We start from the raw sequence: 144179 nt of genomic DNA, 5'->3' as shown, positions 1-144179 counted from the left end.
TCTTATATTTCCACTATATTGTCAATTATTTCACAATCATTGAGACTTCATATTAACGAATATCTTCAGAAGTTTTATAGCTAACTTTCAACAGAAAGGTAAAATAGTCATATAAGAAATATATTTCTTTTATATTATCGAAATATCCCTTTGTAGTAAACGGTATTGTAGAGATTATTGAATTTTGTAACTATGAGTCACAGATGAACTTTAAACAAACAATCTATAAAAACCAGGAAATGTTAGACAGCTGTTTCGTTTTAGTGTGGAATTCTTCAGCAGTGCTCATCCGAAACTCCCCTAGAAATCAAGTCCAGGACCGTCAGAACTCATGGATAGCATCTAACTTTCAGAACACTGAGTCAGTTTCTCATAGTTAATTTTTCTAGCTTTAACAAATCTCATTATTACGCAACCATCATTCAATGTCGTTGATGGATGACTGCCTCACTTCCAACGGGATTAAACTCTACCAGTCACAGCTTCTCACTAGAACTCCGATAGTTACCTCCTGGAGCTATCCATTAGTGTGTACAAAGCTACTATAAATATAGAGGGCTTATGAAGATTGTTAAATTTTGTAGTTTGCATAATGGAGTTACCTTAGTTAGACAATCACTGAAAGCTAAAATGGACTGGACAATTGTTTCATCCTAATATATACTACATCAACAACTTACTTTTAAATCTCACCTCCAATAATATTTTTAAAAAACCTCTAATTACTTGATTTTGCATTAAAAGTAATATTGAACACATTGATCATTTTTATTATAGTTTTATATATAATTTAACTTTATAAATAATTGTTATTGTTTTTTTGTGGACTATTTATACAATACATGTGCTTTGCACGTGATGAGAGAAATATTATAAATTAAGATTTTTTAAAAGTTTAGAAAAAAAGTGAACAAACCAATAAACGATGCTAGGTTGTTTTTTTTTCATTCTCTCTTGGTTTATATCACTTAATTAAAAGTTGTAACTATGATCAATGACTTCAATTTAGTTGTGAATTATTACCTATAAAGTGTACAATAATGGGAAATCCACTGTTACGATCGAGACCTGTACTTACCAAAGTCTTTTAATGTTAACCTCATTTTATTAGTCAAGTTTTCATGTGACCGGTAGACGAAGTAATTCAACATTGTGTTTAGTCGTTGGAATTAGTCAACTGGAAGCACTGGACCTAGTTTTCATGCTAGATACCATTGGACAATAAATTGTATCTCCTTCCTTTTGGATGGTAATTGTCTCTAAGGATTTCGAACCCACGTTACTCAGCTTAATAGTTTATGACATTACTTATATGTATATATTGAACATAAAAATCCCAATGATTCCTTTCAGTCTGTTATTGTCTCAATATTTATATCCATATAACTAAAGGAGACTCTCGTCCATAAAATATTAAAGATTCTCTTACAGAAATACATATTTTAAGCAAAGATGGATAGTGGCTAGCAGTGGAATCCAGGATACGCGTTTCATCCTATTTGGGACTCGTCAGCTAGATGTACCTACATCTCAGAGTTGATTTACACTCCGGGACTCGAACCCAGTACCGTTCGCCTCAAACGCCATCGTGCTATCCACTTAGCTGATAGACATAGTCCTGATAGACATCTACTTCTGCAATGGGGTGAAGTTTAAATTCACTTGATGTTGTTTACTTGTATCTCCCCATTGTTATTTAGGACTGAAATTGATCAGTCTCTTGTTGGCATATGTGCATCCTGTGCAGTCACTCCTAAATAACAATGGAAAGATACAAGCAAACAACACCAAGTGAATTTAGAAATACATATTATTGTATTTCTAACCGGCCGACTATGAAACGGAGTGAATAAAATACCATTTGGCCAAAGGATATTTTGAAATATTGGCTTCATTTGTAGATTGTTTTCGTTGATCTTAGTGTCAGTGAATATCATAGAAAATTGGACAATGACAGTGAATGAATGTCGTTCTATATCCAAATATCATAATCATCAAATTATTTTGTTTAATATTAACCCAATGTTGGACATGGTTTCCTTACGATTTGTAATGGATTTCTCTTTTATTCAAATCATTAGTCTCTTAGTATGCCACTTTGTCTAATCGTTGATGTACATTTAAATCAATGTTCTGTCCGGTAAGCCCCTAATTCAATAACTCATCTGACTCTTTACATTAGTCGGTCAGTCATTTAACTAGATGATGTCAATGTCAACGGAATCAGTAGGGAATCTCAAAAATATTATTTGTGAATTACTGAAAGTGAATATTAATTACGATTCAAGCATAGATACGAATTGCATTATATATATATATATAAATTTTTTTACTGTAGACTATTGGATTAATGTGCGTTTGTGTGTGTATGAAGATGAGTGAATGTGTAATATAAGCGAATAATACTTTGACGGAGAAAACGTGTTGGCGGTAGAATTAAGCGACAATTGCTAAAGAAGGTGAAAATGGACGTGGTGGTGTGAGGTTTAGTTGATCACACATCATAAGTTAAACGACTTTATACAGGTAAAAAGTTGGCAACTGATTTACATTCATTGTCTTTCTGAAATTAAACTAACAATTTATCGATTATAACCACATCGTATACAACACAGTGTATGTGTGTTAATGAGATCTGTTTAGTGAACTTTGGATACACACACTCTAATACATACTCTGTAGGGGGCATTATATTTATTAAAACTATGCTTCATTGTTCATCAAAATCTTGACGGGAAATGAATCAAAAGTCATTTGAATAAGATATATTGTTTAATTTCATCGAACTGATGATTACATAATGATAGCTATAAGTGCCATTATACATTAATGCTCTGTATGATATGATCATTGTCTTAGCCCGATAAACTAGTTTGATCTGTTTGAATAAAATAAAGTGTTATTATATAAAATGTGTAATCCCATCTGGAAAGCCTTATAATATATATAATACAACATATCATAATAATTATATTGTAATAGTAGTACTGTATACTGGTGTTAGATGTTTAGAGGCAATAGGTAGCAGTCCGTAGAGCTCGATTTTCCATTTATTAAGTAGTTTTCGACAGAATTTATTCGAAACGTGGAAAAAATTGATGATTCCCTTTAGGTTGGGAGCCATATCCAGTATTACGTAAAGTTTATATTTCTGACTGTGATAATGGATGACATAAGTGTAATTGTATACAAGATTACTAATTTTTTTAGACTATAAATATATTATGGTGGGGAGTATCAAAAGAAACCTCATAATATCCAAACATTGTACAGTCTATCTGGAGCCAGATCGATGATCACATTGAGATTCGATCAATACAAACGATCGAGGGAGCACATATTACTGAATACATTTATTATTATTATTCCGAAACACCAATGATCTCCCTGCATATGACCAGGTAAATCCCTTAATGAAACTAGAAGGCGAATCTATAGATTTGAGAAAATCCACTCTACCATTGAGATTTACAATTTCAAAATTAGCGAAATGTAAACAAAACAATTATTCATAATATTTTTTTATCACAAATATTTATAATGAGATTACCTTAAAATGAGTCATCTGAGTTCACAGGACTCTTTCACAGTGCCACGAATGATCGCTAGGCATAAGATCCAGTATCTTCAATGTTGTATAGTTTAAGCGTTTTTAAATTGTAGACCGTCAAGTAAGCACTCACTGATTCCACATAATCAGCATCATTTAGGTTACCTAGACGAAGATTCAGTGATTTTACATTTCTTACCTTTAACTACTAGACTAGATATGTTATTATCAACTTTGGTTTTTTTCATCAATGTTGTTAGTTTATAGTTTATCATTATTATTGAGAGTAGTGGGGTTGGAAATAAGCAACTGGGAACACTGCTTGACAAAGGTTTCGCACAAGTTAGAATTCGTCAACATTATGTGTTTGAGATCTCAAGGGAATTGATGCAGACTGTGTAATTTGAACCTGACTTACCCTTCCAGCGAAGACATCACTGAGCTATTTAGGCTACAATAGATCACCTTTAAAATGGAGTTACTTATCTATTCAACACATACAAAATCATAATCAAAAATTTTCTTAGAAAATATCTTGTTATTATAACTACAAATTCACTTCTTTCATATATAAATATTGCGTAACATGTAAGTCAATATGTTCGCTTTTTTGTCACTATTCACACTATTCATAATAAATTATTTGCAAAAAATTCTGTCATTACTAGTTCATTGAATAATATTGATGAACTGATGAAGTAGGAACAACTCATCCCATAGTTTTTCCAGTGTTACTCGAAGTTCAAAGGCTTGATAATGAACAAGGTTTGAGCATAGAGTTGACAACCCCATCCTATAGAAAAGAATTTTGTTAAAAATAAAGCCATCTGAAAAAAATCATTTAAATAATTTGAATTCTACCCCGGAGTTGAAGGGTCTACATATAGAAAACTTATGAGGCCTCATGGTGCAAACCAAGAAGTCACAAGACCAATACCTCTTCTAACAATCAGAGCAACAATTAATATAGGTGTGTGGAATCTCCGTACAATGAAGGAGATCCAGCGAATGAATGGCAGTTGTCAACATGTAGAAAGGAAAGCCCAAGATAGAGCTTGTTGGAGATTCCTGGTCTGTGGGATGACCTCCAAGAGAGGTAGCAAATTTAACAAAGTATGAAATAACAGTGCTAAGATAGATTATGATTCCGATAAAATGAACTCCTCCCATACCGTTGTCTGATAAGTCTATTTGTTCAACTCTTCAGCGAATTTATTGATAAATATTTCATAAGAAATAGTAAATTTTCTATACAACTAAATTTTCATTGCTGTAAGAATATATTTCGTGTGAATCATTTAACATACAGATAAATAAGTCTATCAAACAACATTTTTAAAGTCCTTAAGCTAAAAAAGTGTCTATAGACCTTGAATGATCTTTACAAAACCATTTAACTCAAATAGAATTTCCTACTTTCGTTACGAAATATTTGTGATCTATACAAGAATCTCTATTGATTGACTGGGTAAAAAGTTCAACTTCACGAGATCATTTTAACCTACTCGTCTACTTACTTCTAACAATATTACTAGTTTAACCATTAATCACTGTTCGTACTTTCAACAAACCCATGAAACTTACTTCATCCAATCATTAGTTCCATTCACAGAACCTTGATGATCAGTGCCAAGTAGTACGAAACCCGGGTCCAGGGTTTCCTGTTGACCACCTCCAACCACCATCTTATCTCAACATAGTACACATAGTGTCGAGCCACCTAGACTAGTGTCCACATTGTAACTTGATCGATAGCGTTCGCTCAGCACTAAGAAGGACTTGACACGCATGACATTGATCACCACCCAGTGATCAATCAATTGTAATCCGCTGATAAAAATATATTTTGGGAACGAGCCAATCAGGATCGAGAACATGACTTTTCAGTTTTTCCTCGAAATACATCAATCGTTTATTGTAACGTTCAGCCTTTGATAGGCTTATATCTAGCCTGAAGATACCTTGTTTCCTGGTAGAGTGTTATGATCAGTAAATAGGGTTATCTAGAAGAGAAAAGAACAAGAGGAAAAGTGAGCCGACGACTCAATAAGCACATAGAATGTACTTGCATTTAATAACGAAAGTAATTGATAACAACCAGAAATAACACGAGCTTGAAATTGAGACAGTCTGATAATCGAAACAAGAAGTTGATAGTATGAGGTTTCGAACGTGTTATAGTGTAACAAACAGAAGAAATACCTTTGTATACTGTTCAAAATGTTTAAAATGATAGCTAAAAGTTATTTCTTTTGTAAATACAGAGTGAAATTTATGGTATTAGACATATTAAATGCTCAATTCCATCTTTTTAGATTGTATATAACCTCATTGATTCTGAAATAAACCCTAACCTGGCAACACAATATTTTATGAACAAAGTAATCAGTTAGCAACTCTTGGATTTTTGTACAAAATTCATAAATCTTTATGATTAAAGAGTATTTTCGCATGATAGCTGACGTCAGTTGGTAATAAAAACTCTAGCCTTAAATCCTCAATCTTACCTCTAAGTACTCAATCCTAGCAAGGAACAATGTAGAAACTGAAAAATCTATTTGGGTGCTTTTAAGAGTTTGAGAATATAGACAAAATATTTCTGTTGGGACAAGTTCATATGTCATTGTTTTTTTTCGATTACAGCCTATAGAATTGAAAACATAAATAGACGTCCTGATTGTTTTTTTTAATACTGTTTATAATAACTCCACCTGTAGCTCCTCAGAGTTACTGCCGATCCCAAGCCCGGGTAAAGTAAGAGAGTTAGCCACGGGTTCATCAATCCCATTCCACAGAAAACAACTTTACTAAAAAGTGCTCTCCAGAATAAACAAATGAAACAATTTAAACTCCGCCCTGGGAGTTGAAGGATCTCCATTCAGAAGGATTATGACGCCTCATGGTGAAAGCTGAAATTCTTCAGAAGCCATGAGGCCGATGACCCCTCCTACTGTTTGTAATATTTTTACAAAAGCTATTTTCTGACTAGCTATAGAAACTAACTGGAAATTCATTATGGTTGTTTTTAATTACATCTCTATTTTATACTTTCTGTGACTCATTATTCAATACTAGTGAATAAATGTTTCAATTCTAAATAATATTTTTATCCATTCAGAAGTGAACATTCATTCCACCCCATTCTCTTTTTCTCTTTATCTTCAATTACAAACATGTATTAGTGTTTTTTTTAAAAAAACTAACTACTCATATATTCATTACCTGATCCTTAATGAAATCGTATTTTGTCATATGAATATTATCGTTGCTTTTAAAAAAAACTTATCACAATAATACCAGTTGAATGATTTAGAAAAAGAATTTATGCATACACGTGATAAATAATACTTTGTCCATGGATAATTATACTTTCTATGATTGTATATATGTCTTTATGCTAAATGTGTTTGTGAATATGATTACTTGAGTATTAGTCTTGTTTGTGTGACTGTATGCTTAGACCTTTATTTAATACTCATGCTTATATAAATATATATCACATTATGTATACACATTCAATGTAATGTATGTAAATAAAAAAATCTACAATATTGAACATCCAACTATTTTTTTTAATACAACTTTTTTACTATTCAAATAATAACAATAATAATATCAGTTAACATAGTTTTGCAAAAAGTCATGTTTCATTGTATGTACGTATAATTATGAAATATATATATGGTGAAAATTAAAGCTTCAAGTATTGACAATAAGAATACACATTATTATTTACTTGTTACTAAGTTGTTGTGCGTACACTAAGATTAGTTAACACATGATGTTTGTGTGTGTGTGTGTGTGTGTGAGCATTTCTATTTCCTCTCCATCTCACTTCACTCTTCAAAATGTACTCTGCTGTACTTATGTTGATAATGTTAATTATCATTCTAGTAATGGTGATAGAAAGGGAGAAATTGATCTAAATATACAATAAAGGAGCTTACAAATAGTGTATATTTGAATATTAAAATTATATAATCAGTTTGTGTACAAAAAAATACACATACACTTGTGTATAAATGCACATGCTATTCACTTCAATAATAGTAATAATAATAACAATACAATAATTGTGTTAAAAAGTAAAATGTTTTACATATATCCGCACCAGGAACTATGGATACAAATTTATATATAAATATGCATACAAACGAGTACACATGATATATAACCCAGCATAGATACACATACACATGCGTTGCTATATATATATATATAATCTTTTTAACATGTAACTTAATAGTCATACACAGTTATGACTTCAAAGAATTATGCATATTTTAAATTTTAATTAAATACTGAACTATGCATTTTAATTACCTCAACATCAATAATAATCATCATCAAAATGATAATAATTTACATTCAGTTGAGTACATTGTAATGAAAAAAGGCAAAAAAAGCGTACTACTACTATTATCTTTCATTTTGACCCAGCAACTAGAATGTAAAAGTTAATTATAGAAGTTGAAGTGTAACTTTAAAACTAAATCATTTGAATAATTGTAAATAGAACAAAATTACGACATCATAGATAAAACAGAATAGTTACCATTTAAAAAATTCCATTTTCTATTTCCGAGATAAATTGAATTGTTCGTTTCATGTAATTGGTATATCACATTGTCGAAAGTATTTAGGAACTGAGAATAGTTAACCCAGGATTGTCAGACAATTGGCATTTTTCTCAAATACATGTCGGATTTTCTACCGGGATCATATATTGTTGCAATCTATTGCAATCCACTCAGATATTCACTCTTCAACTAACATTTTGTATGAACAAATATATTTTCATGCATAGATCATTGAATAGTAGTGATTGGTCTTTGTTCTCGTATAGGATATTCTTAGGTTTACTCTTTGTGCGAATGACATTATTTAGACCTAAAGGCTATTGATATAATCCAAAATAAAAGAAATTAAGTTAAAACCTCACTGATTGTGATAAAGATCAGTTCTATGAAAGGCTGCAATCAATTATAGAGAAGTGCTCACGAAAGGACCTCACCATCCTGATGGGAGATCTAAATGCTAAAGTTGGAGTGGACAACACAGGATATGAAGATATAATTGGACGACATGGACTAGGAGAGAGAAATGAAAATGGCGAGAGACTTGCAAACCTATGTGCATTCAACAAATTGGTTATAGGCGGCACAATATTCCCACACAAACGCGTACACAAAACTACATAGATCTCACCGGATCACACCACAGAGAACCAGATAGATCACATCTGTATCAACAAAAAATTCCGAAGGTCAATGGAAGATGTGAGAACCCGGAGAGGGGCTGACATAGCTTCAGATCACCACCTGGTTGTGGCCAAGATGAGACTGAAGCTAAAGAAACACTGGACAATTGGACAAACAGCACTACAAAGGTTCAATACAGCCTTACTTCGAGATAGTGACAAGCTCCACGAATTCAAGATAACTCTCAACAACAGGTTTCAAGCTCTACAGGATCTACTGAAAGAACAATAAACTACTTTGGAGGAAAACTGGAAAGGGATAAAAGAAGCACTAACTTCAACGTGTCAGGAGGTTCTTGGTCCTAAGAAGCATCATCACAAGGAATGGATCTCTATGGGAACCTTGGACAAGATTCAAGAAAGGAAGAACAAGAAACTAGCAATTAACAACAGCCGAACACGAGCAGAGAAAGTCAAAGCACAAGCAGACTACGCAGAAGCAAACGAGGAAGTGAAAAAAAGCATTAAGGTGGACAAGCAAAGGTACATGGGAGAACTAGCAACGACGGCGGAAAAAGCTGCAAGAGAAGAGAATATGAAACAACTATATGATACAACGAAGAAATTGGCAGGGAGATACAGTAAACAAGAGAGACCAGTCAAGGACAAAGAAGGAAAGACAATCACTGAGACTCAAGAACAGAGGAAAAGATGGGCAGAATACTTCGAGGAACTGCTGAATAGACCAGCCCCATTGAATCCACCGAACATCGAAGCAGCACACACTGACCTTCCTATAGATGTCACTCCACCAACGATCGAAGAAGTCAAGATGGCCATCAGACAAGTCAAGAGCGAGAAAGTGGCAGGACCTGACAATACACCAGCAGAAGCACTGAAGTCAGACATTGAAATAACTGCAAACATGCTTCACCTTCTATTCAAGAAGATTTGGGAAGAGGAACAAGTGCCAACGGACTGGAAAGAAGGATATCTCATCAAGATACCAAAGAAAGGAGATCTGAGCAAATGTGAGAACTACAGAGACATCAGTTTGTTATCAGTACCAGGAAAAGTTTTCAATAGAGTGCTGCTGAATCGGATGAAAGACGCAGTAGGCGCCCAACTTCGAGATAAACAGGCTGGATTCCGGAAGGATCGGTCGTGCACAGACCAGATTGCGACACTACGGATCATCGTTGAACAATCAGTTGAGTGGAACTCATCACTATACATCAACTTCATTGACTATGAAAAGGCGTTTGACAGCATGGATAGGAGGACATTATGGAAACTTCTTCGACACTATGGAGTTCCTCAGAAGATCGTCAACATTATCCAAAACTCATACGATGGACTACAGTGCAAAGTGGTGCATGTAGGACAGCTGACAGATGCATTTCCAGTAAGGACCGGAGTCAGACAAGGCTGTCTACTCTCCCCATTCCTCTTCCTTCTGGTGATTGACTGGATTATGAAGAATTCGACATCTGAAAGGAAATACGAAATACAATGGACTTCTCAGAATCAATTAGAGGATTCGGACTTCGCAGATGACCTAGCCCTCCTCTCTCATACACACGATTAAATGCAGATGAAGACAGCAAATGTAGCAGCAGCCTCCGCATCCATAGGCCTCCACATTCACAAAGGAAAAAGCAAGGTTCTCAAATGCAACACGGAGAACACCAATCCAATTACACTTGATGGCGAAACTCTGGAAGAGGTGGAAACATTCATGTACCTGGGGAGCATCGTTGATAAACAAGGAGGATCGGATGCAGATGTAAAGGCGAGGATTGGCAAAGCAAGGGCAGCATTTCTACAATTGAAGAATATATGGAACTCAAAACAACTCTCAACCAATTTCAAAGTCAGAATCTTTAATACGAACGTCAAGACAGTCAGTTATACTGTATGGAGCTGAAACGTGGAGAACTACTACGACCATCATCAGGAAGGTACAAGTATTTATCAACAGCTGTCTACGCAAAATACTCAATATCCATTTTCCGGATACTATCAGAAACAGCGTTTTATGGGAGAGGACAAACCAGCCTCCGGCTGAAGAGGAAATTAGGAAAAGACGTTGGAAGTGGATCGGACATACACTAAGGAAATCACCAATGTGCATCACGACTCAATCCCTAACTTGGGATCCGGAAGGGAAGCGGAAAAGAGGAAGGCCAAAGAACACATTACGCCGGGAAATAGAAGCAGATATGAAAAGGATGAACAGCAACTGGAAAGAACTGGAAAGGAAGGCTCAGGGCAGAGTTGGATGGAGAATGCTGGTAAGCGGCCTATGCTCCTCGACGAGGGGTAACGGGCGTAAGTAAGTAAGTAAGTAAGATATGGTCGATTTGGTTCTGCGTATTGTGGTCCGGTGAAGTCCATGTGGTTTTGTGGATGCGTTTGTGTGGGAATATAGTGCACATAGGTTTGCAAGTCTCTCACCATTTTCGTTCCTTTCTCCCAGTCCATGTCGTCTCATGACGTCTTCGTATCCAGTGTTGTCCATCAGGATGGTCAGGTCCTTTGTTGGGTACTTCTCGACGATCGACTGCAGCCAATTGTAGAATTGGTCATTAACGTCTTCATTCTAGTCGTTGGTAGGTGCATAGCATTGGATGACGTTCATTGTGATGCCCTCTTTCTTTGTTTTGAAGGAGGCTTTGATGATCCTTGGTCCATGAGATTCCCATCCTACAAGTGTATTTTTTGTTTGTTTAGACAGCATCAATGCAACTTCTTGTGTATGTGGGGCACTTTATTCTTCATGGTCGGAGTATAACAGAAGCTCTCCCGAAGCTAGTCGTTGTTGTCCCACCTGAGTCTAATGTGTTTCAGTGATGCCAAGCACCTCCAAGTTGTATTTCCTCATTTCTGCAGCAATTTGGAAGACTCTCCTGGTTTCCCACATTGTCCGGACGTTCCATGTACCTATAAAAACTGTCGCTCTGGTTGTTAGAAGGGGCATCGGCCTCATGACTTCCGAAGGAACTCAACTTTCATCATGAGGCGTCATAATTCTTGCTTCAACTCCCAGGACAGAGTTTAAATGGTTTGACTTATTTTTCTGGTTAGCGTTTCTTAGCGGGTTAGTTTTCTACGGGATGGGGTCGCTAACCCCATGCCCAACCCTCCTCCTTTATCCGAGCTTGGGACCGGCAGTATCCCCCGGAGGGGCTACAGGGGGAGTTAATGTACACTGAGTAGCTCCTTATTTTTAACTCCATTTAAAAGATTACTATTTATGTAAAAATCTGTACAAATAGTCACTTGCTCACTAATTACTAACTTCAGTATGCAATTTCTCAAGTTACAGTAAGAAGCTATGACCAGTATAGTTCAACCATATCGGGTGCGAGAATGGTATCCAGTATGAGTAAAGGACAAGGGTTACGTATTATTGTGGATTGATTAAAGTTGGAGAAGTACATTGTCGGATGCTGGCTTGGTGGTCTGGAAGTTAAGAATTCATTCATGAAATCGAAGCTCTCGGATTCCAGTCCCGAATCCGGAGCCATGGGCGAGCACTAGTGAGGAATCTCATACTAGGATAAAATGGAATTCCAGTGCTTCCAGGCTTCTAATAGTGGTCTAGCTAAGATTAGCCCGTAATTTAAATAATGAAAATCTATATAATTATTTTAGCAGTTTATGCTTACCTGTTTTTGGTATTGAAAAGTGGTTTTTATCTATCTCTGTTAGATTATAGGTTCCTTAAGTGAATGTCTGATTAAACTACATATGATTTTGTAACATAATATTATTATTCAATTTCGGTCAAAAAAATTTAGTATACGGACATCTTTTTCATAGAGAAATTAACAATTGTGAGTTCATAAGGTACTGAGTCTGGCCATTATTTAATTAAAAATAATTGATAATTTTTCAATCACATTATACCGAACAGTCTTCTCACTTATCATATCAACGATTCAAAGAAATTCTTAAGAAAACAATTCCGTCAAGATTGATTAGCTGGACTGCAGACGTATCAGTAGTATTGTGAGTACTAGTTGTAGTAGTATCGTTAGTAGCATTAATAATAATAGTACAGACATCACTAATCCTTATACACGTGATATAAGTCAAATCTTTGACTCTAGAAACTTACACTTGATAAAATAAATTACATACAAATTTGCTTTAAAAAATTCATTACTTACCAACTCCTTTTAACAAATAAATGATTGATTTAATACCTCATTTCATCTTACGCCGTAAGTTTGTCGTGACTTGCAGATTCTCATCATTATACTGACTTATAAGATTTGAAGAGCATTCATAAAAATATATTAGTTGTTGGAAGGTTAATTACCAACACACTGTCGTTGATACATATTCATTTGTTATTTGAGGAACAATAGTTTACAGTGTAAAGTATTTCCGAATCACTCGGCCTCATTTATAGGATTACCACTATTCATACAATTGTAAAAATACATACTTTCGTTATATTTTCAGTTAGATAATTGATGACAGTTAGGGAGGAGCTTATGATGTACGTGTTTTTTACTGGTGACTGACATTCTTCGTGGGATTCGAATCCGTGTCACCCAGTGTCACAGTCGGACTCTTTGCTTATAAGGTTCCAAATGGCCACCTTCATGGCTGAGATATTTTCAATCAAGCAGTATGGTATTTGTATAAATCTTAGAGTTGCTTAAATTTTGTCGATGAATATATCAGCCTCCCCAAAATGATGAAACTAGGTGATTACATCATTCGGTATTTCTAAATCGAATCTTTCACAGGGAACATTAGACTTACAAAATAATGACGATTACCAGCGAACACGAAACATTATTTTCCCCATTCTAACTATCTTCTACCGCTTAATATTCAAATATAGTGCGTGGGATATCAAATCACTTAGTCTAGCGGTGATATTATAATTTGATCAATATTATAGAATAGATAAGTAGAGCATTGTCTACTACTTACTAATTAGTCAGTATCTATATTTTCAGCGTTCTTAATTCTCAATAGTTCTTTAAATGGTGACAGGTGCATCCCCCTTCTAAGTTAACATAAAATATTTTATCTCTTCATTCTATCTTTTTAAATTATCAAGGATAATTTTATTTATTTGTTATTTTCATGAATAAAAATCTTCGAAGTCATGGTTTAAAAAATAATTCAGGTGTCAACATTTAACATCGATTGTGAATTGATGAATAAAGAGAAATATATAAATGGCACTGTTGAAAAAAGATGAATATATTTGTCATGGTTAGTTAATTCAGATGACACAGACAAATGGATTTGATTCTGATTGGTGGAAACAAATCGTTTCTACAGTAGGATAAATGAGACATGTTGACCAATTAGGGCTAAGATAATTCTCGATATTTTTCTAATATAAATTAGGGAATGTTATTTAAAACTTTTTAGTCTTGAAAAAGGTATAGATTCTTTTTTTAGAAAAGAATTCATCAAATATGAGATCCTCGATTTAATTGTACTCACCCCTACAAGGATTTTCCATCATTAGATTTATTCATATATATATATATATATATATATATATATATATATATATATATATGTTTCTCGGGTACGATGTTGATAAGCTTCATTAATCACTGATTCATACTGGAACTTAGAAAAGTATTACACATTATTAGTCACTAGTAAACAATTAATGGTTTCTAAATACCTTCGTGTTGTGGAGGTTGTTGAATATGTTAGTGCTAAATCTCTGATTAACTTTACCATTAACTGAATAAATGTAATCCGTAGATAAATACATGATTTCAATAATTGAATTCATGAGTCGACTCAAGCTAGACCACCATTGAAAACCTGGAAGTACCGGACGACCGTTCCCTCCTAGTATGGGACTCCTCAACAATGCACATCCATGATCCCACACGCTGGACTGGAACTTAGAATCTTCAGTCTGGCACACGAACGATTAACCTCTAGACCACTGAACCGGCATCCAACGGTGTTACTTTCTAACTTCAACCACTCCATAATGGATATGCACTGTTAAAGAGTCTCATACTTGGACGAAATGGTCGTCCAAGCCTTCTTGGTTTTTAATGGTGATCTAGCTTAAATTGATTCATAAATTCAAATATTAAAATTACTACAACCTCCACAAACCATCATTCTGAAACTACATAATTGACAAATGTTAGCCTCAGTGTTCGAATAAAGAGAGGCTTTTTTCACGGTTACAGGTAAATTACTGATCGATTAGTTAAAAATACTGCTATTACTACTTATACTACTACTAATACTTTCATCTGTTAACTCAAACTAAAGTAGATGAAACTGGAGGCACCTTTGAACTTGTGATATTACTTCAAATTGAACTCGCTTCACACCATTAAAACAGTACCACTCAAAACTGAATAAGCCAACAATCCTATGTGTTATTTTTACTTGTCAAGTAAAGTCTTCACAACAAATTAAGTTGTCAATTTATTATTTTTTGATAATATCTATGAGTAACTTCATATACGACTGAAAACTGTTGTTACATATTTTCTGTCTCTGTGATTTTTAAATACATCATGACCCGTTGATATTATCATCAACAGATAGTTGCTTTATCATCAATATCCAATTGACTAACTTTACTGGACATGATTAATCGAAACAGCTAATTTATTGAGAAATGATTCTTAAAAATATTGAAATGTTTTGCAGGTAAATAACTCCTTAGATAATATGATAACTTTATAGATGTCATTAACTACACTAACCTTCTTATTATTTGCAGAGATTAGCTGAAGGCGTTTGGTCAAATAATCTGATCATGTCTCGGCACAAACCACGTAAAACTCCACTCCTCTTCTAGGTGTTAAAGTGTATATTCGTATGTTCATCTACCACTCTGGACGTTCAAATTTAATATTCCAATCAACTGTCATCATTTTGAACCCAGTTTGTCTTTAGAATAGATCACTTACAAAGCTTACTGATACTGACTTCAACATTCGTGTCTGTCGTATTCAAAGGATCGATTTATGAAGAAATGTAATTTATATAAATTAATTCACTTAGGAAATTCGAGATAAAGAGGGTGTTATAAATGACATTGAAGAAGAATTGATTTTTATGATATTTACCTCCCCCCATACACATAAAGAACTCGATAAAACTTGTGTTCAACAGTAACATAAATTTTTTAAGGCATTTTATCGAAATCTGTAATTGACGATGTTAACCACCATCATATACATAGTTTTATAAGGACTATTGATAACACACTACTCAGTAATCCGAATAAGAAGAAGTAGAATTTGAAGGAGGGGGATTAGTGTTCGAAGTCGTGACCTATTGTAGATTAAAAACTTAGTATATTGTAATAATGTTAACTATTACCTAGATTAACAGAATAATTCACTGAAAACTGTTATTATTACAAATTGATTAGAGCTGAAAGCTTACAATGATTATCGTGAAATTCAAGAAAGATCATGAGATTTAGTCCCATACACGGTATCGTAAATGTATCACTGATAGGAACTTATCAGTTAAAAGTGTTACGGATGTCCACTACCATTTCACTTGTAAATAAACCTTATATATATTCTATTCCCAGACTTATCAGTAAAAGGTACTATTTATCAATATTGAGTTTTTAAATGGACCGGTTTAATCCCTATACATACTTACGCCTGTTACCCCTAGTGGATGAGCATAGGCCGACCACCAGCATTCTCCATCCAACTCTGCCCCTACCAATCCCTTCCAGTTCTTTCCAGTTGCCATTCATCCCTTTGATGTCTGCATCCAATTTTCGATGTAATGTGTTCCTTGGTCTTCCTCTTTTCCTTTTTCTCTAAGGATTCCAAGTTAGCTCTTGCCTCATGATGCAATTTGGTTTCTACAACATGTGTCCCATCCACTTCCACCATATTTTCCTAATTTCCTCTTCAGTTGGAAGTTGGTTTGTTCTCTCCCACAGTAGGCTGTTGCTGATGTTGTCCGGTTAATGGACATTAAGTTTCTTGTGTAGACAATTGTTCATAAATACTTAAGCATTTTTTGTGATGGTTATAGTAGTTTTGCAGATTTCAGCTCTATACAGTGGGACCGTCTTGATGTTCGTATTTAGGATTCTGATTTTGATGTTGGTTGACAGTTGTTTTGAGTTCCATATATTCTTCGACTGTAGGAATGCTGCCTTTACTTTGCCAACACTTATCTTTACGTTTGCATTGGATCCTCTTCGTTGATCGATGATACTGTCCAGGTAAGTTGAAGTTTCCACCCCATCCAGAGCTTCTCTATCAAGTGTTATTGGATTGGTGTTCTCCGTATTGTATTTGAGGATCTTGTTCTTCCCCTTGTGTGTGTTAAGGCCTAATGATGCAAAGACTTCCACTACAGTGGTTGTCTTGACTTGCATTTGTTACTCTGTATGAAATAGAAGAGCTAGGTCATCTGCGAAGTCCAAACCGTCCAGTTGTATGCAAACTATCCACTGTATTTCGTACATCCTATCAGATGTCGAGGTCTTCATAATCCAGTTGACCACCATAAGAAAAAGTAAGCATCCTTGTCTGACTCCGGTCCTCACTTGGGATGCATTTGTCAGCTGTCCTTTATGCATAGCTTCGCTGTGTAGTCCTTCGCATGAATTCCGGATGATGTTGACGATTTTCTCAGGTGCACCATAGTGTCGAGGAAGTTTCCATAAGGTTTTTCTATCCACACTGTCAAATGCTTTTTCATAGTCAATGAAGTTGACATATAGTGACGAATTCCATTCAATTGATTGAACTTACATTACAGTTTAATAAAAATAAAAATCATTCGTTACAGTTTGAAATTTGTCACTAATAAACATTCATGCTTTTACAGGCAATCAAATAAAGATTTTTGGTATGTTACGTATATTAAATTACTGTTTAATTTGATTGGCAATGTGGCGTGCACTATAAGTATTATGTAACATGAATCGAAAGTGAAAGGCTTACCAGTAAAAGATTCAGATAAAAGGACGAGGAAGAGAAACAGGGAAATCGGATTAGGCACGGACTGTCTAATTGGGATCTGTACGATAATTGGGATCAGTGGTTAAAGACATTGAGTGGGCCGACTGAGGATGAATCATAGTGATGTAGATTCGTCAACTCTTTATTTTTCCCGTAAGTTAAAAGCGTTAATATTAATGCTCACTTTTTCACTCCTTCAATTCATTCTCCCCTCTTAGAACAACATTCACTCAATGTTTATTCTTTCTCGCTGCCAAGGAAACTATGTAGAACTCAATTTCTTTTATCCATCTTGTTAATTTCGTCTTGACTGAGCTGATTCGGTATGGCGATTTGCATTGATGTAGATTTGTGCTAGGCTTTCAGTTGTTCATTTTTATCTCTTTATAGTCAATTTACCATTTAGTTTGCCATCAAGTTCAAATTAAAGAATCAACATATCCAAAATGATTGATCGTTGAGTAGCAAGTAGTCAATATTATGTCTATCTAGTCATTTTGTAGTAATTAAATCCTGTCCATAAAGTTACAATGTAGCCACTAGTCTAAGAGCTTAGACATCGTGTCTACTATGTTCTGACGTCTGGCGATTAGAGGTTGTCAGCAGGAAACTTTCTTTAACTTAGGTTTCATGTTAGTGATCACTGGTAAACAAGGAGTAACTGCAGTCCTGAATAACACTGTTAGTCATTGTCTGACTTTGATATCAACTGTTCAATATAGAAAACCCTGTTTGTATTTATCATTTACGAAATTGAAGTAAACCATCGACGAATTACTGGATAATATTAACTAGAGATATGTTAGTCTAGTTCACTTAATGTTAAATGGATTCTTTCAAGTCTAAGTAACCTTCTTAAACGTAGGGTGAATGTAGTAGACATTCAGTAGGAAAAACAGAAATTACTCTCTGTACAACTTTATACTGTTTACAGGTTTTACATTCAACCCAAGGGGGGAATCAGTGCTACTCGTTAGATTTCAACCCATATTAATCAACGATTTCATAAACTCTGAAACTGAACTATTTAGGCATTTGACTGTTTTCCTGTACGAGTGAAGTGTTTACATCATAAATCCAGTCTCTAATATATTGACTGATAATGGCTGTTTCAAAAATATTTGATTATTACCTATTGCTATTTCTCCTTTTTAAAAGATTCTACTGAATTATCTGCAAGCATTATATTATTCCATCAGTACAATTATTTACCAGAATCGTTATGACATTTACCAATGATTATACAGTTATAATGTTTCTGTAATACATATCATGATGAATAGGAATCTTTTGAAATCGTATTGAGTTCAATCGTCCTCATGATCTACATAGTCAATCTTTTTTTCATATTGTAAACCTGAAAATAAATAGAATACGCAATACAATTTTCATGGTATCACTCATTGTAAACTGTCTTTTCTTTCTCATGATTAGCACATGTTAGTGATTATAGATTGAAAAATATCTAACATGTATTTCACCCCTTTCAACTATTTATTATTTAAAATAACTCATTGACTTGATAAATATATATGAATACTATTATCATTATCGATGTTATTTTTGGGTAAGATAATAATTATTCAACAAGAATCTGTTACAATAACCACCCCCTGTGGGGCTTATCAGGATTCTGAATGGTTAATATCACATTGTTGTACCTACCACGTAGTTTATCTCAAATATCTGAATGTTAATTGGTTAACGCGATAAACAAATCTACCAATTAGAGTAAATACTTCCATCAACACACAATTAAAGATAAATCGTTTAACTTATTTGATAATGTGAGGTATATATTGGTTATATGTATCCCTTCGTGCATTAATTGTATGTATATTGATGTATAATATTGCATGTATGTTTATTAGGTATGTCAGTATGATGATTTGATATTTGATGATAACTTTGTTATTTTTAAGGTGAGAGAGATAAAAAAGACGGACATGTATTTTAGTATTCTTAATATCATCAATTTGAATAAGAGAATTTCGTCTCAGCTGATCTACACACATACATGCTGTAAAATCTGCAATACATAAATAAATATATATATGTATTAGATATCAGTATTATTACTATTATTAAAATATATTCCCTGTGTATTGGTTTCCTTCTCTGAAATTTATTTCTTCTGGCATCTATCATTCACAGTTCTATTCTTTTGTGATATCACGGACGTATGCTAATATACATTTGGTTACTTGTGTCCTCTGTCTGACACATCTAAAAAGATAATAATAATAAGTTTGTTTGTCCAACAGAAATATTTATTTATATATACATTAATTTTTTCATTCATCAATATAACATTTTTTTTTATATCATGGATAATCCCATGGATGATAACAATATCACGAATTCTCAAATGACTGACATGACAGAAACAACGATTATGAAAACAACTACTACCAACTATACAAATCCTATTGAAGCAACTGTAATCAATGCTACTGATAATAATGATAATAATAATACTCATATTTCTTTTCAGCATTCTAGAAACATTAATAATGAAAAAACTGATAATAATATCAAGGCTGATAATGTTGATGATGATGATGATCGTAATGATGATCAGAGTAAAACCCTAATTCATATACTACGATGCAAACATTGTAATTTCGAGTCAATATTACGTTCACGTTTCGATAGACATTTACCATGTTCACAACAAATGGACACTTATCAATTATATACATGTTCAATATGTTTCACCAGTTCAACATCGAAATTAATTATGGATGAACATAAAAGAGTGCATCATTTGAACACCATTAAAGTAAGTCTATGAAATATACGGTTATTTGGATGGATTATATACTGTTTGATTAATATGTCACAACTTAATGATCCTGTGATATATTTGTAATTTCAGTAGATACATTAATGCATGATGTAATAATGTTAAACGGTATTCATTATTAGTTAAGTGCCTCGTAGTATAGATATACGCACGCGCATACTATCGCACTAAGATTCACAATGATTATTAATTATTGACTAGCAGTCAATGTGAAGTTTATCTAAAATTTAATTTAATCGAAAAACTCTAATCTCAGTACAGAACAGTAACGATTCTCACAATACACTTTCGTGACAAATATCAACTATCAAGAAACTTGCAATAAATAAAGCTTTCTATTTGATTCCCTTCAAACACTTGATGTCAAACATAAATAAACTGAGAGTTTTAATGCTTTATTAAATTTTTTGATCAAATATTAATAATATTAATTATCATGATGATGACTATTACACAGTTGCAGTTAATTTTACGTCAACAATAAATGCGTTAAATAATCATACACTAGTAAATAAATAATCTTCACATATTACTTAAAAATGGTCAATAAATATGTAAAAAATAATACTTAACATTGATTTTCAACTGATGGATAGAATTCCCACTCTAAATATATTTGTTTAATTAGTTTGATAATAATCAGTAGTCCTTGTAACACATCTTTACACACTATAATGACATAAAATTCATTGATTAAATTTAATTATTTTTGCAAATTCTGACTCTCATCAAGCAACTATAATAAATCTTATCATTAATGAAGCCTCACATATTATTCCCTTAAGTAAGAGTTTTACAAATAACCACACTTATATAATGTTAAATGATTATTGAGGGAGAAGTGGATGAACGTTTAACTGTGTTGATAGTGAAATAGTTACTCATCTATAAGATTGGATAGTTGATCGCGTAGATATTTCCATAGTTAATTAGTTGAATTCCAGTTCAATAGTCCAACTGTAGAGCGTCCATTGTGATTTCGTCTCACTGACGTGGCTATGGTTGCACACTGGTGTGAAATTCCACACTTAGCGTTAAATAACTACCAGTCAATAACTTCTTATTCTCAGTGGTCATTAAATTAACAAAATAGAAGATGGTTGTACATTAACATGGATCAATTTAAGTTGGACATGTAAACATTTTGATGATAACTAAGTAATCTGAATTTTGAGGGGTCGGGTTAAAATGTGAAGTTACTGAGTTCATGTTTTTACACTGCTGAGGAACCCCATATTACGACAAAACATCTGTTTAGTGGCTTCTTGTTTTTAATGGTCAGCTAATTAATTATTTTAATAACTAGTAGTCGCAACATATCATAACAGTAGTATGACAAAAGAATCTATTTGATCTTCATTAAAACTAGTTTTTACTACGACATCAAACCATTCATAAAAAACTAATTTTAATACCCAATTCCTACAAATACTGCACACTTGTTTTATCTGAAATCTAACATTGACATTACTATCCTCACACTACTACTACAACCACTACTACTCAGTTTCATAACAAAAGTACCTCTCTATACAGTATAATATCATTGTTATTGAATAAAATATTTATTTATCTCTGCACTCTGTCAATCATAAATATATTAATGTTACGAGTTTTTATATAATTGTGTTTGTTTGTATATTTACATGTACCACTCACTGATTGACAAATGGAGAATAAAATGTACATTAAAGAAGAAACACATTTATCCATGGAATATTTACACAATACATGTAGTTGATACTAAATTATTATCAATGTAGGGTTGTTGAGAATGATGAGTTTTAATTGAATTAATGAACCGATCAATGTTAGGCCACCATTGAAAACCTAAAAATTAAGCATTCTCACGCGAGGCGCTGATGAAGAGTCTTATGCTGGAACGAAACGGTCGTTCAGTGTTTCCAGGTTTTTAATGGTGGTCTAACATTGATCGGTTCACTTAGTCAGAGTCAAATTATTATTTGTGATTGGTTTGATCTTATTTTCTTCGTTCATTTACTGTATACCACCCTCATCAATGTATGTTCCATATTACATAAGAAATAAATAATCTTAGAATTGCAAAGTTATGAATTTTTTGTTTGTTTTCTGGTCGGGAAGGTACTTTGATGCAACTTAACATTAAAAGAATTATTAGGTTCAGGAAATAACGTTCTCCAAATTCTAGCGTTGCTTCCTCTGAATAAATATTAATAACTGAAGAGCCTTCAGTACTGTTATGAGAGATATTATGTATGTATATTGTGTAGAACTGAGCTTCTAAATTAGTCCGCAAGAATCAAATCAGTTCGTTCTAATGGTGTCGTATTATGACTCGTTGCTTTTAAAGATTTAGTTATCTCCATTTGTTCATGTATTCAAGTTAAAAAGAGTACTCCATTGATCTATGACTACGTGGTTAATTTATTTTCATTGTATGAATTAATAGATAGGGTCTATCATGATGTATCTACTGAGTGCCAAATGATCTGAATATCATATTTTTAAAAATACTCTGAGACTTTTGGAATAACTGAGAGGTTAATATCTACATCAAATAGCCACTGGTAGTTTTATAGGAATTAATTCCTTGAAAAAGCTTGGACCAGATTGCCAGGAGAAACGTTGGATTGACTACAAATTCATTCGCTGAGATTTTACAAATATATTATTCCTATTTAGTGTCTTAAATCAACTCGGCGCTCAAATACTGTGAAACTATTCACTCTAATTTAGACGAGAGTTCTTATACACTGGTAATTTTGTTCAATGAAAGACCAAAGAATTTAACAATATCCAACTATCCACATGAATTGTAAATATTCTCTAACATTTCGATAGTCTTTCAATTATATATTAAAAAAGAATGATCGTTAATTGATCGTAAATTTGTTTGATCGAATGAGGGATATATGTATAGGCAGATAAAAATACGATAATTAATTTATAAGATATATAACTTAGATTTTATTTCAGTGTTTATTTCTTGGTGGTCATATTACTCCACTCATGGTATCAAAAACACTTAAACGATTCTATTTTAACCGCGGTCTCTTTAAAATAAACTGAGTTAAATACTAATAGCACTGTTTGTTTCATGTCTATTTGTAAGACTAACTGGATACTTCTGAATAATATTAATTATAGTAATAGTGGTAGTGTTGTGGATGAGAACATAGGAGGGAGCAACCAAATGTATTTTAATACAACATTACAGAATATCTTGATGAAATTTGAAAACTATGCAGTAAATACTTAATTTGCAAAATATCCATCAACTGTCTTAGACTTTGTTGTTCCTTCATTTTCATACCAATTACTCTCTGTTCTCGTTCTCCTCTCTTTGATCTTCTTAACCTTCTGTCTCTAGGCATTCCACTTTCTATTGATGATACATACAACTTATATCTGTCGACATCAGTAGCACACACCCCAGTGGTATTAATAGTAAAGTTAATGTATACTAATATTAGTAATTAAATATTTTAAATTTCTTACTAAAATAATGATTTATGAGTAGTGAGATTGTGCAAGTTGTCAGTCAAACGATTAATGTATTTAAATATTAAACTCAAAATAATAATTACTTAAATAATAGAATATAATAAATGTAAATTAGTCATATACTATTATAATCTTATTGAATGTTGGCCGAAGTTAGAAACGTAGAATTTCACGTTTGAAAGTTAAGTGGTTATCACAAGAAATGAAGATTTCGGCTTCGATTCCTTAATTGGGTTTTGGATGTACATTGCTGATGTGTCCTACACTAGAGAAGAAATATCTATCTAGCGGTTTTTGGTTTACAATAGTTGTTTAATTAATATCATTATATGGTGTGGAAAAGTTTCTTTTAGTTATGAAGGTCTATTTTAATACTGAATGATTGGAATTGGTTTGATTCCCGAACCAAGTCTAATTACATCCTAAGACGATGAATTAAATAACTTGTAGAATGTTCTATAATGAAATCATGATGAATTAACAGATCACTTATATGGATCAGGTATTTCTTATGTTATGCTAGTATTTCATAAGCTGATAAATCTCTATCGTTTTCACCAGGAAATATGGAAATCACTTGGTTAATATTTATTACGTATATTCAATTCACCTTAATTCACTATTTTAAAATTCGATACCAGCTGATAACAGAAGATGGAAAATACATGTAGTTTATCGTAACGATAGATGTTGGTTGGCAATATATGAAATATCACTGAATAACTTTAACTCTTAAAATGATAATAATTATTTCTATTGTTATTGTTGTTTATATTTAAAAATTATATATATATATATATATATTATATTTACAAATTAGCTATAAGTATTATTACAGAGTTTTCGTCAAGAATCAAGAATGATTGTAAGACTGAACATGGTAACTAGAATATTTTTAATAACCAAATCATGTCATTTGAAAACATTTTCCTACAATTATCATTTTTCTTTCTAAGGGTTTCATGATGTTTCATGAAACATGGATTCAGACTTCGTTCTGGTTAACGTTTTTCACCATAGCGCATTTGAAATCTTGAAGACGAGTATTCTTTGTGGAATTGAAACTAGAAATTATCTAGTGCCACAGTTTCAAATGTTATCAATTGATTAAGACTGATATACTTACACTGATTGACTACAGAATAATAATGCATAACATTTTTGTTTAGTCTTGAGCATTGGTGGAGTTCACTTAAATTAGTTACCGTATTGTAATTTGATCGACAGAATTTAGTTCGACTTAAAGAACTAGACAAATATAACATTGGTCACCATTTAGTAGTCGATCTTTTGCAACAAATTACTTTCTCGTAGAACTGTTTCAATGTATTTACCATTAAATTCACTTTGTATTACTTGTTTGAACCTTCCCACTGATATTTAGGACTGTAATTAATCAGTCTCTTATTGGCGTATGTGCATCCTGTGCGGATTGTCTCGATATTACTTTAAGTCCTAAAGTGAATATCAGCTCTGGGATGACGAGCCCCAAATACGATGAAACGTACGTCATGGATTTCACCATCAATCTTTGATCATTTTACCATTAAGTTACAAAAAAACCCTTACGGAAAGTATAAAAGAATACATGTTCATGAAGACTGTAGATTAAAGTAGAATTTATTGATCTTTTTTCCATCAAATGAAACACTAGATATATACATATCAGTTTGTAATTAAAGTTTTCTCTATGTTGGAACTCTCTTGACGTCAACTTACAGAAATTCATTTATCGTCACATGAAGACGAAATGAGTGTTAAAGTTTTAAATGTAGTTAAATAAGATTATTTTACCTGTAAAAGTTTACTACGACAGTCATGTTCACTTGTATCAAAGTTTAATCTTTCTTACCCAAAAAATTTTGGGTTATCTTTCCTTCATTCATTTATTGGATGAGTGTTACCATATCAAAGTGTAATTTCCATCCAAAAATTTAATTCCAAGTAACTATCTATGACTAAAATGTTCAATGACGTACAGTCCAATATACCAGTTGAAAAGCACAAATTTACTAAAATTCAGAATTTGTAATAAAATCTCTAATGTAAATTACCGTTCTAATATACATAACTCAGTTACTAAATGAATGAGAAACTAATCAAAAATGTTAGGTTTAACACGTTCATTGAACATTGAAGATTTTAGAGATAACCTCAGCCAACAAATTATTTAGTAATGTTCAGTGTTTCAATGTGTTTATCAACTAGTCATCGAATTCAATCTCTTTTATCAATGACATATAACGATCATTCTGCACCACAACGACAACACTGATAACGACAATTATTAGATATATTATTAGATGGTTTTGCAATTCTTCAGAGAGTGGATTTATATATACACACACATGTGCACTCATACACATCTATTCATTAAAACTCCAACCTTTTAGACTTATCTTTCAGATTTAGTTTTGAACAGTCGAATAATACTTCATCCTATTATGATTAAATAAATGTATGAAAGACGGGGTTATATATTTTATGTAAACTTCTATTGTTCGAGAGATTTCGGAGTCATTAATTTAATTTATAGATGGTATTCTAAATGAATTGATTTTAGTTAGGGTACCAGTGAAAATTGTGGAGAACTGAAGTTTTTTTCGTGTTAGTATGGTATTTTAAGTTCATGATCTAACCAAGGATCTAATTCAAATCCTTTGAGGTTCACAGACTCCCCTTAAATTCTAAACCGCCAACTAGACATTTAATAATTTACGTTTTTAACAGTAAATCAGTTCATGGTGTAAAGTAAGTTGTAATTCAATGGCATTGTTGACAACTGTTTCACTTTTAACATGTTTCGGCTTCTTCCATCACGAAATCCCAGTAAAGTTTCAGGAAATTCTCTCGAAGTATGTCACCTGTGAACATATGATAATTGTTTTGTTAGAGGGGTTTTAATGAAATGGATCGATCCAATGATGCTTGATCAATTAACAGTTTTAATAGTTGAATTCACTAGTCGATAATAACGGAAGCATTATTGAGAGTAATTTTAGTTATTTATTTTTCAAATTTCTATAAAAAAGGACTATAGAATAATCATATGATCACTGGTGACTGGCTCGAAGATTAATTTCCTGAACTTCTCGTGAGAAGCTGTGGCCAACGGAGTCCAACCCCTAACGGGTAGAGACATATATTTACCTCGGATAATGGATGAATGGTCACGCAAGATCATTAATCGATTGAAGTTAGGCATTAACACCGCTGGATGCCGGTTCAGCGGTCTAGAAGTTAAGCGTTGGCACGCAAGATAGAAGGTCCTGGGTTCGAGTCCCGCACGCCGGATCGCGGATGTGCACTGTTGAGGAGTTCCATACTAGAGCGAAGTGGCCGTCCAGTGTTTTGGGGTTTTCGATGGTGGTCTAGCTTAGATCAACTCATGAATTCAATCATTAAAATCATTACAATCTACACAAAACGCCCCCATTTTTAAAATAAATAAAAATTATCCTCACTGTTTAAAATAATTATAATATCAATAATAGTCTGTAATAATACTGCATAAAAATGTTTTGGAAAGTTGCTGCTTAATGTGATAATGATTTGAAATTTTCTAAAGAAAACCATTAAGTTAATGATAATTCATATCAAATCATTATTTACTGTGTTTTTCATGAAAATATGTATGTATGATATTTACTGTAAAGTTATGGACGTAGCAATTTAAATTATGCACTACGTAGTTTGGTACTAGACTAATAATCGAACATGTTAAATTAAAACAAACTGGTTTAATATACAGTTTTTTTTCTATTTTTCATTGTTTCATCTTTCAGTAACATACTACTTATATGAACTATTTTTTATGTTTATTTAACTTATATGCAATCAATTATCAATAGATATCACGTGGTACAAGTTTTTCTAAGATTTATTGTAACAATCCCTATATATATATAATTATTTATCAAAAATAATTTCATCACCGTCAATAACAATAACATTAATGGTATTCAATGTAAATTACTTATTTATTTGTTCGATTACTAGTAATTGATCGATAAATGAATGTATTTACCATTTTTTCAAAATGCTGATTGTTGTTTATTCATATCAAGGTGATTGTGTAGCGTTTTTGTGTATTATGATTACTACTATTATTGTTAGGATCAATAGTAGTGTTAGGAGTGTTTGTAGTAGTATTAGTAGTAATGATAGTAATGGTAACAGTGTGTTGAGTTCAGAATTATTTAGAAAAACAGTACTAAATTTACTGATTTCTCATTTAAAATGATTGTTCTAGGTCATCAAAGGTACTGTACTGAAAACCATCAGTTTCTAAATAGTCATTATTATTAATACTAGGACTATTAGGTGATATGCTAGTAATATATATATATATATAGTATAAAAAACAATTTGTTTTTAATCTATTCATTTGATACCTTTCACCTATTAAACTATTAATCGTGCAATGCCACAGTGTAGATTCGAATTTATCTGTTTATCTGTCTATTGATTTTGGTATCAGTTTAATTTATGATTTTATTTTTTTGTTAATATCCACTAGACAGATGCTTAATCAATTGTTACTAAATAGGATATTATGCTAAACACGGTTAAATATAGTGTAATAGTCTATCCGTTTAGAGTTTACTTCGTAGATAAATATTTAAAAAATGTGTGGTTAAATAATGTATATTTTGTACCGCCTACTGGTTCAATAACGTAAGAACGTACACACTCATGGCATCAGTGCTGAGTGAATACATGAAACAATTCATCTTACCTTTAAATATATATATATATATCCCTGCATGTTTATACACTGTAAAAATTTTATTTTATTATGTATGTGTCTTTTTTTTAAGCATATTTCAATTATCATCTATCGTATCACATTTATTTAATAACACAGTTTCCGTTTGTTTATTTCATTCATTTACTTATATCAATCATAAAATTTAAAGTATTTTGATTTTATTTCACTAACATATTATTTAGAAAAACAAAAAAGATGTGTTTAGTATTCTTTTTTCTCAGAAAAATAACCATCCATTGAACACTGAATTTTTGGATAAGCTGATAGTATTTGTAGTACTAGTGATTTCAATGGAATGTTCAAATCCTTTTTTTTCTTCATACATGAAAAACAGTAAAAATAATTACAATTTTTCAATTATCCGTTAATAAAATTAAGTGTTTTAATTGTTTAATCGTACACCTACTACTTATTATCGCAAAAAACAACATATATAGATATATATATGGACAGTATCATATCTGAGACAGTATAACTGTATTGTTATGATATTCGTTTTTGTGCTTTGCGTGTATGTTGTTTCGGCAATGAATGAGAGATAAGTCGGACTATTATTTTTTGTTGGTTTCGAGTACTGAATGTTAAAATAACAAAAGTTTTATATTTTCAAACAAGATAACATGGGAATATTTGTCTGTGTGTGTACGTGTGTATGAATATATGTATGTTTGCGTCGACTATTCAATCTTCGTAGAATAAATCAGATGTGAAAATAAAACACAATAATAACGATAAAAATTGAAGAGGTTTCATTTTTGATTCATAATTTATTTCTACTTAAGAAGAGCGATAAAGGGAATAAGTGTAGTGAAAATTCACATCACGGATCTTAAATTTATTACCAGTTTTGTGTTTTTGCGTGGTAAGGTTGAGATGTAAATTGTAAGGGAAGGATTGATTGGGCAGTAGTAGTAAAGACGGTACCAGATTGGAGTTTATTCAGAAAAATCATTTTTATTTTTATTGGATATATGCACTTATTAATAATATTACGACTGATGATATGTTATTTGAATATTTGTAATTTTTCTATGTATATTACGACCAAAAAACACTTAAAATGTATTTTTTTTATTCGAAAAAATACCATTTCGACGAAGTACACTGTTTATAATTAGTGTGGAAAGAGAATAAATGTGATACTCTACTATCTATCTCATCACTGATACCACTATACCATCTTAATCCTTTTGAAAGGGGGTGAAACTTCGTTTGATGTTAATTTTGATTATTATTATTGTTTCGGTACGAAAAATGTTTTAAACACTACAAAATTAATTTAATGACTATAGAAAACAACTTTAAAGGATGTAATCTTCAATGGAGTATGTTTATATGTCTAATTTGTTGTCAGGGTATAGATCTGTTCATATTAAGAGAATGATGTTTATATATTTTTAATTTATTGTAGAACTACGTCTGGATATATACAATTTTAAAGTGATCTTATGCTATCAAAAGAAAACAATTTATATTATTAACTTGGGTCATTATTGAGAAGCATCTGATAAAATTGGTTTCGCCTCAAGTTTTCATGTACTTTGAATAACATTAATATTCTTACAGAGATCAGAGAACTTATATCTGTCTTGGCAAAACTTCCTGAGATGATAACGGATATTTGTAGCTTAATTATAAAGTGAATGAATCATGAATCAATTAACATTTCCTTACGTGAAATCTAACTTTTGAATGATCTTGTTATCTCTGATAAATATCATTCACCTGGTCGAAGAGTAAACATGTAGTTCGACTCCTGATAGAGATGAACCAACTATCAAAATGGATCACTAAGTCATCATAATGATATGAGTCAATAAAATTAATGGTTAAACAATATAATTGTCAGTCATAAAAACATAAGTTTAATTCCTTCACTTCGACTATAGACTGTTCAATAGTATTATTAAAATTCAAATGAAAGGAAAACAGTGTGGCTCAACGTCAGCGAAACGAGCCCCTACATGGTGATTGTGAAAGATGCTCAAACTTTATATCATAGGCTAGTCTTAACTAGACAACCATTACTAAGAGATGTGGTACTTATTGACCAATAGGATCGGAGTTTGGTTAGTCACTATGATGAAATTAGAAATTTAAACAAACGGATATCGATTTAGTTATCTTAAGATTGGTAACACACTCCAAGACCCAAGTATCTTTGACTCAATGCATAAATAGGCTGTGGGTTCGAACTGTGGGGGGAGTCTTATATGAGAACAAAAACGTTATTCAGTGACTTCCAGGCTTTTAAAGATTTTTAAAACATTTAAAATAACTCATTAGAAAAAAAAGTTTACTTCTATCGTCTTATCAGTGTGATTATCATTGTTATTACTACCACTAACGTGGATTGTACAAACCTACCTTCATGCAAAAACTGAATGTCTTAAATACCAAAGCGAATTCGTCAAATGTTAAAATTACGTTTATTCGCTCATGTTTAGGTCTACCCTTCAACCAAAACAATCCTTATTTTAAATATGTAATCTAATGAGAATATGATACACTGGTGAAACTTAATTACGACAATAAAAGTCATATATGATAGTTACTTAATAACGGTGAAAATGATATCAGTCAACTCATTAATTTACAAATTACTCATGTTGTCTATGAAATCATGAAATTGTTAGGTTTAGTCCCTGGTTGTATGCTATGGTTTGTTATACTGCGGATGAAACACCTACCTATTTTCTCCTATACTTCAACAGATCTTTGGTTAGAGTTTATCTATCTATCTATCTATCTATTATTATTAACTCACTACCAGGTTCAATTTCATATCCTTAGGTTAAAACCACACTCTAAATGTGAGGGCTAGTGATACTGCTAGTTTGCCTAAATTGAACTAGGTAGGGCTGGTTCGAACTTGAAACTTAGTGGCTGATAACCGGATGTTTTAACCACTAACTCACCACTCTATCTGTAATTTCAATCGAATATAATCTTCACACATCTTTTATGCTACTTATATAATTAACGTGTTTAGTCAGTTAAAAACTGAATTGCTATTATATTTACTATATTTCAATATATGATAAGAAAGTGACGAGAAAAAACCATTTATCTCATTTATTACTTAACTCTAGGTGTCATGTTACCAACCGACCAATGAATAAAATTTTAACATTTGTTATTTTAGGTTGTTTAAGTTATTAAAAGGAAGAATTTTCATTACAAATGTTTGGTATTAAGTAATAGTAGTAGGGATTCTCATGAGTATTATATCTGATATATTTTATTCCCTACTATATCTGCTATTTGGTACCAATCCCTTAGAGTCAAATTAACATCCAGGTGTTTTTCCCATTGTTACATAAAGATATGATGACAAGTTACAAGTTCTTATCACAGTTGAATTCGATTTTTGAAGTCAATGAAATATGATCAGGGCATAATTATACTGTAATATTTTGTGATCGTTTTCCTCCCCCCATCTCTCTTTCCTTCTCTGTATGTATGCTTGTGTCCCTAATACAAATGTATGTATTAGGGAGCTCAAAATCTTTTGATCAGATTAGAGAAGGAAAGAATTGTTCTTTAATGAAAATAATCCACTTTAAACAAGATGAAATATTATCGTAAATTATGTGACCGATAGAATAAAACAACGTATTGATAGATATACACGTATATACAGGAATATTATGTATGTATTCAAATTAAAGATTTTTTGTTGTCATGACAACCATACAAATCACTGGTAATGACATAACTTTTGATTGCTGCTTTTAACTGTTGCGATGATGTCATCAAGGATCAAGCGTAACCGTTAAGATTCAAAGAGATCTGTGTGTATGTGTGTTTGTAAGTACGCACGATGAAAAAAATTATAAAGTTTAGTCTTCACTGAATGCAAACACCGTTACCAAGGAAGTAATGTCGGTGAATTCTTTGGTAAAGATACTACTAATTCGATCCCTTTGAAAGACGTCTCATTTGACTAATATTCGTATATAACCTATGATCAGCCTGTTATATTGCCTGTCTTTGTGTGGGAATAAACATGTTTCCACCAGTGATCAATTCAGTGTAAATTTTCACTAGTCCATTTGTTTGCGTGAAGCTAAGTAAATACATATATCGTTCGTCAAGTTAGTTTCTTCCTGGAATTCCAGAACATTAAACAATCTGACCCAACAAATAGTAATCCAAGTTACGTATTCTCAAAAGATATTTATCTTTAAATTCATACTTCGACGATATTTATATGTTTAAGCAAAATAGATTGTTATAACTGTTGATATTATACAGAAATCTTAATAATCATTTATTTGTTTAACATTTCCTTCATCTCCACATTTTGATTAAGGACACTCACAGTTATTCTGTTCAGCTCAAAGACAACAAATTTCTTACGTTTTAGAAAAAAATCAACTATTTAATAACTATGTAGTCAAACTTCTGATCAGAACTTAATATAGTCTAACAGATCTTCAAAATTAATTCGAATTCTGTCATTAAACAATAGTGTAGAATGAAAATTGTGATGAATTGTGAAAATGTTAAACTTTAAGTTATCACAAACACATAAAGAAAGAAAAAAGGATACAGAAGCTTTCAAGTTCCATCATGTATGGAGCTTGGATGATATTATTTAAATAGTTTTAAATGAAGGCAAAAATAACATACCCGTGTCTAATCTTGCAGACTTTACTCTCACTTTTTATTATTGATATTAGTTTCTGATAATCGATCAATCTTGTTGTTTTCTAATTGTTATACAATGAATAACATAGAACGATACATGTAACATATTGATTTTACAAAAATCTTCATTTAATTTCCATATTATCGTACATATTGAATGTGTATTCAGCTTAAACACAATCATCCAAGGAGGATTGTTTAATTCGAGTTTTTGTGTACCAACACCAAATGTACATGTATACATATATCATTTCATAACTATATATATAGTTATCAAATCGATAATATAATTAAATATTTATTATTATTATTAATCATGATATGATGCTGAGAATGTTAGTGAACGAGTAAGCAACTAAGTGAGTGAGTGAGCAAGCGAGTGAGCGCGCGCGCGAGAAAGTGTATATTGATTTTTTCCATTGTAAAAAATTCAAAATGTGTCTTAACTTGATAAGTAATAAATTAAGTAATTGTATATCTACACCTAGATATATCTGAATCCTTTTTACATGAGGATATCATACAAGTATGCATTAAATTTATTTATTTATTATACTTATAACACGTCTATGCATGTTATTTCTGGTATTGTTCATTAAAAATTAAATGATATACTCTTCTCATACAATATTGTTGTTTAAATATTTGTACAGCGGATAACAATAATAATAATAAGTATATCAACACTGAATATGTGTAAATATTAATAAATAGATAAGTGGATAACGCGATGGTGTTTGAAGCGAACGGTACAGGATTCGAGTCTCAGAGTGAACATCAACTCTGAGATGCAGGTACAACCGGCTGAAGAGCCCCAAACAGGACGAAACGCGCGTCCTGGATTCCATTTCTAGCCACTATCCATCTTTGCTTATAAAATCTTAGATTGCCAACATATCTACACGTACATTATGTATCTACGTTTAGACGCATACATATACACATAAACATGTGCATATACATATGTGTAAAGTTTAATTTGAATCCCTATCTCTTCGATATAGAATTTTATACATTAAAATGTACATTCTAATTTTCGATCAGACTAGTTAATTAATGATGGGCTAATAATATTTATCTTGAGTCGAAAAACTGATATCAGTCATGGTCTTAACAAATGAGAATATAAATATATTTTTTGTGTGTCATCTATTCATCTTTGTTACTTGTATAACCAATTCATACATTCCTACGTAGGTAAATCCACATGTTTAATGCTTCAGTTATTATTTTGTTTTAAATGTTACTTTACATTATTTTTACCTTTAAATATACAAAAAATAATACGGATATATGCATTCATATACTTCAAAGTTGAAATCATGAGTCAATTGAAGCTAGACCACCATCGAAAACCTGGAAGCACTGGACGGCCGTTTCGTCCTATTATGGGACTCCTCAGCAGTGCGCATCCACGATCCCGCACTCGCAAGATTCGAACCCAGGACCTACCAGTTACGAGCCAGAGCCCTTAACCGATAGACATATACGTATACATTTATCTTCACTACGTTTTTTTCTAAAAAAAAAGGCGAGAGTTATTAAATAAATACGCAAAATGAATAAACAATATATGTATATATATATATATATATATATATATATACAAAAACACAATATCAACATATGTCATCCACAATTGAAAATCGTAAATGCATAAACCGATAAGCAATCTGTGTGCATACATATACTTCCACGCAAATTCACTTCAAAATATCACGTATACCCACAGTTTGCACAGACCTACATGAGCATATATATATTGAAGAAAATAATCGATAGTGTATTAAAGTAACAAGTTTAAACATTATATCATTATTATTGCTATTATTGTTTTTTTGTTAATAATACAATGTGCTGAGGTGATGAATAAACAATGCCTTTCATTACCATTATTATTAACCAGAACAATAGGATACAACAATAAAAATTACAATTTTCTTTAATTATTCTTAAAGTGAAAATATATTGTTGATCCGAGTTAAGAAATGAAGACAAAATTTAACCTCTAGGCAGTTGGAACTAGTCGACAAGGTACCATGGAGCTATGCCTCATGCTATCTTGGGATAACTTGTGCTTTCGGAAGATTCGACCTTATGTCACCCATCTTCATAGTTTGAAACATTATTACTGACTTTTCAGGTGGCGGAGTATTTCCTGTGGGACAAGTGATTGATCACCGAGTAGTGATTAATCAATTAGACGTTCAATTGTTTAGTATAGTGGACGCCGTTTGAATTTATCCACTTATTTTGCCGTAAAAACGAAAATTAGATATCGAAATATTTTTCTAAAAAGAAGTAATGCAATAGGTATGACAATAATAATAATGGTAATAATAATAAAATCGAACTCTTCCATGCCATATGTTTAATTCACAAGTACATATTATTCAATATTCCAAATATATCCTTGTCTTATATGCATTGAACTGTTGAACAAAACTTTCTCATCCTTCTCCAGAGGTCTAATTGTTAATCATTTATTATTTGAAAAAATGTTTGTAATCACGTCTATGCCTACAATAATTGATTTTACTGATTAATTTATACATTAAGTGCATAAACCCGATGACTGTTTTTTTATTCTATCAAATATAAAGATAAAAAGGGAAATATACTGATAATTGTATGGTAATTCTGTCTAAATTTTGTACTCATTAAGTTCTTGAAAAGCTGCAAACTTTACGTTGAATTACTTGAGTACATTACATTACATCATTTAATTAATTACCTATGCCTGTTACTCCTCACAAGGCATGGGGCATCTACCATGGTTCTCTAACAAGCTCTGTGTTAGGTTCTCGTCTCTAGTTGTCGCCAAGTACTATTCGTGTTCTTGATGTTTGTCTCTGGTTCCCTGCGCTGTGTCCTTTCCTTTACCTCTTTCCCGTCTGTCATTACAACTCCGAGTTAGGGCTTTTATAGCGATTCAGTTTAGTGGTTTTCTTAAACTAACACCTGTTCACGTTTACAGTGTTTTCCAGATCTCGTCTACAACTAACAGCTGATTTGTTCTCTGCTGGATTCGATTATTTCTGATGGTGTATGACTAGATAACGTCACATAGTTAAAACAATTTTAAAATAATAAAGTTTATTTCAATATACATCACAACAGGAAAAAGATATACAATCACGTAAATATTTTTTTCTTTAGGTATGTTCGTATACCTATGTGTTATATGCATAATTTAAAGCTATTAAGTTTGTATTAATACTCAATAACGAATTCGCATAAGTTTTGAATTACACTTTTGTGCATTGGTCAAATGAGATTCAATCATACTAATAGCGTTAACAAAACTTAAATATGTAACTACACAATTGTACATTGAATGCTTAAACTATTTTTGCCTACCATTTCTACTTAGTGTTAAATTGTAGCATTTGAAGACAAGTTCTTATAAACGCTTATCATCATTAATATTATGGAGATAATTTTAATTTATAACTTGCATTTGTTACTGAAACCCTGGTGAAAAGTTCTGCTTGGTGGAGTTTAGACATGTTAAGCGAGAAACAGCTATCGTTAATCACATAAGATGATCGTCATGCTACATTGTAAATTGATCAAAGTTGAAATAACACCACTAAAGGCTGACAGAGAAATTCTATTGTCTATGAATTCATCACAATGACTGAAGGTCCTGATTTTGATCCCTGACCGTGGTTCGCGCGTGCATACTACTGAAGAGTGTCATACTAGAACGAAACGGCTATCCTGTTTCCTCAGGTATTTAATGATATTCCGTCTGCGATCAATCTATGATAAATACAAACTGCAAGTCAAACCATTTTAGTCATCAATTCACTTGCCTATTATGTTTTGAAGAAAAGTAGACAAAAAAACAAACACTTTACCGTTGCCAACATCATCAACATTGTCATTAAGAATAGGTGACATAACTTGTTATCATATTTTACATTCAAAATATAGTCTGAATAACTTTTCGTAGAAGCAAAAACCGATATCATTTAATTAGTAAAAAACACAACACTCAATGGTTAGTGTTTAAAACGATATTTGGTTAATCTATCTTTAATAATTCTTCTTTAATAATTCTATAGAGGACAATAAAAGTCACATCCTTAACATAGATATGACTGGCTATATGCAATCTGTCTATCGTCTACACTCTACAGGTGGCCCAGTAAGTTAAATAATAGTCATTTAATTAATCTTAACATTTAGATATTTTTCAATCTGTCAACCTATTCGATCATCAATCTTAGTTATACTCATAATTCATTATTCTTGCTCTCCCCTTTTCTTTCTTTCTTTCTCCTCTGACTCTACCATTCATCTGTTAACTTTCGAATATTTCTACAATCCCCTTTGATAGTTTATCTGTAATTATGTTGAATTTGTGTGTACGCATGTGCGTGATCGTTATGTCAAGTGGTTGATGTTGTCGGTTTTAACAATAAATGAATTTCCACTGCTTTTATCCCACTTATTATATGCTTAAATAGATTAAATTTTCCTATAGAATAGTAATCGGGAGAAAAATGATACGTTTGAATATCACTATCTTCTTTTAACTATCCTATAATCATCTAGTCTACAATCTACCTACCCATTATTTCGATCCATATAACAAGTTCAAGATTATTACTGTAATAATAATAATAAATGAAATTCATAATAATAATTATTACCATTGTTATACCGTAGAAGCATGTTCATACTTCATACACATACACACAAAGGATGTTTTATTTTAATCCAAGTACCATCTTTCATCAAATAATATATACAATAGCACCAGTAGGAAACTCTCATAATAGTTCCTTGACATTACTGTGATCATGTGTTGCCAAGGGGATGGTGATTTAAAATTTCTGTCACAAATGCCTCAAATACTATGGCTATAAATTCATGAGTTGAGCTTCTTAACTAAGAAAAAGAATTTTTTGATAGAAACGATACTATGCCCCATTCGGTTCGTCCCACCCAAAACTATTTGGTAACATGAAAAGTCAGTTGTCTGTGACAAGTTCCAGCTACCAACAAATCGTAAGTTCACTGTATAACACCAATACATCCGAATGGATGCATTGCAGTATTCAGTAATTAGTCAATTTAAAATGAAAGTAAACTGTATTGAGTAAAATTCGAGATCAGTGGAAGCACTAAATCACTCAGGTTTTATTGTAAACATCTAGATTTATGAATGTTAACATTTTAAATCTAGACAATGTTTATCTGAATGATGAGTTTTGAAAAAAGTACAAACCAAGTGTAAACAGAGATAGATGGTGGCTAGCAGTGTAATACAAGACACGCGATTCCTGTTATTTAGGACTTGTCAGCTAGATGTACTTGCAAAAAGAGACTGATCAATTACAGTCTAAACACATTAATAATAAGATTCAAGCAACCAATACAAATGAATTACAAATCATAAATTATTTTCTTCCTTACCCCTTGATTAGTACGTAACCTCATTTGTTATTTATGTCGAATCAATTCATAATGCAATCTTTCCTAGCCTCCTGTAGACATATATTTTCCATATAACTATATATACGAATGTACAGCTTAAGTAAATGATTTCGTCGAAAAGAAAATTTTCTTCACTGAATTCTCTTTTTCTTATTCAAGTAGTTTGAATTTTATTCTATACTACTTGTGAATAATGAGAACTTGACTCACTATTATTTCATATGATGGTTAGTGATGATGCGTGACTGTTTGAATAGAAAATAAACAGAACTGGTTTCGAACATGATACACTGTTTCTTGGAATTTACCACATCAAAAACAAAGAAATTATTCAAAATAAACAATGCCTTTATGTCAGTAAATTTTTAGTGAAGAGTGATTTGATTGCTTTGATTCATTAATGATTGATCAAACAGTTAGAATATCATGGTAAACTGAGGAGCACTAATGAGATGTCGTGTTCTAGCATGGAACTCTAAAACAGTCCACATTCACAACTCACAGTCAATGATCCGATTTAGGGCATTCAGATAAGTGGAGTTCAACAATGTCCTGTTTAAAACAGATTTTACCAATCATAATGGATAATTATTGACTTGCATTATGAAGTGAATGAAGTTAGAGAGTTTTATAACAACAATGGTAATAATGATATAATCGATTTTCAAAATACGAGTTTCATGTACTAGGTTTTAAGTCACTCAATGTATATAAACTCTAATCACACTACAACCACCATCACACCTACTACTATTACTCACACTGCTACCGCTACTACTAATACTATCATCTATTTCCCCATTAAAAGTGGAGTATATAGAATAAGGTTCAATCTAATAACCCAATAGTTGATGACTGGGTGCTTCAACTCTCCTGAATCATCTCTTTAATTCTATTCAATGATTTCCACATTCTTCTTCTTGAAATTGTGCAAAAATCACTTTATTAAACATTAAAAATATTGTTTATTATTCTAAATTTTAAATTATAATCATTTTAAAATTTATTATTATTCGTATTGATGTTAGTTGACTTTAATGAATCTAAAGATATTTTATAATCTCCCCTTTCATGTTATTATAATTACCTACTGGTTCGTTTGTTTGCTTGTTTGTTTATTTTTCGTCAAAATACAAGCGCCAATATTTAAATTTTTTTCTTAAAAATAGCAGCTTAACACTAACCGATTCACCAATAGTTGTCATTATGAATGTTTATGATTATTGTCCTACATTTTTTCTTTTACGGCTTCATTTCATATTCTAAACAAAAGAAAATGATTATTTATGCGGTACCATTGAAAATAAATAAATAATAATAAAAAGCGAAAAAAACAATTATCATCAAATTCAATGTTTCAATAGAGTTTTTTTTATTGTTTTATTGTGCTTATAGGCTATGTTGTAATTGATTTTGTGTTGTACAAATATATGACGTGTAGCGAATACATACGCACATGTATTTTAAGTGTATAAAAAGATTCTAGTTCTAAACAAAATGAAACGAAATATTTAATTTTTCGCGGTTTTCTTTTTCACAATGATTTTCTCTTCTGAAAACTCGAAAATAAACAGAGTTGCACTAGTTGATTAATATGAAAGTATAAAATAAAATGTATACGTAGAAAATACAAAAACTGTAAAACTTTATGATTATTATTTTATGGAAAAATGATGGTAATATGTAATTACTTGTAATAAAAAATATTACAATTCATTTGTTATTATTATTATTATTTGTGGTAATTAGTATTTGCTACATTCAGTTAAAACACTTAAATAAATCATTTTATTGTAATTATTATGGTTATTATCATAATCATTATTATTCGACAAATGAATTGTTTATTATAAACTATGAAGAGATGAAGTTATTTAGAGTGTTAACTTATTGTTCAATTTTTAATAATGCTATACGATATGTGATGTTATACGATAGAATACGTATTCATGAATTCACAGTGTTTCCGTTTTTCAATATTCACTATCTGTATGGTTTCAAGAATTTTCAGGCATCTTTTCATTCATTTATTAACTAAGACCTCTTTATAAGGGAATAATTTTCACTAGATATTTCGTTCCAAGCTTTAACTTTCAATTTATCAACATTTTACCCCCCAAGAAGCTTTCTGATGAGCTACGGTGTCAGGTACATAGACGATTAGAATGAAACCCACAATGAATATTATACCCTTACATACATCATTCATTTACTAAGTTAGTGGAGAAAGTGCTCGAAAATGGTAGATGTTACACTTTTATTGAACATTTAAAAACTGTTGGTTGATCTCACACAGTTACAAATAGTGATAAAAGATGGTTGAGGGTGTTCTGTTTTGAAATGATATGACTCAATTGATTTTAATGACAGAGATGTATTCACTATTTGACTTCTTTTATACATTTTAAGTTTCAAAATTGTTTTAGACTTTTTTCAATTCCATGTATTCATTATTTCTTATTTGGTTGAAATTTCTCATATCCAGTTCTTGCCAGTGTTGCTAACACAATTATTACTCTTACTATTTTTGGAATTGTCTTGATAATAATTTAATCTCACTATGCTGTAATGTTGTGACAACTTATAACCGATGCTCAGATGTGTACCAGCTTCTTTATTACTATTAACTGACTGACTAATTTTCACTAAAGTTTGTAATTATGGGACACTGGATACTAATTTAGTAACTAGGAATAACACACTAACCATGAGATCATAAGATGATAAGTTCGTTCCCTGACAGACTTATAGGTTTTCGTTTAATGGGCTATTTTATGCTAGGGGACAAAATAAATATTGAGTGCTCTTTTAGTGTTTTTTTTCAGTAGATGTACAGTTGCAGTATAACCACTATTCACAATTTTTAGTATATGGCTAGCAATTAAATCTAGAACGCATGTTTCTTCCAATTTGGAACTCCTCAGATGGATTCACTTGGAATACCCCAGTGTTAGTATTCCTGTCGGTTTATACTCATTAAAAACAATATTATAAGAAAGAACCAATCAAGCAGAACACAGAGACTTTGAAAATATCATAGAAGTTTTAATCACTGAAATAACCGTCAACCGATGGAAAACAGCATCTTTAATTGAGATAAGTATTAAAGATGTCTCCAGTGAGAAGCTTTACGCGTGAACGAATGAGAATTCATATTTACTAAAGTAAAAATAACGCAGTGTGTGTGCACCATAACATTTTACTGAATAGCTCGCATGAGTTCAGAATTTACTCGATATTATATTATACACATACATATTGATAGACCCCCTCTCTCAATTAATCAAATTGACAAGATGTTTAAAATTTCAAGTGGAATAGTTCCGCAGATACTATAAATATTTCTGTATGATTTTAATTTCTTTCAAAAAGACTAAGACATGTATTTTCAAAGTTGAAATCATGAGTCAATTGAAACTAGACCACCATCGAAAACCTGGAAGCACTGGACGGCCGTTTCGTCCTCCTATGGGACTCCTCAGCAGTGCGCATCCACGAACCCGCTCTCGCGAGCGAGATTCGAACCCAGGACCTACCAGTTACGAGCCAGAGCCCTTAACCGATAGACCACATGTATTTTCAATAGAAGTAAAGGAAAAAAAGGAGATTAAGATTTTTCTTCTCTTTTCTCCCTCCTTTCTTTCTGAGTGTATGAGAGAGAGACTGTACAATATGAAACAGGGGTGGAGCAATTATGTAGGGGGAATATTATATACACCTTATCTTTTCATTTCAAGCATCAACAATTTGTTCTAGGTCTTAGATATGATTAAAAATTACTAGAGGAACAAGTTAAAACATGAGCAAAAGTAAGTAGTTTCTGTTTCGAATTTGTCTCATTTCAAAAAAATAGTTGAAGTCATAGAAAGAAAGAGACATAGAAGGAGAGATTTTATTTATATATAAAAATGTCAAATAATATCCACTTTAAACTAATACATAAGTCTACCACTTCAGTGATAATAATAATAATAAACTTGAATTATTTTTGATCATTGATAGTATGTCGAGTATGAAAGAGAGAGAAATAAAGGGTTTATACTGTCACCTAAAAATTCGGCTTAAAACTTTTTGAATTTCTTAATTTTATTGTTTGAATTGTTCAGTTTATTTTCTTCTGCATACGACTGAACAAGAAAGCCAAATATTTGAAGAGACAGTGGTGACGGTGATGATGATGATGATCTATTTACTAATTGTTTACCCTGCTGTTATTGAATGAAAATAATAATGAAACGTGCTTTTAACTAAGATGATATATTTTTAAAAAGGTGTATACTGGTTACTACTTGTATGCTGTTACTTCCATTTACTTAACTAATAGGCATACACACATACAGGCATGTATGAATAGATGCATCCAACCACTGTTACATGCATACACACACATACACAAGCACTTAATTTAACATTTAGTGTATAGATGATCATTTTTATTTAAACAATATCCATATTTTTTATAAATATGATCATATAATAGCAGACGTATAATAAATAGTCGAAATATACTATTGTTAATCCCTATTATTTGAAGGTGGGAAATAGTTGTGATAGTGGTAGTGGTGATTGTACAGAATATACAAAATACCAAGTGTTTAACCAATATTTTGACGACAAACATTCATGTCAGATATAGTCATCAAAATCTAACCACGAATTGTAATTATAGGATTGTTAAGATTGGTGGATTCAATTAAAATAATGAACCTATCTAACCACCATTGAAAACCTGGAAGCACTAGACGGCCGTTTCGTTCTAGTATGGGACTCGTCAGTATCGCACATGCAAGATCTTGCATGCTGAAATCAAACTTGGGGCCTTTTGATCTCACCCGCTAATGTTTAAACTCTAGACCACTGACCCGACATTCAACGGTGTTAATGTCTAACCACTGGAGTTCGATCAAGTTCAGTGGGGGAGAGTTACCCTTTGAAAACAAAGGAAGTTGGTCGCTCAATATCTGGGGTTAACTGAAGTTAGACGTTACCACTATTGGATTTCAGGTCAGTGGTCTAAAAGTTAAGAGTTCGCGGGTGAGGCTGAAGGTGTTGGGTATGAGTCCCAAAGGAGGGATAATGGACAGGCATTGCTGAAGAGTCCTATATTGGAGTGAAGTGGCCATTCAGTGCTTTCAGATTTTTAATAGTGGTTTAACTTAGATTGGTTCATGATTCCAATGAAATGCTGTGTTGTAAAGCAATTGGCTTATTATGAAAACCTTGAATAAACCCATTCAAGAGGCTTATCATTAGTGCATATATATTATTAATTCGAAAATTGCCTATTTATCTCAAACACTACAAATACTTTGTCACATACATTCAAAAGTCATTTTAAACATTGAATATTTAATTTGTCTTTTAGTTTGCATATTTTAAAAACAACTGTTTGAATTTCTCTCGAAAAAAAATGCTGGAATTTTAAAATATGTATATTTTTTCACTTAATAAATTATACATACTTTATAATTAAATCAAACAAATATTGAAGGGGTTGTGTGAAAGGAACAAAGAATCTGAAGGCAAATAAAACAATTGAATATAAGACAAGTATAAATGAAGCACAATTTACATAGAAATAGGAAATCACTTATCATATTTATTATTATTATCATTACTATTATTTTGTTCATTTTCCGAACATACCTTCAAAAAAACCCTACTAGTTTATCGAATTACTCAACTTTTGCGTGCTTGTATTGCTTACTAGATTGTAGTTGTTTTGATTCGAATATATTATAAACCATTGGACATTGAATTAAGTCAGATAGGCATAATTTTTGAGTTGTTTTCTCCATTTATACAAAAAATAACAATAAACCGGATACTTAATACTCATAGTTATATATATACATATATCATGAGTGGGTGTAATTATCATTTATATTCATGATAATACTATAATGGTATGTAATAAAAATTTCATTTTCTTGAGACAGTTTTGAATAACGGAAATCCTGATGTAAAACAATAATAATAATAATGGTTATGCTAATCGAATAATAAGTATATGTAGACAGAAAATCTACTATAATGTTTTTCTGTCTTGTTTTGTTTTGTTGTACTCTTACTCTTAACTTTTCGTTATACACTTAGCTAATCATAGTGTCGAGAATGAGGATGAAAATTTTGATAACATTTGGTTATAACCTTTAATACTATTATCACTACTACTACTATTAAGGAGGTTAGTGATCATAAAAATAATGGTGACTGTTCAATTTTTAGCGCTTGGCAAATGTTTTTTTAAAGATGAAGAGGGGTGAGTGAATTATGTACACCTTATACAATGAGTACTAGTATGTCGAAAATATCAACTACACATACCAGATGTCGAATATATAATATAGGATAAAAAATAATAATTATTATTATTCAAATCTTTTCCCCCCTCCTCCTCCTCCACATCATCATTATCATTATGGATAAATCAGTATCTCACTAGGTCTTGTATCTCACTCAAATCATTCAACGGACAAATAACCAATCGGCAGCTCTTATTCAGTAAATATCTCTACTCAGTGTGTGTATGTGTATGAGTATTTTCATGAATAAAAATTTTATCACGACTATGTTGAGTTTTATAAATGGTTTATCGAAATATTTACTACTATTAATAACGGTAATAATAATTTGAAAAATATGTTCTTTGAGAGGAAATAAAATCAATCTACATTGAAACATTAAGATAGGGTGGATTGAAATTGAAATTAGATAAACTAAAGGAAACAAATAATTTTTCCAAGTAAAAAAGTTACTTATATCAAATCTTCTCTTTCCTCTCTAACTTGCGAGTAGTAATCATGATCATGTTGATGATAATCATAGTCAATGTTAGAAAAAGGGGGTGAAGAACTACTATGTCAGATAAGATCTTTTTAAATATTATAATTGTTTGTAGTAGTATTATTTCTACAAAGCAAGTAGTAATGCCTTCTCTCCGAATGTTCATTTTTTGTGATGATAAATAACTTTCGGATATCAGGTTTATAATGATCAGAATCTATTCAGTGTGTTTATCTGTACACATAAGAATGTGTCTAGCTGATAATCTAGTGTGTTCTCTGGCTCACTCAACAGCTCTTGTTCCCTTTCTATATTATATATATGTTCGATTAATGTATTCGAGTATTCTGTTTATCTCACTAGCTTGTTTTCTACCTGGTCATTTATGTATTTGTTTGTCGACGAGATCTACTCACCATAGAAGGAAATGCTATGATATTGCAATTTGGACAATCAGTACAAAATTATTTTCGTTAGACAGAGAAAACGGTTTTTTTCTCGGCGAAGGAGAGAATGAAAGAAACTAAACGACCCATTTACTTTATGGTATTCCTCTTAATTTCTCCCCTAATTTTAACATCATTTACTCCACTCCCTGTTCATCTACCACTTAGTACGAATCATCATTAAAATTGTTATACTTTTCTCCTGTTTGCTCGCTCACTTTATCTTTCTCTGTTCAAAGAATTCAGTTATTTTCTGCGAAATATTATTACAGTTTGAACTGTTTTACGTATAATCATATTCATATTAGGACAACTCTTGACAAACAAATGTATAATTTGCATACTGACTATCGTTTTAGTGCTCATACCGCTACTGATAATAATAATAATAATAATTATTATTATTATTATAAAAGTTGGAGTTATGTTTGTTTACAGGTGTTGTTAGCGATGGAGGTTGAGTGTGTGTATTCAAGAGCAAATATGTATGTTTATATCATTCAAATCACCTAAATTGAAAATTCACGTTTGTTTGTTTAAAAATGCAGATATTTATTATTGAAAACAAAAGTAAAAAATCTATTCTAAATTTCAGCTTTCTCTTAAAGTTTAATGATTGAATTTTTTCTTTTATTATTAAGATTACTAATATTTTGGTATTTCCAACTTTTTCCCCTATCTTATATCTTGCCTAATAAACACATACATACATATAGATACACTGGAGGAAAAGATGACAGTTATTCGAATTAGTTGAGAGAATAAGACACGGTTATAAGAGAAAGGTAAGAATAACAAGTCATATATGTACACACACAGACTTACCCAAAAATGTCTGTTGAATGTGACAGAAAAGAGAAAATCAGTAAATGGTATGCATAAATTATCTTTTTTACATATTATGATGATTCAATAATAAAAGTCTGTACAGATCTATGTAACTGGTGAATTTCTAGTCAAATTTACAGTTGTTACACTGATTGATCACATTGAGTAATAGATAGTATTATGTATGTCTGAAGTCATATTCCAGGGTTAGGGTTAATAGAAGTCTTTCGATCAAACTAAATAGATCAATGGCTATATTATGACTTGGTCAATATGGATTTGATCATTCAGCTGTACAAAAGTGATCTAAACAAACAAGATATTTTAATTACTGATCAGTGTCATCAATCAATTTAAATGTTAGTTTGGGGGATTTAAGGAACTTGTCAAATATGGAAGTTTAAATCTAGGACTAACCTTAGTTAAATAGCCACTGAAAGTCAAGATTTTCTGTATAACTGTTACTCCTACTATACGATTAAATTGTGTACGCCTACGAATTTCCTGGATTTGAAAGTCCTGATTTCGATTCTCAACAGGGTCATGGCAGAATACTTCTGGGGAATCTCAAACTGAGATGAAATAGTTGTCAAATGCTCCCTGATCTTCAGTGTTTGTGTACCTAGAATCAGTTCATGATGTAAACTTTAAAAGTATAAGTCTCTTACTTTTAAATAAAGCTTAGTAACAACTTGATTTTCCTATTTCGTTACGTCTGTGACCGTAAAACTGAGCAATGTGGAATGGAATCATTTCATTGACAATCGAATGGAGGAAGGAATATCTACCTAGTGAGCCTTAAATGGGATGAGACATGTATCCTTAATTCCAGTGTTAAACATGATTCAGTTAATCTAGAAACCGAATTATTTTCCCCTGCATTTGACATCTTAAAGGTAAAATTGTAGAGTTTGAACTATCCTTGATCGTTGGAGCAATACTAACCTAGTGAAATTGTTAATAATTACTGTATTGAAGAGATGTTTATTAGATAAAATGTAATCTGAATACAAAAAATATTATATGTTCGTATTAGATATTACTATGACTTCAAATGATAATAATAATAATAATAATAACCGCTGTGTTTAAATACTTTGTGTCTACAAACATGTGTTCGTGTGTGTATGCAAAAGTGTGTATTGCAATGTTTCTTGAGGTTTTTTTAAAAGAAATAAATAGGTACTTATTTATTTGTTCAATATATGTAGAGAAGGAACCATATAAATTTATACATGACCTTATTATATGACTGTATAAACATGTGAACTAGATCTTAGATGATACAACGTTTATATGTGAGATTTTAATCCACCATGCAACAAATGTATAAATCGTCATCCTACAAGCAAAAAGTGGGCGGGGGTGAATAAGACATTATTGAAGGTGGGATGATATAACGCTTAATACATACTTTCCTTATTACTGAGCTGATAACCACACCTTTCACCATTGATCTTCCTCACTTTAGATCTTGGCGTATTCGTTGGTTTTCGTCTTTGATATCATTGTCCATAAAACTACTAGGATTACTTCCTCGGTAAGAAAACCAGATGTGAAGTTTATACTTCTCTACCTCGAGGCACAAAATTAATTATTACTAGTATTATATAATCTTCTTAAATGTGATAAGTTTCTTGTTATTTAGAGCACTTTAGTGAAAAACAAATGAAATTTAAGCGATTATATTTTGGATTTAAACCACTAATACGTCCCAGGCTTGAACCCTATGACACTTTCTTTTGTCAAATAAGTGGTTATTAGTATCAGTAGTGCTGAGATATACAAACAATATTACTCAAAGCTGAATGCCTAATAACCTGGACTGATTGATTGATGTTATGTCTGTCTAATCGCTTTTTGTATCTATCCAATTATATGGGTGTGGATGTAATGTGATCATTAGTCTAATGGATTCGGCATTACTTGTACTATGTGTTTGGTGCTATGTGGTGAGGAGATAGTTCGTTAGATACCCTGATTGACCTACATTTCTAACTATCTGGTACTTGTCAGGGAGGCATACTTTCTAATTTTATTGTAGATGATCATCCATATTAGGTTAGAATAATTTCCATCACTGTATTGTACCATCAATTGCATACATCTCCTGATTTCGTCTGAATATTTAGGATTCAAACATGTTAAGTTACTAAAAGACATCATGTTACTTATTCTGGAAACTTTAATTCCAGTAACTGAATAATTCACTTAACGTACCATTGTACGCCAGAGAAAACTGAACAACTGTTCACTTTTTGGTGTAGGACTCCGCGGTATCAAATACAACTGATAACCAGAGATTGAACTCAGCACCTTAATCTCTCACAGAGAACGTTTAACCATAAGAACAATCGAGTCCGGAGCTGCTGTTGGAACTAGATCTTCTATCGGTTCATGTTAAGGTATAATGATCACTTATTGTCATCAATGATGAATATTCTATTCGTGATATGGCTAGAGTTCACTCGTAATTAAGCCACAAGTGCTTATAGCTTAGTCACATGATAGGACTAAACAGTTCCATTAAAAACATAAATATCCACACTATATAACATTGGTTTTAGTAGTAGTAATCCATTGAATTTTAACTAGATTAACTGTTATTCTATGATAAACACCATATTATTATCCTTATCAGCTTATCTTAACCTTTGTTATGTAATCGCCCATCTGTCAGTTTGTCTAAGATTACTTTTCTCCTTTTGTTTTGGTTTCTGTTACATTTTGACTAAAAATCTTGATAAGTGGTTAGAAAATTCAATTAAATAGATTATCACTATATCGAATCTGAATAAAAGAAGTTTGACATTCAATTAATGTCATATTATTAGTAGTAATTACAGTTAAGAGATCATATAAGATATTCTAATCTATTTTGTTCTTAATGACTTTGAATTTAGTGATGATTTTGTACAATATGATGATCAGCTGGGAATTAATGAAAGTTTAAAAACTAGTAGACATCTGTTCCATTGCAATGTAGGACTTCTGAGTACCATAGGTAGATTTAGGCTTTATTCAATATAGTGAGCTCACAAGTGCTTTTCGACTAATGGTTTTAGTTCATTACATTTGGTTGGAGTGATGTGATTATTTAACTTGAGTAGTCTTGCGTTAAAGCTAAATCACCTGACGACTTCCTAGCCTGTTCAATTACAGCCTGGTGGCCCGGCTATCCTGTATCCTCAATGCAACTGGGGAATAGATAAAATCTTACACGACAGATTTAAATTTAAATGAGAAGTGATTAAAACGGTGAGAAGAACAGCATGTGATAGAGCTGCCACAAGCACCTTCTATGTACCACCGATTAATTAATGTTAACCATCGTTGGTCTTAACAAACTGAGATGAATAGTTAAATGCTAACTGACTATTTTTCCAAGGCTGAACTGACTTTAGAATGACGGATTAGCTTGGGTGGGGTTCACTATTATTTTACTGACTCTACATAGACATTTGTAATTCCACCTAGAACGGAACCAAATAACATTCGGTTCTTTCCGTAAACACGTTACCTTCAGATCAATTAGTTTTAGCATACAACTGTATATATAGTTCCGACTTCAATTAACACACAAATTGGCCGGATTATCAACCGATTTCTTTATAGAGAGGGAAACTGTCTCACTTCAACTATTAACAAAACTTTAATGGGGAATCTTAGAAGTTTATCTGCTAGCAAATATGCGTGTACATAAATAGGCACAAAGTGTTTAGGAACTTTGTAATGAATATAATAATTCATTCTTTTCTGTACATTCATCTTTATGTAATACGTTCAAAAAATTAATCCACAAAGATATCGCCAATACCACTACAACTACTCACGCTACTACTACTACTACTACTACTACTACTACTACTAATCATAATAATAATAATAATGGCAACAATAGTAATAATATACGACTGTATTGGTTAAGCAGTTATTTTCACCTCATTTTACCATAAATAAATAAAGTAATTTGTTGCTGTTACACTCTTCCTTGCATTCTTTCATTTTGTTTGTGAACTATACCGCATGATATAATAATAAGGAATACTGTTTTGACGAAAAAGTTTCTCATTTATTATATATATATATATCACATTTGAGGCATCAATCGTTTATAAGTGAATTTTTTTTGTTTTTCGATAGTGTTGCCAGTGCATGTATGTACACACATACACATATTTATATAGATCACTCAAACTATGTTCTATTCAATTTAGACACAATATTTATTTTTCCGCTATTTATACATTCATTTTATGGGTTCAACAGACTAATCTGTTCACAACTACATTGTTGTTTGTTTGAATACATCAAATTAGATTATAATAATAATAATAACTATTATTATTATTATTATTATTATCACTACTAGTAATTGGATCCAACTATTATTTAGAATGTTTTAACGAATTCACTCATTTACAGTTAACTGATGTCTTCTCGGTTTTTTTTCATAAATGTTACAATTTAATGCAACAATGTATGAATATATATATGTAAGTGTTATGTCCATTATATTTCCTTCTATTATCATGTTTACGATCATAATTAAAAAGAATAGACGTTATTACTGTTATTAGTAGTATATATATGGTTTAATAATGAAATATATCTTTCGATCGAATTGGCAAATAAATTAGTTAATTAGCGAAATAAATAAGCAAAATATCATCAAACGAATCATGCGAAAAAAGAATTTTACGGAAAAAATCAAATTAAGGATAGGTCTATAAAAATATATTTTGCTTTGAAGTTGACGCAAATATATATATGTTTGGTGATTGGATGTAAAAAGTGATCTGCTTGAGCTAGCTTTCATCATCATTGAAATCCCCGGGGGTTGGTACATCTTGGTCAACTGGAATCCAAGTTGCTCAGTTTCACAACCCATAGTACTATCACTGTTAGATTGAGGGATCATTTGGGCTCCTTCAAGACGAAGTTATACACAACTGATTGATCACTGGTTAGTGTTGAATATCGCATTTCAACAGACTTGATGACTACCGTTAAAATGCAGTGTAGGCGATATATATATATATATATATATATATATATATATATATATATATATATATATATATATATATATATATATAAAGTGATGTCTTTCGAAATTTTATTCTGTACTTTTTACGTAACGAGCGACTAACGGATTAGTTGTATGTGAATGTATTTATAAACTTTCTTTTTACTCCTATGAAGCCAACGATTATTTTTACTTTCTTTAATGGTAAAAATGTACCCCTACCTCTTCGCCTTCAGTTCTAGAATAATTTCATACACCCTCATGTGCGCGCAAAAGACCCATAGGATTAATATGAGTTTCTCAAAACAACTATATAAGATCGACATCATTTTTTTGAAAAATGGCTATAGATTTATTAATTTGCAATAATTAAACACTTTCTATTCGCCTTTTAAAGAGATTCTATCATGATATATCCACACTCACTCATTCACAGATTGACATATAGTGAGTAAAAGTTCGGTAACTTATAGAGTTTGACTGGGAAATTAGAAAATACCAAGTTTAGGATAAAAATCCATTTGACTATTCCACTAAATGTTACTAAGAGCATGTATTTATTCGACAATAGTAATAATGTGATAATGGTATCATTCGTTTTTATTTGCTTTCAATTTTTTCTTCTTTTGTGGCGAGAGAGAGGTGTTTGACGAGCCTGGGACGGAATTTATTCTCACCTTTTCAGATAATAAGAAGTAATAAATAAATAAATAACATTTTCATTTTCACTCTCCCATACAAACACACACACACATTTGGTATAAAAACCGGCGATCCGATTTTGATAAATTGTAACAACAAAGTGTGAACTCCAGACAAACTGATAGAATAAAAGGAACAATGCACAAATTATATGATTATTTGTGTGTATATTCCACAACAGTAAATGACTTGACTTTTCGGATAACGGTTGGCCAAAAATATGATATCTCATAGGCATACATTGCCTATATATATATATATATATATCAGCATAAAAAGTAGTCCATTATACTACTGATTATGGTTATAATTAGTATCTGTCAAATGAAATGAGTATGCTTGTGTTTTGATGGGTTTTACTGCCTTATTTTTCGTGTAATTATTCTTACGATTATTGTTGATATTTTTGGCTAAAAACTGGTTAAGACAACAACAACACGGAAAACGAACAGAGAAAAACGCAAGGAAAAAGCTACAAATATTCACATTTCACTTAGCAGGTGCTTGAGACTTATAAGAAAAAATGGTGTCTAAGTGTGAGAAAAAACATAGAGAAAGCAGGTAAGCACTCACACACATCCATACACACAATGCAATAGTAATTCCAAAATAAGGAGGGAAGGAACGTAAAATAATAAGTGATTTATCACTAACCCAAAACGAAGAGTAAAACGTAAGTTAAAAGAAAGGTAAAAAAATATTGCTAAAAGAAGAAACCAAAGAGAGAGAAATTCTCTATGAATATCCTTCCGACTGCCTTATTCATGCTATTTTGTTAAATTGTTACACTCTAGTCAACTCTATAACTGGGCAAGTACATACACACAGATGCAATCCAAAAAAGACAAATATACACAAGTTATCATCGGATTTATCCTAGTTGAATTGATAAATATTAGTGTGTAAACAGAGATAAATAAATAACTTGTTTATTTTTTTGGGAGAAAACAAAGTAAATATTTGTTTAATAATGTTATAACTAGTGTAACTAGGCATAGTGATCAAACATATATATATATATACGTATTCGCCAAAATAATAAATTGATTGATTAAGTGTTTTGTTTATTTTTTTGTTCTAATCAAAAAAGGTCGAAAATGAACTACAAAATTATAAATAAATGAATATTTCTTGTTTATTAATATGTTTAAATGTACAGATAATAATAATAATAATATTAATACGGGAGAATTTCGTCGGAAAAAAACGTGAAAATAATCCATCTTATTGTTCAGATGTTAAATCAAAAGCTATTAGGAATTACCGATTATATATATATATGCTTTATAGATAAATCAATTCAAATCCGGATGTGGCAGTTTGGAGATTCGTATACAACAACACTAGTAATAGTATAAATAAAGATTGAGGTCGTTGGGTTAAAGCAAATTTCTAGTAGCATTGGGACGTAGTAATGGTATGTTGTATGAATATTGCTTTGTACAAATAAGCTTATTTACATGGGGAATAAGTCATGTGTGTGTATGTTAACGGCACCAGTCGATAGGGAATAATCCTTTTTTGAGTTAGTTTAAAGTAAATATGTTATTGAAATGAAGCACGGTAAATGGTAGGCATGTTTGTGTCTTACAGAAGTTTAAACTTATGTTTGAAACAGTTTTGTACTAATGTTTCATCCTAATCTGTAAAAGTACTTCGTATTCTCTACTGAAAAGTATTTGTAGAGATCGAACGGATAACTTTCTAGTATCACTACTAGTGTAGTGCCTTTTTAGGCTATCGGGTTAGCATTCACTCATTCAGTCAATCAGTGAGAAACGATCGACTTAGAGTGTGACAGAAATGTACTTCAGTTCAAGTGACTGTATCACTTCAACACCACGCAATGAAATTAAAAAGGTGTATCTACTCCACTGTGATTGACATTACCATTCCCTAATTCACATTTCCAATCCTAGTTAATACGTATTATTGTTTCATTTTCAACACAGTTGGACTTCGATAGTCGAGTTTTTTACTAGAGCTGTCAAAATTCACCTGGGATCTAATCATTAGTGAACATATCGTTATATTAGTTTATCACATGACCCGATCGGTTAGATCTACTAATAAACTTGTTATGTACACCGAAGGATGCCGACTCAATAGTCTGAAATTTAACGACTTATCATGTCAGCCGAAGATTTTGAGTTCGATCTCGGGTTAAGTTATGAATGTGTATTAATGAAGAGCTATATACCTGAACGAAACAGTTGTTAACTGCTAATTGGTTTTAATGTGTTTTTTTCCAAATGATTTTTATCTATAATCTCAAGCGGTAAAATTTACCATTTTCTATTTTAGCTGTGTATATATTAGTAATTCATTTGTTTCTTCTATATTTTTTTCTAGAATATAATCATTGAAAGTATTGAACCATTTATTAAAGACAATGTAGAGCAGCAAACTACATCAAATTTGTCTATTCAAAATCCTTCTAGTAAATTATCCACATTGAATTGTGACTTACAGAATTCTCCAATTACTTCAACAATAAATCATTTTTCTCCAACAATAACATTATCTCATAATGATAGTAAAGCATTAAATTATTCCAATCTAATGAATGTTGTACAAAGTCAATCATTTATTCCAATCAAAAGTTTTTACAATAGTATGGAACAAATGTATGAAAGTAAACAACAACACCAATCACCATCATCTCAACATTCACACTCTCATCACCAACAAGATCATCAGAAATTATCACAAATCATCGATTTTGTACCACTTGTAAATTCAAAACATTATGATGCAAATTTATTAGATTTCAATCAGACTAATAATTATAATCATAATCCATTTGGTAATGATACAATTCCAACAGGCTTGAACTTACCATCATCATTACAACAAACACCAGTGAATTACACAACAGGGATTAGTTTAACAGGTCGATGGATGTTTTCACATAATCGTTCAGTTATACAATGTTTTATTTGTCGTCAGTCTATAATGAATACCGGTGGAAACGATGATGGGATTGGTAGTGGCAATAGTGAAATCGAGAATCTTGTCAAACATTTAACAATTGCACATATGCTACCATTACCAATTGTTATGAATTATGTAATAACATACATGACTGAAAAATTGACTGAATATAATCCGCTTGATATAAGAATTAATAAAGTTAATAATGATAATAATAATTCTACTATTGAGTCTATAACAGCATCACATACTACTGTAACTACCAATGATACTACTGTTACTACTAAAAATAGTCAAAATGCACAAAAGTTTGTAAATACATTGAACATTGATCCATCATGGAATACTGTTCATAGTAGTGAGAATACTTTACCTTTTAATATACCGAATGTCTTGTACAAAGATTGTAGATTAAATCAATGTGAAGCTGAGAATTTGGAAAATTTCTCTTTAAAAGGTAAAAATATGTGTGTTTATTTATTTATCTTTCCATTTTTCTGTCTGTAATACTTGTGACTACGGTCAACATTGAGGTAAATAATTGCATCAGTAGTTCGGTAGAATGGAGTTTTGTGATGATTCGGTTAATTTGTAGGTTATATATGTGAAAACCAGAGAGCACAACACATCTGTTTCTTTCTTGGACGGAACTTCTTAGCAATATTTACCCATAACCCTACGAGGGACCAAACCCTGTACATATTTAGCTATTACTCGTTAAGGTTCACTAATCTGTCTAAATTGATAGGTACATTCGATTAGTCTCTGTTGGTATACTGGCTCCACAAACAAGTCCATTAAATTATTTAACCCCCGATATGTGTTTCACCTTATTCAATGATTACTACCTGAACATAATATCCAAACACTAATCACTGAGCTCAATCAGCTTAAAAAAATAACTTACAGATTGATGCGTATACATAATTTAATTATAAAATAAGTCAGAGTTTGAACGCTTAGAACTAAATAATATCTGAGCCGGCACCCAATGGTGTCAATGTCTAGCCTTAATCTACCCATGATTTAGCTCAACCCTTCATGCAACGGCCGTTTAGTGCTTCCAGGTTTTCAGTGGTGGTCTAGCTTAGATTAACTCATGAATTCAGCTGTTAAAATTACTACCATCTCCACAAATCCTCATTCTGATAAATCCATTTTTTGTTCATAAAACCCATCATTGTTAGTTCTTTCATTGTTGATTCAGTTGTTTTCTTCCTTACGTGTATACCTTATATACGTATATACATTTGTGTGTGCTTATCCTCGTATAACCTTTTATGTAATAATATAGGAAGGGGCCATGAAAAATAGCTAATCAGAATGCGAATAATGCAAATATGAAAAATAGAATCGAAATTAAATCCCACTCATATTGTGGTCTGTTATAAGACAACTCGGTTAACCCTCATGTAGTATTACGCTGCTGAATATAACCATTGTAAGCTAGTGTGTACGTGCTTCTGTGAATGGAAATCGGGAAGTAAATGAGAGAGTGAACAAGATAATGTACCAGATAACAAGGTAGACAAATAGGAAGGGAAGAATGAATCAAAAATGATAAATCAGTTTTATTGACTATTGTCAGAAACTAGGTTCACACTATTTGTTTATCTTCAATACAACAATACTACTATTACTATTACTACTACTAATAATAATAACAATGATAATAATAATAATTATACACATGTTTGTTCCGTTTCGAACGAAGTTGAATGATCTATTCCCTATATTTTCATATTCTTTCATGTGTGTTATACTTAAAAACAGATTATATACGTATAATGGATAAAATGATCCATTCTATGTATGTCTACATGTTTCCGAAAAATGTTAACTGAAATATTTAATTGTTTATACAGTTACTGTGAGATTTCCAATTCACAAAATGCAAACATTATGCAAAATCTCTCTCTCTCTATATATATATATATAACAATCAATTTTACTTTAAAAAAAGGTAATTTTAACCTGATCCCACGCTTGTTATGTATACAAAAGTGTATATACGTGTGCTTACATGTTTATCTATGACGTGCATGCATAATGGCTCCAAGAAATAAGAAACAACATGCTGTTTGGAATATCTAAAGAAGAAATCCACAATTAATAACTTTAGAAGTGATAATATTTCTTAATATATAAATTCACTATGACGATATATATATATATATATATATATAACACGAAGTTTGTTTAAAACAGTTAATTATAATTGGAGCAGTAGAAGGCTTTTGGAAAATAGGGAGTGTATGGAAAGATAGATAAAGTATAGGTGAGTGGGAGACAATTGGATTTCATAAAATGATATACTGTCAATTGATATTATGTCAAAACACTAACTTGGGGATGGAGCGTCATAGACAACATTTCTAAACATAGTAAATAGAAGTTGTTTGTAGTTCAAAAACACGGACCAATTTTGGTTCAATAACCGTTCACAATCAAGAGACACTAGACAAATATGTCGCCCTAAGATATAAAACTTCTGAACAGTGCACATCCATGATCCTATCGGGGATAGAACTAAGGATCTTCAGACCTCGAGTAGAACACAACATTTGAACTTTGGAATTGATACAAGATCATTTACATTTCTAGTTTTAGTCGGTTCACGATGTTGAGCGATCACCCTCTATTGATGACATTTATCTCATTTATACGGTTCGACTGATTACTTAATAGTGGTTGTAAGAATACCCTTGTTTTCCTGTTTTTCAGTTCCATCACCACCGCCACAATCACAACCTCCTCCATTGACAGCAATTAAACAACCAACATCGAGCATTGGATATGATCTTCATGATCATGTTAACAATAATTATTGGATATGTCCACATTGTAACATACAGTTTGATAATTTCCAACAATTCCATTTACATTTTACACAAAATCATAATTCATTACTGTCAGATATGAATTTATTCAATTTCATTGAAGGCAATTCGTTCAGTAATAATAATAATAATAACAGTTCAACTACAAATTCATTATTATCATCACAAATGTTATTGTCAGCAATTCAACCGAAATCGATTAACACAGCAATAATCAGTCGTTCAATGGTCACTGGAAATAATAATAATAGTACCGAGGATATATCCCTAATGCCTGTAATTAATGAGGTATTGAATGATTGTAATGATTGGTTAAGAAATTATAATCAAACTCATAAAAATACAAATGAATTCAATCTATTAACTAATACATCTATGGTTCAAACAAATTTCGCGGCATTGGCAGCAGCCACGGTAGCTGCATATGGAAATTTACCTGGATCAAAAAAACATGAACAATTACATAAGACATCAACAATCAATGAGTTTGATTCGAATCACTTCAGTATATCGACTTCAACAATTGAAATGATGAATACTATTAGTTCACCTAGTGAAATATTAAACAGTACTTCTACGATTACTAAATCTACCCCTTGTAATCTTAGTACTACTGATAGTATCAACAGTAGCATTTGCAGTAGCAGTATTGGTATGATTGTGAGAAACAATCGAAATCAAATGAATATGACCGAACAGAAAAGAAAATTTAATGAATCCCTATATGCACGAAAACCATGTTTGTCCGAAGTGAAACGCACAAAATTTGAAGAGAATGAAAACAGTAATATTGAAGGAATGGGATTGACTAGTCAAAAACAAGGTAGGTTATTGATTGTTTTCTTCATTCCTTATGATTATTATCGATTCTTCACTACTGTTGTAAAATCAGATTTTGGCTATCAGTGAATTCAAGGATGCACGCTTGCTTCCATGTGAGACTCGTCAGCTGGATATACCTGTCATATTGTAGTGTTTCTTTTCACACTGAAACCCGGACCCTATACCTGGTTCTCTAAGATGCACATATATCAAAAGAGAGTGATTAAATTTAGTCTGTAATATCAACAACGAGAAGATACAAACCCCTGCAAAAAAAATTCATACCTGTTGCATAAGTTAGTGACTATCTGAGCTCAATACCTCAGACTGACAGAAATATAGTTTGAGTTTAAGTGTGAAAATCAACATTGTAACATCTTAGGAATGTTCAGTCAACAAGTTCAAAATAGAATGAAATATTTGTATTATATTCCACTATTATTCACAATCTATGTACTCTGTAACATTTGAGTTAAAATTTAATATAATCAATTGCTATCTCATTTAATAATAATTGATAGTTTATTCTGTGTTATACTACATATTCACTACATACGTACCTCACATGTAACAAAAATTAAAGAATGTAACGTCAAAAGATAAATATGATTAGCCTTTATTAATTTTATTTTTCACTTATTCACTATTTTTATACCATAATTACTTAAAATATTTTTTATTTTAAAAAAGAAATAAAATATGAAAACTTAATTCAACACAATATACATTTATCATATTTTGTGTGTGTGTGTGACAATTTATCATGTTAATAATAAGTTTTATGATTACCTCCCAGCAGGTTAGTATTATAACAATTATTACTATGGTGTCCTTATATATATGTATAATAAAAATGTTTATGCATTAATGTGGTTACTTTTGTAATATTTGGCGTCAATTCTATGTGTTTGCACACACACACACACGTACACATACATGATCATACTTATGATTATCATAAATATCGGAAATTGTAAATGATCTCATCAATTTGATACCCATTCTGGTTTTAGTTATTCATTCACACAGTAGGTGTACAGTTTATTTTTCTTCTCGTTATATCAATTCATTAATAAAATGACAATCAGAAAGATATAATGAGAGTGTGTGTGTGTGTAAAAGAGCCGATGGGTGAGTGAGACACTATAAAACATCATATATATGTACATCACAGTAAACAAAGTAATTTATTGATTTAACATAATTAAACAATAACTGATAGACAAGTCATGATAGTATTTATCCGGATGATAATGTGGAATTATTAGTGTTTGCAACATTTAGGTTTCATAAATTCACAGCATTCAATGTAATAATTAAAATTCTTCAACGTATTATATAAAAACTGAAATGTAATAACATATAAACGTTTAAAAAAAAGTATTCTCTTGATAAGTTATAATGATTTTATATTATCAATTTTTCACAGTTGATTGTTGAAGTAATGTTTCTAGGTATTTGTAGAGAGGATGGATGATAATGAGAAAAAAACAGTAATGGTAATGCTGGAAGTTTTTACAAAACAGCTTACATCAATTGATGTCGCCATTAAATATCAACGTAAATGATAATGATAATATACCCACCTATATTAACCAGCTTTGAAATGGATTTATTAACTTTTTATTAAGGAACTTATGGAATCGTCTGTATTACAAGTAAACTAATTATTCATCGATGACATGTGGAGACAGTTATTTCACTGAATTTTAATCTATTGGCCTCAAGTTATTATACTTATTCTCGATATATAAAATTAAGTTTAATCCAATGTAGGAAATTTAGTGGAAAGTCATAGACCAATGGACGAAATTCTACGAAGTGATGCCTAGTTTTAGCTACCGGTACGTGATAAACATTTTACCAATCAGTCGTAAGTATTATCAAGTTTAATCAGTGTACCAAACTTGATTGACCTCTAAAATGAACATGGAGAATTTTTAATTCCCTTAAACCGATCAAAAAACGGATTATGTGAGTGAATGATATGTAATACTAAACGAAGGCATTTACAAAGTATATATTGCTTTACATGATAGATGAATTTCTACCTATATTCAATAAATTATTTGATCTTTATTGTGATGTACAGTATCTGAGAGTTGATACTGATACATATTCTTTCAACACACGAGCCCTGCTATTCGACAGAAAAGATCGAATCGGAGGGAGTTTATAGAAGTAAATTGAATCATATGTATGTGTACTCAATCCTAAGTTCGAAAAAAACCCGTAATAAATGTACTCATCCATATGACTAGATATCATTCTTTCAAGGGAACTTTTGTATGATTGTAATCAGTTTTTAGAGAGGCCTCACATATCGACGGTTACTGAGAATTGTATATCTATGACCTATTCGAGGATAGAACACAGGATGTTCAAGTCTAACAGCGAGAGTTCAACCAGTGGTACAGATTTTTGACTTTGTGATATTACTGAGAAGATCATAATGTATCACTAGTGATGAAATGTATCACTTCACAGGTCATGATTTCTTGACACGATTTCAATAATTAACTTCGAAATCGACTTACATTTATAGTTTAGAAAGAATTTTTCCTAGAGATTATTTTAATCTATTAAGTCTCATTCAAGTACGAAATAGTTGTATAGTGCTTGTTTTTTTTCTTCCTCATAGACATCAATCATCATGAAATCTAAATTCATCTAATATCCTATTGATAATTGTCTTCAATTATTAAGCAAACATTTGAACAATACAACTGTTTCTGATTGAATATTTCCTTTTTTTTCAGTATTTTCAGTAAATATGGAATAACTCTTATATGAGTTTAATACATCTTCATTTTTTACATATATTATTTATTAAACTTGTAGAATGAACTATTACTGACGACCACCCATTAGATAATTCATTATGAATTGTTCACTAAGAAAAGATTTATTCATAGTTATTACAAGATAATAATAATAATAATCTTTATTATGAACATCTAAAAAAGACAATAAACAAACATTAGAACTGTTGAATAAATGGAACTGTTCAATATTCACTAATGAATTGTTTATTTATTTGTTTAACTATTATTGAAACTTTTTAGTAGATTTAAAATAAATATCAACATGTGACATTGTCATTAGATAAATAGAAAGAACAAATTAGTATTACTATTGTTGTTGCATTGTTTTCCATGATCGGTAGTGCAAATACCATAAATGGTTACATTTAAAGCTAGTGTGTTATATATCGTTTATAAATCACTATAAATCTTTTATTTTATGTATGTATCAGAATATATCAGTCTGTAATTGTGTTTATGTGTGGGATTTGAATTGCCTCGTTCTCTCCCAGCTGTCCCCGAAGATGGATATACACAAACTGGAGTGTATTTCTCTCTCTCTCCCTCCCTATATATATATATATATATAATATTTACGATAGTCATGTACACCATTTGGTCAGTTACTAGGCATGTTTTATCGTTAAATTAAACACAGTAATACTAACACCAATAATACTATTGACACTAATACTGTGTTGTGTGCTACTGATGTCGACAGATATAAATCGTATTATCCCCAACCGAAAGTGAAATGCTTAGAGGCAGGAGGTTGAGAAAATTAAAAAGAAGAGAACGAGAACAGAGAGTAATTGGTATGGAAACGAAGGGACAAAAGAGTCTGAGACAGTTGATGGATCACAATTGATTGATCACTGGGTGGTGATCAATATCATGCGTGTCAAGTCCTTCTTAGTGCTGATCGAATGCTATCGATCAAGTTGCAATGTGGCCATCAGTCTAGGTGGCTCGACACTGCTTGCACTATACATATTGAGGATTCATTGAAAAACTCATTTTCTTAAAAGATTATGTGCTATTTAACAAAAATATCAAACAGATATCTTAAACTTGTATTTTAAAACCAACCAAATAATATTTTCCTGTAAATTATTCACAGTATGTTAGTTTTTGTAGGCTAATCAATTTTTTATATACATATGAAAGATGCAGAGAGAAAGGGACTAGGGAATGCACATCTATGGGTTCACCAGGAATCCAACTCAATACCTAGAGTTATCATGGTAAGTTCATTACCTTTCAACAGTTGAGTCAAAAATCTACGGTCCATATTCATAATCGTAGTCAATTTGTACAATGTAAACCCTTAAGAAGTTCCATTACTACGATGAAACAGTTATCCAGAGATCTTTGGTTTTATAATTGACCTCAAAATAAAATCAGCTCATGTTGAAAACTCATTTATATACAGTAATCTAAACTGACAATCGATCTGTCAAAGTGTATATTTGTACATTTATTGTATTCACCAGTTACTATCGAACTGATAGAAATGTAGTATATATGATACCGATATTTTATATATTGTCCACAATATATACACATACCTTCAGCTTACTATTTATCACCTACCTAACATTGATATATTTTTTATTTTTAAGTAATTATGCTAATAATAACGGTAGTCTTAAAATAATCAAGTCGTTTTTTTTGTTGACAAACAATAGTACAAGTACTTGTGATTCGAACTAATTTCATATTGATTATTAGTTCATTTGCAGATATTTTTCTTTTCGTAAATGAATATAAAAGTTACCAGATAACATTATTCCACTGATGCTGAATTAATGTCATAAGTGATATATAAATATATATATTACATGTTTTGTCCTATTTTGTGACTTGTCAGATGAATGTACTTGCTGTATCCCAGTATTCACACGAAGATTCAAACTCAGAGCCTTTCACTTTCAACGCCCATACATTATCCAATCAGCTATTGAGTCTAAATCACTATTAATTTGTTCAATTAGTATAATGTTTGCGTTATTATTAAAAAGAGTTTACACTCTCATTTGTGTCCTTAAAGGCTACAACTGAGCAATCTCTACTAGTATGTGAACATCCTTAGCCGATTGGCTCGAGAAAACCATTTTATCACGTTTGTTGGTTAGATAATTTATAATTAATGATGAGATTTAAGATAGGTGTCTTTTTTTCAATTTTGTGATCTATCACCTAGATCCATCTACTCTAGTCAAATGTTGTTATTCGTTCACGCTTAAACTCTGATATTGTTGTTTTAATTAACAGATTTACAATTTAGTCTGCTAATGTACTGTTTTAATTTTCAGAGTATTCACTATCATCTTAATGATATTTCGAATTCTCAGATTAAGAGAAAACAACATATAAGTTGATTAGAGAGTAGAACAATTTACGGATCTGTTTTGAATTATTCAGTTATAATTAATGATTTAAAACCATTTTTCTGTAATTTGTTGTGGAGATTATTTAAGAAGAGGATATTTTTTTATTTGATGATAATGATCGCATTGAGCTGATAATCCTTTAGGTGATGATGATCATATTGTAACTTACTTAGGAAAGAGAAAACCCTAAATTACATTCTTAATGTATCCTAGAAAAACTTGGAAGGTTTAATGAATTAGTTGAAGTTGGTTTTGTAGAGATCAGTCTAATTTGTAGATTGTATTGATCAGTTGAAATCGATTTGCGACGAAAAAGACCTGCAAATTAATCCAATCTGCACAGAAACCTTACAACTATACTATAACAGTCGGTTGAATAGTGATTTACTTCATGTCACTCCCGAAGTTCTAGTGAGATGTTGTGCTTTGTGATACTTAAATATGTTAGGAGTGAAACAGTTGGCACTGATGGTATTAGATGATAGTCGCTCCATATCTCAAAGTTGAATAAATTTGACATTAGTTCATCTGGAGTAGACCTATCGGTCCTAATTACCATGGGTTCACCAAAAGACCTGAACATACTGGATTCAAGCAGCGATGGGGTTGCAGGTGCACACGACCAAGCACATGATGATTTCTTTTGAATACAGAGATAAAATATGTTCTTAGTGCTAGCTAGTTTTTGATGTTTGTCTATCCCAATTTAGTCTGTGATGGAAAACTATGACACTCAGTAATCTCTACTACCAGCCTCATTACATAAAAATTACACATATACTCACTGAGTCTCACTTGTTCTCCGGTCAGTGTTTACCTATTTTCACATGTTAAGATAAAAAAACTGTTTATATGTAAACAAATATAGATAAGGGGATTACATGAGTAACCGGTATCAAGATGTTCTTTTTATCAGTCTTAGTGATTTGCTTTGTAAACTTATTTTTAAAAAAACACTAATCACTATGATATAACAAAACATTTTGTAACTAAGGTTACACTGTTTTTTATATGGTATACATTTTTGAGAATTAATTTGAAGAATCATTCTAAACTGATACATTCAGATTGCATGTAATGGATTTATTATCTGAAATTCCTCATTTTTTTGGAGATAAATATAGTTGTAAATGAACATCATATCACAGATGATCATGATTTTATATGATAAATAAGCAAGTGTTAATGATATAGATTTTATTATATCATCATTCTATTTCTTTTCAACTGATTAGCTATCTGATTGCTTTGTGCTTTCACTGACTTACTGTCGTGTTCATTTAGATAGATGCATATGTATGCACATACACAAAAAACTATTCAATTATCAGAACAGGGTGGTCAAGAGATAATTACTTTTACAAAAGGAACTTTTACAATGTATTTAGTAGTATAGTTGAAATTTTGTTTTTTTGTTGTTGATAAACTTCGCATATAGATAAAATTTATCCTCCCTATTTCACTATATATTTGCTTGCGAGTATATATCTGTTTATATATGTATGTGTGCTTTATGTGTGTATTGGCAACAAATTAAGTCCCAGTTATAAATATATATTAGATTCTAAATTGTCATTTAAACAATGATGTAAACGATAAATAACTGCTTACTTATACTCATAAATAAATATAGATTTTTACCTAAGTAACTGTGTCTAAATAATTTTACACTCTCTGCTAAACAATTTCACCATTAACAATAACAATTATAATAATCATAAGAAGCGGAACACATGAATTAGTGATTATTTTTATACATATAAATTGTCAATATTACTAATGAACAGTGGTAGTAATGATTATAATGAAATATCTCACATTATTTATTACTGTTTTTGACGCCATTATTTTGGAAAGTTAAAAAAAATTAGATGGGACTATAAAGAATATCCACCAGAACGCATTGAAAGTGTACATTAGTGTATCTGTGAGGCAACTAATGAACTAGTAAAGTGTGGTACTTAATTCTAATTAGACTGTGTCATTTTTCAGTTATTTAGCATATGAAAAAAATGTGTATGTTGCTCAGTAACAATAATACTCACAGTAATAAGTAAATCTATGAAAAGTAATGTACAGCAACAAGGTAACTTTGTCAGCATTCATCTATTTATCCATTTATTTTTTTGGTTTATAGGATTTATTTTGTTACATTTCCCCATTATAAGTAATTTATTAGTAATTTATTTAGGATAATTAAAGAAATGTGAAGGTTTGTAGCAAACACACACGCATGTATGGGCTCACAATAAAGAAAAAAATTATTTGAAGGCGCCATTTATCCGAACATGACCATTAGGAGTCAACATCTTCATATATATACACACACATGTACGTACACCCATATAAAGAGATAAGTGGTAATTAATTTGAAGCTATTCAATTTTTTTTAATGATAAAAGAACATGCATCTTGAAATGTGACATAAAAAACTGAAAATAAGAAAAAACCTTATTTTCTCGACTTTTTTCTTTCTCTCTCTCAAATGATCCACTCAAGTTAATTCAATAATTAAATTAGACAAAAAGTGAATAATTTAGAAGATGAATTTTAATATTTAGAAAAAAAACGAGAAAAATTCGATTGACATACTGAATGAATTTAAATCCTCGAATAATAATTTATAATCAGTTTTATTATTGACGTTATTGGGCACCATTCACAAGGTAAAATAAATATGTTTACATGAACACGTGGCGTTTTGTGTCCATGTGTCGTTGAGTTTATTTATATCCTGTGGTATTTGTGTGTTTTTATACATACATACATGGGAGTCTTCAGTTCTGTCACACCAACACACACATATATAAGCATCAATCACAGAAGCAAAATCACCTGTAGGAACAATATATAATAAAAAATATTGAGATTGAATAAGACACCTTCACCATTACCGTTAGCAACAACATGCTGCCAATATTTTTTGAAACTTTTTTGTTAGACGGATGATTTATCACTTGGATTTATCTCCCTTAAAACAATTATTGCTTGGTATTCTCTTTCTCAAAAAAGAAGGGAAAATTCCATCTGAAACTAATTATTTTTTTGTAAGTGATTATACAAATCCCATTATGTGCACAGGGTTTTGTGTGTAGATTGGCTAATTTTGTAAGTGCTGTTGAGTTGCAGACAAACGTCCGTTAACGTATCTTTAAAAATTTGAAATTTTAGTCAGAATTCATTACCAAAATGAGTTTAGACATGCCGGTAATTAATCAAGCGATATCTGATGATGATCAAATGTATATCATGAATAGAATCGAGGTTAGGAATGTCAATCAAGAGGTTTAATAACTAAATACTCACTGTCAGAACTGAAGACCCTTGGATCGATTTCTAAAGTGGTCATGGATTCTTTCTACCAGGTGGTTGCATGCTAAGACACAACAGTTTTTCAATGTTCCCTAGTTCGGACTGATACTCCGAATGAAATTAACTTGTAATGAAAATCTCCAACAAGTTTCATTTATTTAGTATTTTGTACAAGATTTTATTTATTTATATGTAGGCTTATGTTCTTTGTATGTTTGTATACGTGGTTGTGCCTCAAATTCAATAATATCCATAACACTATACATTTAAAAAAATATTACAAATCTGTTTATTCAGATGACTGACTTACTTTAGCATAAAATTATCAGTTAAAGAGATCTCTTGAAAATCGGTTTGGCTTTTAGGTTATATGTATCATAGATTTATTTCTACTGAGTGTACCAATCAAGACTAATGAATAATGAACAGTTGATTTCTTCTATTATATGACTCATCAGCAATGCTCACTCTCGATCTTAACAAATATTGAATTCATGAACTGCAGGTTTGTGATGAATACGATAATGGTATTTGATAATTATCTTACTATTCCACAAATCAATTGAAATCATCATTATATCGGTAAATACTGACCCAATCCCTTACAACAATGAAACATCTATCTAGTACTCAGTGGTTTACAATTGCATCCCTAATATGAATTAGTCTGTGATGAATATAGTCTATAAATAAAACTTTCAAGAGGATATCGTTGAAAAGCAAATGCATAAACGTGCACTTTTATTACTCGGTTACGTTCTTCTTCTTATCATTATTATCATTAATATTATTTATAACTATGATTCTAATTAATTCTTTAATAACTCGGTAACATGAGCGTAGCCAAGGTCAACAGATTACATCCTATCAATCAACTGTAAATAAATGCTAAGAAATTAAAATTTGCATGTTTTTCACATAAAATAATAATAATTTATCACTTCAGAATTAAATTATCTGTAGCAGAAAACAGGAAATTATTGATTGTTAGATGTGTAATTAAACATGCTAATAACGATACAAGAAAGAGAGCGTTAGAATGTGAGAATAGCTAGTGATAAATATTGTGTTTAACTGATCAAGCAGGCAGATTGAGGATGTATATCTTAAGTGATTTCGTAGTTACTGTTGGTGCTATTTTGCTGATTATTACTAACCTTTCTATAAACAATATATTACAAATTGGATAAGAAAAATACGATAACAAAGTAATCCTGAGTAGTTAGGTTGACAGGCTAACATTGATTACTATCTTGAGTGATAAGCAATATATATATATATATGTATATATCACTGAAAATTGAACGTTGAAAATGTTAATACGTTTAAACAAGAACAAATATGACATATGACATACACTTTCATTCACACATACATTCATTTTCAATTGGTTTCAAATGGTATTCTCTTATTTTTTGCAAGTATTCAAGAAGAAAAATTTCTTTAGTTTTTGCTTTCTCTCTGTTCCAACTATCTCTGTCGCTCATTTACCCACTAGTTATAAACACTCAATTTTAATATGTTTTTTAAAACAAAGAATGTAATAAAGTTTATTACTATTGTTATTATTATTAGTAGTATTATTTGACTGGCATTTAAATTATTAAATTGATGGACAATACCATATAATTTTACAACACTAAGAAATAACAAGCAATTGGTATATAGGTAGATAAGTATACATGATAAATAATGAAAGAATAAAAGATAGAAAGAAGTTGAGAGTAAGACAGAGTGATAAAAATACACACACATCTATCTATCTATCTATATATATATGTATATACATATATATATATATATATACCATTCACTGCACATATTTCTTGCTTCAATATCTGTTTAATTGTGATTTATCTACATATATATTATAAACATTAATATCCGTATAGTACGTATGTATGTTTACACTTTTAAGAACTCTTACACACATACAAAAATATAATAGTAATTATTATTATTCATATGACTGCATACTTTGTTGGTTATTGTTTTGTTTTAATTATTTATTGAACTAATTATTAGTTATTATTAAATAGTAGATTATTTTTTATTACCTTCAAATTGGTAGATAGATTTGACATTGAATGATTCTGATATCCTATCGATTGAATACCAAGGTCAAGTAACAATCATAGATTCGTCGAAGATTTTTCATTATATATATAGGTCTTATCATCAGTGTATTTATCACAAGATCAACCCCACCATCATATAGTTAATGATAAATGACATTGTAATATTATAAATAATTGTCATAAAGTATATTAATATACCTGTGTCATTGAAATAATGTTGATAGTTATTATTATCATGATAGATTAAATTCAACTGTCAATTATCACAATGTTCAAGCTGATTTGAAATCAAAGAGACATCGAATAAAAACAAACTATTGTATATCATATTAATTTAAAGATAATTTGTATCGATTACAAAATTACAATTGGTAAATAGCTAAAGTATTTCAATAAATTAATATATGAAGATGAAAAAAAGTTAGACATCTATCTAGAGGTTAAGCGCTCGCGCACGAGACTGATAGGTCCTGGGTTCGAATCTCACGGGGCGGGATCGTGGATGCGCACTGCTGAAGGAGTCCCATAATAGGACGAAACGGCCGTCCAGTGCTTCCAGGTTTGCCATGGTAGTCTAGCTTCAATTGACTTATGATTTCAACTATAAAATATTTATAAAATCCAATTCTTAATATTATGTGACAATTTAATAGGACAGTTAATGGAAAATTTGGTATAATTGTATTATCCTAGTTAGACTGCTTAATTGCAAAGTTTTCATTATCGTTTTGGATAATATCATCAGTGAATACTTTATATAAAAATCAGTTCTACAAGTTCGTTCTGATAGCCTTGTCTGTGATTGGTCGTCTTTGTTTTTTGTTTTTGCATTGCTGTTAACTGTTTTGTTCGACTGGCTTCTAACCATATTGTTGATGGATTTACTATTTTTGTATGTTGTTGATAATTTGAATATACCTCGATTCGTCTCTTGACTGTCAAATGGTGTGAATGTTATGTTCCTGACAATGTTCTCGTAATTTTAGAACTCGGTCGATCCAAAATGTCGATATTTTCTCAAACGAATTCACATACATGATTCTCTGCTACCATTTATTATCAATGAAGATATCTCATTCCATTTTATTTCTAATCTATATTTTGTTTGTGTGTGTATAGATGAAGAAAGTGTCCACTATATCCAATGTAACATTTCTCCCAGTTAGGTAATGTTGGATTTGCCCTCTGTTCTCATTGTATCTTTCAGTCGGTATTAAGATTCGCATGAAATGTTTTCGTTCAATTGTTGCGGATATCGATTTTATAACATTTTAGTGGTATTACCATAATGTTGTGTAAAACGATTTGCTTATTAATGTCTGAAACTGATTTCCCAGTGGTCGAAGTTAATGACAAATACACCTTTTAATGAAGTCGTTTAGATAGTCATCATAACGAAAAACAGAAAAGGAGTATTTAAAATTTTCTATTAAGTGATGTTTGACTCTTTTAAATAGTTTTACAGTTTATATAACGAATTGATATTGGCTATCCCACAATTGAATATCAAGTTCTTCAGGTCTTATCACGAGCGCTGCTGATCTAACAGCGGTAGGGTAGAAGATGCTTAATATAGTGAATCCCACCAGTAGAATAAAATAACTGTCCAATGCTTCTTAGTTTTCAACAATCAAGGTCAGTGTGTGATATAAATTATAAAACATAATAATCTCCTCAATCCTGTTGAACTCTTTCGAATAGTGTCTTTCTTTATCAGTAACACAATCATCACCACTCCCTAGATATCACAAAAATAGAAAATGTTACAATCTTTTACATGATGTAACAATGAAAAATTGTACACTAATAAAACAGGTCAAAATGTGCATTAAAAAAATTTATAATTATGAATATATATCTTTTTTTTGTAAATACTACCATGTGTTTGTACTTATGAGTGTTCTATTGTCTACTTGAACAACTTACATTATTTGTTTTCACATAATTATTAACAATGTATCAATCTGTGTACGTACCATATGTGCTATGTGCACATCTTTACATTATACAACTAATTAGTTACTACGTAGTTGAATATAGATAAATATTTATTTATTTATTGAATAAAATATATTATTTCACAGAAAGAAAAAGAAAATTCGCGTTTATAGTTACAACTTAACTGTAATTAAACAAATTGTTATGTATGTATACATATTGTATGACTGAATATTTACTTATCTTACAATTATTATAATCCAATAAGAGTTTAAAAGACATTTCATCACAGCTTGTACCGCATGAATATGAAAACATATTCTATCATTTTCTTGAAGTTACAATGCCTCGAATCAGTCATAAATAACATAGAATAGGGCACATATTTATATTGGTTTAAGTTGCTACACATTATGAAATAGTCAGTCATTTGTGTATGGCTTCTTAATTTAACCGTAATTATGTAAAAAAATTATTTCTTGATTAACACTAGTTGCTGAGGTGACTATACGAGAAAGAAAAATGATACATAATGGTTTATTGGTTTGGTTGAGAAAGCTGGTTGTTTTTTCTTGTTGCTTTTTCTCCTCCTGCCCCCAGGTTCTTTATCTATAGCCTAGGTCGATATTGACTATATGGTGTTAAGAAAAAGTTAAATCATATACATATATCTTCTTCTAAGATTACGGTAGGTTATTTTAGGTGAGTTGGTGAATTTAAAGCACGATGTGAATTATTTTTTTCACAAACAAATTTAATTAAATATATATTACGATCAGTTGATAATGTCCTTTACTAAACTGACCTTGAATAAGTAAATTTTGACAAATCAGAAATTAGCTTTTTATTAATGGTTATTTATCAAATTTGAATATGACAATTATTGAAAGTGACTAACTATACAGTTTTAAATATTTGTGCTGAAAATCATATAAAATGAACAGAAATACTTGTGATTATTTTATGTCAACTATTTTCTAAAGATAAGAAAATTCACACGAAAAGATCATATTGGATGTTAAACTTGAAATGTGGAAATAAAATAGTCATTTTAGAGTATATCAAACTTCTGGATGAGAAGAGAAAATAAATAGTAAGTAATCAAATGAATAAAAAACTTCTGCAAATGATGTCACAATGATGTTGAATATTGCAAAACTGATAAGCTCAATTTCTGATTAATTGTTATGTAAAATGAAAGTTGAAATATTATTGGTAGATCAAAATCAGTTGTTAATTACAACAGTTGCTTATTTACTGGCTAAGGTTTCTCCAAAAATCTTTTCCACTTTAATACTGATCTTGTAATCCGGAATAAGTTCTTTTTAAGGAAACTATAGAAAAAGTGCTTTCTCTTTATTTTATTCATTTGTTTATCATGGTTAATAAAAAACGTACATGACTTATCCGCAATTAATTGATCACTGGTTAGTGACCAATGTCATGTATGTCAAATTCTTCTTAATATAGATCTAATTCTATCGATCAAGTTGCGTCGTAGTCACTGATTTGAGTGATTTAATATCGTATGCACTATGTTGAGATATTAGATGGTTGGAGATAGTTGATAGATTATTGGCAAGAAACATTTTCATTCTCACTTGGACAATTTAGTATTGCCACTTTCCATTAAATAGTCCTTGAAATTTTACCTTTATAAGATCAATAATAATAGGGTATCTGGTTTTCTGTTCTCATCTCTGAAGACTGACAAACTCTATGGGGTTATGGATTTGAACTTCATCAGTGCAATTGGGTCTTAAAAGAATGTAAATAATATAGTCAATCCACAAAACAGGTGTCTTCATGTCGAGTATTTGAAATTGTATTTGGTAGTAAAATTACTTCAATCTATTGTGATACCACTCATTATGTTATGTAGAAAGCCTAACACGTCCCAGTCTATCTATATATAATTTTGTAACGTTTATTGAACAACTAATAATAATAATAGTGCCATAATCATAAAAAAGCTTGATTTATTCATTATCGTACATTTGGTTACAGTAAAAACTTGTCAGGACAAATACTGGGGAATTGAAGTTTTTTGAGGTACTCGAACCAGAGTCACTCCATTTCTCAATCTGAGACTTATCCACGAGACTCTTCGAGCCGAAGATAATCTCCTATTAGAGATATTTAAAACTGATTAATCACTGAGTATTGGCCAATATCATGTTTATATAATTGGTCAAATTAGATTAACACTAAGGATTATCAATCAATTGTTCGTCATCTAATATCAAATATGAGTTGCTGTTACATTATTGACATAATTAACTTATAAAATCACGGTTGTTCACTAGTCAAAACTCTATATCAGTGAATGTGATACAATATTTACACTATGGGTACTTTCTCTTTATAATGTCACCTTTCCATCTCAGTGCTGAAAATTAAGCGATGAATTATATAGTTTGACTTCATTTAGTGAGTTTACTACATATTTTCAAGATGCGCTATGGAAAAGTTTCTAATAATAACGACAAATGGATTAACTCCGTTTGGTACTTATTGATTTATATTCCTGTTTTACATATGACATGGGTATGAAATGAAAATTTTAAGAATTAAAATACTCTGATTTGTTCTGAAAGTAAGTAATTTGGAGTCATGAACAATGTAGAAATTCTAAAAAAATGTTTAAAATGCTCTTAATTTGTGACAGTTCAATTTTTGAGTTTTCGAAGCATCATTGTTAATTTTCAAAAATGATGATCTTATAATCTTCATATTTTTTCATCAACTCTTTTGCAAGACTATTTTAATTCACAAGGAATTTCGTGGGCCCTAAATGCAATGAGCAAACATAATGTGATCTCTGGCACGATGAACAAATCATGGACTAGGAACTAGTATAAAACCAATGTTAAATGTTCAGATGAATTATCTCGAGCCAAAAGTAATCTATCAGTATCACAAGTTTGATCGTACTCCACCTAGATGATCTTAAAAAGATTAAGAATCTTTACATAGAATATAAGATATTTTTCTATGTAGTAAGAAATTAATGAATTACATCAAATAAATATAAATATACATATATAACTATTTAAAGTCACTTTGATTGATAAATGGATCATGGAAATGGTAAATAAGCAAGTTTAATTGAAGGTACATAGAAATCAATTCTTCACGTTATTTCCCTTCTTTTTCATACACTCTTGTTTCTCATTTCCCCTTATGTAAACTATTATAGTCAATATCACAGTAGACATTTATAGACGTGTATATAAAGTCTCTCTCTCTTTAGCTATTGTTTATATGCGTACATTTACTGACCAGTATGTTATCTATTTACCCTGAAGGCTATGTATCAAATTTTCCTTTCACGTAAATATGTGTATATATATATATACTTGAATAACTGAATAGTTATTGTTTTTTGGCTTTTTAAATGAAACTTTTCTTGTTTCAAGATATATATATATATATATATATATATATATATATATATATATATATACTCAGATTGGCAGCTTGTCAAAACAGGAAGTTACAGAGTTAAGAAATGAATGGGTAAATAAATGATAAAACAAGTTGGTCTGTAATGTTCAACAGAAAAAAACGATTTAATGAATAACTATTTAAAGCTACAACCAAGAGAAAAGAATTCCTTCTTTCAGTCCTAAAAGTTATTTATAAGTAAGTGGTTGATAGTAGTAATAGTAGTGTAAAATGGCATTGAAATGTAGGGGGTGGAGGAAAATGTATTGTTTTTTCTTTCTAAGTCTTCTTGAAGATAAGAATGTGAAGTTGTTCATTTTTTCACTTCTTTTAAATGATATCTTGAATTCACTTAAATGCTTACTATCTTCGCTACTTCTACTACTAGCACTACTGTTATTACTAACAAGGGTACTAGTAGTATATAAGTGCCTAGAAGAGTATTTTCCTTCAGGTATTCATCTATGTTTATCAATGTGTATAGTTGTAACATTTTATGTATAAACACTTGACTAAACCAAGACGAAAAAGAAAGGTATCTAATGAAAGGCCACAGTACGATACATATGTAATGTTTAGGTAGAATATTACTATTATGAAAAAAACGTAGGTGATAGGGAATGCATCAAAGAATATATACATATATCTCATTTAAGTAAAATAAATTAATTATTACTACCCTTACTTTTATCATTATCAATGTTAGTATTATTGTAGTAGTATATGCCCCCAAAGTTATTCGTATTATTTATACTTTTCTTCTCGTATCCTTCCTCTGTGATTTCACCTACTCAAACAAAGACACGCACACACGCACACGTGTATATGTGGATATATATGCTTTTTATCTGCTGTGGTATTACAAGCATTATTATTATTATTACTATTGTCAATAATGATAACCTGTCTTCTGGTTAATATTTGTATATATAAATATATATCCCTAATGAGAATGAATGAAACCATAAAGTTTATAAGGGTTTTTTCTTAAAACTAATGCTTTATGTCAGTTAATAATACCACTACCGTTACTACTACTAATAGTAATGGTAGTGAGCTGAACAGACAATACATATATATATATATGACTTTAGATGTAAAAATCTTAATTTAGTGATTTTCAGTAAACAAAAAAGATTGGACTTTCAGCCTATAATTCAATCATCACCATCCTTATCCATCCACCTTACCCATTCATCTATCCATCTTTTTAAGATATAAGGTTAGTATAACCAAGGTATATATATATATATATATATATATGCTCTTGTTAATGTGGGTTAGAGTGATACCAGTTTCCGGATACTGATGAAGTATTTCATGAAAATTAATATATTACACATTAAAAAATAAAAAAAATCATACACATTATTTCATTTTTTTTATAGAAAGTAAAGAAAACAAACCCACTGCTATTCAACTTACTCTATCAATCAACTCTTATAGAGAATTGTTGCCAATAATTTAATAACAATGACCACTGTTACAGTTTGTCACATTCATTTCAATTACAATAATAATAATTAAGAAAGATATATGAAATTTCTAATTTAGTTAAAATGGTTAAATTATATGTTTAAAGTTTTAAGTAGTTTTTTTATTTTGATCTAAAATGTTATCTGAATAATCAGAAAAAAGAAAATACGGAAAGTATAGACTTCAAGAAATGGGGTTTGAGTTTGTGTGTTACGTTTCGCTTATATCACATACATATGATGAGATGAAGTAAACGTAGTAAGATGACAGTAGAATTTAAATAATCATAATGTACTGAATGAGAACGTCAGTGAGAACAACCAAATGTATCTCAATACAACATGACAGAATATCTTGATAAAATTTGAGAACCATACAGTAAATGCTTCTTTTCAGAAAGTCAATCAGTTGTCTCGGACTTCATTGTTCTTTCATTTCCATATCAATCACTCTCCGTTGTTGTTCTCTTCTCTTCGATTTTCTGAACCTTCTACTTCCAAGCATTCAACTCTCGGTTGGTGATACATACTATATATATCTGTCGACATCAGTAGCACATCACAATATTACCAATAATAAAGGGAATAGCTAAACGTTGGGAACATAGTTTAAAGAAAGAGTGAAACGCAACGTCTTTGTGGACACTGGAACGTAAGAATTAGAGTAGCATAAAGAGTAAATGGATCTACTCAACTGTGACTGATTTTATGCGATAATATTCAAAATCTTCAACTACTAATCATAGTTATCGCAAAAACTAAAAATCGGTGATTTACATTTGCAAATATTGTTCAAATCAATAATTCATGGATTCATGAACTAATGTAATACAAAATTTGTGGAATGATGGCTTATTAATCGAAAATATTCAGCTTTCAACCATTAAGTAGTCAATTAAAGTAGTATGACCATTAATTATGTAAAAATTGTGTCGCAAAGTTAAGTGTATAATCCTTATATTTCACAAATTACAGAATTAAACATAAAATCTCAACTTATTGGCTATCAGTATTTTTTTTTGTTTAAATCAAAAAAATTATCATACAGATCATGGTGAACAAATAACATACATGATTTGACTCATTCACTTAGTAGTAACGATAATATTAGTAGTGATTACAACAATTCTAACTGAGATATTAATAAACTCTGTAATCATAGACCAACTGACTTATTTTCCCTTTTATTACACCAGTTCAACGTCAAAAGTAAGTCGAATATATATCCACATCAATCTAAAAACCTCGTTAATAAATAACTAGATCGAATTGATTATTTAAATACCAGTAAAAGGGAGATACTCAATTGTGACTATCGCTTGGTAAATAAAAGTCTATTGAATATGTATCTATACGTTTATGTATGCACACAGAAACATACCTGTTTATCATAATTTCTTTAAGTTACATATTGGCATACATCATAGTACCATTGAATGAACCAAAACTGTGTCGTTCAAGTTAGTATAATTCCATAACCCTGTCCCTCTATGACTCATAACCAAGGATTAAACCACTGACCTTCAGGTTTCAAGGTGCAACAATTTATTTTCAGACTACTAAAATGACATCTAATAACCCATACAAACTTCACAGTCAAAACATTTAAATCTCCACTTCATATGAAAGCAATGAGTTAGGTATAAATTGGTCACTTTTTAATAATGATTCATTTTTCGCTATCGACACATATCAGTAAGACTCCAGGTTATTTAGAATTTTTTATCAATAAAATGATAACTTTCATGTGTATGTTGAGATAGCTGAGATGATATTTTGTTTCTGATTTACATTCCCTCAATAGCCTTCGTTACTATTTGATTAGTTATTTACACCTTAGGTTGGATGATTGTGTTAATGGTTCCAAGGTTATTGTTGGTTGCTATGACCACATAGGTGTCCGATTATAGTTCAGTCTTCTTGAATAACAAGATTTCTTTGACCTACTGACTCTTACTTGGCTTCCATAACGTTGGGGGATCATTCGTGGATTGTTATGTGTCAGTTGGCTGCCCTCGCAAGTTCGCGTAAATCCAGCTTCGCATTGCGATATCCTAATCATTAGTAATTAAGAAAAAAATATATATATATAAAGGAAGTACACGCTTTTTGTGAGATAAACGTTACTAGTTTTAGTATTTTTCCTCTCTCTCTCCCTCCCTCACTTAATTATCAGTGCAAAATAATAAATTTATCTACAATTATCATATCTGATCATATATATTTATTCACATTTAGATAAATGCGATATTTAGCAATTCAGATTTTGACATTATCAATAACGTTAATGTTACAAAGTTGTTTTCTAAATTATGAAATACTACTAATAAGTAACATTATTATAACAATAACTTGCTTAACCATATTAAAGGTAACCAGAAGAATTCATTACCCATATATATATATATATATATATATATATATATATAAATTATATAAATTATTGCGTTTTCCGAAAACTTGGAGTTTCTGTTCTGATTTATTATTTTAAAATACATGATGATTACTCGATGTATGTATATTCATTAGTTCAGGTGTATTATTACTATTACTCATTAAGTAGTATGAAGTAGTCATTAGATTAGTACATTGATTAATATTATTTTAATTTTTAAGAAAATAGGCTATAGATGGGTCTATTAAGCTTAGATTATTCGTAACATTCATCATGTGTGCCATAATCAGTATTTTCGACCAGTATAAAAAGTACCACATCCTGAGTATCATAGGCATTATCAATAATAATACTAAATAATAATCGTGAACTATTATGAATCGACTAAAATTGTAAATGCTGATCCAGTAAATCCTGACTCAGACTATGGATTAGTGATTGAAGTACTTAGCTTCCAGATGTTAGGTAGCAGGCTCGAATCCTTCTTCTTACTTCAGTTTATAATGCTTTTACCAGCCCTCATACACCTAAAGTTCAACTCGGAGCCGTATACACAAACCTATGCTTGTTAAATGAATTACATAATGACGATACATTATTTCATGAAACCTAATAGTTGTAAATTCAATCTTTGGTTAACGTGATGAGTATACACACAAATCATTATTCCAATACCAAGACAAATCAGTCATCTTTGTGTTTTCTTGATATTTTTGAAAATTTTCCAAACTAAAATTGAATATCACAACAATCATTGTAGCTTCACATGATAGGAATTACACGACTTTTTCCGTTTTTTAAAAAAATTTTCTAGATCAAAATAATAATGATTTTTGGAAACTACTCAATTTATTTCCACATTTCCCAATGTTGTGGCCTCCTTCTTCAGCTTCTGGTTTTGGTCCTGCTTCTTCTTCATCATCATCGTTGTTAAAATCTTCGTATAATGAATTAAACAATAACGAGTTATTGCAAAAGTATGCTAAGCATACAATTCAGTCATTAGAGAAAAATCAAACATTATTTAACAATAATATTGCCACTCATACTACTAATAATAGCAATAACAAAACCCATTTTACCAAACGAATAACAGAGATCAATGATATTAATTGTTCATCAACAAGGAACAATTTAAAATTGAATATTGAAAATTTCAATAATCACTATAACAATGGAACAATAACATCATCACCACATGTTGAATTAACTATATCAAACAATAATGATAATAATACGAGTATTAATCTTTCTACAAGTATTACTAATACTAGTAATATAACAACAGTAAATAAAAATGATAATCATTGGAGTGTTAACTCTACACCTGTTTGTTCAACCTTCCATCATACTCCACATTCATGTTCATTTGAATATAATAATAATAATAAATTGAACATTGAACAAGAAAATATTGACAAGTTGACTACATTGGAATCGAAGAACCTTATCCATAATTCACATGATCATATCAATAGTCCAGTTCAGCAAAATGCAAACAATACAATTAGTTGTAATATTAATAACAGTACATGCAGTAATGTATCGAATGAATTATATGACCAAAATTTACCATGTTCTACACCGGAACAACAACAAACACATTCGACTACTAATACTACTACTACTATTACTTCTACTGGTAGTACAATACATATTAATGGTGCTGTACACAATACATTAAGAAAAACACGTTCTGATATGAAAGTAATACATAGATATTTAATACAAATTAAACATGACACACGAGAAATCCATCAAATACCTTGTCATGAATTAGACAGTTATATACAAGTAGGTTTGATTATTAAATTTTTTATTAGTATAGTGTTGTTATGGAGATTAGAGATTAAGGTTGGAAATATAAACTACGAAGTACCGACTCAGTGGTTTAAATATTTAAAAGTGCTACCCACAAAACCTGAAAAGTTCTGGGTTCGATCCCATGTGGATATGTACCGATGAAAATCTTAGTGCTTCCTGGATGTTTATGTTGTATTGACCGGCGTTGCAGATTACTTTCCCAATTTGTCAGAAATTTTGACGTAAGACAAGTTAAGTGAGACTTATCCCATTTTCTTAATTTCATCACTGATATACAAAACATACTTCGAAGCAAGATGTTATTTGGTTATTGGATGAAAATATGTGGAACGTCTACATTGAACTTAGAATACAATGTGATATTTATTCAGTTTTATTGGTGAGATACTGCTGAAAAAGCATTCATACCATGACGAAACTTGAGTTTGTTTAGTTCCATGATTTGGTTCAATTTTCGAACACTGTTGAGTAATGATATTATTCCATGCGTGCGGGCCCAACTTATTATCCCTCACTGTCACAGACAATGTCATAGACAAGCATAATTAACACTCAATAATTATTCAATATAGTCATTTTTGCCTTACAGGTGATCAGTCACAGCCTGAACAACTCAGTGGTAACATCTCAGACTGAGAAGTTGAATGGCTCGGACTCGAAACTCTCAGGAAGTGTCAGTCCCTTCATAATTACAGACGAAACCTTGATTCACACAGGGTTCGCTACCTAATGTGTCAAACTCATAGCATTAAGATACAGTACACATGATTTTGCATCACTTAAACTAACCATCACATTCCAATTTAGCAGTAAGAATTCGACCACAACTAAGAACTAGATAATCAATTACTACTCAATGATCAATTAGTGCATATACTTATCAATAAATAGAAGTTTATACTAAAAATAAATGCCTAAAACGTCAAAAGGAATAATTCAAAATATGTGTAGGAAATTATGTATCAAGTTATTATTCGTAAAACTTTGTTATTTTTAATGCATGTCCATTGCACGAGTTTTAAAGGTAGTTGGCAGAAAACCATCAACTTAGATTTCGTTCTAGTTGGGACATTTCAGTATGTAGTACATGGAATATTAATAGAGTAGGTGATTCCTGATGGATTTGAGCACAGACCATTCGGTTTCACACCCTGAAATGTTAACACTGATCTTCTCGTGTCGAAACCGATCTTTTATACGAATGAGATAGTAACATTAATTTTCCCCGAACTTATGAATTGGTCTAAGATAGACCACCACTGAAAACCTGGAAGCACTGGATGATCATTTCGTCTTAGCACGAGACTTCTCAGCAGTGCCCATGCACAATCCCGCACCTGAGAATCGAACCCAGGACCAAAACTTCCAGGTTTTCAATGATGATCTAACTTAGATAGGTTCATAATTTAAATAAAATTCAACAATTCACTTGGTATTGTTTGCTTGAATCTTCTCATTGATGTTTAGGACTGCAATTGATCAGTCTCTTGTCGGCATATGTGTATACTGTGCAGACTGCCTCGATATTGCCGTAAGTCACAAGCTTTATAAGCAAATGTTGATATTGGTTAGCAGTGGAATCTAGTTTGACGTGCGTTTTGTTCTATTCGGGACTCGTTAACTGGATGTACATGTATCTCAGAGTTGATGTTCACAATCTTCACAAATCCATAACGAATATCTAGATTGATTATTAAGAGTAGTAACCAACGTCATGTTTACCTAGTTTTCAGTGTTAATCAATTTCTGTCGGTTCAGGTGTTTAAGATTTAACCATCTGTCTATATGTATATTATGCATGTTCAATTGTATAGTTATTAATAAACAGTGATAGTTAATTTTTCAACCATTACCTTCAAAACCATAAAATAAACTACAAACTATTTTTTACATCCTCAAATTTAATAAGTTATTTAGAATTAATTTAAATAAGTAAAAACTATAGTTATATATACATATATGGTTTAAATAATTTTCTATTCTTTTATTTATAAATTATACCTGAGATAGAAAAGTGTAAACATGAAATCATATGCTATTTCGTTGGATACAGGATATTAATATTAGTAATAATAAAAATAATGATAACAATAATAATAATAATTTTTTAGCGGTCACTGTAATTTTTTTCAAATTAAATCATCTTCAGTCATTTACATGGATACATGAACACAAACATCTGTATATATATGTATACATGAATACATGAAGAAGTGTTCAACTATTTATATATCCATATGATTTTTCATACTTTTTAATTATTTTCATAAAAATTATTATTATTAATTTGTATTTCGATCAGTTAATAAGTAATAAGGCTTGATTCAAGTTGAGAAAAAAAATGATTGAAATAAATAAATGTTCTAATAATTTTGTTTATTTTATCATTAATTGGTATTGAACATTATTGTACATGGAACAACAACAGATAAACAAAACTGCTAAATTATTATGTCTGAGGTCATATAGGTAAAAGCTATTATTAGTAGTAATTATTTACCTTTTTTTTCATGTGTATATAAATTTCATAGTTTTTATTTGATAAGATATATACATTATAGTATTAAATTAGATAATTTAAAGATGGTTTCATCAGATTCTCGTCATGATCTAATGTTGGCTGTAAAGAAACCATTCAAAATTATGAAAGATTGAATATAACTGTTTCGTTGGGAAATCAGCTTCAAGTGAAGTGAAAGTCAGTTAGAATAATTCATCAATGATATTGAATAAAGTATCATTTTATAACATAATATACATATGGGATTTAAGTTAGATAATGTAAATCGGAGAGACTATAATTTATGAACGAACCAATCAGACTTGGGAAGACAGATCTTGGATTTTGGCCCCCTAATTCATTCACCCATTTGTCCAAATAGTGTCTTGGTATTTTAGTTGGTATCAGTTCGTGATGAGAAACCATAAATCTAATTCCTAACCCTAACCATAAATTGTAAATAATAATCCTTATTCTTCAAACTGTTTTATTACCCTCATTTAGCCCTAGTAAGTAGAGGGACATTCTCAAGGTCACGGTGGCGCCGCTCAAAGATCGTCCATAAATTATAGTCTCACCCGTAAACTATTTTAAACTTGAATAATTGCATTGAAATTGTTTTAATACATAGTATATTGGCTCAATTTATCATACTGCAACAACATAAAAAAATCGGAAATTAACAAGATGAACATTGAAAAAGTTGAAGCAATTTGGTTATCTGGAGTTGTAAAAGACTCTTTAGAAATTATGGTTCGAAATCATCCAAGAGAAGAAGTTAGGTGAATGGCTTCTCATCCGGTACCACTTAACTTCTTCAGCCCTAACCAGGTATTTTACAAATTCCCGCAAATGGTTCATTTCAACAAGTAATAACTTCATCGACAACTGTTGTATATTGGTTTGATTACCTCCAGTTTACATTTAACACTAGACAACTTTGGGTGTTGAGAAAGTCAATGGTTAAATCACCTGTTATATATAAATAATCATTTCAGTAAATGAGAATAGTATATTCAGTTACTTCCTAAATTTATTCGTATTACACTACAGGACTTTGTACTTACCGCGAAAAAGAAAGATGGACACGAGTATGAACCGGAATCATTGAAAGCTTTTGTACATTCACTGGAAAGACATTTAAAAGTAAGTGAAATAAATTATTTTTAATTAGTAATTTTGACCAAATTACATGGTAACACGTTTTTTCAACTTCCCATAATCTGTCTAATACTGCTATGAAGTGTAATGCATAGAACTCTTGGTAAAATTTGAGAAGAACCCTTCTGTAGAATTCATTATGATGTATGTTGGAGGAGATAATGTCTATTGAAGAGTATAGCTTTATTTAATTGAGTCAATTATCGCAGTCACGAATGTGATACTCTAAGGTATTGACGTTTTTCATCTTTTTTGCTCATAAAAATTGCCAAAAGTATGTATTGTAAGTATTGTATTGCTTAATTAATAATTTAACATATAGGTAATTACTAGTGAACAGAGTTTGGGAAAAACATTTAATCATACAATTCCGTAAGACGTAGAAATCATTAATAAGCAAGCGAAGTGTTGAACTTCTAAGAACTTCTGGGGATATGCTGAACAATGGAAATATGGATGAGACAAATGTATTACAATGAATTAGGAATATTTTGAAAAGCGATACCGTGAATTTTGTAAAATGAAGTTTTATCTACGCCAGTTCATGTATTTGCTTGACGGATTAGCGTACTTTCTATGTCCTATGAACAGAAGTTATCGTTTTCATTTCGAACTAAGATTATTCGATAAACCTTAGAAAACTATAAAACAGTCACTTGTAATCTTGCACGAGATTCAAAACTAGGATCTATTTGTCTCCAACACAGTAGGATATCATTCAATTACTCATCCGGTGTTTAATAGCTATAATGTTGTATTTCAATCAGTCTGTGATGTAACTAAACAGTTGTTTACAGGTAAGGGGATCTCATTATTAGTTCAGGAAATTCAATATCAAGCTAAAAACTACGGAAACATTATATTTACTAATTTTTCTAAGTACCTAACTCGGTAGCTAATTGTCTGACTACCTACAAGGTTAAATTTGGTTACTGTAAGGCCCGAAGCTTATCAAGATTCCATCTCTGGAAATGTCATAGGTATGTATTGCTGAGGAGTCTCACAGACTAGGACTAAAGATCTAGTACTCTCTGGTCTTTAAATATTTTCTTAGTTATCAGAAGGGATTTTGTGGAGATTTAGTATTTTCATAGTTGAAAGTGTGAGTCAATTGAAGCTAAATCACCAGGGAAAACCCAGAAGCACTGCACGGCAGTTTCGTCCTATTGTGGGACCCCTCAGCTGCGAGGATCCAAGGCCTTCGCTATATGAGATTCAAACCCCGGACCTACCAGTCTCGCCCCAAAGCACTTAACCGATAGACCAATGAGTTGTTTCGGCATCCTTGGTGTTAATGTCTGACGTCAACCAATCCACGGATTTTGAGCGACCGTTCACCAATTGTCTTCAAACTTGGTTGAACTCCACTGGTCACTGTTTTCCACTAGAACTCCAGGAAACATCTTTTGAAGTCAGTCACTAGTGAGCAAATGATTATAATCAGAAGGGGTTTTGTGGAGATTTCAGTATTTTCATAGTTGAAATCATAAGTGCTCTGGCGCGAGACTGGTAGGTCCTGGGTTTGAACCTCGTGTGGCGAGGTCGTGGATGCACACTGCTGAGGAGTCCCACAATAGGACAAAATGTCCGTCCAGTACTTCCAGGTTTCCCCTGGTGGTCTAGCTTCAATTGACTCATGCTTTCAACTATTTTCCTAGTTATTGTCAATCCTTGGCAAAACCAAATTTCTTCTACATTTATCCCTTTAAATCTTTTAACCAGAAGATTACTTAACTGACTTCTATCTATTTTACAACTCTACAGTAGAATGAACCTATGAATCAATAGTGAATATAATTCTGATACTCAAAATTATATCTATCCATTTACAAAACTATCCAATTATAATAATTATTTTTGTGATTGTAGTTTTAATTAATTAAACTTTATTACTTCTTCAAAATCAATAATTTTTGTATTATTTATATAATTGTTTATTTGTCTGTTTTTTTCTCTTTAATAAATATACTATTCTAATCAAAATCATTATCGAATATATTTCATCTGATATAGTTTCATTCTATTTTTGTTACAATAACATTCATTTTCTTTAAAGAAAAAGAGAAGAATATAGGCAACTACCTAATAATAATAATAACGTTATTAATAACATCAAAATTCATTATTATATAAATCTAAATAAATATGTATAAATACTTTAGATACACAAACAGACGAGTGGACAGATTGATTAGTAGACATACAAAATAAAACATATGTTATGCAGACAGATACAGACACATACGTATATAGAGACACGTACACCACACATACATGTATGATACGTATGTACAAATTGATTAATTCATTAATTTTACAGTAAAATATAATGTTAGTCAAAATTTAGGCCAAAATAAATAATCATATTTATTTAGTGATTCAGTTTTTATTACTTAAAGTTAAAGACGTCTATTTGAAGTTTGTACTGATGATGTTGTTCAGAAGAACGACGAAAGCTTCACAACTAAACCATCTAGCTCAGAGAACAACACTCCACCAAACAGATAACATTTTAAAAAAAAAACATAGATTGGTTAATTAGATCCATGAGAAACTATAATAAAGTACTGTGAGTTGTTAGTCAACATTATGTGTATGTGTATGTTACATGAAATGCTTACTCGAGAAAGAAAATCACGGTAATATTAAGGTATATAACTTAAAGATAATTAATCTACTCTACTACAATAATTAGACTACAATAAGCTAATTTGTTTTTTCTTCGTTTGTTTGTTGGGGGTGAAAAAGTAAATTCAAATATGTAAAAGTGTATTATTATTGACATTAAAGATATCATGACTAAAGGTTATCATTAAAAGTGAAGGATATTTCAGTGCGAGTGCATATATATGTGATTATACTTCAGGGTGTCTATCCATATATTGGCAAAGTTTTTGGCGTACATATATCAGCTTGTATGTGAAATAGCTTTTATACACTATAGAGAATGAATTGATACATTCTGAAATGTAATCTCCATTAGAATCAATAACGAGGTTTAACTGATTATACCAGTTGTTCTTATCATCTCATATAAAGTACCCTGTGTAACTATCCTTTTATGTATGTTACTTCGTTTGCAGATATATTTATACATCCAACCATCTGTAAACACATACATACACAGCACTTTTATCACACACAGATTTAGAAGGAAATATATCACACATACATAAAAAGAGTACTAATTTTGTCATTTCTATATCAGTTTTAATGAATGCTTGGATAGTGTAAATATTCTTGATACATTGTAATCTGATCAGATTACATCACAGTAAAAAATCGTGCTGATAGTGATATGATGACCGATAAAGTTGAAAATAAATCAACGTAATTCAATGAGTATTTAAGGTTATGTAGTTTTTTTAGATATATTAATTACTAAATATCTATTGAATGTGAGATGAATGTGAGATGAATGTGCACCAAAGGCAATGGAAGATGGTTGAGTAGTACTGTGGATTGATTGAAGTTAGACATGTAAACTGTTGGATGCCATCTCTATGGGTTAAGTGCTTATTAGGAGACCGAAGGTCATTGGTTTGATCCCTAATGGAGTCATGCGTGCATACTGTTCAGAAGTATCATACTAGGATTAAATACCTGTACATCTTGAAGTATATTACTAGTAGGGTGACTATTATAGTTTAGTTGAAGGAGTCTTGTAAAGACTAGTTAAATTTGTAGACTATAATCTCCAAAGACTGAACTCGGAATTTCTAGGCGGTATGCACCCACAATTTCGCTCACGATAGTGCTCATGACCTTCAGATCTTACAACAAACATTTAATCACTAGAATCGTTGGGTCTTTTTTCAATGATACGATGTCAATTGTAAGGATGGCTCGTTGGCAAACTCAAGGAAGCCTCAAGAAGCCCAGAAAGAGCCGAAGACATTCCATCCAATCACCGCTAGGGGAACATTCCAGGGTGTTGACGTGTAGCTTCCCTATTGGATGAATAAGAAGGACTACCTATGTGCCTATTGGTTGTCCGAAATGATGATTTACTTTAAGCCAAAAAACTATAAATACATGATAAATAAATAATATATTTGTAATATCCCAATGAGTAGAAAAATTAGATTTTCTGACGTTTCGTGACTTAGTGTAAGCCACTTCTTCAGAGAATAAATAAATACATTTCAAAATTATCAAATCAAAACTTGGTAATGATACCTATAAATACATGAGATCTTTGCACTATATTTAACACTGTTTTGGGAATAACATTCCTACTTACTAGTCTTCTGTCTTCTCTCTTGCGACGTTGCGGGTTCGATCGTTCAAGTAGTCAGTAGTACGCGGCATAACAAGAATTTAAGCTCTAGATATAACGCAAATTAAATCATTTTGATAGTTTTTTGTCCATCTATCGTTTAATGTTACTGGTGATAACTGTTTCACTCCCTAAATGTCTTAATTATTTAACGAAATTAGGATTTTTTTGGGTGGCTGACTGACTTGAGAAGTTATTTCTAGAAAATTTAATCCACATTTGGTTTTTATTTCCCATTCAATATCATATAGAGTACAATAAATACGTATTCTAACAGCTTTCTAATAATCATTTATGTCGGTTCTTTACAAAAAAATTTATCTAGCATCATGGCTATTCACATTCAGTGCTTAAAGGTAATGCATTTGCTGGAACACGATCTGTGTTGAATCAACGTTTAAATGAATTACGTGCACTCAGTCGATCTGGTACATCAACTAATGGTGCATATGCCTATCCATCAAATGGAGCCAATAATCAAAACAACAGTAACAAACGTATATCCGGAGTTTGTAATGATTCAACATCAGAGAATAGACCAATTAATTATACAAGAAAGCATAATTCCAATCCAAATGGATTATCTTCAGCTGAACTACTTAAAGCTCGTATACTTGGTACAGATAATCCTCAGGTAAGAACTGAATTTAGCATTAAATAGTTATTAAAATCCAAACAAAGTTCAAACTACAAATAAATTACTCAGTTTCTTTATACATTTCAATATAATTTAAAAGAACATTAGCGAGTAATTAATAATAAGATAACATTGAATAGGCTTATTTAAACAATCTAAGTATTCAGTTTTCTTCTTAAGAACACAGTTTGAGATAAAAGCAGCTGACATTTAAAAATATGTATAATGAACAATATTGAGTTCATGAAATTAATCTAGTCTCAATGAATCATCGTTAAATAAAAAATAAATCCAATCTTTGTTTAGTCTTTAAATGATGACTAAAGTCTATCGAGATCGGTCACTGTCTGAATAGTTCAATGAGATCATTTCTGTCTATGATAAATTTTTATCCGATGGAAAGCTCCATTTCTGTTAAAATTGCAGATAGACCTTACTAACTAGCATCAACTAGAATGAGACTAATATTCAATGACTAATTGATGAATTTCTCCTATCTAAGAAGTAAAATAGTTGTGTTTGCTAAAAATTATATGATATGTGATAAAACGAAAGATACTAATCATGTATCTAATGTGAAATTGGTTCAGTCAATTGATTAATTACAAATGACATTGGTTTAAACTGCACACATGTCAGGGAAATGTACATTTCAGTAAGCATATGTTAATAATGTCTGAAATGATTTCAGAAAATTACCGCAATGGATTACATAACCGAAACTATAATTTTAGACAATTACGTTTCTCAAATCTTAACTAAATAAACTCCAGATGACAGAACCACACAGGCTAACCTCCTCAGAACGTACAAATATACTAGAAAGTTATAACTTGTAAATGTTAAATTTCATTAACATATCGTAGTACTGAATGATCTATTAGTTGACAAATCAATAATCAAGGATAAATGATAAATGTCTTCATAAACAAACCACCATTGTTTAAGGATGACTGTCTATTTATATTGAATTTCTAACCGAATGACTTCCTAGAAACAACTAGTTTTATTTCATTATTCATGATTATTATTAGAGTCAATTAAATTTATAAATGAACAAGAAGATATTCATTGTTACGGGGTTCTATGCTAAGAGGAAATAACTATCCAGTGCTTACTGGTTTCCATTGATATCCCAATTGAGATTCACTTATAACCAAGACTGCTTAAGAAAAAGTATATAAATGTAGTTTCATAATAAGGAGTGATTCTAACTTCATACGCCTTTGAAAATCTGGGAGTATTAAACTAGTATTGTCTTGTTTTCAACATAGAATTACTCAGAAATGTATACCACCTGGTCCTATCAGAGACCAAACCCAAAAGTTCCAGGCTTTACAGATTATTTATTACGGGTTATTAATTCCTTCGCTAAGTTGAGATTAATGTACTAGACTTAAGGTCACACTCTATAAGTGTGAAGACTAGTTACACCACTTGGTTACTTAAACCAAAATATATGAAGTGAAGTTGAAACCTGCCATTTCGCGACTGAAATTTGAACTTCCTAACTACTGAGTCATCATTCCACAAAGAATATGTTACTGTCAGATTATTGAGTTAAGAACAATTTATTTAAATTTCTTATGTTCAGTCAAGTAGCAATATTGCGAGACTTCATTTGTTCTGAAAAATTATTATATAAATGAACAATCTATATGAACCTATCTTAGTCATATAAGACATTGCTGTCATTAATAGCAAGTTAACATAATTCAAAGAAAGTAGCCAATGTCATTTATGTTAGATTTGAAAACTGAATTAACACAGCATGACATATCTATACTAATCTATTCAATATAATATATTTATATTGTAATATGATTTACTGTTGTTACTACAATCTGTCTGATAATTAAACTGGAAAATTTGATATTCATCTGCATAGAAAATGTAACGTAATATGAAACTTTAATTTTGTCTTTTTTGTATGAAATTAATACAGGACTGATTTGTTTCACAATTAATTAGCCAAAGAAGTCAATAACCTGAAATAAAGTTTTATATGTGCTTGTGTTTTATCTCTAAGGTGGTATATTTTTATCCTTGCTCTCCTTCCAGAGGCAGACGGGAATAAGATGATAAACATTTTATTAGTTAATTGTATCAAATCTAAGTGGTACAAGTTAGAATATTGAATCCAAATGATCTGAGGACTTTACAGTAGGTGCCGCGTTAGTTGAGGCTAGTCAACAAGGAATATTTTTTTCCAATTTGGAAATAACTAATTCGGACGACAATAAGAACTGAAAGGAAACTCTAGATCCAAGATCTTCTGTTATCTAAAGCATTTGTTCGGGTTGTTTGAATTTTATGGACTGCAACTGCCCAATCACTTTTGGATCATGTTCATCCTGTACGGATTGCCTTGATATTGCTATTAAGTCATAAGCATTTTAAGCAGAATTAGATGGTGGTTAGCAGTGGAATTTAGGACGCGATTTTTTTCCTATTTCAGACTAGTCAACTGGATGTGCCTGCACATTAGTGTAATGCTTACACAGAGACTCGAACTTTATGTCTTTCACTTTAAATGTCCACAAAAGTCTGACGCGTTATCCACTTAGCTAATGAGTCTAATTAACTTAATCTAATATCAAAATATAGTTTCTACGATGTTGAGTTACTCAGGACTAGTGGTCGCATTATAAAACGTAGAAGTACTAGTTCTCCGTCCCTATAGTTAGTCTGTGATAAAGGACTGTCTTTAAGTGGGACCATCTTCACACAAACTTTCCATCTAAAAACAAAAATGTGGTTTCATTTGATTCAGTAGGAGCATAATTTGAAAGAACCAGTTCAATTTTAAAATAATAACTGAACAATTCATTTTGTCATGGTTTTCTTAAACTATTGAGAGAAAATGAATATCTAAAAGAACCATGTTCTCCTAGAGATCAAAATACTTTGAGTTCGATTGTATATGCACCCGTGTGTGCATGTGTAGGTCACTCGCTATTTGATGATCTATTGAGAGAGATTTTTTCCACTTCCTAAGAAGTATTAGCAAGTTTATGGATGGTTGTAGCTAATAGTTGCATTAAGTTATAGCTTCAATAGTCAAAACACATTTAATATATACAGAGGTATTGATTTGAAATTTAATTCTCTGTTGACAGTAGTAGTTCATTACTTTCAATGTAGAAACACATAATCAAGCTGTGTATTGGCTATTCAGTTTAGATTATTCTGATGAGCCGCCTATTAATAACAATACTTATATATTCTAATAGCATTCATACAAAAGTTGGGATTTAGAATTATTCTAATAATCCTGAATATGTAGACATTCTATATCTGGAGAATATATGGCAGTAGTATAAATCTAACAACTTCGACTAAATTTTGAACATATTTTCTCGAAACTATTAGGAAAATAAAAATGAGTTAGTATTCGAATGAAAATATATTCTGTTCTTAAATCATGAGCATTTTGGTGGTATATATCTCTTATCCTTAGAAATGAGAGTTATTTCTTGACCAATCACATCCACTTACCATTTAGTCGATTTCTGATTGGCCCAATGCATCGATGAAATATAGAAAACATAAAATAATTGCAAATGACTAGATAATTCTTTAGTACTTTCTAGAAATTCTAGTAATTCATTGAATTTATATTCGGTTCCGTATTAAAAAATAATTGAAGAAGTAAAATATATTTATACGAAGAAATTAACCTGTACAAGTTACTTTGGTCAGCCAGGGAATCAGCTGATTTCTGACTATCCGATCCTTTCTCATTAATTCATCTATTTAAATTATTGTTTGCTCTATTTGAGCTCATTTAATTAAAGCCGACTTGAAGGATTGGACTCTATCCTATTGGACATTCATAAACTAAATACACTCGCTTTACCCATTTTGGTAATCATATTAAGATACGAACGCAACACTTTTAGTTTTGAATTCTTACGCGTTATTCATTGAGCTGCTGGGTCCCCAGATAATCATTAACTTGTTCAATCAGTATGGAAAGTATTAGTAAATAGTTTTTAATGTCCTGCTGGGTTCTAGTATCAGTATGAAAATCAACACCGGGATGCTAATGAGCCACCAATAAGACGAAAAATACTTCCTAAATTCTGCTTCTAGCTTTATCCCAGCTTTTCCAAAATCTATACATAGGGATAATATCGAGAATGTATATTTTTCAGTACAGACTGATGGGCTGCATTCTTTAGTATCAACAACGGGAAAACGTGAGATTCTTTTTATAAAAAATCCCAAATCAGACTTGGAAAGATATTTTTTATTTTTTACTTTTTAGGCAATACTGAATAGTTTATGGCTTATGAACAGAACTCAATTCAATATTGGTGGTACACAAAGACATCGAAATTTAGTTTGGGGTCAATTTCAACTGATCACTGATGATAATGGAATTAAAGCGATTAAATTCACTCCATTATTTGAATCCGCCGAAGTACGTTATTGTCGTGGTTATGGTGGAACACGTGGTGGTGCTGCAAATCATGATCCATTAGCAAAAACACAACCACTTAGTTGTACTGGTAGTGCTAAACGTCAGCCTCTTCCATTTAATTGTGTAGAATTATTTGAAATATATGCCAATTTACGACCATTAGAAGCTCGTGGAGTTTCCGAGCCATTCTATCTATGTCCAGATGTTAATTGGGAACAACAAAATGAAAATGGAGTTTGTAATAGTTGGTTTAAATCAAATGCAGCTGGATCACAATTACTATCACGTATACCACGTTCACTTGGTTTGAAACCTTCTAAAGAGCCAATTTCAACGTCTGGAATAAATCCATCTAATATGCATAAGTTACAAACATCAAATTCATTAATTACTAATCAAATTAAAGATTCCGATAGATTAATCACAGATCATTGTAATCAAATTTTGTCAAATTTATCCAATTACCGAGATATTTGTCAGATGCAATCACAAAATCACACCATCACTAACGATAATAATAGTAATAATGTTAATTATAACAATAATTATTATTTCAATAATCTTAGTCGTTCAATATCCAATCCCAGTTTAATTCCACAGAACTTATTCAACTTTTTCCCTTTTCTATTTCCACCAACACCATCATCGACAGCTATAATAACAACAACGGCAACAACGTTAGCACCATCGGTGAATGAGCAAAGTTTAACTTCTCATTCATTATTAAATGCATCATTTCAATTACCTAGTATTATGCAAAATTTAAATTCTAGTAAATTTCAACAGACGTTTAAGGAGAATTTCTCAAATATTGGTGAGGAGTATAATAATAATAATAATCGTGATAATTTTCAGTTTTCACATGAACAATTTGAACAAGAACAGTGTGGGCACGATTCAACTCCGAATAAAATTTCTGCAACAACAGCCGGCGATGAAGATAATGATGATAGTAGAGGAGAAGGAGAACAAATCGATGTAAATGAAGAAGGTGAACTAGATGTAGACGATGAGGAAAGGCAAAATATTGAAATAATTAATTCAAATTGTTTTTCTCCAAAGTCAGAAACTGAACAAGAAATTGAAAATTTATCAACATTAGATAATAATTCATCGAAATTACTTACAAAATTATCTTCAGAAATTAGAAATGATCTGCTCCATACTCCTGATGGAAGTGAACAATATGAATCTGTTGTAAATAGTTCACATCACTCAAAATCGTTATCCTCATCCTCGTGTTTATCTTCATCTTCCCCTTCTTCTGCTTCTTCACGCTCACCGTCATCGGAGATTGGAACATTTAGTCAAAAAATTCACCATCACCGTCATCATCGTCGTCACCCCCACTCTGATCATCAACGTCATCGTCAACGACTTGAAATAAAATCAACCCATACATCATATCAACACAATCAACAGGAAGATAATTTCGACTGTAGACCAACAGACGATTACAATAAAGAGCACTGGTCATCACCATCATCATCGGAGTCATCATCATCATCACCATCTCCTCGTTTAACAACACCTTTATCAACGATAGTAACAAATACTAATATGTCAGTGGCATCAACGTTATCATCAACAACACCGTCGTCAACACCATTGATCAAAAGTACAACATCAATGTTAGCCCGATTCAACAAAATTACATAATTTAACACAATGTAAAATTGAACATGGAAGTTTTGTAATAACAACATTGTGTATTACTCTTCACTTTTCTTCACTTGTCAGAGTAAAATCACAATCTTACAAAACAAAACAAAATCTGTTTACTGTAAATGAATCAATGGATCATTAAGTTTGTGATGTGTTATTATTATCATTATTATTACAAGATAGATTGAACATAATTAGGAATTTCATGTGTTTTTTCTATCTCTTCCTTTTATATTTGTACATACAAAACTCAAAACACACACACATCTCACTCTCTTTTACTTTAAACGATTTTAATCCATTTACTATCTATTGTGACAGCATGTATTAGTATTAATGATATATTTGTGATGACTTTAAGAATTATTGACTATAAGAGAGTAGAATGAATAAAAACGCACACAATTTCTTCTGTTTTGCACACTTTTACAATTTTCATAATTATCAATATCAAACATGTTTTATTTAAGTAGTATATACATTATAAAGGTTAAAATTATTATAATTAATACAAGTACTGGTATTAAATAAATAGACTTTTTATTGTTACATTGTTGATTAGTATTACTACTAATAGACTTTCTCGAACCGCCCCCCCCCCAAACGAGCGAAAAACATGATACTTCTTTTATGATTAGTAAAATGCATGTACAATTGTATACTTTCTACCTCTTATTACTTTACCTCCCTCTTCACAAACCTCCGAAAACCTGTTTTGTTCAACTTATTGTAGTAAATTGTCTAATAGTTAGTAACACTACTACTAACACTATAAATATTTGGTAAAAAATAAAAATAGAACAGTAGTTTTTGATATTTTTTCTACAATTCAATTTGAAAATATTTTTCCCATTCTAGAGAAATGAGTATTCAAAAGCGTTATTAAGTATTAGTTATAAATTCATTCATAATTACCTATACTAGACATTCAGGTATACATTTAGTCTGAAGATTTAATATTTAGCAAGTTGAAGTCCAGTTGGGGTTGAAATTTTAGGATTTTAAAATGAGCTTTTCTTTGGACGGTTAAGAAACCCCCTTTTTCATGAGTTACAACGCTCACAACTTTTACTTTATATCTCAGAGTAATTTTAGATGGATAATCAGTTCGAGTTGAAGAATTATTGGGCAACTGTGTCATTCCTAGTATGCGGCTCAGTAGCGCTGCCTACCTATGGCTGTACCAGGGATCGAACTCACTACTTTCAAACTTCACTGCAATCACTTAACCTTCGAACCACTGAACGTCTACAGTTCTAACTTTAGTCAATTTACGATGTTATAAAACCATCATATGTTGTCATTGATGATACTAGTCTCATTTTCGGCATAGCTGAATTTATTTCTATAGAACTTGAAAACTGTTTCAAACATGAATAAGCACAATGATAGTAGTTAATTTGTATTCATTGAGAAAATTGAGAATGAAGTCCCATAGATGTTTTTATCTCTATAGTCTTATTACTCAATCCTCGAGACGTAGTAATTGATCGGAGTACTATCTTTCATATTTTATCTGACTGAGATTTATCGAGCAAATAGGGGTGTACAGAAGAACGAGATATGTACAAATTATCAGTCCGATAATTTCCCAGTACTGAACAGAATATAAAGCAGAAGGCATTCAAGAAGCATCACTCCATTAGTTAGTTCGTGTACAGGCAAGGAGGGTACTTACAAAGTTATATGCGACCTTGGGATTATGGAAGCTTCTGGAAAATATGATAAATACGGTGGCAAGACAGGTTGTTGTTCAATCAGGATAATGAAAATACGATTTCCCGCTTTCTAGAACCGTCTTGGAATTTTTCAAAGGACCCTAATTAGTCGGAGTATAATCTAAGTTCTCCCGGCTTCTGAAGACTTTTCAGAAGAATTATTGAGGGTTTCAAACAAGCCATTACCATTTATTTGAACGTATTAATATATATTGATAACTGAGTAGAAATCAATGTCATAGTTATCAAGTCCTTCAGTGATGACGGAGTTTTGTCAAACAAGCTGTAATGTGACCGCAAGTTTGAATGGCTCGAGATCTAGTTCGCTGCTTTAATCTAAGGCGATATGAGGTAGTCAGCAAGATACCCTGGATTGAGGTTTCATACTAGTCAGCAAGGTTACTTCCAATCTTAAGGTAACTGATGTCCACTATAACATTCTATCCCACGTCACCAAGCTTCAATCTAAAACACTAACATTGATCTATTCGGGTAGTGACTGATAAGACAAGCATATCATTGGAGACTACTCAGTAATCAATTAGTTTCAAATATCTCGGCCATACAATAAGTCACTGCCTAAATAGCTGAATATTAACATCTTGGACTACAAATCTGTTTTCGAATATTTGAATCCGTAGGTAGAATCAATTAGTTCAAGATTCCAGGTACACATTAATGTTGAGTACCGACTTGGACAAAATTAAGATCAAGTAAGGCACTCTTCCGACTACCCTATATCATTAGTAAGTCATCATTTCTTTATGGATTCAATTAGCTTCCAACTAGAATTCTTAAATTCACACTATGCCACATGAACTAAATGAATTTCAAATTTCACACTACGGAATTCTCGTTCAATAATGCAATGACATTGAATTCACTTCATGATCATTAAATCTTGTACTAGTCCCCATGTGTTATGTATAATGTACACTGCTACCAAAGAATAATGAATTAAGATAAAAAGGCAAACCACTGTCACTTAGTTTACTAACTAATTTTGTGAACAATATATATATATATATATATATATATATATATAGTGAGCGAACTCTAGTGGGGATGAACAATTTATTATTTAATGCACAATTACATAGCACATCTTCTTGAAATTGTTTCTTTCAAACTTCAGCGTTCTTTCATTCTTGTTGCTATTAAAGTTACTCTCCTTTCACATTCCTGTTTTCTTCAATTTGATTTTCTCAACCTACCGTTGTCAGGCATTCCACTTCTGATTGTTGTTACGTGTTACTTATATCTGCGAAATAAGTAGGATACACTATATATATAATCGGTTCATTTTTTTGTAAGTTACTTCACATCCTACAGTGCATTAACTTTATTTATTTTAGATAAATCTTTATTACTGAAGCTATTAGTGTATATTTGACAAAACTACAGAACATGAAAATATATCAAATTTAAACTTAAGAGTTTCAGTTAATAATGAGTGTTGAAGGAAGACAAATAATAAACGATCATTACATACTGATTTATAGTATTCAATTAATGGACCCTACTGGAATATATGTACTATATCATTAATTTATAGCAGACATTAAGACTGGAGTTGGTGTCTGTCATTTCAAACGCCAACACTTAGTCCACTAAGGAACTAAATTCAGACAATTGCTAATTTGTTCTAGAGGTCGTAAGTTTTTTGTATGGACTCATATTTTGTTGTTGTTGATGTTCAGAATTAAAAACAGTTAATACAAGCCCATATAAATACTTGCATATCATTTAAATCATTACGAGAGTTATAAAGATTGTTGAATTTAAGTGAGATTACGGACCAATCTAAGTTCAACTACCATTGAAAACGTGGAAACGCTGGTCAGCATGGGATTAGTTAGCGGTATGTGTTTGCAACTTTCCATCGGCCATCGAATCTAGGAACTTTGATTTCACGAACGAAAGCTCAACCTATTGAAAACTAAGCTAGGATTCAAAGGTATACAGATGTTATTTCAGTCAACCCGTGATATTGTACGACCATTTTTTATTGTCTTCAATGAGTATCTTCTTCACATTTGATACGGTTGAAACCCACTGGTAGTAGGGTTGAGGATGAATACTACTGAGGAGCCCAACAACAGGGAGAAACAGCTGTCCAGTGCTCCCAGGTTTTAAATATTTGTTCATATTGGCTCGTGACTCCGAAAAAGTAAGTTGGTGACTGACTGGACATTAGTAGCTGAATAAATATGGTTTTGACGTTTGAAGCAATGAGCGATCGGTTGCTATTTCAGTGTCAACATCAACACTGTAATGTAGCAAGTATCTTCAGTTAAAAAGTCTCAAATAACATTAACAGTGTATCTTGGGTTGGATAGCCAGTCACAGTACAAATTTACCAAAAACCTTGTAACTAAAAGGCAATTGAAAATCATTCATTCAAGGTACACATGTCCCAAAAGAGAATGATCAAATATAGTCCTATTTATGGACAATGAAAGAAGTCAAACTTTTACAAAAGTTAAAATAAAGTGAACAATTTATATTCTAACTCTTTTGCAGAAAAACATCTTAGAACCATAATGAAAATGACAAATGTGAATTACACGTGAAAATTAACGTGATAATCATCTTTATTTCGGCATTTTATCTCAGTATTGTTTTGATTCTTATATGTTACTCAACAAGAGTAACAAACCGAAATTGGTCACTAAACAAACAATAATATGAAGATGAAAGTCAAAATTATTCTACTGTTTTTCTGTTACTACTCAACGTTTATTATTACAGGTATATAATGATACTTAGCAATGACCAGTGGAGCTAATCCGTGTCGAGTGTGAGGCCGTTACCTACCTAAGACAATGGAAAACGGTCGCACAATTCCGTGGATTGGTTGAAGTTAGACATTAATGCCGTTGGATGCCAGCTTAGTGGTCTAAAGGTTAAGCGTTCAGGCACCATACCGAAGGTCCTGGGTTCGATTGTCACGTGGGGGATTGTGGATGCGCACAACTGAGGAGTCCCACACTAGGACGAAACGGCCATTTAGAGTTTCCAAGTTTTCAATGGTGGTCTAACGTTGATAGATTTGTGATCTCAATCAAGACACTTGGCTAATGATCACATTGTGACTATGCATGAGTTTATAAATTCTCTCTCTCTCTCTAAATATGTATATATATACCCACAAATCTTTCTAGATATTTGTGGTTCATCTCTCGTTTATTGAATTCAGACAATATTGTCCGACGATTGAGTTGATGTTTAATTATTAAGAATTACCAACATTAAATCTGCCTGTAGCCCCTCTGAGGCTACTGCCGGTCCCAAGCCCGGATAAAGGAGGAGGGTTAGACATGTGGTTAGTGACCACATCCCGTAGAAGACTAACTTGCAAAAAAAACGCTAACCAGAAAAAAAATATTCAAGCCATTTAAACTCTGCTCTGGAGTTAGAAGGTCTTCATTTAGAAGAATTATGACGCCTCGTGGTGAAAGTCGAGTTCCTTCGGAAGCCACAGGGCCGATGCCCCTTCTAACAACCAGAGCAACACTTGATAAGATTGAAGAAAGGAGGAACAAGAGCAGAAAAAGACAAGGCACAAGCTGAATACACAGAAGCAAACAAGCAAGTGAAGAAGAGCATGAGAACCGATAAACGTAAATATGTGGAAGATTTAGCAGTCACCCACTGAACCCACCCAACATCGAAGCAGCACCCACGGACATCCCAATCGATGTTGGCCCACCAACAATTGAAGAGATCAGCATGACCATCAGACAACTCGAGAGTGGCGAAGCAACAGGACCAGACAACATTCCAGCAGATGCACTGAAATCAGATGTAGTAGCAACTGCAAAGATACTCCACATTCACTTCAGTAAGATTTGGGATGAAGAACAAGTACCAACAGACTGGAAAGAAGGACATCTAGTCATGATACCAAAGAAAGGCGATCTCAGCAAGTGTGATAACTACAGGGGCATCACTCTTCTCTCAATGCTAGGAAAAGTTTTCAACAGGGTATTGTTAAATAGAATGAAGGACTCTGTATACGCCCAACTTCGAGACCAACAGGCTGAATTCCGTAAGGATCGATCGTGCACAGACCAAATCGCAACTCTACGGATCATTGTGGAACAATCAATTGAATGGAATTCATCACTCATTGACTACGAGAAAGCGTTTGATAGCGTGGACAGGACAGCACTATGGAGGCTTCTTCGACACTACGGAGTGCCTGAGAAGATGGTCAATATCATACGGAATTCCTATGATGGATTAAATTGCCAAATCATGCATGGAGGTCAACTCACTGACTCGTTTGAGATAAAGACCGGTGTCGGGCAAGGTTGCTTACTCTCACCCCTTCTCTTTCACCTGGTGATCGACTGGATCATGAAGACGTCAACACATGGAGGAAAGCACGGGATACAATGGACAGCTAGGATGCAGCTGGACGATTTAGACTTTACAGATGATCTAGTTCTTCTATCATACACGTGACAACAAATGCAGGAGAAGACGACCAGTGTAGCAGCAACCTCAGCAGCAGTAGTTCTCAATATACACAAAGGTAAAAGCAAGATTTTCCGATACAATACAGCATGCAACAATCGAATTACACTTGACGGAGAAGCTTTGGATGATGCGAAAACCTTTACATATCTGGGCAGCATCATTGATGAACACAGTGGATCTGATGCAGATGTGAAGACGCGGGTCGGCAAAGCAAGAGCAGCATATTTACAACTGAAGAACATCTGGAACTCAGAAAAACCGTCAACCAACACCAACATCGGAATTTTCAATACAAATGTCAAGACGGTTTTACTGTATGGGGCGGAGATGTGGAGAACTACAATGGCCATCATCCAGAAGATACAGGTGTTTATTAACAGTTGTCTACGCAAAATACTTCGGATCCGTTGGCCAGACACTATCAGCAACAGGCTACTGTGGGAGAGGACAAACCAGATTCCAGTGGAGGAAGAAATCAGGAAGAGGCGCTGGAAGTGGATAGGACACACATTGAGGAAAGCACCCAACTGTGTCACAAGCCTGAATGCCAAAGGAGAAGAGGAAGACCAAAGAACACATTACGCCGAGAAATGGAAACAGACATGAGAAGAATGAACAAAAGTTGGGTAAAACTAGAAAGGAAGGCCGAGGACAGAGTGGGTTGGAGAGTGCTGGTTGACGGCCTATGTTCCATTGGGAGTAATAGGCGTGAGTAAGTGAGTAACTAATTACAAACACTAGTCAGTGCAAACTGATTATATTCATTAATCAGTATCTTGTTTATAATACCCTACAATTATTGTTGGTTTGGTCGATTACAAATAATAGAATGTGTTGAAGTTACCCTACTTGAAAATTGTTTTAAATAAATGAAGCGTTTTGATGTTTATATGAAATAATTCTACTTCCGTACTACTGAATTCTTAAGTTCCATATGATTATGTATACAAATGAATTGATTATTAAATGGTATTTTCGTACACTCCGTTTATGGTCAATCTGCTTTCCTTTTCGCTGCTGCATTCACTTATTCTTCACTACTTCACTGGAACCATTTGAAATCGAACCATCACATGCAACTATAGATCTGATGGGGAGTATTTAAATATTGCCAAGATCTATTGTGATATAGACAACAATATCGGTAGGCGGGATACATTCAGTCATAGGAATTAATAAAGATTCATCAGAAAGAAATGAGGAAGAATTGTGAGAGTAGAATGGGTAAGTGATAAGCTTTTTAGACACATCAGTGGATTCCTTCAGCCCAATTTGCTCCATCTCATTTCTCACTATCAGTAATTAACTGAAGATAGAAACCACTGGATGCTAATCCAATAGTCTGGAGGCTGAGGGGTAGTCACAAGATATAAAGTTCTTAGGTTCAATATCTATTGGGGTCGTATATACTCACTATTAAGTCCTATAATATGAAGAAATGGCTATCCAATGCTTCTTGGATTTCAATGGTTTTTAAACACTAAAATGCGACTATTTTACTTCTAGATGATAGCGATTATCATAACTAAGTTTTATTCAACTCAAATTAATGTCGAAAACTAGGAATAAAATTTGGAGTGTTTTCCTTTAACAAAAAGCATTCACCTGTTCATCATGAATATCACTGATGTTCATGCTAAAAGTATATTAATGACTGATTGATGCAAAAATGCAATTCCCTTCCAAAAAATGTATGTTCCACGAAAATATCTTGTTAAATGATTTATATAGATATGTTCTGTTGCTGAAGTTAGTTTTGTCATGAGGGTTGACATTAACTAAATTAGGGTTAGAAAGCTGTTTTGTCTCAGTATGGAACTCCTCGGTATAGAGTACTCACAACTCAATTAGAGGTTGAGCTCAAGAAATTCTGGACTCACAAAGATTACTTAACCTTCAGATAGCTGGGTTGCCACTCAATGATCTATACTCATAACTTTATTTAATTCACGATATAGTCCTACCGTCATTCAATGACAACTGGAGCCCATCTTGGTTAGTGACGGTCTAAAACTAGAGTAAACGAAGGCTGGAGGCGGAGCTGGCCATCCAAACTAGAGAAAAATGATCCGGCTACAGAGTCACTAACTCGGGCGCGTAACTACTTGGCTGGTTTACCAGTAATTACTTGTATAGTACAGTCCCTACGAGAACCTCTCAATCGAATAACAAAAATATGTTTACAGATCACTGGTTTGGAGAGACGATTTTTCGTAATTCTATTGATGACTTATTACTACACTTAAGCCATTTAGAAAGTAAGGTAGTTATCGGTCAATATCATTAAATGGTAATAACACTAAATTACGAATTAAATAAAAATATAAATATGGTCCGTTGGATCCCAACACAGTGATTCAAAGTTAATTCACTTACCATAACACATTCGGTCCTTATTTACAATTCCTGATATTAGATTGATATCATGAACGGATCAATGTTAGACCACTACTGAACACCTGGAAGTATTGGATGGCCGTTTCGTCCTGGCACGGGACTCCTCAGCAGAGCACCGTTGGATACCGGCTTAGTGGTCTAAAGGTTAAGTGTTCGCGCGCCGGATCGAAGGCCTTGGTTTGGGATTGACACGTGCAAGATTGTGTATTCGCACTGCTCAGGAGTCCCACACTAGGACGAAATGACCGTCCAAGGGTTTCAATGTTGGTCTGACATTAATCCATTCATGATATCAATCTAAACTCAACAATCTCCACAGCCCTATACTTATAATTCCTGATATAGTAACAGATGACCATTGCAACTATACATTAGTGTTCAAACTATGATTAAACATTAGTTCAATAAAATTTGTTTAAATTAATTCAATTCATGAAGTAAATCACATTCTTTTTTAAAAAATTGAACAATCAATCTTCACAAATCTCTAACATCTCAAAAAATAAACCATAAAGTTTTTGGTGAAAGATGAATATTAATGTTTGAATTTTTCATTCTGTGTAATTATTTCTTTTCTTTTTTTTCTTTCACTTTTTCTCATCTTTTAATATATGTAATGCGTGTTTTTTTTGTTTTATAATTTTAAGTAATAAATTCTTGTGTAATTAGGTCAATAAACAGAATATTAATTTCCGTATCTTCCCTGACTACATACGTTCATCTTTTCTTTTTTTAATTGAAATAGAGGGGTATTGATGTTATATGTATCTACCAATACATAAGATGAATGAATGTATAAATTGATTAAGGAGAAATATGACCAATATGAACAATAAATCTGATGACCTAATGGGAATTAAATAATCATATTGATACCAACAATAGTTATAAATGATCAAAGCATTGTTCTATTAATTTATAATTGAAAATTACTTCACCCATATTCACATTTGAACACATCGTCTTAAACAATGAAATTTATTGACATTATTATTACTGTATAATTTACCCCATAGATACAAATATATCACATTAAAAAGTGGTTTGAAACAAACAATAGACCAGTAAATTTTATGTCATTTCAAATGAAAAATCACACCTTTTTAAAATAAAAAGGCTTACGGTTTCTAATTCATGCCATACAGCATACTTAACAAAAAAGTGAATTTCATAAAATGAAAATAATAGAATTAATATTTCAAACACAATAAGAAAGTGAAATCAATTACTTGTTACTATGACTACAAATAATTAAAGAAACATATGACCATAGGGACATTTTCCACCTTAACAGTGTATTTGTCAAAAGGTTATCACTAACATTATTTAAATTAGTGGTTTAATAACACTTTAAAGTTAAATATTGAAGTCTTCCGTGGTGCAAATCATGAAGTGGTCTTAGCTGGACTACCACTAAAACTTTGGAAGATTGGACCGCTGTCTCGTTATATCATGGAGCTCCTTAGCAGTGAGACTGCTGTTCACCACAGACAACAAAAGATGGACACACAACATCGTGAATTAATTGAATTTAGACATTAAAATCGTTAGATTCCGGTTCAATGAACTAAACGTTAAGCGGGCGACAGCGAGACCGAAGATTCTGGGTTTGATTCATGAATCCGGTGTCGTAGACGAGAACTGTTGAGGAATTACATATCAAGACGAAACAGTTATCCAGTGCTTACAGTTGTGATTCAGCTATGAGCAGTTCACGTTTTAAACCATAGAAAATTCAATAATCTTCACAAATCCCCCTATATTACAAATATTTAGATGTTCTTTTATTTTTCGGCTGTATAATTTTGTATTTTGAATTAAACTACTACATAAAAAAGCCAGTAGCAACAATAAATTAAAAAAAGTAACCTTCTGACCTAATATTCATCCATCACTGTTTTGATTTAATATCAGTTTAGTAAATACATATATTTTATACGGTAAGCAAACGTTAAACGTGTTTAGCTATGGTCACATTTGCCAGGCTGGAATAAATGATGATTGTTACATTCTACAATTGACACGTATATAAATATTAAGTAAATTTATTCATTTGGAGGTATGTTGTAAAAATCGCTGCTTTCTGATTGTTATAGACTACCAATCACTAAATATAGTGCTCATTCTGTCGTATTCACAGTTAGACCAGAGAACACATTACCAACTTTACCGATAAAAATCGATTATGAGGCTAACAACTTCATACGAATGCGAAACACTGGAAATATTGAACGAAAACATCGAAGTTATTGGAATGTTTTGCTTTGTCTAAAATTTGAAGATACGTTAATTTTGCTATTCATGTATCTAACAGATAATGACTATAAGAAGTTCTAGCAGCAGAAGATACTGAATATCGAAATATTTATTAGGGGCGAGAAGACAATTACGATTCGAATGTTTTGTTGAAATGTTGCATAATTAAAACGGATAATTCCCTATTGTAACACAATCCATAGTATTAAAACAACTATTATCAATAATGTTCAATGATCAGTAGGGAATTTGACTACATTTCAAAACTGAGTCTTTATCTTCAAATGATACCAAATAGCTTAAGATAATAAGACAGTCCTGGAAATAATTTTAAGGGTTTGTATTGTCCCATTATTCGAAAAAATTGCAATAAAGTGTCAATTCGCTCAGGATACACATATTAGATCGATCAATTAATCCTAAGCATTAAAAGTGAAAACATAATTCATACACATTGTGCCGCCTAATGGCTATCTGAACTCATTAGATAATGCGTTGTGGTTCAAAATGAAAAGTACCGGGTTCGAGTATCAGTGTAGACATCTATATTGGAATGCAAGTATACACAGGTGAAGAGTCGCAAATAGAACGAAACATATGTCGTGTATTTCACTGCTGGTTACTATTTAAGTGATGTAAAAAGTCGTTAATATATTTTACAGATGTGTTATATATATAAATATGGTGTTTATAAATTTCAAGACAAAAATCCTTAGTAATTATGATACTGTAAATGAAATGGTTTGATGTATTTTGTTAGGTCTCAACTCGTAGCAACTAAACATCTTGTTACTGCTTTCAATATGAGACTGAACATCATGAAGACACGAAATATGGAGTATTAGCATTGACCAAGTGTCCATCATACTCAAATTCCTAAAGGTGCTATCTTTTAAATTGAAGATTATCAAAATGTAAGTAAATACATCTGGAAGGCTCAAAATAGTATCTAATCGCGAAATGGCTGAATATTTGACTGAGTAGATTAAATTAATCTTAAAATAGTATATTTCTCAGGAGTAAAAATATCACTTAAATATTAGAAAACGAATCAATAAGAAAAGGTGGAGACTTCAATGAGTAATTATCAATGAAATAGTATTGTACATATCTACCAGTTCCTACGCCGACATGATATTCTGCTCAGCATAGGAGTTGATATTCAACTTTGAGTTACACTTAGTATTAATGTGGTGTATGTTGCTTATGTCGATAGACATAAGTAGAATGTAACACCAACCGGAAGATGAAAACCTGGCAGCTAAGATTCGAATTGAAGAGAATAGAAAGTCACACAGAATGTGAAGGACAAATGATGGAAATTCGCAAAGTATGCAAGGTTCCCATATTTTACCAAGATATTCCGTAATTTTGTATTAAACAATAGATTGTTTGTCACCGCCTGAGTTATCACTCATTACATTACTACCTGACTACTTAATTCAAATTAAATAGAATGGTGTTTAAACCCATAGTCTATTATTAGTTGAACGTAGACCACTAGGTCAAAATGAAAAATTGTCACCACGACTTAGGTTGGACATGAATTTATTTACTTTGCGTCTCCTCATAGATTTTGAGTTTTTAAATTATTTCAAACTTTTTATTCAACGAATCTATTCTTCTTGAATCATATTATCCGTGCCTAATATTTCTTACTACCATTCATACTGTTACTACTTCTCATACTCTGATATTTGTCTTGCTAACTCTATCCCACTATGTTAATTTGAAGTAACAAATTGAACTGATGGACATGTTTCACGTTCTACTTTGTATATGACCGACTGACTTAGGGACTACGATCAATATTCCAATCATCCAACAACGAGTTTAAAAAAATTAAATTCATGTGTCGAATATTATGGGTTATTTAAATAAATTTACTGCCAGGAAGCTTTCATGGTTCTGTGTTATATAACACCAATTCTTTCAGCTGACATTAAAAGTATCAGCAAACACACACAATTAGAACATGTATTTATAGATTTCCAATACAAAAATAATGACAATGAGTGTAATAGTAATAATGGGAACGTATTTAATATAAGAAATCTGTACGAATAATGAAAATGAGCAAACGATGTTTAGGAAATAACACAAATATTCATTATCTGAAGAGTGTGTGTGTGTGAAAATGCTAGTGACAAATATGGTTTTATCTGAAGCCAAAAAAGGACTATATAAGCCAAACATCGTCGCCGGCAAGCATAATACGATTATCCCTATGCATGGATTCTAAAGTGATACGAACATCAGATTGGCTAAATCCCCCACCTCGTGATCTAACAACATTAGTTATCTATGGAAAGAGAAAATAAAAAGACTGGTAGCAATGTTGTGAATTTATTAATAGAATTTAATCAAGAGTATGAATTAAAAAACCATGACATCCCCATTGACTAATGTATGAAAAAAATATCACAGTTTAATGGATCATTCATGGTTTGAACAACTAAATGATAAAGTTTCAGTCGGTAACACTGGATATTTATTTATTTGAACACATAAATATTGATACAAAGGGGCACCAAATACATATGCACCATACAAGTCCGGTGCTTTAACCGGGTTAGTGGATATGGAGGACCCACACCTAGAGCAGTTCGAAAACCCTGATTCCAAACCAATGGTGCACATGGGCTCTAGGATCCAAAGGGGAGAAATGGAGTATGAACATATGGTTAGTCACCGGCTACTATGGAGCTGCATCTCTTGACGTCGCTCCACTGCCTTGTGGATTAGACCATTAGGCCAAAGGCTCGGGTAGTGGACCCCCTAAGTAAACCACATACTTCGGTTTGGGCACCCGGGGAGTATTCCCACCCTCGCACAAATTAAATGACGATTACTACTAGAAAAATCATTCTTGCTTTAATTAGCATTCAGACAAATCACATCCACAATCATTTGGTAATACTTTTATTTTTTTATATACTACATCACCTTTCTAATCTCTTCTATTCTCACTTTGTGTGTTATTGTTTTTCAACTTATACAACACTGGATGATTCGACTTCGAACCCCATAAGGAGTATAAGTTTACACTCAAAATTTCGGATACGGCTTATTGACAAGGGAAATTGGTAGTAAATGTGTGTTGAACAAATTATTTTAAAAGATCTTAAACAATCATCAATCTTAAAAAAATCATAATAATTCAGCATAAATTTTTTTTACAATGTGTTATATATTCAGAAACACGTAGATAATGTGACTAACCTCAGTCACTGTTAATTGTTCAATATGACGTTCTTGAAAAATTCGACTAATCATTGTTGAAAGTTGAGATGTTCGTTCTTGGTGTAAAGCAGAAGAAATAGGGACAGTTTCCGCAAGTGGTTCAGTTCTAGTTACAGTTGGATCTTCTGTAAATGCATAAGGATCATTTGGATCTGGAGCGGAATGATTTCCTGTAGCAACAGGTCTTGAATTAGAGAGAAAAGGACTATAATATATTTTTAAATTTTGGATTACGTTGAGGTAAGAACAGTATAAAGCTTGATATGAAATTTTTTAAAAACATTTACTGCAGATTTTTTTCGTGACAATATAGTTTGATCACCCTACACAAATGAACTGAATGTCCAGGTTTCTGATAGCAATTAGGCATCATTCCTAAATGTTTATTTTAAGGTGGATTATATTGTAGGACAACTTAACCAAATTGTTGCATAGCACTAAGCTACTTTCTTTCTTGGTAACATGTTCACAGTTCAAACAATATAACCACATATTGTCGTTTAACAATGGAGCTATCGAAAAAATCATACATGGATCGAGCACTAGTAACTAAAAACACAAACACTATCTACACAACTATGCTGTACTTTATTTAACTTGAGCTATTCAAGTGGAAAAAACTAACTACTTTGACAAAAAGAGGATAAAAAACTATTTTCTCTGATCTTTGACTGAGGAAATTATCCGATTGTGAACCTCATTTAGTGCTGTAAAGAACTGAAGATGAAGGAAATTTCCTCTCAGTTGGTAAGGCTGAGGAAACTAAGATCTGCATTATAAACGCCTAACCTGACATTCAATAATGGTTGGCATCTGAGTTATTCGATAAAGACAAAGCTGAATATGTGAAGATCAGACATCAATCCACAAATCATGTCGGAAGGTGAGACATTTCTGGTTGCGACCCCAACAAACTACTTGTAACCAATGGTTGGAGAAATTTTGTAACACACTGAGAAACCGATTTTAGTGACACAGTTGTATACACTCCCTATTTCCCCCCTGGGTCTTTGAGTACTGTTTTTCTTTACCAAAGGGCTACTTCTTGTCTGTGTAACCAATATACTCGTCATGAACGGAATTATTTTTTAAGAAAATTCCTTAGCTTAGTCATACAAACCTAATTTAAATGTCTGTAGCATAAAATGAAAGGAAAAATAAATAAAACTTATTTGGCTGAGAATCTAGTTACGTATATAAAGGTAAAAATTAGAAAATACCTTCGTTTAGCAGGTTGTTGTGAGTGATCGCGTTTGGTGTCATCTGCATTCTCGCCTTCATCAGAGTCTTTATCATCATCATCATCATTATCCAGGTTGCGATCACGCTTTCGTTTAGTTTTCTCTAGAACTTCCTAATGGGAAAAAATTTTTTTAGTAAAAAATTATCACAGAATAAAATTATTTATTCCCTAGAACTCCAAGAATTTTCTTCGGAATAACTTATATGATACAACCGGCACTTGAACGTTCGAGACTGACTTCCTAATTATATCTTAGTTTCCCAGAATTCTTCTACAGATGAACTCTGAACGGAAGAGAGAAGGTAGGGGGTATGAGAAGAAAATTGACTTCCAAGATTAGTTTGTGTTTAGAAAAAAAAGGTATTTGTAACTTTGTAGGTGATCTTAACATTCTGGAAGCATTTGGAGGTATACTAGACTTAGTAACAAAATAGGTAGTTACTTAATCGCGATGTGGAATAATTCATTACATTTTCAGATTTTTTCGGGAAGTTTCTGTTGAACGCTAATTGGGAAATACGTTTTCAGCCTTTATACAGCTGAAGAGTTTTCCGAGGAATTCTCAAGGGTTTCCAGCACCACTTAAAATTACTAGGCGAACAAACGTCCTAGTCCTTGAAGTTCAAAGGAATGGTGGTTACTACTCTTGTTCATAATAAAATTGTGAAAAGTTTTACTAAACTACATATAATGTTATTATAATTAATTCAACATGACTAACATCGGCACAAGGGATACTGAAAATAAGAATGTGGGCATATGACAAGAACAAACATGAACACTTAAAATCTCAACAGAATAATATATTTCAATGATCTGAATTAGTATTTTATAACAACGTATGGAATTCTCGCCGACACTACATCTACAGTGAACCACAAAATATTACCCAAGGGTCGAAGGACACGTCTTTTCAACTTTTTCAGTGAAATTTCACATTTGCAGTCACCATTCAAGTTAAGAACATCTGGATACTCTACCATCCCTGCGTATAAAAACAACTACAGGCTATAAGAAAGTTCAACTCCTCATTCATCTGAAACTAATTCAGTTACAGCTTTACCGGTTTACATACTCATTTAAAGCAGGAAACCTTGAGATGAGGGAAAATGAAGGAAAAAAAGAGCGATATAACTTCTTGATTTGCTGTTGACCGCCAGATGAATTGAAATAAAGCATAGAAAGGTAAAAATATTATGACAATCTTACGACTAAAACACATTACAGTTTCAGTTATTTCGCAGAAATATTTGACAGCATCTCATTAATGCAATAATCAAATGAGTGAAAACGAAAAAAAATTACATAGTTTACGTCGCGAACTGATCTTGGTTAGACAACCACAAAAGACGAGTAAACACTAGATAGAGAGTATGACACTTCATAGCAATGCACATTTATGAACCTACCAGAAACCAAGCCCAGGATCTTTACGTTATGTTTTGAGGAACTCTGTTGATTCGCTACGACGTGATTCGAACCGATATCACGTACTGTATTGTCAGTTGGACTAGTGATCTGTTTTACGAATTTACACACTGACCAATAAACAATAATCAAATCCTTAGTGCCTATCGGTCCCCAAGTCCTCCATAACCCAGTAGCCAATCAAAAGGCGATGATGATGAGAGATTAGCTCACATTGTACCCAACTCGATCATGACTCAAAACTCATACAATAATATGCTGAAAATGCCCGACCACACAGCACACCAAATGATAAATCAGACGTTAAGCACAACCATACTATAAGTGGTAGAGGGCGGAGATAACAATATATTAATTAACAACAATTAGGTAATAGTAAAACGTATAAGAACATTCAATAGGTCTAATGAAAGCTTACAATATGTGTAGTATAGAAATACAACCATACAGTTATTTGCTGATTTTACAATAAACAAATAATAATGATCCGAAGAAATAGCTCCGAAAGTTTCAACTTTCTCAATATTCGTCCTACCATAACACTTTAATTCTCGTGTCAGGCGAAAAACTTATTCGACACTTTCTCATTTTTAGTGGTTATATAGTTAGGATTAGTTCATGATGTAAACTATGCAATTTGAAAATCTCCATACGCAAAGATGGATAGTGGCTAGCAGTGGAATCCAGGACGCTCGTTTCGTCCTATTTGGGACTCGTCAGCTGGATGTACCTGTATTTCAGAGTTGATGTTCACTCTGGGACTTGAACTCAGTGCCGTTCGCTTCAAACACCATCGCGTTATCCACTTAGCTACTGAGTCCTGATAGCCACTTGTGAAATGGGGTGAAGTTCAAATTCACGTGGTATTGTTTACATCTTCCCAGTGATGTTAAGGACTGCAATTGATCAGTCTCTTAATGGCATATTTGCATGGTGTACGGATTGCCTCGACATTGCCTTAAGTCGCAAGCATTCTTAGCAAAGTTGTATGGTGGCTAGTAGTGGAATGCAGGACGCGCATTTCGTCCTATTTGGGACTAGCAAGTGGTTATCAGGACTCACTAGCTAAGTGGATAAGGAGGCGATGTTTGAAGCGAACGGCACTGAGTTCGAGCCCCAGAGTGAAAATCGACTCTGAGATGCAGGTACATTCAGCTAACGAGTCCCAAATAGGATGAAACGCGCATCCTGGATTCCATCGTTAGCTACTATCCATCCTTGGTTATAATGCTTGTGAATTAAGACAATACGAACATTATGCACATATGCCAACGATAGACTGATCAATCGCAGTCCTAAACAACAATGGGAAGATTTAAGTAGACAATACCAAGTGAATTTAATCTCCATAAACCTTATATAGTAATTTAAGATAACCCTGCTACAAACATAAGACTAAGGTGTTCTTACTTTGAACAAGACAAATGATATTAGTTGGACAGCAGCTTCAGCGTCTTTCTTAGTGACTGTTTTAGACATACGTGCCTTAGCATGTGCAGTAGATAAACGTATTAAAGTTTCTAAACTACGTGCTGTAATTGGTTGAGTACGACGCATACGATTTTGTTCAACACGATTAGGTCGACTCATAGTTTCAGATGCTTCTTGTGCGCGTAGATCACAGTATTTTTCAGCCAAAATTGATGCTGCCTCTTTAGTTAATTGCGGTTTTAATTGTCGAGCAACATGAAGGTACTTTTGTAGAAATTTAATAGTCAACTGATCTCTAGTTTGTGAAAAAAAGAAATGTGAAAGATAAAGGAATTAGTTACATGGTATAGTTTTACATAGAGATAATTTATAAACAGATTACTTTTCTGATACTTGGAACGCAATAATAATAATTTAAGGAAATGTGTTACACTGTTGTTTAGAAGTAGGACGGTGGCTTCATGGTTAACGAGTTCGACTTTCAGGCATTACGTCATAGGCTAAAACTCCTCTCTGTCCACTAGAGGTCGGGTAACCGGGTGGTATCATCAACCCTTACACTTAGAGTGCGTCTTATAATCAAGTATCTGGTGAATGAGTTAATTTAATTTCATTAATTATGTTGTTTCGAAAGTTGATAAGTACATGTCTAGTAACACGTGTAGGGGAGCAATTCAGTTGGAAATATAGTTTACAATATTTTAGCATTACTGACATAGAATTAGTTGTTTCATTTTTATAATCGAAATACACATGGATTCTATAAACCCCTTATCTAATTAATTCAAACAACACAGACACATTAACAATTTCAGATAATTTATTATATTGAACTATTTCCTTCCTTCAAATTTGTCACCTGTCACATAACAGAACATACATTATGTAGACATTCAATTTTATGAATGAAATAAACTGTTCTACTTTTGGTACACACGAAAAACGGCTATTCACGCAGCTTACTTGGAATATATCAATCCAACTCATCAGCAAAAACGGAATTAAATATAGAAACCAACAAACGGATTATCTTATCATATATAAAAGACATCTAGGAAATCACGAGATTACTAAAGCTGTTTGGAATAGGTGTAGAACATAAAGCAGAAAAATCAATCTTATGCAAAATAAATAATGAAATAACAAAAGAAAAACCAAAAGACATCCACAAAATGAACCACTTCAATCAAAATACTACGTTGGACACCTCCCACATATTCACCTGTAGTAACAACAACTAGCGACCAAACGTCATGATACATATTTGCTTGTACCAATGCATATGGACACTTGTGAATACAGATTCGACTAGAAAGGACGACTAAACCATTTAGCTTAGAAGACGAAACCCTACCAAAATAAAGAACATCTAGGCAATAGTACATACTGTTTTTTTAACGTGTAACAACAGAATGACTGTGCAAATAACTAATATGCTTAAAACTAATTGAATATATGTTACGGCTGACTGTAAACCAATGTTATTATTATCATTGTGGACACATGATTCACACCTTTATTGTTAGCTATTTTGTACTGTGCAATGCCATAATATATATTGTAGTATTTACTCATACAATTGACTGTTCTTAAGATGTAGAAATTCTCTTGAAGATTCTGTCTTCTCGCTCGTTTTCTTATCTGTTTGTGGTTTGCTAACATTGAAATGTTGTGTATTGGTGCGTCTAATCTATTTAGTGAAACGTAGATCTCGCTTCATGAAAGAATTTCTCAATTGTCACTCTTATGTTTTTTATTTCAACGTGCATGCAAAATTTTATCTTAACAATAAACATTTACAACTACCTAAACAACAACGGAGAAATCCTTTGATAGTTAAACTAGTTAACTTTCAAATGACAGATGGAAGGTTGAAATTATTGCCTTATCATTCTCGGTTTAGCTAAACCGGACACTTATCACTAGCCCCCACAGATATACAACTGACGTGTGAGTTAAATCCGGATAGATAAATATGTACTCGATAAACATGATATATCCAGCTAAAATGATCTGTAACTGACCAAGGGGTGCAAACAAGTATGATTAATGTCATACGTAAGTAAACTACACATATTGTAAAATTTACACTTCTACCTTCGTATCATCATCGTGATAATCAAACTTTTGCTCTGGTCTACACCTGGTTCACTACAGAATATCAGGATTATTGAAACAGATTTTTCGATCGCAACGTTAGGACAGGAAAATCAACGCTTTCTACTTAATCGGCATAATAGAAAGCCATATCTTAAAGATAGGATTATAAAGAAGTGTATGTAATGAAATTTGATCTTCAATTACTTAGTCCTTTGTAGGTTGTATTCGTCACTGATCTCAGATGGAGTACCACTGAAAACTAAGGAGCACTATACGGTTGTTTCAACCTAGAGTGGAGTTCTTCAGCTGTGAGAAACCATGGCTCCATCAAGGACCGAACTCAGATCTTTCAGATCGGTGTTTAGCAGTACAATTTTAACTTCAAACAATTTGTGATATAGAGCGACGGCGGGACTGACAACTGTTTAACTTTTGATGTACCTGTGTCTTAGTCAAATGATAGTCGTGAAGTAGATTAAAATTTAAAATGTGGATTCCTAATGCTTTAAGTAAACGGGGTAAAAATTAGCAATGAAAACTACATATCTATATAGACGCCCCCAAATCTCCTAGTACGGTCGAGGGTGAGGAGAGTTAGCTCTACCTCTAGAAATACTCTCACATGGCAATGCGTGTATAGACACTGACACGGAAGTCCTAGACCTAGTATTTTCTACTATTACTGATACTGTTTCTATTTCTACTATTGAGATTTATCTTGATTATTTTAGATTTTTTAGCCAATGTAGTGATGCCAACTTGAACTGATACACAGATTAAATGGTACACATGACTGACTAGCTGATTCATAATTATTCACTTCAAATGAATCTTAAACAGGTGAGTAAATTGCAACATTTGAGCAGGTGAGTACAACTTAATTAATTGTATACCACAGATGTTTTAAGATCAGAACTGAAAGAGTTCATTTTGTTTAACTGGTTTTTTTCTGGAATATATTTACATTTTCATTAAGAAAATTTATTCTTGTTTTCTAATTTAATTAACGTAAAGAACCATACATCTGAAGTTGAATTTAATCAAAACAAATAAAAAAAGTCCTACTTATCAACTAAGTATTTATTTATTTGATTTTATTTTATTTATACACATAAATATTGGTACAAGGAAGCACCAGATACATATGCGCCGCACAAATCTCATTTGATTTGTGTGAGGGCTGTGATACTGCACAGGTGTCCAAACTGAAGCAGGTGGTTTTCTTAGGGGGCCACACCCCGAGCCTTCGACCTAAAGGTCTGATCCACAAGGCAGTGGAGCATCGTGAGGAGATGCAGTCCCATGGTAGCCGGTGACCAACAATTGGTTCATACGCCATTTGTTCCATCAGGATACTGGAGCCCATGTGCACCAATGGTTTGGAATCAGGGTTTTCCAACTCCACTAGGTGGACCATCCGTGTCCACCAACCCGGTTAAAGCGCCGGACACTCGCTTTTCGTCCTCTCAATTTCGTAAACAACATCCATGGTGCGAGAAGGCAGTGAGTAGGACTTCCCTGGCAGAGGCTATATTACGCATGGCCATATGAGAGTATTTCGAGAGGGAGAGCGGACTCTCCCCACTCTCGGCCATACCAGGGCATTTGGGGGCCTAGCATTCTAGTTACAAAACAATCTTATTACGCATTTCTAATCCTAACCTGTAATTAAAAAGGATAAACTTAGTAGCAGAATTTAAGTATTACATACTTACTGCTTTCTACCACGAGATGGTAAAAGAAATTCATTTTGTTGTTCATACACTTGATCCTCTTCTTGTGTACGAGAGCTATTACCATCTAAATCATCATCATCATCTTGAGACACTATATTCAGTGGATCAGCTCCTGTAGTAAGTAAATGTGCAGCACAGTGTAATGGTAACGCTTCACCTTCTTGTTCCCCCGGTCCTCTATATCTATGAATTTTAAGAACATGTTCGGCGATTGCACGATCAGAGTCGGGATCAGCTTTATCCAGTACAATAAATAGTAAATCAAAACGAGATAAAAGAGAGTCCTGAAATGAAAAACAAACAAACAAATACCTCATTAATGCAGTTAAAGCTGCCTCACGTTTTCTAGTTTTATCTCATTTGTACCTTATGCTACTTACTAATAGTCAGTAGTTTGAATATTTTTTTCATCCTTTTTATCCTCATATTCTGTAATGCACCATGTCACTCAGTCTCAACGAACTATTTAGTCCATCCATTTGTATTCCTAATTCGATGTCCCAGTCAGTATATTTTTAATTTAAGCAATATTTCTTTTTATTTTGATCATGAAGTTATTCTAGTGTATACTACTCTCGGAATTATTGTTTATTTCTATTGACCTACTCAAATTACGAAAAAGTAGACCTTAATTTATTTACACTAATGCTTGATGTTCGTGTTTAATATATTAGTGTCCGTTGTCTGATTTATGGTAAAATATATTGCAATTTAAAGCTTATCTACTAATTTGAAGAACTCACTCCCTTTGATTATGCTGTTAACTGCATGTATCTGACCTTTAGGAACAACTTTACAATCACAGGTTCTTGGACTGTCAATGATTATTTATTATTTTCTCTGTAATATCATGTCTTCAAGCAAATCCTACATTTTAGTTTGGGCATTTCACGCGTAACTCAGTTATGGATATGACATGTTGACAAATACCGACCAGCACAAAATAAATGTTTAAGGCTATCTGTTGTCTTCAAATGTCAAATAGCTTACCTACATGATGAATATAACTATACAAAAATGTTTTGATGTGAAACTTACTTGGAGACCAATATTTTCCATAGGTGTTTTATATTGATCATATTTACCGTAAACAGGATTTGCTGCAGCTAAAACTGAACATCTAGCATTCAATTTCGCTTGGATACCAGCTTTGGAAATAGTCACACGGCCTTGTTCCATTACCTCGTGAATAGCAGTTCGATCAATATCGGACATTTTATCAAATTCGTCTATGCAAACTATACCTCGATCAGCTAATACCATGGCACCAGCCTCTAGTGAACGTTCACCTGTTGGTAAATAAACATCAGATGACTTAATCCACTTGTATTTATAAAGTAACGAGTGAAGTACTATAGAGAGAATCATCAATTTAAGAAGAGATTATTGCTTTCACTACGATACACAAGGAGCTCTAACAATTAAAATAATACGTAGCCAGAGACTGCTGAGAGGTGCAGTGTAAGGGAATGAGATGCATCCAACCAATTGAAATAAAATATATCATATCCCTTGAAAGTCGGAGATTACTGGATAGTAAGAGTGTTAGTGGTGAAAACATCGATTTACAGGTCGCATTATTTGTTTCAAAATCTATTTTGAAATATGCTACGAAGACCTCAAGTTATCTGGTGTCTGATAATACATGTAAGTTCCTGCCCTGCAACAATAAGCTAAATTGCGTTTTTTTCAAGTTAATATTTCCGAATGACTTTGCTGCTTTCTGATTGGTTATCATTTTTAGTTTAATAATTTCCCTGTCACAAGGTCATGTTTTGTTACCATATATACAGAGTTGTGCCTCAAATCTGGCTTTTGTTCGAAATATAAGGCTGTCGTGAAAGTCCCATCTTCTCTATCTCCTATTAGCGTGTGGATTATTAGCCTTGAAGTGTTGTTGTGTATTAATCGTCGTACTATCGAGTTCTCATTGGAAGAAAATTCAATCGTTTATCACTCAATATTACCATCCAAATTCAAGCTATAACAAAACTACTATCACATGAAACCTTAACCCTTATTCTGCTCTTTTAACAAATATTCTCGTATAATTTATTTTTCTATTCTATTAGGTTTACTTTCATTGCATATGTTGCTTGATTATAGATGTTTTGTGTCTTTATGTTCTCTGCTGACCTGATAAGCAAAATGACAGAGGCTAAAAACGTATTGTATAACATGTTTGATTGTTGGGTTGAATTGTTTTAAAAGGACCCTACGGTTGTCTGCACCAAGCCTGCAATGTATCAGTCAGTCACTAAAACGTAGGACTAGGCACATATATGCATCGGTCCAAGTTACCACAACGCCTCATTAGCACAACAAGATGAACACCGAATTCATAGTAGTTACTTCAATAGTAATAATATATTATTTAGAAAAATGCATATAAGGATATAGTACAAAAAGAAAGAAGTAGTTCCTAGAAAAAAAGTGTAAAGCAATTTTAATCTCACAGTTTAAGGGAAGACAAAGAGTGTATACACCTACACCATTGTGATCGATTCTGAGAAATGTCACACACACAGTCTCCAACCACTGGTTACGATAGTCGCGCAGACCCCAACCAAGTAGTCTGCATCTACCAACATGACTCAGACCAGAAGTTAGTGACTTTATGGGCTGATGCTACGTATTTGATTTGGCCGCCACTAACGTTCTTCCAACAGTCTCCAACACTAGTTAGCATTTCACGTCGTGGTAATCGGTGTTTAGGCATACGTAACACGTGGCCTAACCATCTCAGTCAATGAGGATTTACAACCTCATCAACTGATTTACCATCCTGAAATGTATACGATCGTGTTAATGCTACAAATGTAAAACCTAGAAAGATTGTAATTATGGTGAACAAGTTTCGAAATACTAAAATAACTACATAGAATCCTAACAGATAGATAAATGAAATGCAATGATATGATGTGGCTGAAAGATGGCTGCACACGTAACCGGATTGCTGACAGAAGCCTCCAAATAAACTGAAATCAAGACAAGACCATTTAACCAGAGATATAGGTTTTCTCATCTAATAAGGAATAGCATATTTGTACATAGAAACTAAAAAACAAACAAGACTAGATGTCGTAGGTGGTTGGAGAATACACATTTCATAGGTTATCCTCTCTCAAATAAATTAAGACCTCATTGCTAGGTAACTTCCCCCCTAACAGATAATATAATTTGACTACATGGAGACATCACAGTTATCCGGTACGGCGCAAGAAATGTAGTCTTTGTTTTGCAGCGTATGGATTAGTAAAAAATTGATTTTAGTGAGTAAAAAGACACATTGCACTATTAACGAATGAAAATTATTTCAGGCTGCTGGTTTAAGTAGCCTGCATAAATTGAGAAAAAGACTTTTGACGAGCCCAGGAAAACTAAGTGATTTTCCTAGTGTTATACATAGAGGATAATTCTGTTTTTTTCGGGAAGTGAAACATAAGACTTTTAGGTCTAATACTCGGCAGTCCTGTTGTTCTTGAACTGCTTATCGTTTTTTTTTAGAAAAGTCGTAATTACTGGATAGAGTTGCTAACCCTATGCTCAATTCTCTTCCTTTATCGTAACTTGGGATTGGGATCAACCATAGAAGGGGTCCGAATGGGTCAAGATGTAGTGACAAAAATTTTAGAGTGAAAACCATTCTAGGTTAGGGAAAACACGTTTATCATACGACACATGTTTGGATACATGACGTGCACTACTGAAAGACCATCTTGATGAACCAGTCATTCAATAGTCAAGGGGTCTGAATTTCAGCTACTAAGCCATAGGCTCGAACAAAACTACTTCGGTTTAGACAACCGAGTAGTATCACTAGCCCATACAGGGAATGTGGCTCAAAGCCACATAAAAAAGAACTGTACCTCGTAAATGAGTTTTTTAGAAATAAACTGATAGTCATGTTTCAGACTATTAAATCTACAGGCTATGAAGGATGGGTATAAACTAAAATTACCCGTCTCCATATCGGTTGTAACAGCAGCAGTCAGACCAACTCCTGATGAGCCGCGACCAGTTGTAGCAATAGCACGATGTGCAATATGAAGAACAAAACGTAGAAATTGTGACTTTGCAACTGAAGGATCGCCCATTAGTAAGAGGTTTATGTCACCACGGATACGAGAACCATTAGTAAGTTGACGTTCGACACCTCCCAATAGTAACAAAAGAATCGCTTCCTTGATGTGCTCATGGCCACAAATCGATGGCGCAATGGAACGAGTTAAAAGACTAATAACATCCTGTCAAGTAGAATTATATAATTATTTTACAATGGATATGAAACTGTTCTTGACATATATATAAAAGACTATCAAGAGATTCCACGAAAACGGAAATAATTTTTGACAATCAAACAAGGTAAAACATTCTGTTGTGAATAGTGGTTTGAACAAACTACTTACTGAAAAACTACTTTGAAATCCACCTTACCAACTGATACGTGGGCAAGAATGATAATGGTTGGTTGTTTGCTTAGTCAAACTAGTAGATGATCTGACAGGCGTTAGATGAGTTATATATTCCCCTATCCTTATTATTATTATTGATTGTTGTTGGCTTGTTGTCAGTTTTTGGTGTGAAAATATATTTATCTTCCAGTAAGGCTAATTACGTGTTCTTCATCCGAGTTGTGTTGAAGTCCAGTAGAATAGACACTGGGAGGGAATCTAGTGTAGATATTCGTCTAAGGTAAATTAACATCCCATTCGTATAGATGAAGAAAACTGAGCGTTATAACACCAACCAATTTTCGAGGGAGCAGAACGCTATTGTTAAATTCCTCATGACCTACTTCGAAAAATGCAGTAGATCACTAAATCGTGTAGTGTACGCCGAATCACCACCTGCATTTTGTGATTGATAATATAGTTAGATTAAAATATGACATTAGTTTATGAGCTTTGACTACTCATCTAAGTCACCTATGATGTTGTAACTTTTCTATGATATGACAACCTAGACGAACTATACTGTTCGGGTACGAAGTCGGGTATTTTTTAAAACGTACTACCGGACTTTTGATCAGGGTTAAGATGTCTTGTATAAAACGCATAATTCATAGATTAATCAAGGCATGTGGTAGTAACCATTTTAGATTTCATATAATAACTAACATGTGATAGGATGTAATGCTTAGTTAAACGCTTGCAAATAAGTTCGCTTAACATAGTAAATTGTTAGCGTCTGAGCAACGGCTATATTAATTTCTTTAGATAGATCAGGATAGGTTCATTCTTTTAAATTAAAAATTAGTGTAACACGCATTTAAGAAACTTACATTACGTTTTGAAATTAATCGCATCATACTAATATCTTTCTCTGAAAAACTTGGACCAGTTTCTTTGCTGAGTGACTGTACATTATTAGCAATAATGACAGTACGAAAATTTGCAGTGGTAAATCCATTTTTCTTTCCTGGCAAGCAACGATAATGACCGACAATTTGTACTCTGTCACCAGGCTAAATGCAAATTATAACAACTCTAAGTGAAATAGTTACTTGAACAGCATCCACCAAGTCGTTATCGAGCAATGCATCAATGGAACGAGGTAATTGACCAGCAGGAGCAGTTTCTGGCATTTCCTGTAAAAATCAATGTAAAATAAGGACTGAAAATATACCTGAATTGTAATTGTTTGATGATCACTGTAAACTGATAGTCCATATTCTGTTTCCAACAAATTACCCTCGTCATCTTTCGTTGGATATGCTCCAACTGATGGATATGGCTCCAAGCTTGTCAAATCAGCATATCGACGTTCAATAGTTTTTTTCGTAGCTGGGCAATAATGTACACTGCATACTACTTTTGGATGAATAAGTGATGCTTCAAAATAAGTGATAAGATTAACCAATATTACCTTTTGTTACTATGCCTTCTAAACAAACCATATTTCCTAATAGTTTAGAATTAAGAGTACGTGGTGTCACATGTCGAGATCCAAAACTAAATAAAATAGATTTATCTCATTTAAAACAAACCTTCCTTCAAAACCAACAAAAAACTCATGCTTTGTCTTTGCAAAATCTGGGTTTGTGTTTTGAATGCATTTCTTAATTGCTCTTTGACAAGCAACTATCTCTGAGCAGGTATTTTCTAAGAGCCTAAACAATAAGACTTTAAGTCACTTGACAAACTTTTTAGCTCTTCCAGAATTCTGACGGCGCAAATCATTAATGTTGATCATCAGACGAATGCCATCACGAGTAATTAAAGAATTGATGCGATCCTTATACTCATCCTAAAAATGAAAAGTTATCAAGAAGCTGACGCATACCATTTCGTCCAGGAACTCCACGTACTCTCGTTCACTTTCTATAAGTGAATGATCCATTTGAAGACCTGAGAATGAGGTTCAAATACAATTTACGGCACGGCTTCACGATCTACAAGACAATAAATTAATACTTAGAACATTTAGTTCCTGATAAATTTAGGTGGTGAAATAAGGACACGGGGTGATTAGATTGTCCAGAATGTATTAGGATAAATTTCATAGCCTCGATAAACTTCGTCTTTCGCTGCATTATCTAAACGACTTTGATAAAGACCATCCAGACAAAAAGACGGGGAAATATGTAGCAATAAGACCCTCACACGTCAAGTTAAAAGTCAGAGGCGGCATTCAATCGAAACGGCAAAAGTCACGGGTTTAAATTCAAACTATATAACTCAAACACTAAGGACTTGTTGATAGTCGGACATTAAACGAAAAAAGAAAGGTCAACAGGTTGAAACAAGAATAAAGTATTACAGTGCTTCGACTTGGCTAACCTGTATTCTTATCGTAGTTCTACGAAACGTACTGCCAATTCAGAACGTAATTTAGCAAATTCAAAAAGGCGGTTATATTTTAGGTTTAACTTGTTTTTTCTGATGTTTCAGAAACAAGTAAACATGTGAAACAGTACATAGCATCTTCGTTAGAAAATACTAATCACAGCTCCTTGTATAAAAATAATGTTCCACACAGTAACGCACTTAGTAAATACATTTCGACGGTTAAATGATCGTTTATGTAGTAAACTTTGCATTATACTCGTACAAGGATTACAAGCACTACCAACTTCCTGATATTTAGAAAAGTGAACCACAATTTGGGTTTGTGACTCGGTAACTGAAAGTTTGATTAGGTAAATTGGTGAGCAGAAGCCAAATGTCTAAAGGACCTATAACTCATTTAGCTACTAATGCACATATGTGGAAGAAGACAACTAGCAAGCGTGAAAGTCAGCATTTAAGCACGCAAAAAGGAGATCGAATGTCATTTACGACCGGACAAAAATGACGCATTATCACTCATATGTTGAACGATATGCACATCGATGTGGTCCAAGGATGGAACACGGTTAGCGAAGGATATTGAAGGACTGGAAATCTCAAACTAGTTGCCAACATTTCATAACTGAGCCTTTATGGTGATATGGAAACATAAAAGATCTACATAGAGGCCTTAGGGAATTTTCGCTACTGATACTACAATACGATGACCGTTTATCTCTAACATTCTGCGCATCAACATACATATATAAATATAGCACCAGTTGTGTCTACATGCACTTTGGGAATACAAAGGTAAGTAGGTACAGCATAGGGGAAGTGCCTGTACCCATGATCCGGTCTCACAAGAATCTTGGAGTGACAATGAGTCATGATCTTAAGACCACGATCCACTGACGCGAGGTTGCAGCTAAGGGATCTAGATTCCAATTGGCTTTAAGACGGACATTTACAAAGTTAGATACTACAATGTACACAACCTTGGTGAGAACAAAGCTTGAAAACTGCGTTCAGGCTGCAATCCCCTGTTTAAAAGTGACTCGGATATCCTGGAAAAAGAACAGGAGGAAGCTACCCGTGCAATTCCAGAACTCCGGGGTCCACTATACAAAGAGCTAGACATTTCTACTCTGTGCTATCGCAAATTAAGAGGTGATCTGGTTTTGATGTATAGAATACTAAGAAATGATTTTAGACCTAATACATATTCTTTTTATTCCCACTAGATCTGGACATCTCAGGACATAGCAGGCGAGTGGAAAAATCAAGAACGAACAAAATACTCGTGTCATACAGGTTTTCACACCGGGTTATCAACTCTTGGAATCTGTTACTCGAAGCAATCGTGTCAGCACCTTCAATCGACTCATTCAAGAGAAGGACACTCACAGAAGCGTATCAGAAAATAAATGACATAGGCCATAGGCCTTCTGTCCCTACTACATAAACCTGAATCAAAATACATATTATATATATATATATATATACCACCAGTGTTACGTAACATCGCATAAGAAACATGACGTCATCGTTGTACCTAGTTCAGACTCGGGCTGAAACTGAACCAGCGAAAAGCAAATACTGTGGTCTTAGAAAGTGTTTTTCGAAATTCAAACAATGATTCAAAAACGTTTGGAATCACGAATTGCTTACAAATTTTGCATAAGCGAATATTTAAGATCTAATAACAGATACGCTTGTGTATGAAATAGATGCAAAACTCTTACCCCAAAAGTATGATGATTTTAATGACACTTAGTCGAGGTCAATGGTGAAACCGGAAAAACCAAAACAAACTGAATCAAAGCAAACTCGAAATACCGCCCCCGAGACAGCTTGTTGAGTCACCGCCGTCCCGACGCTTATAAACACATGACCTGCGAAAGCTCACTTAATACTTTATGAAGTTGACGTTATTTCACTAACTCAGATACATCAAATCTTATTGTTTCTCCTTTTCAGTCCTCAGGAAACAATATTGGACAAATTGCTTAAACTAACAAGACAAGCAGTTTCTACAATTTGATGAGATGCGAAAATTTCGTCATGACATTATTCTATGACAGTTTCTGTACAAGCGTGTAGTGATTAAAAATATGATATGATCCGGTGACCAAGACATATGATACATGAGTGCTCTATTCATTCGGATTTGAAGGGACAGATCGTTGGAAAACCTCGGATCATTTGATACTCGTTTCGATCAGTTCATTGAAGGATAAGCAATATTTTTTCTGTAACGGACGAATTGCGTTCATAGTGATTCTTCAAACAAAACTTATTTTATAACTGAAACTAATTGTTTCAGTGACTTATATCGATATGACAGGGCAATCATTTGTAGCGGTAAAGAAATCCCCAAAATCAATAGCTATGTAGATCTTTGACAGATGGTGCTAACCGAATTAGTTTTAGTGGACTCACACATCCTCATCAGTTCACGAGTGGGTACGCCATGCTTCATATTTACGATCTCTAGCCAGCTTAGATTGATCACTTCTGGATATACCGATATTCCATGAAATATATCCGAACCTCTCCGCTTCTGACCTTTGACTTGTAGTGGACGTCGAGTCGAGGACGGACTATGATCACCACTACAATTCGAATACGCGCCCAAAAACGACTTGGTTCCCTTGATAGCCCGTGAATCAGAAGGCTTTACTAGTCCAGATCAAGTATATTTATTGGCGATCTCGTGGTATCGAAATAATACCGAGACGTGCCAAAGAGTACAAGCGAATAAGCAGTGCGTGAGCAAGCTCGAACCAAACAAGGCGGATAGCGGAACAAGAAGTGAAACTGATACAGTTAAACAAATACAGTAAAACAATCTCTGGTACAATTGGTTACAATAATAATAATTGTTTCTGTTATTCCAATCGTGTTCTTATCGAGACTGGCCGGTCACTACAGGAGCCCCCCGCTAGAAAGGGTTTACACTTTCGATACGTGGCGGTTTCATTCGTGGGACTGATCGCGAAACGTGCAATTGTAGGACGAAGGCGTTGGCAGAACAGGGAGTGATCGTTGATCCTCGAGTTGCCACCAAAAGTCTTTGACGTAGAACGGTACCAGAAGGAACGTACTGTATTGATTGCTTGGATTAGCATGCTACACCAGAGTGGTTTGTATCCAGAATCTGAAGGTTGCGTTCGCAGAGGTCCGGACCATAAACGCTGCAGACGTAGGACGAAACCAGATTGAGCCAAGGAACCAGATGCGACCAGGATAACCATGTTCGGGACCAAATGTATATCATACGTATTTGGAGTCAGAGAGATCGACTGAGTGCGTTGACTATAGCGTGGGTGATCAGGCCAGCTTTCGCCAAGATTGACTAAAGTCGACGATACCAGAACAGCGATGGTCAGAGGCGTAGGCTCGGGGTAAACAAAAAAATGAAAGAAGAAGAGAAAAGTGTAGCTTTCGTGTAGTATAGGGGTAGATTCCTATACTGTATCCGTAGTTGGTTATGAGGTTAGTCGAGAAAGCGTACGGGTAAGCGTACTCGGCGACCGGAACGTGAGACGGTAGTCTCGTTCGAACCTCGTGAGCCTGCAATCTCATCCGCAGTCAAGGGTGGTGTGGTCTGCAGGTCTGGACGTGAGACGGAAGTCTCGTCCGTAGACGGGGCAGATGACACGTGCTGTTGACTGGGACGTGAGAATGAGGTCTCAGGTGCATCTAGCGTGGGATCCGAAGTAGATGTAGAAATCCCGCTAGAAGCTCTGATGGGTCTAACATTGGGTCTCGGCTTATCAGGTATAGCACTGTCATCGACGTGTGCTGGCTTGAGACGATCAATGCTGACTGTTTCGATGCGGCCACGTCGATCAACCTTGAAGGTCTTTTCGTGACGGGAAATCACGTGAAAAGGTCCTTCGTAAGGCTGTTGTAGAGGTTTGCGTACCGAATCTACTCGTATGAAAACATGTGAACAGGTAGATAACTCTCGAGGGAGAGCGACCTGTCGATGTTGTATACGAGTTGACACCGGAGTCAGTGTTCGCATGAATGCAGACAGTCGTTGGACGTAGTCTGATTCGCCGAACTTAGTGCTGCTCCGTGGTGTGAAAAATTCCCCAGGCAGACGCAATGTCGTGCCGTAAACAAGTTCAGCGGCGGAACATTGAATATCTGCCTTTAGACTCGTTCTGATTCCCAGGAGGACGAGCGGTAGGGTTTCGTACCAATTGTTGTTTTCGTGTGCTCGAAGAGCACTTTTAAGTTGGCGATGAAACCGTTCAACTAAACCGTTTGATGCTGGATGGTAGGCGGTAGTGCGTATGCGTTCCGTACCAAGCAGCCGTGTTAGTGAGGAGAATAATGCGGACTCAAATTGTTGTCCTCGGTCAGTCGTGACAGTCGAGGGACAACCGTACACAGCTATCCATCGTTCTACGAAGCGGTGAGTGACTGTCTCCGCCGTAATAGACGTGATGGGAATAGCTTCGGGCCATCTTGTGAAACGATCAATGCACGTGAGTATGTGATCATACCCGTGCGATGGTGGTAATGGTCCTACAATGTCTATGTGAACGTGATCGAAGCGAGCATCAGGCGTAGCGAAAGTGCCAATAGGGGCAGCTACGTGCCTGTGCACTTTTGATCGTTGACATTGTAAACATTGTTTTACCCACATACGGACATCTTTATTCATTGACGGCCAGACGTATCGTGCAGCTATGAGGCGTAGTGTGGCTGCGACACCAGGATGAGATAGACCATGAAGGGCATCAAAGACGAGACGGCGATAAGCGGAGGGTACGATGGGTCGAGGGAGGCCCGTAGAAGTATCGCATAGGATAGAACCTGAGCTAGTAGCTAGGGGTACTTCCCGACACTGAAGGGACGTAGACTATTGTGCTTCCGTGCATGAAGTGTCGTTTGCTTGGGCGGCGGCCATAGCAGGTAGGTCAAGCACTGGCAAAGTAACTGCATTAAGTTGGATACGTGATAAAGCATCAGCAACACAGTTCGACTCGCCTTTGACGTGACGAAGGTCTGTCGTGAACTGGGAGATATAGTCCAAATGTCTGCACTCTCGTGGTGAGTAGCGGTCAGACTTGGTATGCAGAGCATACGTTAAGGGCTTGTGGTCGGTGAATAAGATGAAATTACGACCTTCTACAGCGTGCCGAGAATGTTTGATGGAGCAGTAGGCTGCTAGCAGTTCGCGACCAAAAGCGCTATATCTCGTCTCCGTGGGAGTGAGGCGTCGTGAGAAAAATTCGAGGGGCTGCCAACTACCGGAGATATTCTGTTGCATAACGGCTCCTATGGCGAAATCCGATGCATCAACCGCTATACTAAGCGTGGCTGATGGGTCAGGATGCACGAGAAGTGTGGCTTGAGCTAGGGCCATTTTGATATCTGAAAATGCAGTACGTGCGGCGTCGTTCCATTCCAGTTTGCGTGGATTACCGCGAAGTAAATCGGTTAACGGTCGTAACTGTTCTGCCGCGTGCGAAATGAAGCGTCGGTAGAAGTTGACCAAACCGAGAAATGCTTTCAGTTCCTTGAGTGTGGGCGGTACAGTGTATTCCATCATAGTACGTACTTTATCCTCACAAGGTAGAATACCCTCATGCTTAATAACATGACCTAAGAATTTTATTTCCTTCTTCCCGAGTTCACACTTGTCGGGGTTGACTATTATTCCATTATCCGAAAGGCGCTGGAATAGTAGCGTCAGGTGTTGATAATGTTCATCTACGTTTGATGATGCGATTAGCAGGTCATCAATATAGACGTGAACAAAATCTAGGTCTCGTACAATGCTATCGATAAACCTTTGGAAAGTTTGAGCAGCATTCCGTAATCCAAATGGCATTCGTAGGAACTCAAATAAACCGAAAGGAGTCGTGATGGCAGTTTTCTCTATATCTTCAAGAGCGACTGGGATCTGATGATATGCTCGTATCAGATCGATCTTGGAAAAAATTGTCGTGCCCTTGAGTGATGCCGTGATGTCATGTATGTGGGGGATGGGATAGCTATTGAAACGTGTAGCTGTGTTTAACGCTCGGTAGTCTCCGCATGGTCTCCAACTAACCCCATCCTTTTTTCGCACCATGTGGAGAGGTGGGGCCCAAGGACTGTGAGAAGGACGAATAATACCAGTAGCTAGTAAATTGTCGAACTCACGTTTAGCGAAAGCTAATTTGTCCGGTGCCAGTCGGCGAGGTCTTGCCGTGACTGGTGGTCCGCGGGTGACTATATGGTGTACCACACGATTGGTCACCGATAGAGTCTCCTCGAGAGGTTTAGTTAATTTGGGGAATTTCTGAAATAAAGCGTGGAATAAATCGTCGCGCGAATGAAATACACCTGTGATTCGGTACGCGTTTGTGTGGGCTTTAGAGCCCATAAAGTTGCTGTTCGACGAAGTATCAATTAGCTGCAGCCTACGTGAATCGACTAGCAATTCATAGTGCTGTAGGAAATCGATACCGAGTATAGCTGTGGGAACATCGGCAATGATGAACGTCCACAGATACTGTCGTCGGTTGCTCAGGTTGACCGTAAGTTGTCGTGTACCATAGGTGGGAATGACTGAGCCATTCGCAGCGCGTAGTCGAAGCATAGTGGCTTGAGACTTACTGTTACCGATAGGTACGACTGAAACTTGGGCACCCGTATCCACAAGGTACCTAGCGTTGGTGCGATAATCGTGCACGTAAAATAAACGGCCAACCTGAGGTGAAGTGCCGGCGAGTACGGCCGCATTTACTCGCCGGCTGAGGAGTTTCCCGCCTTGTATGAGCAGGGAGCTCGACAATGACGGGCACCGGCTCCGAAAGCACGGTGAAACCAGCACCAACCTGGACTCGCTTCCGAAACCGCCTTCTGGCGTGGCTTGGAAGATGCCCGCTTGGGGCGAGTCGTTACGGCCTTACGAGATTGTGACCTGGGTCGGGGGGCGTAGGGGGCTGGCACATTTGCGCGGTCTCGGAAACTGAGACGAGTGTGGATATATCTGTCCCTATCCCCATGAGCCGGAGGTCGTCTAGCATCGAGATCAACGTTAGAACGGGAAGTACTAGCAACCAAATAGTCGTCTTTGGTGTTAACTCGTGCTAGAATCTTATCTGCTATGAGGGCCACCTTGTTGAGCGGGGTGTCCTCGAGCAGAGCCGTAAGGGTTGGCTGGATACTGACTGGTAAGGCTTCGAGCCACAACTCTTTGACAATCTCAGAGTCGGCTGTCATGTTTCCTGCAAGGGATTGCAGGCGCGTGAGGTGGTGGCTCGGCTTAGCATCACCCATAGGGTGACGTGCTAATAGTGTCCTCAATCGTTCCTCCCTTGATGGGAGGAAATGTCGAAGGATGGCATCCTTAAGACGGTCATAAACGTTCGGAACGTTCGGATTGAGGACAACCTCACGGACAGTGGTTAGGTGATCCCCGGGCAATGATTCCAAAGCGTAGGCGTACTTCTGCCTTTGATTGGTTATGCGGCGGATCTCAAATTGAGATTCCAGTGCCGCGAACCAGACTTCTGGATCATGAGGGATGAAAGGAACCGGTCGAAAACTGATAACCTGTATCTCGGAGTCTATCATATTTATGTTATTCTTATCGTTATCTACCATATTAAGTTGCCAAAATATTATATATTGAAAAATATCAATACGAATATATGCAACAGATGTGGATAGATAAATAGACTCACCTGATTGATCTGGTTTGGAGAATTGGCCAAGTTTGACTTGTGCTCGATGGACTGGGTTACCAGCTGTATTGCGTGTTCCAAATACGGCTCACCAGTTGTAGTGGATGTCGAGTCGAGGACGGACTATGATCACCACTACAATTCGAATACGCGCCCAAAAACGACTTGGTTCCCTTGATAGCCCGTGAATCAGAAGGCTTTACTAGTCCAGATCAAGTATATTTATTGGCGATCTCGTGGTATCGAAATAATACCGAGACGTGCCAAAGAGTACAAGCGAATAAGCAGTGCGTGAGCAAGCTCGAACCAAACAAGGCGGATAGCGGAACAAGAAGTGAAACTGATACAGTTAAACAAATACAGTAAAACAATCACTGGTACAATTGGTTACAATAATAATAATTGTTTCTGTTATTCCAATCGTGTTCTTATCGAGACTGGCCGGTCACTACAGACTTAACAAGGTTGGCCCATTTCGATTATAAAAAGTGATACTGGTTAAAGTGTTGCCAACTCTAAATATTTGTGACATCGTTAGTGGTGAGCCCGACATGATTTAGTTCACCGATTCGTAAACTGTAAGTCTGTTTCTTTTTGGAACTTTATATATTATTTATTTATTTTAAATTTTTGTATATTGTGATGTAATTTTAGTTTTTTGAGTATTTTTTCTCGTTCATTGTTATGCATTATATCCATCATGACCAAACAGACTCCTAGATTATTTAAGATCAAGACTCCTTCGCCAACCTCATTTCAGCTAATTCCATTTCGACCCAACAGTATCGAAGCCTGGTTCTGCCACGCAGAAGCTGACTTCCAAGGCCGCAGCGTGACGGGCCCACGTACTCAGTTCCTTGCAGTAATGAATGCACTCCCACGTGATTCCAACAGGTACGTCGCACTAATGATGTTTCAGAACCTTACAAAACTCTAAAACAGGTTATTTTTGGGTGTGGAGATCTAACTGATCGACGAAGCGCTTGTTTCATTTCAAAGCAACGCTGTAGACGAGCTGACTGCATCTATTAGCTATATTCTTGAGACCACCAAAACTTCAAACGACGTTATGGAATTCTGTTATACTCCAGCAGGTTACCTTCGTATTCGTCATGACTGTAAACGACCACAAACCACTTGAAGTTCTGCAAGACAACGATCTGTCTCCAGATTATGGGTTTACGCAAACCCATTCACTGGATCTTTGTTGTTGCAGATGTTTCTATGCCAATCATTTGTATAGACCTGCTACAACATCACAATCTACCAATCTATACGCACAAACAGAGGCTGGTAGACGGAAACATTAATTTATCTGTTTGTAGAGCTTCTTTCTTCGGTTGCAGATTATCTCCGATCACAATTAGGCATACAATAGACCCATACTATCAACCATTACTCGACAAGTACTCTGGGATATACCAACCCTACATAACACTTCGTTTCGTCTCGAATATTTTTCGTATTATAGCGTCGAAAGAAACAAACTCTTTTGATATGTTCATACGTATAATTTTTTTATTGAAAAAGTAAACGAAAAACAAAACAATTTTGTTGTCAACCTGCTTGTTTATGTTTGTATATATTCATTTTTTCCTTTAAAAAAATCATCCTGCGAAATTGTTTTAACGCTGTTTTATGTGTATGAGACGCGTGTATATGAGCTTATATTCCCCTTTTCGCCCGTTTTGTGTCCTTGCGTGTGTACAAATGTAATTCAACATGTATTCACATATCCGTTTTTTTCCCTTTTAAGATGGCTGGAAATTTTCACTGTACCCGTTTTTTATTGCTATGTCTTGACACATGGCCCTGTATAGTAGAGAAGAGTGATCAAACATTTCCGAACATAAAAGCTGCCAAAAGAGTGATTATCAACGACGAACACGTCGGGTTTGAAATTCTGACTGGCCACGACTTAGGGTCATCACTACACCAATACGAGGTGAGTGATCTGTAGAGGCAAATAAGTCCTCAAAAGCAATAGCCTTCTAAGTTTTTGATATATTGATGCTGACCTCATTAGTTTCACTGGACACACCTAGCTGAAGATGCTCGGTCACACATCCTCACCAGACCATGGATGGGTGCGGCGTGCTACACATTCCTTGCAACTGTTATCCGGCTTAGACTAAACACTTCTCCATATATCGAAAGCTTTTCAGATATATCTTCGAATCCCTTTATTCCTGACTTCTGATTTGACTGAGCTCGCATACTTTGATTATAAAGGTGTTACGTGTACAGGCGTTGTCAAATTCCGAATACCTGTGGCAACTTTAAGATCTCCTGCGGCACGACCTAGCGATATATCGACCCTTCATCCCCAAATATATGAGATATAAATCATTTAACAATTTGCAAAATGTCAAAGCATGCCATAGAGGGAAAGCAATCTAATGACATGTGCACATTACATATTTATGCTTTGTTACCCATCCAATAAGTTTACTGTACATATTGAAGGCATCAGTCATACGAATATCCGGTAATATGGGTAAACTAATATACAATCCTGTTAGATATATTCTGTACATATTTATGTAAAAAGAATATCTCAATAGTTATCAGATGAAGTTCAGTAACATGAGTTAAAAGATTTTCCCAGTCCCCATAAAAATCGAAGGGTATTTGTATTTTAAAAAACCTGGTTCTCATTTATACAAACTCCTGTAGGTTAGGTGAGCGAAATTGTTTCCATCTAATGATGATTATTTGAACTCATACAATGATTGCTTAGTAGCGCGTAATCTGCAAGGCGGCTGTTTTGGGATACTGTGTTCGTAAGTTTTGACTTTTGCATGTATTCTCAGTTATGCGTGGTATATTCATTCATTCTTCATTTTTATGGTGTCCGATGGTAATTCGTATTGTCTTGACACTTATTATTGCATATTATCCGACTATTGTATGTTAGATTCTGCACGTTGGTAACCGTTTTTCATAACAAACTTGTTGAATAATTTACCTGACAAATATTATGAAGACACAAGTAGTAATTACATCTTCATTATCAATGTTTGTTAAAAACTACATATATGGCAAGCATATGAATTGAATATTCCTAAAGCATCCTTCTTATAGCACACGATTAAGTATAATTATTCTTATCCCGACCTGAGTGAAGTGATTAGAAAAAATCTCAATCTACAACCACCTTACACACATTAGTTTTTGATTAGTGAGCTGGTGTGTTTCAATAAAACATAGTTAATGAGTCATTTATGCTAGAAAAGTCTCCCCTATTATTTTCATACAGATGCGATGCCTTACGAGTTAAGTGCCTCAATAAAATTTGGATGGCAATGCATATTAATTTTAGTGCTAGCATATGGCCCTTCATGAATAACAATGAAATTTACGTGTTGTTTTCGTGTGTATGCACGGTGGATCTCCAGTTAGTCAATACCTCGAGCTTACGGGTATGAAGTAAAGCTGTACGTGACTGGCTTCTGTTGTTACTTCACGACTCCCTGGTTGGGGTCCTAGAGATGGTGCAACACAACAGCTAAAGACGTTGTCAAGTATGGCTCAGAATAGAAACCAGTGACGATCCTGATGTAACCTTATTTTACTTTCTTCATAAAAAGTGGTTATAACTCCCTTAACTGAAAGAGTCCTCCTGGTTGTACATTTCTGTTTCCCTCATTATTATCCTTATTATTACACTATCATACACTAATCTGTGGTTGTTATTGTTCTTTTCTTTTTACTCTTTCTCCTTGTATGTGCCTCACTCTCTCTTTCCTTTTCCCATTCTCATTGTGTGACGCATATATATATATATATATATATATATATATATATATATATATATGGTGCCCTCTTGTACCAATATTTATTTGTTCAAATAAATAAATGTTTCCAGCACATGGTGACCTCATCATTATGCCAACAAGTCTGACTTTATTTGGAGCATTGTTGAAGTGTTATGAAAAGGTTTCGTAACGTTCTTCCAATACTTATTCAAACACACTTAAGGAACCAAAATTCTGTATCGCGTCCGCAATATGGTCGTTACAATCTAAACTGTAAAGATATTTATTTTCACATATATTTTAAACCTAAATGACGCTTACAAAATCATAGTTGTAACTGTTTCGTTCCTAAATTTTGAAGCATAGTTGGGAATTTCCGAATTATGTACGGTCTGCTTTTTCCTATTGTCCAGGTGCTGTAATACGGCATAGTAAAATACAGGATATTCAGAAGTGTTTTACAATACTAACCTTATCACCATACATTGATTACAACTCAGTAACTCGATTTAATAAAAATATTCATTTCCAAACCCAATGCAAGAGTATAAACTAGTTGTTCTGGGAAGTGGAGGTGTTGGAAAAAGCGCATTGACTGTGCAGTTTGTACAAGGAATCTTTGTGGAAAAGTATGATCCAACCATTGAGGATAGCTACAGAAAACAAATCGAGATTGATAACAGACAGTGTATGTTGGAAATTCTCGACACAGCTGGTACGGTAAGTATTGTAATGTTCTGCATATGCAGTCCAATGTCTACATGTAATAAGTTTAGCAGCTTTTCCCCCTTAAAACTTTAACCGCGCCATATATCACATATTAAACTGCATGTTTTTCACCAGTGTTACTCTTGCACAATTGATCTGGTTATTGTTTGTTTTAGTCTATCTTTTAATTTGAACTGTATTGATGAAACATAACAGAGTTCTGTGCAGTGGGTGGTCTGAAAAACTTGATTTTAGTATACAAGTTAACTACACCAAATGTAGAACCTCTGGGAGAAAAATCGCAGCATAGAAAAATAGTTAGGGCAATAGAGTTAAAACCTTATTTTTGACTAAGGTATATGCAATAAAATGCCCCTTGTTGACCAGCATTTCTGATATCCATAAATTCAAACGTTACATGTTCTATTTAAAAAAGTGTTAAACAATAATCTGGGATCTATATTCTAACTTATTTCACAAAATTATCACTGAATGAAATCCATTGAGTTAGACTTGCTTTTGTCATAGTTCTCAAACAAATTTCCTACTTTTCTTGACGTTTAATCGATACTGAAAAGTATGACTTTATTTATTTGTTTAAACATAAACATTGGTACAAGGAGGCACTAAATATATATGCGCCGCAAATCAAATGGTTTGTGTAAGGGCTGAGATACTTCTCGGTGTGTTGAAATGCATCCTCGAATAGTTACAGAAATCAGCTGTAGCCGGTCAAGATCGCCTTAGGGCCTAGTGCAAATGTGTGCTGGTCAAGTCGCCACTATTATCGGCATGATGTGAATAATGTAACATTGACAAGGTGTGCATGAAGGAGTACTGAAACTCAAGAATTAGAAGATAAAGGATAAACACGTTTGCCATATTATTCGGTCTCTTCGACTACTGCTCTTGGTTATCGCGCTAACACCAATCAAGTAGATTGCATCCACCAGCACAGCTCAGACTAACAATCAGTAACTTCAGAGACCGATGCCTTGCGTTGGTTTGTCCTGCTCTAGCATCCCAACTACTACACTAACAGTGTACGTCGACGTAGTCAGTGGTTCAGCATACGTAGCTTATGTTCCAACCACCCTATTGATGAGGAATTACTATCTAAACAGCTGATTTACCATCTTTAGCTAGTGTCATATGTCTAACCTCAGAATTGCTCACTCCGTCGTTACTCTATACTCTATTGACGCACCTAGAACGGATATAATCAAGAACCTGCAGCATGCGCATGTCATGTACTTTCGAAAATCATTTTTCACAGTCATAGAGTAATCCAGAGCGGACTGTCGCTCAATACACTCGCTCTCTGGTTGGCAAACAGACATCTCGCCTTCGTCACAAGTGACACAAGTTAGCGGAAGCTAATCGGACTTTATGAACCAGTGCCAAGACGCCGACCAACCAACTAAAGTGTCTCATGTTTCTTCCTATTGGTAAATTTGACTAAAGCAAGAAGAAAAAAACATAACAGAATAAGATGGATTCATTTATTCTGTTACTCCTGTTGTGCTTGCTTTAGTCAAATAATTAAAGTGGTAGATGTGTTCATCTATTTCACTCTTTATCATTATTTTAAGCACTGATGCAGACTAGTTCCGAAGTAACATTTTGCACTAGGCGAAAAGAGACAGATCTCAAGCATCTTTGAATTGCTACTTAAAGCAATCAAAAGATCACATTCTGTTAGCGTCTTAACTAAATGTTACATGCACGTTCCAAGTCGACAAGCGTAACTCTTAGTATGAAATCAACCCTTGCAAATCGGAGCAGAGAAAATGGGATTTCTGAAAGCACATTTATGACGAAACTAAATCTAAAGGATAGATAGCAACCCTGATGAGAACCATTTGATGTTGACAATCCTGATAATAGCTCGTCATAAATTGCGACTCGATCGATGGTGTTAAAATACAGTTTGCACGAAGTTTATGCAATCCCTTGGTACTTCACTTAATGACACACTGCCACAAAACCTCGACCGACTGTGTTGAATGCTGTCTTGTGGTTAAGAAACGCAAATGAGCGTTGTCATAGGATGTCTAATTTTGCATGATAAACTGGTTCAGAGTTCGTGTATGATACAAAAATAGAAAAAGAGAATTAACTTTCTTTTACATGGCGTTGCTTGGTTCTATTGTCACTTGAAGTGGTTTATCATTTAGTAATTAGTTGATACCAGTGTAGTTTGTCAACTGAATTAAGTTACAGATTTTTAGTTACGTTCTAGATAATTCATTTTAATAAAAATGGTACACTTAATACCTGTTTATATAACTTTCCAGTCAATCTTGTCTACGGTCGAAGACTTAAAACTAAGGACAATATTCACCCTGAGGTTCCCTGGGATAATCTGCAATCTACTATTAGGACAGTAGTAATGCCTGTAAGCATTCCATATCAAAAGGTTCGAAGAACTAATAGATATCAGGAACCTTTTAATAAACCGGTTGATTCGTGGGAACTCATCTTGACGAAGTCCAAATATCATATTTAGTGAAAAAAGTCAAGCACTGACATAAATTCACTTAATAATCGTAAGAAGTGATGGGCAAGGAAAGCAAAAGGAGTGGGAAAAGTAAATCTATGTGATTGCTTTCAATCATTGATCGTCGTAGTTTGTAAGGAAAAGCGAAATCCTCTTACGACAGTTGCATACAAAGTACCATTAGTACAAACATAACTCGTCCACCAAGTCCAGGCTTATGTGCCTGCTATGCAAGATGTGAGGTTCCACAGATATTTCCTGGTTTCCCAAACAGAATTTAATGGAGCAGAGTTCGTACCTTGGAATTGTCAGTTGAGGTTGTGTGCTCTAAACTCCAATCCACTACACAGTTTGATTATTAATACATTAAACACATTAGTTTTCATCAGTGGGGATGGTTATTTTTTGTTGAAATCTGACGATTAAATAGAGCATTGGAACAGCAAAAGTGAAGGACTCAGTCGAGTTTTCAGATTTGGTTATAAATGCATAGTTCAAGTATTCAGTTTTCATCAGGTTTTGAAATATTACACTTACCAACACCGACTAGCGGTATTTCATTACTTATATCACTAGCATCCATAATCAATAGCTATCAGTCTACTGGGAGTTCTTCACCCGAATTTTTGATCATTTTTGAGGTCACAATCTAGTCAACCTACTGGGTTATACTCGTCTCTATCCATAACAAAGATCTCGAATAGAAAATCTTTGGTATTTTTATTGATGGACAAAAGCAGTTTCTTTACGACGTTTGCTTTGTAAGTGCCACACCAATGAAAGCTGAAGCTTATGGTTCTTGATTTAGCAGCCAATCAGGGGGTGGTAGTAGTAATTAAATTACCAATACAACAATTAAATATGTCAGTAAGCCGAACTTATTTTATTCATTAAATATACAAATTGAGTTGGTGCTATGTTAGTTATAGGAATAACTAAATGAACAATCACACTGAACTTAAACGCTCATCGTTTTGAGTCAATTTGGCCCCGATGTCAGCTACCAGTTGATGAAATTTGTAATTTTTGTCATAAGTACACGAACTGTCCGATAAAGATGTGAGAATACTTCTGTGCATTCGGCCGTAATTATTCATGAGGTATTAATTCTAACTTTAAGCATCATATTAGATCACCCTACCTACCTACTACTACTACTGCTACCCAGCCCTAGCCCCCTGCAATGTTCCCTAAATCCACAATAATGTCGTGCAAATAAGTAGTTGTAACACGACCAGGCAGATGAAAAATCCGGCTTTTGGTGATTTTCAGGAATGTTTCAAACAATATAAGCTAAGCTGGTAAAAGTATATCTCAACAAATAGAAAAAATATTTTGAAAGGGATATATATGATTGATGTATTTCAAACTTTTGTCAGTTTTTATGACCTCAGTCTATGTATCAAATGGACAGACTCTGTTGTATTATTTAAATTTCCACATAGTGCCCACATAGTTCATAATCGGTTATTAATTTTTCAGCTTAACTGTATAAGATATTTTTTCATCCAATAATCAATCACATGATTTGCATTTATTACGCTTTTTGAATCATCTGTTTTAAAATCATTCATGTATCAAGGAACAATTCACTGCTATGCGTGATCTATACATTAAAAATGGTCAAGGCTTTGTTTTGTGTTATTCAGTTACATCACAATCCAGTTTTAATGATCTACAAGGTTTGCATGAACAAATTCAACGCGTCAAAGATGTTTCCAATGTCCCACTTATAATTGTAGGAAATAAATGTGATTTAGCAGATGAACGAGTAGTTTGTCGTGAACAGGGTCATGCGCTTAGTCGACAATTAAATTGTTCATTTATGGAAACAAGTGCCAAGGCTAAAATTAATGTGAATGAGGTATGTTTTACTCATTTTTTAAATATTTAATCATTTGAAAGCATCTAATATAATATACATAAACTGTTTCTTTGTTATTTTATTGAAATCCCGACTGTAGTTGCTGACTTCACCATAGTAGTCGGGCTTGGATATCATTGTGACTCAACCGAACTATATTAGCTGGAACATCCGTTTCTTTAAATACTATCATTCTAGGCTATCGTTGGCATCCGTTGATGCCCTCAACATTTAGAAAGTGAAATTGAGGAGTATACTCAACTGACTCCTGGATCACTTACATCCATTAAATATATAAAACACATAATAACTATGAGTAGTATATCTCTGAGTGTTAAGTGATTAGAGAAGATTGACAGCAATGCATGGACCTAGATTTTGTCCTAGTTGGCAACAGTCATCAGGGTGTATCTTCGATCTTGAAAGTAATAATGTCTCGACCTGCACCATTCAATTTCACACAACCGAAGAAGTTACTATTAAGCTATTCAGGTCACAACTGACATTTTTCAAAACACGTACTTTAATCACATTAGGTTATTGACTGTTTAGTTATCAATCAATGTAAACGTAGTTTGAGAAATGCTTATTATAATTAGGTTTGAATAAAGCAGGAAGAACGAACGTTTCAGAATAACATGAATTCATTTGTTTCGTTGTTTCCCTTCAGCTGTTTACAACTGATGAGTAATCTTACCAATTATTTAAAAAACAAAACAATTTACATATTTTGTATCATAATATCAGAAATTCTCTCATTAGTGAGGTTTAATAAAAAGTGAAAGAGGATAGATTAATACATGGGGTCAATCTTTAAAATCATTGATTGGTTTAAGGTGTGTCGATAGGTGCAAACTTCTTATCTTTGGTATTCTTTCTCTCTGTTCTTCTACATCCTGAGTTAAGCATCATTTCTATCTGTTCACTCTTCGATTTCGTTTGCTAATTCCTAAATAAGAATTCAGAAAAGCCACATCAAGAAGACCCATTAGAGTTGAACTCAGCGATGAAAAAGCTAGGGGTAAATTCAAAGAACAATTGAAGTCACACTTAGGCAATTTTGAAGGCGAGGCTGACCCAGATATTACCTGGTAAAATATATAAACAGCTGCGCAAACAACAGCGACACCTATTAGTGATTTGAACCAAATGGTTACGAAAAACCAGTTAATTTCTACAATATCCATTGGACTGATGGACTCTCGTATGGCGAACTGTCATCTGATTTTGTAACCTCAAGTGGTGTCCGGCAAGGCTGTCCACTATCTCCATTTTTGTCTAATTCTATCATAGACCTACTGCTAGAAATAACATTCTCGTCGTTGGAATCTTCAGGAATTGATTTCTTACTAGGATGTCCACTTATTGGCTTAAAATACGCAGATGACATAGTCCTGTTTGATGAAGACGCTGATGAAATGCACAGTCTTTTGGTAACGCTGAGCAACGATGCCAGGATGTTTGGGTTGCGTCAATACATGAACTATGGATAGGGAGTGAAGTAGTCGAGTGCATCAACAACTCCACTTATCTTGGAAGTCTGACCAACCCTAATGGGTGGGTGTCTGACGAAATCTCTGCACGGATTCAAAAAGCTCCTTTGGCTTTTTCCAACTTACGTCACCTATGGAGAAGGCGAGATATCTGTCTACCAATTAAGGGACGGCTATACTGCTCGGCAGTTTGTTCTGTTTTCCTTAACGGCTGTGAAACGTGGCCATTAAGGGTAGAAGATACTCGTAGGTTACTGGTTTTGGATCACATATGTCTTAGAAATATTGTTCGCATCTGCTGGGATCACCGGGTAAGTAATAGTGAGGTTAGATGCCAGAGTATTAGGGAATGATGGTAAATCGGTTGATGAGGTTGTAAATCCTCATTGACTGAGATGGTTAGGCCACGTGTTACGTATGCCTAAACACCGATTACCACGACGTGAAATGCTAACTAGTGTTGGAGACTGTTGGAAGAACGTTAGTGGCGGCCAAATCAAATACGTAGCATCAGCCCATAAAGTCACTAACTTCTGGTCTGAGTCATGTTGGTAGATGCAGACTACTTGGTTGGGGTCTGCGCGACTATCGTAACCAGTGGTTGGAGACTGTGTGTGTGACATTTCTCAGAATCGATCACAATGGTGTAGGTGTATACACTCTTTGTCTTCCCTTAAACTGTGAGATTAAAATTGCTTTACACTTTTTTTCTAGGAACTACTTCTTTCTTTTTGTACTATATCCTTATATGCATTTTTCTAAATAATATATTATTACTATTGAAGTAACTACTATGAATTCGGTGTTCATCTTGTTGTGCTAATGAGGCGTTGTGGTAACTTGGACCGATGCATATATGTGCCTAGTCCTACGTTGTAGGTGACTGACTGACTTATTAACTATACTTCATACTTTTTACAAATAAATGGAATGTCTAGTAGTAGGGTGTTTAAGGTGCGTCTTGTCCTGATGTGGGTCTCGTCAGTGAAATTTTCATTCATCTCACTGTTGATGTTCACACCCTAGTACGTTTTGGGTATGAATTTATTTTTAAAGAGATCTTGGCATTAATATCATACTCGTTGAACAAATCAATAGCTATCTAGCTCTGTGGATAATGTGTTGGTGTTTAAAACGAGAGGTACAGAGTTCGAGTCCCAAATAGGATGAGACGTCCGTTTGCCATTCTACTGTTAGCCACATTCCATTTATTCCAAAAAAATAGTAACGTAGCTTTATCAGCACGATCCTCACAGGATGCGCATATACCAACAAAGACCTATCGAAATTCAGTTCAACTACAGGATAATACTTTATAACGCTCGGTTTTCCTCGTTTGCATGAATGGGACGCTAAATCAGGAGACAGCAGTCATAAATGAATGATTTATGATAGGAATATGAAAGAATGCACAAATATTATATTCCTGCTACATTAGTGACAAGCTTTCCTGAATTTTTCTATGTGTTCTTTTTTCTTGAATTCAACGTCGTTTGTATAGACTCACTGCAACCATGACTACCAACCCTAAACTCTAAGCCTAAACCTTAAACTTCATTTACATTTTAACGAAATATTACTCCATATCGTGTTCGTCTGGATTTATTCATTTCCAACCTACACATATGAGTGTTTTTCTCAACAATCCAACATCCTTTAAATATTTAATGGCATTTTCGCCACTAAAATTAGTCATCACACATTCGATAGTCAACATCCTGGTTTTGTATTTACTTGCCATAACCTTGAAT

The 144179-nt window shown here is 33.1% G+C and overlaps 5 protein-coding genes across 5 annotated transcripts in view; 4 read left to right on the top strand and 1 right to left on the bottom strand.

Annotated features, from left to right (window-relative positions):
* Positions 1–54085: 54085 nt before the first annotated feature.
* On the top strand, positions 54086–65204 carry Smp_037610 (hypothetical protein; the record flags this gene model as incomplete). The annotated part of the gene is made up of 4 exons (XM_018795421.1): positions 54086–54088; positions 55024–56062; positions 58330–58733; positions 65175–65204. The coding sequence occupies 4 exons, from the start codon at positions 54086–54088 to the stop codon at positions 65202–65204; spliced, it is 1476 nt and encodes a 491-aa protein (XP_018649735.1).
* A 14772-nt stretch (positions 65205–79976) lies between these two features.
* On the top strand, positions 79977–83588 carry Smp_142470 (hypothetical protein; the record flags this gene model as incomplete). The annotated part of the gene is made up of 3 exons (XM_018795419.1): positions 79977–80086; positions 80588–80903; positions 83517–83588. The coding sequence occupies 3 exons, from the start codon at positions 79977–79979 to the stop codon at positions 83586–83588; spliced, it is 498 nt and encodes a 165-aa protein (XP_018649734.1).
* A 532-nt stretch (positions 83589–84120) lies between these two features.
* Smp_142460 (hypothetical protein) lies at positions 84121–103804 on the top strand (the record flags this gene model as incomplete). The annotated part of the gene is made up of 6 exons (XM_018795418.1): positions 84121–84210; positions 84487–84579; positions 89199–89507; positions 93781–94382; positions 94503–95133; positions 103763–103804. The coding sequence occupies 6 exons, from the start codon at positions 84121–84123 to the stop codon at positions 103802–103804; spliced, it is 1767 nt and encodes a 588-aa protein (XP_018649733.1).
* Positions 103805–108418: 4614 nt separating this feature from the next.
* Positions 108419–123980, bottom strand: Smp_037590 (putative dna replication licensing factor MCM3; the record flags this gene model as incomplete). Its single annotated transcript, XM_018795417.1, has 14 exons — positions 108419–108759; positions 109680–109884; positions 110921–111054; positions 113782–114097; positions 117618–117922; positions 118677–118927; positions 121600–121885; positions 122923–123105; positions 123145–123228; positions 123267–123472; positions 123507–123592; positions 123628–123750; positions 123784–123887; positions 123924–123980. The coding sequence occupies 14 exons, from the start codon at positions 123978–123980 to the stop codon at positions 108637–108639; spliced, it is 2463 nt and encodes an 820-aa protein (XP_018649732.1). The 3' UTR covers positions 108419–108636.
* A 10876-nt stretch (positions 123981–134856) lies between these two features.
* Smp_142450 (putative rap1 and) overlaps positions 134857–144179 on the top strand; it is a 9953-nt gene continuing 630 nt past the window's right edge. The window contains exons 1-3 of the mRNA XM_018795416.1: positions 134857–134888; positions 136277–136583; positions 140654–140935. Of these exons, the coding sequence (XP_018649731.1) occupies positions 136401–136583; positions 140654–140935 (465 nt within the window). The 5' untranslated portion in view covers positions 134857–134888; positions 136277–136400. The remainder of the gene's footprint in view (positions 134889–136276; positions 136584–140653; positions 140936–144179) is intronic.

The sequence above is a fragment of the Schistosoma mansoni genome, chromosome 2 (assembly GCF_000237925.1).
Source record: "Schistosoma mansoni strain Puerto Rico chromosome 2, complete genome".
NCBI lineage: Eukaryota > Metazoa > Platyhelminthes > Trematoda > Strigeidida > Schistosomatidae > Schistosoma > Schistosoma mansoni.
This window is presented reverse-complemented; position numbering and strand designations above follow the sequence as displayed.